Source organism: Vicugna pacos, chromosome 7, assembly GCF_048564905.1.
Source record: "Vicugna pacos chromosome 7, VicPac4, whole genome shotgun sequence".
Lineage (NCBI taxonomy): Eukaryota > Metazoa > Chordata > Mammalia > Artiodactyla > Camelidae > Vicugna > Vicugna pacos.
Genome location: NC_132993.1, coordinates 79,120,151 through 79,264,329, shown reverse-complemented (window position 1 = coordinate 79,264,329; position 144,179 = coordinate 79,120,151). Strand labels below are relative to the sequence as shown.

The 144,179-nt window shown below is 41.2% G+C and overlaps 1 protein-coding gene, 2 long non-coding RNA genes, 1 pseudogene and 3 gene segments (V, D, J or C); 5 read left to right on the top strand and 2 right to left on the bottom strand.

The window, feature by feature from the left end:
* Positions 1 to 1,084, top strand: part of LOC102538023 (T-cell receptor gamma chain C region C10.5-like) — a 34,555-nt gene extending 33,471 nt beyond the window's left edge. The window contains 1 exon segment of the C gene segment in view: positions 537 to 1,084. Coding sequence covers positions 537 to 679 — 143 coding nt within the window.
* A 36,223-nt stretch (positions 1,085 to 37,307) lies between these two features.
* LOC140697588 (T-cell receptor gamma alternate reading frame protein-like) lies at positions 37,308 to 37,484 on the top strand (annotated as a pseudogene).
* A 17-nt stretch (positions 37,485 to 37,501) lies between these two features.
* On the top strand, positions 37,502 to 43,024 carry LOC107035184 (T cell receptor gamma constant 2-like). The segment is given in 4 exon segments: positions 37,502 to 37,625; positions 41,161 to 41,220; positions 41,450 to 41,497; positions 42,882 to 43,024. Coding segments are annotated over 4 exon segments (375 nt in total).
* A 5,053-nt stretch (positions 43,025 to 48,077) lies between these two features.
* LOC140697457 (uncharacterized) lies at positions 48,078 to 55,790 on the bottom strand. 2 transcript variants are annotated; one of them, XR_012074594.1, is made up of 5 exons: positions 55,732 to 55,790; positions 54,833 to 54,949; positions 53,257 to 53,808; positions 49,627 to 49,702; positions 48,078 to 48,423 (listed from the first exon to the last, which is right to left on the bottom strand). It is a non-coding gene; the product is annotated as an uncharacterized lncRNA (long non-coding RNA). The 2 variants fall into 2 exon arrangements; XR_012074595.1 differs by having other exon boundaries at positions 53,658 to 53,808.
* On the top strand, positions 52,923 to 70,138 carry LOC102537765 (T cell receptor gamma constant 2-like). The segment is given in 8 exon segments: positions 52,923 to 53,071; positions 53,160 to 53,476; positions 57,275 to 57,326; positions 64,225 to 64,554; positions 67,906 to 67,965; positions 68,409 to 68,456; positions 68,716 to 68,763; positions 69,819 to 70,138. Coding segments are annotated over 8 exon segments (1,074 nt in total).
* A 6,589-nt stretch (positions 70,139 to 76,727) lies between these two features.
* On the bottom strand, positions 76,728 to 117,779 carry STARD3NL (STARD3 N-terminal like). 2 transcript variants are annotated; one of them, XM_031679795.2, is made up of 9 exons: positions 117,569 to 117,779; positions 95,762 to 96,044; positions 91,160 to 91,237; positions 88,430 to 88,507; positions 86,497 to 86,550; positions 86,281 to 86,398; positions 84,234 to 84,329; positions 78,589 to 78,664; positions 76,728 to 77,216 (listed from the first exon to the last, which is right to left on the bottom strand). In XM_031679795.2, the coding sequence occupies exons 2-8, from the start codon at positions 95,984 to 95,986 to the stop codon at positions 78,606 to 78,608; spliced, it is 708 nt and encodes a 235-aa protein (XP_031535655.1). In that variant the 5' UTR covers positions 95,987 to 96,044; positions 117,569 to 117,779; the 3' UTR covers positions 76,728 to 77,216; positions 78,589 to 78,605. The 2 variants fall into 2 exon arrangements, with proteins under 2 accessions (XP_031535655.1, XP_072821332.1); XM_072965231.1 differs by having other exon boundaries at positions 95,762 to 96,029.
* On the top strand, positions 83,734 to 84,435 carry LOC140697456 (uncharacterized). Its single transcript, XR_012074592.1, has 2 exons — positions 83,734 to 83,871; positions 84,243 to 84,435. It is a non-coding gene; the product is annotated as an uncharacterized lncRNA (long non-coding RNA).
* Positions 117,780 to 144,179: the final 26,400 nt, after the last annotated feature.

Genomic DNA, 144,179 nt, shown 5'->3' with positions numbered 1-144,179 from the left:
GTTCTGAGCACAGCACCTCCTGAGATCTCTCTGCACCCCAAGTGCTAAGGACTCTAGAGTTCTGACTCTATGAATATGAACCACGGAAAAGGGAAACTTCACAGGCAGAGACCTGGCCTTGTAGTCCATTGAGTAGCGAGTCTGGCTCGCAAATCATTGCTATAATTTTTTTTTCTTTATATCTTATATTTCCTCCAAAACTTCAGAGGAGAGTAAGTGCAGTTATCCCACACCACCATAGCCACCACCATGAGAGACATTAAAATAAAGGCAGGTGAGTGAGGCACGTGCTCCTGAAGCTTCAGAGAGCTCGGATTAACCACTTGCTTCCATTTTTGTACCACGCCCTCTTTACTAAAACCTTCCACCCACCCCACTGTGACCACCACCGGATTTCCACGGATTGCACCCTTCATAGGAATCTCTTTGATGCACAGTGTGAAATGGCTCAGGTGATTCTAACTGTGCCCCCCTCCCCTCACCGTGTCCCGGCCTCTCGAGACAGCGGGTGAAACTAACGGCCCGCCTCCCCTTAGACACAGTGCGGCTGCAGCGCGCGAGCACGTCCGCCTACTACGCGTACCTCCTCCTGCTGCTCAAGAGCGGGCTCTACCTCTGCGTCGTCGCCTTCCTGCTGCTGCGGAGAACAGCCGTGTGCGGGCACGGGAAGGGCTCGTGACGGAGGGAGCCGGCCGGCCGGCCCTTCCCCATCGTCTTTGGCTCTGAACTTCTCTGCTGAGGATGTTTCTCTGGGGGTTTGGGTGATTTCAGGTAATTTTTTTAAATTATTGTGTAACGTTTTTCAAACCGCTGGGCAAACATATTTTGCTCTGTAACAAGGAATTCTGCCATTACTCGGGGGGGGTGGGGGCAGAGGGCAGGCCCCCGGGAGCCTTTCCCGCCTCGTCCCCACGAGCTCGTCGGCTCCTCGGGCCGCACGAGTCCCCGCCCTGAGCGCCCTCCGCCCGCGCGGCCCCCCGACCTTCCCCGGCGCACACCCCGCGCCCGCCGGCTTTGCCGCTTCAGTTCTGTACTTTGTTCTTCATAAAGGGCACAAGAAATTAAAACAGAAATCAAAAGCCCACTTTCGTCTCTGTGCACTTGAATTTCACGAAATCTAGCCAAGGTAAGAAACAGGATGCCGACAGAGCTCTCAAATTCTGCGCTGGTTGTAGCAAAGGTCAACACCCCGTGTCTAAGTCTTCCTCTGCGATGGTGGTTATGGTGCTTTCTCTGGGGCTCTGACTCCAAGGGGAGTCGCAGCAAATGCAGGTGCCCGGGTTCCTTCTCTTCCAAAGGTCACCAGATCAGACTCACTGGTGTGGGACGTTCCCACGGTGACAGGGTGACCCCCCCACCCCCCCACCCAGCATGACCTGCAGTGTGCGTGCTCAGATCTGTACGAGTGTTTCACAAGCACTGACTCCTGGTCCTCACATGAACCCCCTGCGAACTGTGCTAACACCAGAGAGGCATCGCGGTGGACCGTGGAGCACCCGGACTCTGACCCCCGGGGGCCTGGGTCTGTATTGGTCTCTGTGGAAAATTAATAAGAAATGTTGTTGGAAAGTTAATCTGCATAGCAGAACTCCCAAAATTGATAGATAATTCCTTAACATGGCTTGTCAATCAAAACATTCTTAAAATTGCATCAAAAATCTCGTTTCAGCCATCTATCTCCTCATCTCTTACAGGTCACACTGTTGTTTCTTCTGCCCCCTTCTAGTTTTTCTTTATGCAAACACTAATGTACTTACAGATACACATATGTGCAGGTACATATATTCTAATCTCCTCCCTTCGTACACAAAGGTAGCAAACAATATATATTGTACATCCTAGAGCCGTTTCCATGCCATTGTATAGAGACACTTAGTTGCATGATATTTCACTGCAGAATGTACAATACTTTATAAAATCAATTGTCCTGTGTTATATGGTTGGGTTATTTCTTTTTTGCTGTTATAAAAAAATGCAGAACTAGAATAGTGCTTTATGTCATTTTGTATATTGGTCATTTTCACAGATATGGCCAACTTGCCCACGATGGCCATAGCACCAGCCTGCATTTGTACCACAATGTAGGTGAGTGCCAGGAGCCTGCTGTCCATCTATAGGATATTGCTAATCTGACAGGTGAAAACTAGTGTCTCATCCTGCTTTTAATTTGCCTTCCTCTTACTATGAGTGAAGATAAGCATCTCTTCCTATATTTAAAGTCTTATTTGTATTTCTTTTTCTGTGAAATATTTGTTCATGTCCTTTGGTCATTTTTTCCTGTGTGGTGATAATACTAACAAGAAAAACGTTCATTTGTATGTGTGTCTCTGTTTCCAGAGAAACAAGACAGGAGACAAAATGTGTGATGCATGACAGGTGGGGGAAAAAGTCACTGTGTATTCTTCCTCTAGTGACTTACTTTAGCGTAAAAACTTTTTTATACTAGAACTAAAACAATGTATCATTTAAAATTGGGAAGCTCTGTTTTCAGCTTTAGTTTCTGCAAGAAAGATTCTTTGGGAAAACAAGGAGAGGTTCCCTGCAAGAAAGATTCTTTGGGAAAACAAGGAGAGGTTCCCTTTTTGGAAACAACGTAAGCCAACCACGTACAAGAAAGATGAACAGGAATTTAGATTGATTTCTTGATTCTCATGAATTTGATCAGACCTCTTTAGCCCAAATATCTGGACCTTCTCTTAGAGATTTGGAATTATTTCTGCACTGGGGCGGCACAGAAGGCAAGAGGGGAAACTTGCAAATCACAGGGGGTTTTGTGCAGCTGGTTTCCCCTCCAGGGCACTGCTAGGCAGCGTCTCCCGTGGTTTCCACCTTCTTAGCAACTCCGTCCCCTACTCGCCCTGGCTCCCTTGACCTGGGAGGTGCGGGGTGGGGGGCGGGTGGAGAGAGGCAGTGGTGGTGGAGGTGACAGCACGAGTGGCAGGAGGCGCTGCTGTGGCTCATGTTGCTTCATTTCCTCAGGCTTCTTTTGTTCATGTGCTCTGTTAAATGCGGTTGATTTGTGGAAAATGATCGAAGTCAAACTGGCCCCCACTATTTAGGGCTGTGCACGGGGTGGCTGGGGTGTCTTAAGAAAATAACAACAGTTAAACCACAACCAACTCGGCTCACTTTCAAAGGGCCACAGCTAATGGGAAGGAAATTTCCCTGCACACACACGGAATTGCTATGAAACACACTCTCAGGCCGCGGGGCGGGGTTCCCACTATCTGTCCCTCCAGTTGGCTCCTATGTGAGGTGGGAGCCTCGTGCCCGGGACGTTCGGATGCAGCACCTTCCGTCCACGCTCAGGACCTGTTCTGAAGCAAAGAGCAGACAGGGCTTCCTGCAGCACCAGGACGGCCCCTGACGTTCCACCAGCGACCTGAGCTCTCCTGGGAGACGCGGTCCCTGGGGTTGCTACTTCTTGGTTTCAGCTTCTCAGTGGAGATGGGGTGACACAGGACCCGCTCCCCTGAACCCAGCAGCACAGCCAGACTGCAGGAGTGACAACAGTGCTGTGCTTTGTCCCTCACAAGATCAGAGATACGGAGGCCCTGGGCTCACCTGTGCAACTAAACGTCCTGTACTGAGTCACATGAGTCCCCCTAAAGGGACAAAATGGCCTCAGAGTCAGCCTGAGCAAGGCTTCAGAGAGGACAGTAAGTCGGATCACAGTGTGATGGTGAATCAGCAGAGGGCTGCTCTGCAACGTCACTGTGAAGAACAAATGTCCCTTCACCCCACCCAGCAGGGGACAGAGAGAGATCCAGGCCCACGGGCTCAGTCTGTCCTGTCCCAGAGGAACAAAGCTCTCTTGCTGAGACCAACAATTCAGGTTCTCACTGTCTGACTTGAGGGCACATTCAATCATACACTTCATTCCTCTGCTCTGAGAGTCAACATCTGGGGGGGCCTGGGCTTCCTATGAGGACTGGCCGGTCCCACGGGTTCAGCCCAGCATGGTGGCTGGGAGCTCGTCCTCAGGTTAAAGTCACACACTGACGTCGGGCTGAGGCGCCATCTCCGGGCTTGGTGCAGATGCGAGCCCACTCCTGAGACAGGACGGTCCCACTGCCATGACACTGCTGCATTCTTGGGCTTTTAGTCCCAAGGTCAGACCCTGGGGCTTTTCCTCCCCCCTTCCTCCCTGTCAGAAGCTCTTCCTGGTTAGAGCCCAGCCTCCAGGGAGCCTCCCAGCTGCACTTCTGTCATCTGGGCCAGTCTCAGAACAAGTGCGGCTGGAGGTGGTTTGATCAGCACAAATGGCCAGTTTCCACCCAGACCAGCACCAGTACCAATACACACAGTTGAATTTTTTTGGAATGACACATGGAAAGTGAAAGAAAATTAATAGGCACGCTGCCTTCCTGTGAAGCATTAAGGTGACTATTCATGCCTGAAAATAATAGGTCACAGTATAATTCAGTTCATTTTTATTCAAAGTAATGCAACACAAAGGGAAATGATGACAAACATTTCATAGGGTGATTTTAAAGAAGAGTATTCAGGCTTTTTTAGACCATATTTCTAAGAGAAGGATACTATTTCATGATAAGTAATACAAAATGTCCGGTGAATTTTATAGGTATTCACAATCTCTCTTGCATCCCCTTTTCAAATTCTAATACCTTAGACCTAATACATAAGGAAAGAAGAAAAATAAAATGAAGCATTCTAACCCTTTTGATTTTTTTTTACTTTTTTTATTTATTTATAATCATTTTACAATGTTGTGTCAAATTCCAGTGTAGAGCACAATTGTTCTGTTATACATGAACATATGTATATTCATTGTCACATTTTTCGATTTCGTTCCTTTTAAATGTTGTACCAAGAGCACTTGTGCATGTGTTACAAACACAGGGGAAATGGAGGATGTTAAAAAAGAAATACAAAAGACATGTGAGACATGAAACAAAAATTGCCATAATGCAAATCAAAATAAAAAGATATTTTGCATACTAAAGAAGTGTTATTCCAATATACAAGACGTCTTTGACTGAGACCACAGCACAAGACTTTCTGCAAGTATTCATTAAAGGATCAGACTCGGTCTCACTGAAGGCAGGATGGACCATGACATTACCTCAAGAGCCACAGGCAGATCAGCAAATGTACGTGGATATGGTACAATGTCTGTGAGGTGTTACAATAAGTTCTTTATTAGCTGTCCAATAACGTCAGCTGTGGATGTCACTATTTCAACTTTCAATAGGAAGAATCCATGTCCAGCCCTTTTCTAAAGTAGCATTTTTCCCTTTGTTTTTGTAACAGTCTATGCACTGAACATGGGCCGTGTTTTAGACACTTAAAGGACCATGTGTGAGGCCGCAGAAGAATTTATTTTAAAGTAATTTAGAAAAGGATCTACTGTTCACATGCCCAGATTTTTGTCTTAAGCTGAACACTGCTGTGGGAGGACGGGGCTGACGCGTGCTGGGTGCCATGGATGCAGCACAGGACCTCCAGCCCCCGGACCCTGGCTGCCTCCGCTGGCCAGTCTGCCCCATGCCAGCCGCCTCCCTGCTCTGATTCAGTGCACTGCTTTCCCTATTTTTACATTTTATTTCATTATTATTTTCCATTGAGGTGTAATTGACATGTGGCATTATGTTAATTTCAGTTATACAATATAATGATTTAATATTTGTATATATTATGAAATGGTCACAATAAGTCTAGTTAACATTCATCACTGTACATAGTTACAAATGATTTTTTCTTATAATATGAACTTTTAAAGTCTACTCTCCTTTCCCTTCTGGGGTTAGATACTTGTGCTCTCAAGTAACCCTACTATTACAATTTCCTGTTTATTTGCTTGTGCTTCTGAGGGTGAAATGCTTCCTCTGGAGATTCAAAGGGATTTAACAACGGGTCCCCCTGGAGGCACATCCAGCCGTCCGGCTGCGACTGGACCACGTCCTTCATCTCAGAAGCTCTGAGACACTCCAGAGCCCTCCTGGTACCAGGTGGGGCTGGGCTGCATCCCGGCTCTGCCCCTCGCCAGCCCCGTAGCCTTGGCCCAGCTACTCCCCATCCAGTGTCACAGCCCTCGAGGGCGAGCCAGACAATAACAGTGGCAGCCTCCCAGGACTGCCGCCCCCCAGCACTCACGAGTCAGGGTCGTCACTACACAGAGTCTGACCCCGAGACAGTCTGGCTCAGGCAACAGAAATGAACTGGGTCATCCTTATTTCAAAATTTGAGACTCTGAGTTATTTTCATCCTTCACAAATTGGACCTTTACAGAAAATGCTATGAAATTTTATACTGTAAAATGTGTGATAAATTCATGTAAACAGGACAAATCTGGCTATATACTCATTCATTTTTTTCAAATTTTACTTTGAATCTACTCAAATAAATGCTCCATATTTACCTATTTTGTTATTACAGTTTCATTTTCAAAGACTTACTTAAACAAAAGTAGTTCTCGTTGTCCTAAAAGTGGTTTTTCTCTGTCCTGCTTTTCTTCAACTTCCTCTTCAGGTCCTAGATGGTGGGGAAGGGGAAGGAGGAAAAATACAGTATTTTGTTAAAGCAACAAAGATTTTTTTTAATGACATTGTATATGCATAAAATGTTAAATAAGAAATAAATGTTCAATCTTCAAAATTGTAACTGTAAAATAAAGTTTTACTTTATTTCTTGTAGGAGGGAAACCTTTAAAATAGGTCCTGTCATTTGCACGCATCTGTCAGAGTGCATTTCATTGCCGTCCTTCAAGATGCTGGTGTAGACCAGGCACTGCTACCCATAGCTACTCCTCCCCTGCCTCTTTGAAGACAAACTGTATATATTTTGGATTGTAAATATCTTTGAGATTTGGTACAAATGACGAAATCCACATATTTTGAAAAATGGCTGTATTGTGAGTGAGAGAGCAATGAGGGCGAAGCTGATGGTCGCCTCCGTAGGTGTGGCCATCGACCTCTGCTGCAACCGTTCTGGGTTGACGTCTGGGTCAACGTGTGCCTTACCTTATCCTTGAATTTGACCCAGTCATTCCACTCTGTACTTATTTCCTTAGGGGATATCCCTGGGGAATAATATTTGTTTTCCATTATGAATATTGTCACTCTAAAAATCAGAAATAAATCTACCTGAGAATAGAAGAAAAATTAAATAATTATATTTTCATGAAATAGCTTACATCCAGGTAAAATTGATTAGTTTATAACAATACTGAAAATGCATATGCTATCAAGTAAAAGCAAATATATAATGAAATAAACTGTATATACTGGAAGATCATATTTGATAAAAATAAAAAACTAGATATATACATATATGTGTGTGTGTGTGTACCCAAATCAGAAGCACTAGAAGAAAATGACCAACTGACACATACATTTCTGAATATTCCAAAATTTCTACAATAACCTTAAACTGACTTTACAATGTTTTTAAAACAGAGTATCAATTATAAACTGCATTGTGGTCACAATTATGTCAATGACAAACACAACAGTGGAAGGAAACAAACTAAACGGCCAACACTGATGTTGCTGCGTAGTTTGAAGGACTGTGATTTTTTCTTTTTGTTCTTTGCACGTTTGTGTAACAAGTGTGCATTCTTCTCATCACCAGGGAAGGGAACTAAAGAAAGGAGTGGTGAGGACAGCGAGGGAGCAGGTCAGGATATAACCTACTCACCTACAGAAGCTGCCAGCCCCACTGGTGCTTATCTGCTGTCAGATAACACACTGCAAAAAGGACATTTTTTTTTTCTCAAGAAAATGTCTGTCTGGATTATAGCCAAGAACAAATCTGGTACAGGAGAATGCATAGTTAAGAATCTTAAAATTGCGTCCCACATCTCAACCTCATAAATGCCATATAGTTCAGGTTGAGTTTGTGGTAAAACAAACAAAGGTATAGTGGTTGGAAGGCTTCATTTTCCAGCCTATTAAACTGCTGTGTAAATCATAGAGACACTGAGGTGGTTTAACTGCCATCTCACGAGGGAAGGAGTCTGAGGAAGATGGTCATACCAAGTCTTCCTGTTTCCGGGCTCATTTTCCAACCGTCAGGCTAACAGCATTTATGACACAACTGGCTGACATAGCTTAGAATTCTCTGGGAGTCCTAAATAAAACCAAACTTGTAATTAAAACATAATAATGTGTGTGCTTTATGTAACTTAAAAGTGAACGCAAGCAAGGCCTTCAGGAGATGGTCAAGTGAGGCGGTCAACACATCTTCTCCTTAAAAAAACAAATCGTCTCCTATAAAACTGGGCAGGAAGAACAACCCTAGCCAGCTCAGCACTGAGGAAATGACCAGAGGCTTATATCAGTCTGAGAAGTGTTGGTGTTTGATCAACTGCAGAATTCAGGCAATAACATGGCGGGCGCTCTTGCCTGGAGCTGCTCCCATTCCTCCCCCAACTTCCAGCACCCAGCTCGATGGGCATGAAGGTTTTTCCAGGGTAGGGCAGGTCTTGAGGACTTGTAGAAAAACTATATGCAGTTGAAGGAGCTCCCTTAGTGAGGGGTGGGGAGGATGTGGGGAAATGGTGAACTGACAAACTCTGTGGTGTGTGAGCAGGAAGGGCCAGAGGCTCCCCTGCTTTGAGTTTGCGGTCATGGCTGCAACAAACAGGCTTACTCACCTGAGACCCCAAAGACCCTGAGCTAGCCTGACCAACTCTGAGCAAGTGCAGAGGAAATATGAAAGACTCAGCAAAAAAGCACAGGCTGAAGAAAACTCCAAATACCCTGAAATTTGAATGTGCTGCCCATACATACACGTATGCCTTTTGCATAGTTTGAAAGCCTCAATCAAGCCTGTTGAGCACAATCTGTATACCTCCACTGGTTACCACTAAGCTATGGAGACACAGGGATGACCCTAGGAAGCTAGACTTACAAATAAAAGAATTAAAAGAAAAAAACTGAGAAGAGACATCAGCAGTCACACACCATACAGGACATAATTTCACAGATTTTCCCCTGCAACTTCCCAAGCAAACAAGCAGCAATAATAGCAAACTTTTGGAGAAAATTCAGAACCCAGAATTCCTACAATACATTTTGAACAAAATATTTTTTAATATTTTAATATTATAAGACAATCAAAGATTCATAGAAGTGTGACTATTCTTAGGAAAAAAATTAAACAAAAATCACAATTCAGTATAAGCTGTTTCTGACTGTGTCCAGATATTTAACAAAGACCTCAAAGTTAACTATCATAAATATGGTCAAAAGATTAGAGAAAAATTTATTCAAAAATTTGTTGAACAATAAAGAAAAGTATGACAATAATAAATCAACAAATGGAGATTTTCAAGGAGACAGAAATATAAAATAAACAGAATTTTAAAAAATAAAATCTGAAATCTAAAGTACAGTAAATTTTTACTAGAGGATGTTAAGAGAATATTCAAGTAGGCAGAAGACATGACCTTTAAACTTGAAGGTAAAACAATGGAAGTTATCCAGTTTGAATAAAAGGGAGAAAAAGACACACAAAAAATTAAACATAGCCTCATTCCTGATCTCCACCCTGAATTCTTTTCAGGGTGTAACTGGTCAGGGAACTCGATTGCTAATGACTCAATCCTTGCACAGCAAGAAGGCAAATGACGTCCTTTAGCTGGCAGCGCCCCCTCATGGTGCTAAATTGCACCAAGGTATGGGAGGCATGTCATGATCATTTTGTCCAGTGATGCTAGAAGTGCTCATTCCTAGGCCAGGCCAGGACTTCACTGATAGGCCAGTCAGTGTCCCATGACTGGAATAGACACTATTAACAGTAGCCAAAAGTCTCCAGCTCACCTATCTTACCAGTCACTTATGGTCCAGGATAAGACTCCCTCTTGTTGCTTCTTCCCGTACCTAGAATTACACTATTACAATCATTGGATCGCATAGAGAACTATACATTCGCTCAATTCTTTCAATTAGCTCAATTCTTTCCTAGTCATCATTATTTTTATCAGAGTTTCAGTCACACATTTGATAAGGCAACAATCATGAAATAGGCAAAACACAAGCAGTGTACCTAGTAGCAATAATAGGGTTAACCAAATATTTAAGCCAAGAGCTTCTAGCACCAAGCCAGTTTTTTAAGGGGTCACCAAGTCTGGGGAGTGGATCACTTAAGGAAGAAATCTGATTTTTCATGTGAGTCGTTAAATGCATTATCTTAGAGGATTTACCTGGTGTGGGAAAAAAAGCAGCATTCAGTCTGAATTATGGAGCAGGTGCCTCCTGAGATGCTGTAAGGATGCGGAGGCCCATTTGATGTTGTAACGTCACTTTTCTCAGAACAGAGGCCTCAGAATTCAATAGGCTAATAACCTGATTACTATCACGTATAGCCTGTCGAGTGAATTTTCTTAAGGTTTCAATCTGGCCGATTATATCCTCCAATTCTTCTGAAGGCACAAAAATGGCTGCCAAATGGTCATACCAATGAAATTTAGATCTCCTGACCCATCGGGTTCCTACCAATGGTGAATTTGCTGGGGCCACATCTTTGTTGGCACCCAAGTGACCCTGAGTCCAAGGGAATCCTAAGATACATCTTTCTATCCATCCTGGTGGAAGCCAAGGCCATAAACTGGTACTGCAAATCCATTCAGTTCCATTAGGAACGACTCAGTATCTTCAGTCCTCTGATCCAGTCTGCCTCGTATTGCTGTCTCTAAGGGAAATGAGGTATTAGCCTTGTATTAGCATCCAGCCCAATTTCCTAGTGTTAGTCTGCTGGTTATCCTCAGTATGGTTTAATTGTTCCCAGCATAAAAGGGCTTTTAAACTTAAAGTCCGTGATAAGGGCCTTTCCATTTAGGCTGGAGTGAGTCTTTAAATGTGTCCTCCTTGCACACAGCTCACTGCAGGAGAACTAAGAGTCCAGAAACAAACCCTTCTATTTATGGTCAACTGTTTTTCACAAACGTGCCGAGTCAATTCAATGAGAAAAGTGTAGTCTTTTCAACAAACATTTCTGTGACAACTGGATATTCAAAGGCAAAAGAGAATTTGTTTCCTCACCTCCGAACTCAAAAGTTAGTTCAAAATGGTCAGGAGGGGGTGCAAGAAGTTAGTGAAAGTAACTAAGTGGCACTAAAATACTGTACTTTTTAAGCAGGAAGCACCAAATTAAACGCTAGCAGGACGTAAAACAGCATCACGTTATGCGTCAAATGCAACATCCCAATGAGGTAGAAATTAACGCTGAATCACAAACAGCCAAGCATGTAATTACGGCACAGGATCTGGAGACTGGCTTACATGGTTCAAATTTTTAGTGTGCTCTTTCTTAGCCAGGCAATCTCAGGTAAGTTACTTAATCTCTCTAGCCTCTGTTTCGCATGTAAAATGGTCACAAAATGAAACAGAGAGACAGACATCTATTTGGAGGTCATGAGCAAATTCTAATACTCATAAGCCCATGAGTCAGCTAGGATGTTCGGCTGATCTGGGCCAGATTTAGCTGTTGACCAGCCAGGCCCCAGCCAAGCCATCTGCTGACCAACACGTGATGCGGTCAGGGTAGCCCAGGCTGGAAGGAATCAGCTGTGTTCCAGGCGGTATTTCATCCTCCATCTGACCAGCTGGGACTTGTTCTCATGACGATGGTGGGCCAGCGGAAGCACATGAGGCTGCTTGAGGTTACGTATGGAGAACAGGGAAAATCTCAACACCCCAACGTGGAAAAGCAATTAAACAGATGCCAATCCTGAAATATCACTGATGTTGGAATAATAGAGAATTTAAAGTAGTTTTTATGCCCATAGGAAAAAAAAGAAGAAAATATCTAGAAAAGAGAAATATAATGGAAGAATTAGAAAAGAAAACCAGTCTGTAGAGATAGGTGGGTAGAGAGATATAAAGAGACAGAAATAGAGATAAGGAGAGAGATAGTAAGACAGAGGAGAGGCAAAGAGAACTAGAGAAAGGGAAGGAGACGGAGCTGGAAAGAAAGACAGAGAGATATAGAGAGGTGGGTGGTCATAGGAAAGAGAGAAGATGTGTGGACATAGAGATGGACAGACAGAGGGATATAAAGAGTGATGGAGAAAACCATGGGGAGATGGAGAGTCAGAAGGCAGAGAAAGAGCCAGTGCAAGAGAGGGAGCTGCAGAGCAGTCGGGAGGGTTGTCTAAATCCACTACATCATTGGGGCTGCACAATGGTAATTTGCTAATTGCAATATTTCTCCTGCATTTATTGGTTGTAATATTTCCATAAAGAAGAGCTTTCATTCACAAGCTCTGTGTTATCCTGAGATACAGTTCATACAGAAATGGCAAGGTCAGTGTTTGATTCTTTTTTTTTTTAAATTGAGGTACAGTCAATTACAATGTGTCAGTCTCTGATGTGCAGCACAATGTCCCAGTCATGCATATACATACATATATTCATTTTCATATTTTTTCCATTAAAGTTCATTGCAAGATATTGAACATAGTTCCCTGTGCTATACAAAAGAAAATTTCTCTTTTTTAAAATCTATATTCATATATAGTGGCTGAGATTTGTAAATTTCAAACTCCCAAATTTATCCCCTCCCGCCCCCTTTCCCTGGTAACTGTAAGATTATTCACTATGTCTGGGAGTCTGTTTCTGCTTTGTAGATGAGTTCATAGTGTCCTTTTTTTGTTTGTTTGTTTTCACAATACTGAGATAGGGCCTTAGCAACCTCCACACATATATACATGTATTTTTATTATTATCAATGAACTTGTGCATTTTTATATGTTTCCAATTTTTTTATGTAGGGGCTGTTCTTTTGTTTGCACTGTCCTCTCTCTGGCCAGTGAGAGCCTCTGCCAGCTGGTCTCTGTGTCATTTGAGTGACTTCAGTTGTCTCTGACAGCTTCTTTGCTTTCAGCCAAGACAAGATGTCATCAGTTTATCTTTGAACCTCTCCTACCGAATCTTGGATTCAGACATTTCTCAGTTGAGAACTGGAACTTTTAATAAGAAATTCTTATTCTGGAAATGCTCATTACTTCTGCATTGGTATTGCTTTCTAGTTTTTTCAGTGGAGAGCTAAAAAAAGGAGTATTTTTTTAGAGAAAAATGATTCAAATTATAGATTATCAGGGTCTTACTAAATTTTTAAAATATTATATTTGCATTTCGCTTACGCTGGACTCAATATCTAACAGTATCAATAGAAATTTATAATATATAAAAACAAACATTATAATTACTATTAATAACACTAAGTCCAAAGGATGCAAATTGAGATTTTTTTCTTATTTCTCTCTTTTTCTTTCTTTCTCTTGTTCTTCCAATTTTTAAACCACGAGATTTCTGTCCCAGCAAGGATTTTCTGAGACCCCAAGGCACCTGCACTGGCTTCCTGGACAACTACCTGGAACAGTGTGCATTAAGAGCTGCTGCTGCGACAGCCTCGTGGTCCCTGAGGCACAGGGACGATCAGCTGGAGTCCTGACCATTCCTCACTCCCCAGCCATCTGTCATAACCCGAGAAAATGAGTCACCTGAGAGGGACAGGCTGAAACAATGACCCAGAGGGGCATTTTCTACGTCTTTCTATGAACATGCAAACATTAATCCAAGGACATTTGTGAAAGCAGTGGGGGAAAATCTGTATACACATCACTTAAATTCCACCATGATTTTACTATGCTCGTCTGACCACCTGGCTCTCCACCTACGAATCCAAGTAAATCAAAGACACAGTCTACTTCCTGACAATCAGGCTGCCGAATAAAACACAGGATGCCAAGTAAGTTTCATTTACTTTTTTTTCCATCATACAAACAGAACCACAGTGGGAACAGTCTCTTTTAACTTATTTTTCAACATTTGGTTTGTAAGATTTCTCATATTATTATAATTTATCAATTCACAATTCTATAAAGTACACACACAAAACATGTTTTTTTTTCCCTTTTGACTAGTAAACGACATGGATCTTTGCATTTGGGGGGAATTTTGAATAATGTAGCCATGAACACGCTTCTCCTTGTGTCCTGGTAACATGTGCATACATTTCTGTTTTTTCAGATTTATGCCTCCTAGTAGAAGCACTCAGTCACAGCATGTTTGAGCTCCTTTCAAAATGTTTATTGCTTCTATGTTTGGGGGCAGAAACTGATCATGCCCTTCATTCCTTTTTCCATTTTGTCTATCTTTCTTTCCTTGATTTCATTCCCTTTAAAATTCAGTTTATTTAAACAAACAAGCAGTTCGAGTGTTTCTCCCATCTCCCACCCCTGGCCCTTGGCAACGAGCAATCTATTCTGTATATCTAGGAGCTTTTTTGGTTGTATTTAAAAATTTAATACAATTTTTAGATTTCACATATAATGGGCATCATACTCGATTTGTCTTTCTCTGTCTTACTTACTTCACTCAACATAATGCTCTCCAGGCCCATCCATGATGCTGCAAATGTAAGATTTCATTCCTTTTTATGTCTGAGTAGTATTCCATTACATATATAGACCACAGCTACTTTCTCCAGTCACCTGTGTATGGACACTTAGGTCGTTTCCATGTTTTGACTGTTGTAAATAATACAGCAGTGAACACAGGGGTGCAGATCCCTTTTCAAATTAGTGTTTTGTTTTCTTCAGATAAATACTCAGAACTGGAATTGCTGGATCATACAGTAGTTCCATTTTTAATTGATTGAGGAACCTCTATAGAGTTTTCCATAGTAGCTGCACCAATTTACATTCCCTCCAAAAGTGCTTAAATGGTCTCTTTTCTCCACATCTGCGCCATCACTTGCTATATTGAGTCTTGTTAGTGATGGCCATTCTGACAGGGGTGAGAGAATATCTCATTGTTGTTTTGATTTCCACTTCCCTGAACCTCAAATAAACATATGTATATATATATATATATATATTTTTTTTTTTAACTGTAAGCATGTCTCAAATATCACACAGTACCATGCAGGTTTTTTTCTCTCCTTTTTTTTTTCTGCCCACTAAATTTGGCCACCCTGCGTGAGGACTGTTTACTTGATGATGAACAAAAATGCTGTATCAAATTGATTTATAAGCAAACACACACATTTGCCTTTGAGGAGAGTCGAATAAAGATCGACACACCTCATCCTTTTTCTCTTAGTTGACATGGCTTCTAAGTCTTTTTTTTTTTTAAGTATTCTTGATATACAATGTTGTGTAAGATTCTCGTACACAGCATAGGGATTCAGTTATAGCTATGTATATATTATGTTTCATTATAGATTATTATAAGTTATTGAATATAATTCCCTGTGCTCTACAGTAGGACCTTGTTGTTTCTCTATTTTAAATACATATAATCATTTGTACCTGCTAATCCCAAACTGCTAATTTATCCCTCCCCCAACTTTCCAATTTGGTGACCATTAGTTTGTTTTCTATGTCTCTGGGTCTGCTTGTGTTTTGTAAATAAGTTCATTTGAACACAACTGATCTTAAGTTCATGAAATAAAGCAGGTTGGCGGCTTTTAGATTTGCTGTTGGTTACCTCAAAGTTTCCCTACAGGGCATAAAAGGAAGGTAGTTCAGGGAAAGAGTGTAAAGAAGTTTCATCACCGGGCAAGACCAGGGCAGGAGTATTAACACTGAAGCACTGACCTGCAGGGACATTAGACCGATTCAGGGCAGCGCTCTCCCCGAGGCCACAGGCAAGCTCATCCAAGGTCTCCCTCCCACCCCAGCTGACCCACCTGCTTGCAGCTCTGAGCCCCCAGGGCTCCCTGCTGCCCTTGGGAGAGGGCCTGCTCCAGGCCGGCCTCAGGAGGGCCCTCAAGCACTGGGTGGGAGCAGAGGGTCGGGGCTCATCCAGGAGGCCCTCCTGCAGAACCCGCCCCGTCTGCCCTCAGCCTGGAGTCTTTAAGAGAGAGCCCCACTTCCCTCCTGTCACATCTGTTCCAAAGCCCAGTCTCACTCACGGCCACAGGCATGCTGCGGGGGCCAGCCCTGCTTCTCGTTTTCCTGGCTCCTGGTAAGTGTGTTGCCTGGATGCTCATGGGAGTTTTCTTTATTTTTTTGGCAAAGAGGGTCATACTAAGAAATTAGTATTTCCTCTTCAGCATCATTTTGTGTTGTTTTTGATTTTTCCCTTGCAGTCACTCAGGTGTCTTCCAACACGGACGGGGACAAGACGTCAGTCACTAGGAAGATGGGATCGTCTTTTGAAATGACTTGTGATCTTAATACACAAAGTGCCTACTATATCCACTGGTATAAATTCCGGGAGGGGACGGCCCCACGACGCCTCTTCTACTATGATGTCTACTACAAAATGACTTCGTACGACTCAGGAATCAATCGAAAGAAATACCGTGCTTATGAAGGAGCAGGGAAGAATAATATACTTGTCATCTCAGATCTGGAAGACAGTGATTCTGGCATGTACTACTGTGCCATTTGGGAGGAGCAGCACGGTAGTTGAGACGTGCTTTGTGCTGCGCTGGAAATTGTGCTGTGGCTGCCAAGAGCAGCCCTGGTGCACAGGACACAGCAGCCCCTGCCCACTTCCCGTCCCAACCTCCCAGTCCTCTGAGCAAACAGAGGCCCTGAGCTCAGGGCCCATCCCCCAGCCCCTAGATGCCACAGCCACCTGTCTCCTCCCCACAACAGCCATACTTTTTCCTAAAAACTGGCCTCCATCTCCTGGTCTTGAGCAAGCAGCTGGCAGTGGGGAGCATCTTCCCAGCTCTCCCAGGAGCTGGTGGAGTCCACATCATTTTCTCGTTAGAACAGACAAGTCACCTAGGGTTCATCCATAAGGAGACACATTTAGGAGAGCAAAATGGAAAAGTTATTACTGAATCATTTGTCCGATCATTATCCAGAGAAGATGACTGAGAATATAGCACCTTCAGTACTCAGGTGCTTGAAGAATGAGACAAGTTGGAATGAAAACTTCAGAAATCCTGAACCTCCAGCCAGTGTCCGATTTACCTTTTGGACAAACTGGTATTTTTCTCATGTAACCAAGCAGGGCATGGTTGCCAGAGTGAAAGCGAAGGCAAGGAAAGTGGTTGTTTTAGGTCTGCCAACCACTGTATTCTACTTACACCTTCTTTTGAAGTTCAGTCCACACCCAGGACTCTTCTGTCTTATACAAGTAAAGCCACACTTCTCTCTACCCTTTGCCTCTACATTGACATGGCCATGTCCCAAACTAGAATGAGTCTTATCAGATTTTTTGTTTCTCAATAAGTCAAATTAAAGAGCACTTTGGGTGAAAAACCAGACAATGAATAGTATACAGTTCAATTGAAAAGGCATACAGGAAAGGGCTGTGACTGCCTGACCAGGCTAGGTTTAAGGATGGAAAATTAATACTGAAGTATAGACGTTCCACATTTGTATGTCTGAGGTCGCTTGTGTATTGCATCCTTCCAATTTCTATCAGACCAGTGTTACTCAAACTGTGGTCCATGGACCACCTGCATCAGAAGCACCTGGCTTTGTCAAAAGCATGTTCTTGGTGGCACCCAACACAGCGTATCCAAATCTTAGAATGAAGGCTGAAAAATGTGTGTTCTTCCGTAAGCTCTGCAGCTGATTCTTCTTCAACTGGATTTCTAAGAACTGCTGGGTAAGAGACAAAGCGACACATCTGCCCCTGAAATGGGCCGGCTCCCAGCTTGACACAGGAGCCCATTCTAAACCGGGTCTCCTGAGCCTCCTCCCAACCCAGAGACCCCTCCTGCCCTGTTGCACCCTGGGTGCTGCTGCTCGCCCAGTGCATCACATCTCTCGGTGAGAGTCCCGCGTCCGCAAGGCAAAGCCTCAGGTCCTTCTCCCTTCTGTGACTGCAGGCCAGAAGGAATTGTGGAGTCAATGCACCAACTGTAATTTGCTCTACTGTATCAGCAAGCACGTGTTTTCACTCTTTGCTGTAAGAAAGACTGAAGCACAGGGGAGGGATAAAGAAGGGGTTGGGGAATAGCAGACACACATTATTACGTATAAAATAGATAAACAACAGGGACCTACTGTTGAGCACAGGGAACCATATTCAATTTCTTGGAACAACATATAACGGACAAGAATCTGAAAAGAAAAGTTATCTTCGTGCATATATGCATCACTGAATCATTTTGCTGTATACATGAAACTAACACTGTAAATCAATTATATTGGAATTAAAAAAATTTTAAAAGAAACTTTCCCTGTGTTTAACATATTTAAATAAACCCTTCACATCCAAAAATTTTCAAAAAATGTAGAGCATAAATATATTTTTCACTTTATTTTTCCAATGTTGTTCATGCTTTGTTCCGCACATTTGTTTTTTTGTTTGTTTGTTTGTTTTTGATCTGCTTTGAATTGAGATTTTGCGTATGGGGTAATGTAGTGATGAAATTTTTTGACAGTCTGTTTCCTGGGTTATAATCTTCAATTTGGCTGAAACAAAATTCTCTTTTTTTCTGCTTCATTTGACAGTGAATTGAATTTTAGTCGACCGTAGGAGTTTTAATGTGGAGATCCAATTTCTTCCCCGATTCCCGACTAACCCATCACTACACACACTGGTACTCACTGCCCCTTTGTGATGACTCGGTTTCCATGTGCTCACACAGCGTTTGCCTTCTCTCCCTCCTTCCCCACTCTCTGTGTCTGCTCGTACAGACCAGGTTCTCCAAGGACTCAGCTGGGGTGGAGCCCCTGTGCCTACAGCAGCTCACCTTTCCAGGTGGGGCTGGATCCCTATTCTGAGTCTGCCTGTGCCAAGAGCACAATATTTTAATTGGTATCACTTTATAATAACGCTTGCTCTTTAGTAAACACATTTTCTGGCCCCCCTCCCCTAATTTTCTTGCCTTTACTTTATTCAAGTGTGACTCAATCCCCAACAGGGGTACCTTTATCTAGTTAGAAAGTCATGTTTCATGAACAATGGTAGACATGTGTCTATTACAAAAATTACACAAAAATAGACAATGTAAAATATGTGATAAAAACAAATACAACAGTAGTTCTAACACAGCTCACACCTCAAAGTATTGTCCTGTGCACCCCGCTTCGGAAAGGACAGTAGCGTGACAACGCCAAGAACACATTTCATGCCAAAGCGTCCAATTTCCGGACTCACCGTGCATCTCTGAGCCAACATGGTCCCTGCCTTCATTCGCTTCCTCAAACCGAATTCTCAAATACCTTTATAGGATAACCCCTTTGTTTCATTCTCTGAGTTCTTTATGACCTTGTGAATGAGCACGCATTAGGGCCACCAGTGCCGCAATTTACATTCCCACCAACAGTGCTCAAGGGGTCTCTTTTCTCCACAGGCAACACTTGCTATTTTGAGTCCTGTGGGTAATGGGCGTTCTCCCAGGGGTGCGAGGGTATCTCATTGCTGTTTGAATTTCCATTTGCCTGAATCTCAAATAAACATCATGTACATATATATTATAATTATTTTACTTAAGTGTATCCCAAAATCTCACAGTACCATGCAGTGGATGTTTTCTTTTCTTTTTTCCCACTAAATTGGCAACTCTATGTGGAAGCTGTTTACTGGATGGCGAATAAAACTGCTCTATGAAACTGATTTGTAAGTGCACACACATGGACACACACACACATTTGCCTTGAGGAGAGCCAAATGAGGATCAACACACCTCGCCTTTTTTTTGTTAAGTTGAAATGGCTTCTAAGAGTATTTTTAATTAAAGTGTAGTTGATTTACAATGTTGTGTTAGTTTCTAGTGCACAGCATAGCGATTCAGTTATACATGCACATATTCTGTTTCATTATAGGTTATTACAAGTTATTGAATGTAATTCCCTGTGCTCTAGAGTAGATCTTGTTGTTTATCCATTTTATATGTATATAACCATTTGTATCTGCCGATTCCAAAATCCTAGTTTATCCCTCCCCGACCTTTCCAATTTGGTGACCATGGGTCTGCTTGTGTTTTGTAAATAAGTTCATTTGAACACAACTGATCTTAAGTTCATGAAATAAAGCAGGTTGGCGGCTTTTAGATTTGCTGTTGGTTACCTCAAAGTTTCCCTACAGGGCATAAAAGGAAGGTAGCTCAGGGAAAGAGTATAAAGAAGTTTCATCACCGGGCAAGACCAGGGCAGGAGCATTAACACTGAAGCACTGACCTGCAGGGACATTAGCCCGATTCAGGGCAGCGCTCTCCCCGAGGCCACAGGCAAGCTCATCCAAGTTCTCCCTCCCACCCCAGCTGACCCACCTGCTTGCAGCTCTGAGCCCCCAGGGCTCCCTGCTGCCCTTGGGAGAGGGCCTGCTCCAGGCCGGCCTCAGGAGGGCCCTCAAGCACTGGGTGGGAGCAGAGGGTCAGGGCTCCTCCAGGAGGCCCCCTGCAGAACCCGCCCCGTCTGCCCTCAGCCTGGAGTCTTTAAGAGAGAGCCCCACTTCCCTCCTGTCACATCTGTTCCGAAGCCCAGTCTCACTCACGGCCACAGGCATGCTGCGGGGGCCAGCCCTGCTTCTCGTTTTCCTGGCTCCTGGTAAGTGTGTTGCCTGGATGCTCATGGGAGTTTTCTTTTTTTTTGGCAAAGAGGGTCATACTAAGAAATTAGTATTTCCTCTTCAGCATCATTTTGTGTTGTTTTTGATTTTTCCCTTGCAGTCACTCAGGTGTCTTCCAACATGGACGGGGACAAGACGTCAGTCACTAGGAAGATGGGATGGTCTTTTGAAATGACTTGTGATCTTAATACACAAAGTGCCTCCTATATCCACTGGTATAAATTCCGGGAGGGGACGGCCCCACGACGCCTCTTCTACTATGATGTCTACTACAAAACGACTTCGTACGACTCAGGAATCAATGAAAAGAAATACCGTGCTTTTGAAGGAGCAGGGAAGAGAAATACATTTCTCATCTCAAATCTGGAAGACAGTGATTCTGGCACGTACTACTGTGCCATCTGGGAGAAGCACGGTAGATCAGATGCGCTTTGTGCTGCGCTGGAAATTGTGCTGTGGCTGCCAAGAGCAGCCCTGGTGCACAGGACACAGCAGCCCCTGCCCACTTCCCATCCCAACCTCCCAGTCCTCTGAGCAAACAGAGGCCCTGAGCTCAGGGCCCATCCCCCAGCCCCTAGATGCCACAGCCACCTGTCTCCTCCCCACAACAGCCACACTTTTTCCTAAAAACTGGCCTCCATCTCCTGGTCTTGAGCAAGCAGCTGGCAGTGGGGAGCATCTTCCCAGCTCTCCTAGGAGCTGGTGGAGTCCACATCGTTTTCTCGTAGAACAGACAAGTCACCTAGGGTTCATCCATAAGGAGACACATTTAGGAGAGCAAAATGGAAAAGTTATTACTGAATCATTTGTCCGATCATTATCCAGAGAAGATGGCTGAGAATATAGCACCTTCAGTACTCAGGTGCTTGAAGAATGAGACAAGTTGGAATGAAAACTTCAGAAATCCTGAACCTCCAGCCAGTGTCCGATTTACCTTTTGGACAAACTGGTATTTTTCTCATGTAACCAAGCAGGGCATGGTTGCCAGAGTGAAAGCGAAGGCAAGGAAAGTGGTTGTTTTAGGTCTGCCAACCACTGTATTCTACTTACACCTTCTTTTGAAGTTCAGTCCACACCCAGGACTCTTCTGTCTTATACAAGTAAAGCCACACTTCTCTCTACCCTTTCCCTCTACATTGACATGGCCATGTTCCAAACTAGAATGAGTCTTATCAGATTTTTTGTTTCTCAATAAGTCAAATTAAAGAGCACTTTGGGTGAAAAACCAGACAATGAATAGTATACAGTTCAATTGAAAAGTCATACAGGAAAGGGCTGTGACTGCCTGACCAGGCTAGGTTTAAGGATGGAAAGTTAATACTGAAGTATAGATGTTCCACATTTGTATGTCTGAGGTCGCTTGTGTATTGCATCCTTCCAATTTCTACCAGACCAGTGTTTCTCAAACTGTGGTCCATGGACCACCTGCATCAGAAGCACCTGGCTTTGTCAAAAGCATGTTCTTGGTGGCACCCAACACAGCGTATCCAAATCTTAGAATGAAGGCTGAAAAATGTGTGTTCTTCCGTAAGCTCTGCAGCTGATTCTTCTTCAACTGGATTTCTAAGAACTGCTGGGTAAGAGACAAAGCGACACATCTGCCCCTGAAATGGGCCGGCTCCCAGCTTGACACAGGAGCCCATTCTAAACCGGGTCTCCTGAGCCTCCTCCCAACCCAGAGACCCCTCCTGCCCTGTTGCACCCTGGGTGCTGCTGCTCGCCCAGTGCATCACATCTCTCGGTGAGAGTCCCGCGTCCGCAAGGCAAAGCCTCAGGTCCTTCTCCCTTCTGTGACTGCAGGCCAGAAGGAATTGTGGAGTCAATGCACCAACTGTAATTTGCTCTACTGTATCAGCAAGCACGTGTTTTCACTCTTTGCTGTAAGAAAGACTGAAGCACAGGGGAGGGATAAAGGAGGGGTTGGGGAATAGCAGACACACATTATTACGTATAAAATAGATAAACAACAGGGACGTACTGTAGAGCACAGGGAACCATATTCAATTTCTTGGAACAACATATAACGGACAAGAATCTGAAAAGAAAAGTTATCTTCGTGCATATATGCATCACTGAATCATTTTGCTGTATACATGAAACTAACACTGTAAATCAATTATATTGGAATTAAAAAAATTTTAAAAGAAACTTTCCCTGTGTTTAACATATTTAAATAAACCCTTCACATCCAAAAATTTTCAAAAAATGTAGAGCATAAATATATTTTTCACTTTATTTTTCCAATGTTGTTCATGCTTTGTTCCGCACATTTGTTTTTTTGTTTGTTTGTTTGTTTTTGATCTGCTTTGAATTGAGATTTTGCGTATGGGGTAATGTAGTGATGAAATTTTTTGACAGTCTGTTTCCTGGGTTATAATCTTCAATTTGGCTGAAACAAAATTCTCTTTTTTTCTGCTTCATTTGACAGTGAATTGAATTTTAGTCGACCGTAGGAGTTTTAATGTGGAGATCCAATTTCTTCCCCGATTCCCGACTAACCCATCACTACACACACTGGTACTCACTGCCCCTTTGTGATGACTCGGTTTCCATGTGCTCACACAGCGTTTGCCTTCTCTCCCTCCTTCCCCACTCTCTGTGTCTGCTCGTACAGACCAGGTTCTCCAAGGACTCAGCTGGGGTGGAGCCCCTGTGCCTACAGCAGCTCACCTTTCCAGGTGGGGCTGGATCCCTATTCTGAGTCTGCCTGTGCCAAGAGCACAATATTTTAATTGGTATCACTTTATAATAACGCTTGCTCTTTAGTAAACACATTTTCTGGCCCCCCTCCCCTAATTTTCTTGCCTTTACTTTATTCAAGTGTGACTCAATCCCCAACAGGGGTACCTTTATCTAGTTAGAAAGTCATGTTTCATGAACAATGGTAGACATGTGTCTATTACAAAAATTACACAAAAATAGACAATGTAAAATATGTGATAAAAACAAATACAACAGTTGTTCTAACACAGCTCACACCTCAAAGTATTGTCCTGTGCACCCCGCTTCGGAAAGGACAGTAGCGTGACAACGCCAAGAACACATTTCATGCCAAAGCGTCCAATTTCCGGACTCACCGTGCATCTCTGAGCCAACATGGTCCCTGCCTTCATTCGCTTCCTCAAACCAAATTCTCAAATACCTTTATAGGATAACCCCTTTGTTTCATTCTCTGAGTTCTTTATGACCTTGTGAATGAGCACGCATTAGGGCCACCAGTGCCGCAATTTACATTCCCACCAACAGTGCTCAAGGGGTCTCTTTTCTCCACAGGCAACACTTGTTATTTTGAGTCCTGTGGGTAATGGGCGTTCTCCCAGGGGTGCGAGGGTATCTCATTGCTGTTTGAATTTCCGTTTGCCTGAATCTCAAATAAACATCATGTACATATATATTATAATTATTTTACTTAAGTGTATCCCAAAATCTCACAGTACCATGCAGTGGATGTTTTCTTTTCTTTTTTCCCACTAAATTGGCAACTCTATGTGGAAGCCGTTTACTGGATGGCGAATAAAACTGCTCTATGAAACTGATTTGTAAGGGCACACACATGGACACACACACACATTTGCCTTGAGGAGAGTCAAATGAGGATCAACACACCTCGCCTTTTTTTTGTTAAGTTGAAATGGCTTCTAAGAGTATTTTTAATTAAAGTGTAGTTGATTTACAATGTTGTGTTAGTTTCTAGTGCACAGCATAGCGATTCAGTTATACATGCACACATTCTGTTTCATTATAGGTTATTACAAGTTATTGAATGTAATTCCCTGTGCTCTAGAGTAGATCTTGTTGTTTATCCATTTTATATGTATATAACCATTTGTATCTGCCGATTCCAAAATCCTAGTTTATCCCTCCCCGACCTTTCCAATTTGGTGACCATGGGTCTGCTTGTGTTTTGTAAATAAGTTCATTTGAACACAACTGATCTTAAGTTCATGAAATAAAGCAGGTTGGCGGCTTTTAGATTTGCTGTTGGTTACCTCAAAGTTTCCCTACAGGGCATAAAAGGAAGGTAGCTCAGGGAAAGAGTATAAAGAAGTTTCATCACCGGGCAAGACCAGGGCAGGAGCATTAACACTGAAGCACTGACCTGCAGGGACATTAGCCCGATTCAGGGCGGCGCTCTCCCCGAGGCCACAGGCAAGCTCATCCAAGGTCTCCCTCCCACCCCAGCTGACCCACCTGCTTGCAGCTCTGAGCCCCCAGGGCTCCCTGCTGCCCTTGGGAGAGGGCCTGCTCCAGGCCGGCCTCAGGAGGGCCCTCAAGCACTGGGTGGGAGCAGAGGGTCGGGGCTCCTCCAGGAGGCCCCCTGCAGAACCCGCCCCGTCTGCCCTCAGCCTGGAGTCTTTAAGAGAGAGCCCCACTTCCCTCCTGTCACATCTGTTCCGAAGCCCAGTCTCACTCACGGCCACAGGCATGCTGCGGGGGCCAGCCCTGCTTCTCGTTTTCCTGGCTCCTGGTAAGTGTGTTGCCTGGATGCTCATGGGAGTTTTCTTTTTTTTTTTGGCAAAGAGGGTCATACTAAGAAATTAGTAATTCATCTTCTGCATCATTTTGTGTTGTTTTTGATTTTCCCTTGCAGTCACTCAGGTGTCTTCCAACACGGACGGGGACAAGACGTCAGTCAGTAGGAAGATGGGATCGTCTTTTGTAATGACTTGTGATCTTATTACACAAAGTGCCTCCTATATCCACTGGTATAAATTCCGGGAGGGGACGGCCCCACGACGCCTACTCTGCTATGATGTCTCCGACTCAAAGGTTTTGTTGGAATCAGGAATCAGTCAAGGGAAGTACCATGTTTATGAAGGATCAGGGAAGAGAAATACATTTCTCATCTCAGATCTGGAAGACAGTGATTCTGGCACGTACTACTGTGCCATCTGGGAGCAGCACGGTAGTTGAGACGTGCTTTGTGCTGCGCTGGAAATTGTGCTGTGGCTGCCAAGAGCAGCCCTGGTGCACAGGACACAGCAGCCCCTGCCCACTTCCCGTCCCAACCTCCCAGTCCTCTGAGCAAACAGAGGCCCTGAGCTCAGGGCCCATCCCCCAGCCCCTAGATGCCACAGCCACCTGTCTCCTCCCCACAACAGCCATACTTTTTCTAAAAGCTGGCCTCCATCTCCTGGTCTTGAGCAAGCAGCTGGCAGTGGGGAGCATCTTCCCAGCTCTCCCAGGAGCTGGTGGAGTCCACATCATTTTCTCGTTAGAACAGACAGGTCACCTAGGGTTCATCCATAAGGAGACACATTTAGGAGAGCAAAATGGAAAAGTTATTACTGAATCATTTGTCCGATCATTATCCAGAGAAGACGGCTGAGAATACAGCACCTTCAGTACTCAGGCGCTTGAAGAATGAGACTAGTTGGAATGAAAACTTCAGAAATCCTGAACCTCCAGCCAGTGTCCGATTTATCTTTTGGACAAACTGGTATTTTTCTCATGTAACCAAGCAGGGCATGGTTGCCAGAGTGAAAGCGAAGGCAAGGAAAGTGGTTGTTTTAGGTCTGCCAACCACTGTATTCTACTTACACCTTCTTTTGAAGTTCAGTCCACACCCAGGACTCTTCTGTCTTATACAAGTAAAGCCACACTTCTCTCTACCCTTTGCCTCTACATTGACATGGCCATGTCCCAAACTAGAATGAGTCTTATCAGATTTTTTGTTTCTCAATAAGTCAAATTAAAGAGCACTTTGGGTGAAAAACCAGACAATGAATAGTGTACAGTTCAATTGAAAAGCCATACAGGAAAGGGCTGTGACTGCCTGACCAGGCTAGGTTTAAGGATGGAAAGTTAATACTGAAGTATAGACGTTCCACATTTGTATGTCTGAGGTCACCTGTGTATTGCATCCTTCCAATTTCTACCAGACCAGTGTTTCTCAAACTGTGGTCCATGGACCACCTGCATCAGAAGCACCTGGCTTTGTCAAAGGCATGTTCTTTGTGGCACCCAACACAGTGTATCCAAATCTTAGAATGAAGGCTGAAAAATGTGTGGTTCTTTATAAGCTCCGCAGCTGATTTTTCTTCAAATGGATTTCTAGGAACTGTTGGGCTATTGCTGGAAAGTAAAGAGAGGTGGAGAGTTTGTTTTGAGTGGCAAAGGGAAGGAATCAATCAGGTGTCCAAATTAGTGGGTATGTTTGTCTGCAAACAAGTAGAACAAATTGAGGAGGAGGAAGAAGGTTTTTATCAAGAGTGTTTCATGTCCCTCTCCACAAGCCACCAAGATCCCGCCCCTAACAGAACAAGATCTGCCCTTGCTCCTCCAGGTATAAAACAGGAAATTAACAACTGTTGAGAAATTACGATCAGATTCTGAACTTCCATAGTTGATGAATTTAATAGAGACGATCGTGTAGAATATTATGATGCTTTTGTTCTTGAGATTAAAGATCAATCACACAGATTTGTTTACTTAATAGTAATCAACACATTAGAATATAAGAAATAACATAAAAGAGATTTGATGTGTAGATAAATGATTATAGTGCTTTATGAATGGATATTATGTTAAATTCATTCTGTGTCCCTGATGTTTTTTAGAAGAGCAAATAGTAATATAATAGTGAAAGAATTCCAAATGTCATGAAATGACTGAGACTATAGAACTGCCTGCCACTTTCAAATGTCAGCTGAAACCCACTCGACCCCCACCCCCACGTCCCCACCGCTTTCGTGATTGATCTTTCCTATAGTTCCCTGATTTATTTTCTGGTAACTTTTGAATCAGTCTTTAACCGTTTTGATCACATGCTGATCATTATTACTCTACTGTAGTGCTGTTGCCTTTACTTTCTTAACTGATAAATTAAAGTTACAGAATAATTACCAAAAATCTGCAGTTACATTCTGAAAGTATTTGGGGCAGTAGATTTCTTTACCTCTACTTCTTTTCTTTGCTAGGCCAAAGGAAAACAAAGAATTAATTAATTTTTGTGTACAGAGTTGAATACATAGTCATTCAAGGAGCTCAGTTCCATATGAAAATAAATAAAATGTAATGTTCTGATGAGAATATAATAATAATATTTTTATTGAATATACCTCATGTGATAGGGCACTATATTAAGTATACCACATACTTTATGTTACTTAACAATATGGAGGAATAGGTATTACTATTATCTCAATTTTATGGATTTCTTTGCATACTAATTTGATAAATGAAGTGAGTTGATAATAAGAAGTAAGTCTGGGATCTGAATACAAATCTGTGTGGTTACAAAATCCGGATTCCCAGAATGATGAGCAAAACCAAAAAATAAATCTCCACACTTTTCAAAGGAGACATTTTAGGGGGAAACAGAGAATTTAACCAGTCATTTTATGATCAGGTGTTTTTTTACCTGCAACATGAGTTTCCATTCTCCAGAGCCACATGGAATTATTTAAACTGAAGCCTGAATTGTTTATTTAGTGACAAGCTACAGAGAATCCTCTGCAGAGAATTTTATTATACAATGAATTTCTCCTGACTTCTGAGTTCTAGGAATTATTTTTTTATGAGAAAAAATAGACATCACAAGTCTATGAGCTAAAGAAAAGCAGCAAGATGGAACACGCAAGATTGCTACCCTCCCCCACTCTCAGCCTGCTGGAAAGGACAACAGTATTTTCCATAGGTGGTAGGAGAAGAAAGTAAAGGACTTCCAGATCAATCACAGTGACCGAGTTGAGAAGTTGTTTTCCCTACTTTCTTTGCTGAATTTGAAATTCTCCCGGACATACTCCCAACCTCACTGGAAACAGCCTGAGAGCTCCTCAGAAGTGGAAAACCCTTGGTGATGAGACCCTGAGCATTAGCACCTGGTGGATAGGAGGTCATTGTGCCCAAACGTGGAAGGAACAGGTTGATGGAGGAGGCAGCCACCATGTTGAAAACATTAAAAGTGAATCAAGGATTGCTGGAGGCTGTTTGAAGGCATATGTATAGAGTGTTAATTGACTTACTGTGTCCAGTTCACAAATTTGTGATGGAGATTGTCTTCCAAGTGAACCAATGAGTCTCCTACTTGTTCCCTCGAACACACATCTCTAGGTGCCTTTTTAATAAAAACTTAATTTATATGGTATGAAGTGGAGAGCTACTTTTGTTTTCCCAACAGAAAATCAATAGTCCAAATTTAGTGTTAAAATAATCTGTCATTTCCCTATAATTTAAAAATGCCTTATACTTTTATGCCAACATATACTTGGAGCATTTCTGCAGGGTTTATGTTTCATTGGTATTTCAGTATTCTTCGATCATTATCATACAATGGCAGTAACTTTGCAATAAGGGTTAAGGTCTGCTATGCCAAATGTCTATTCATTATTATTTTTAAGAAACAATTTTTAATTATCTCATATTAAAGCTGCATATTTCAAATTAAAATCAACTTAACTAGCTCACCCCAACCCTTATACTATGAAACAAAAATAAATAAATAAATAAAGTTAGCTTAATTCTGATTAGAATTATAGTTAATTTATATACATGATTTTGGGGAAAATTAGCAACTGTATGATATTGAGTTTTTCCTTCGTGAATATGACATGTCTCTCCATTTATTCAGGTTTAATATTTCGCCCTTTAGTAAAATCTTAACACTCTTTTCTTCTTCTCGTTCATGTATTTTCTTATAAACTTAATTAAAAGATTCTATAACTCTTTACTTACTCTTTTGCATTCTATTGCTTAAATCCTTCATGGATCTTGAAATTGAGACATCTCCTAAAGTTCCTCATAATCTGCTCAGGGCCCTGGAATAAAGAAAAACAGAGCACTGAGTCACACAAATGGACTTAGTGGATAGAATTCAATCTCAATAGGTACAAAGAGTATTTGATAACATGAAATACAAATAACTCAATTCTCAATTTTTAAAAAAGACTTCTAAACCTAATTTTCATCCAGGTCTCTTGTCCTCTCCCATGGTGTTCGGGGCTGTGAGCTACTGTGAATGGACAGTTGCCCACTGTGACCTCCGCTTACTTTCACTCTCAGGACGGAGGCAATGATTGCTCATGGGACTCAGGACGGGACAGGAGGGATCAGGGTTTGTCCTTTATGGGTCGCAGCGCATGGATAGTTCATCTGGACTCAGCGGAGCATTCAGCTGCTTCTTCACAATTTCTTTTTCTCCTGATTCAAGGTGGGTGGCTTAAGATTACAGAACAGCCTCCCAGAGACTTCTTCTTGCAACGTATCAGAGAACCTGGACTTTGTTTTCAAGTTTTACTTTAAATAAGGAATCTATTATTTCAAAGGCGATGGAATCTGACACATTTCTTTTTTAGCTTAGAAAAAAATGACAATTCATCACAGAACTTATTTTCTCCTTTCGCGTTACTGTGGTAAAGAACCGTGTTGCCCAACGAATGGAGAACTTGTTCCCATCTCTCAGCATACGTGTGTTGGCATACTTTGCACTTTCAGTTACTGAAGAGCTTCCTCCTTTCAGAAATACATTCCCAAACCGCTAACGGAGCAGCCCTGGTGTTGGTGAGAACAGAGGGACCTTCCTTTGATGCAAACTCGGAGCAGTTTCAACGCAGCTGAACACATGGAAATTTCAAAAGAAGTCATAATTCTTTGAATGCTTTTCCTGGTAATTTAGAAAAGCAGTTGGTTAACCAGTAGCTGACATCACATCTTCTTTTCCTGCTTTTATCCCTTTCATCTTTTATCAGCGTTTTCAATAATTACTCCTCTACAGAAAACAGGTATTTGAGTCCATTTTGAGGAAAATTTATCAACTATCAGATACCATAAAACCTATGTTCAACGACTTCCAAAAAAATCCAGAAGATCAAATTGCCAGTACAAAATTTTTTAACTGCTAGTCACATCGGGAAACTAGGGGAAGGCTGAGGTTTTTGTAGAAACTTTAACCAGTGTGATAGCTCGGGCTGGAGGAAGACATTTGGAAAAGGGACTGAGCTCATAGTAGTTCCCCTTGGTAAGTAACTTTTTTCTTCTATTTTTACCTTAGTAGTGAAAAACTGACGGATAGTTTTCCGAAAAAACAATTTAGGATGCCCCTTATCTGACTGCCACATTCTTGGCCTCAGCATGTGAACAGCAATTTTGCAGCTTCTGCTCCCTGTATATGGAAACAAAACTACTTTGAAAATGGTCTATTCTCTTCCCCGCTCAAAAGCAGGTTGAAATTCTTCTTTTAGAATGCACACACACACACAGACACACACACATACATGCAATAGAGTCACGCTAGATATTAGAATGTTTCGGAGACCCTGTCTGTTTCATTATTTCGTTTATGTTTCTTACACCATTAACATATTATTTATTGTGCCGGTATGTTATCGGTTCAAGTGCCTTTTCCTGTAAATGGTCTACTAAGTGAAAAGCACCTTTCTCAATTTTCTCTTCTCTATAGTTGGAGCTAAAACACAGTGTTCCTTTCTCCCAGTGACCTGCAAAACCAATATTAACAGTTTTCATTTCATCCCTAAAAGCAGTGCAAAAAATTCTCATAGTAAATGACTATAGAACATCAATAAACCCTACTTCTTATTGCTCTAGCTTCTTACAGGTAGGCTGAGCTCAGCTGAGTTTATGCTATTGCATTACTTGTTACATTGCCTGGATCTGTTCCAGGTTAATGGAATTTGTAAGCTCAAGGAGCCATTTCCACTCCAAAGTCCATGAAAAGAGTCTGCATGGCTTTACATCCTCATTTGCACTTTCATTCTCTCAGCAAACATTTATTGAGGACAGTTTCTGGAGATAAAAGGGTGAACAAGATGCAGATAGGACAAGTCCCAACACTCAAACAGCTTCTAGTCTGGTGGAAAAGCACTCTAGATTCTGGCTTGATTGAGCCGCATGTTCTAGGGTCTGTGGCTGCTGAAAAGTGAGATGTCTTGGATTGATGAGCTTGTTTCCTTTCTTAATTGATGTAACAGTTATTGCTTATAAAGCCCGTATCTTTTGTTTGGTGGGAGAATTTGGTGAAATGGCCCCAAACCATTCCACTAAAGAGAATTTTAATATTAGCAAATATGGACTGAGGGCCAGATACCATGATATGCTGTTTCAGCACTGTATCTCATTCCTCAACAGGAACTCTCTTCTTCCCATTTCATAGATAAGGAAACTGAGGTTTAGCGGTGTTCTGTTAGTTGCCTAAAGTCATGTAACAAGTTTAGGATTCAACAGAGACTTGTTATTCCAAAGTGCATGGTGTGGGCCATTATGTGATGTTAGAAATCTTTACGTCACATTTTTATATCCTGAGTACTTACAATTCTGTAGCCTCATCATTTAAATAGATTCTTTAATTGACTACTTAATAAGTAATAGTTCATATTTTTTTTTACTACTCATGAGTGAAAACAATGCTTCTGTTTTTAATCATGGCACTGAAATGACCTCTCTTCTCCCTAAAAAGTGTGTATAAGTCATATTGAATATAGACTTATTAAATGCTCAAAATATGATTCTCAGGGTATCTCCACAGAATGACACCATTGGGCTCAATTTTATTTCTGTTTTAGCATTGTATTTGCCAGAAATACTGAATCTGGTAGAAGAATTACAGCATTTCTACTAAAATGCTTGACAATTGCATAAGCCACAGCTGCTTTCCAATCATGATGGAGGCAGAAAATGGAAAACTAAATAAAATCCTCCATTGAGCAGGACAGGGTATGAATTTAATGCCCTAGGAACCATAAGGCTATTTTCAAGTCAAAAGGAGCATCCTCTTAGCAATGAATAGCTTAAGAACTCATCATTGTCTGTAACAGCTCATATGGTCTCCTAAATCAGGACTGGGTTATGGAAAGAAGCTACCGTAGAATCATTTGATACACACACCTCAACACATACAAATCACAAAACACCTGCAAAATGTATTGAGTAAGCATTTATTTAATGCTCAAATATATTATTCTTATTATTGTTCCTCTTTGATAGCTAAAGACATTAACTCTAAGTTACACTCTAGGCAAAGAAATGACTTTGTACATGAAAAACCCTTTCCAGAGGAGATTTAAAAGATTCAGGAAAAATGGTGAGAAAAGATGAAATTATCTTCCCAATGGATGTGTGATGAGACAGGAACAGACGTAACCCGAGCTGCCGAGGCAGAGAGGAGTCACTCATCCATTCTTGACCACATTCACATCTCATGTAGTTTTGCTGAGCGTCACCTCTGTGTAATGGTAACAGGGCCAATTTCTGTCTGTGTTTATATAAATATTGAAAAAATAGGGGCAAAAGGATAAAACAGGCACAATTCTGTGTGATTTCCGAATGTTTTTCATCTGTATCACAGAACTAGGATGGGCAAACATTATCTCCCATTCCTCATGTCATATTGGAGTTAGACCTTATTAAATGATCAATCCCTGTGATGAGCAAGCTATTTGTCATTTATTTAAATGGCTTGTTTCCAAAATTGATTGAGACCTCAAATGGAGAACACATGTACAGACAGAGCATGAAATAAGAATAGAAGATCAAGGCATTGATGGAAGCAGAAGAAATAAGGCCTGTGATGATCTAGCAGGAAGCACAGGGTAAGATTTCATGCTCAAAGGAAAGAGAGTTCAGTGTCAGTCTATCTCTATTTTTAAAAAAGTGAATAAAAAATTTAAAAGTTGAAAAAAATGTAGTGGAATACATACTTTCAATAAACTGGTAAAGAAGCACACCAAATTTTCAAATGAGATATATTTTCTCATCATAAAATTAGAAAAGGACTTCATTGCAGGAATCGTCAGGAGGAAAGTGGAGTAAAAAGGGGGTGTTGCCTTCAACATCTATTTTATAAAATGGAAGAAGTGGTCTTTAATCAAACCCATTTACATTCCCAGTGCATCAATATTATGGACATTGTAATATTTAATGTCATTCACAGATGGTGATCCTGCAGAGAGGGTCAGGCAGGTAAGATTCTCGTGATCCACCGTGACTATTGGAGGAAACTGAGGACCAGGCATCCTGCCATTTCTCTAGTCCTTGTGCCTTCAAGGCCCGCTGCCGGGAGTTGCAAGCTTAGCTCTGCATGTGGGTTGGACAGAAGTCAGTTTGAAGCTGAAATTTCTAGTAAAAGTTTGGAATAGAAATAGACTATGCTGTTGATTGGTTAAAAAGCCATCTGTGTGCACAACACAAGTGAAGCAGTTCCATATATTGCCCTTATATGTTAGGCTTTAGCCAATATTCCTTTTGATTTTCTTAACCCTGAAGATGCAGGGGCTAAGACAGATCATTGCCTTTTAACTAGATGTGTGTAAAAGGCACGTTTCCTGTGATGACGGCTTTGAGAATTCCAGGCAAATGAGAGCGCAATGGAATGCAAACCAGGGAATCAGTCTTCATGTTTAATTGCCACAGATCCAATTGCAACCCCAAAATACTGAATTCCCATCAGTGAGATCAAGTTTGGTCCCATGAGATTCAATGTCATGTTGGACTACACGGTTATGACAAATTGCAAATAATGATAATAATCATTATTATCTCCTTTCTATAGCATTTTTAATCAACTTGCTTTTCAGATCTTGTTTTATTTTGGTCTCCCTTCAGCTCTGGTAGGTATGTTGCATTGATTTATACTAACACCTTTGTTTTCAAATAAATAAAGTATTAAAGGATATAATTTACCTGATTTGCTCACCACAGAACTTGTTAGGAGCGAAACAAACCAGGACCGGAAGCCTGGTCTCTTGGATTGTAGGCAGTCTTAGTTTTACTAGGATTTGAAGAATTCAGAGAAGCTAAATTAGTCTAAAGATTTCAATATGTATTGAATCACTTTGAAATCATCATAGAAAGTCTTTGGTAATGGAGTATAATTTTCATTATAGGGAGGTATCAGAAGGACGCAATTTTTTCAAGGTAATAGAGGGAAGGCAAGAAACAAATTGGAAAAATAGTTAAGAATTTAGGAAAAAATGAGAATGTGAATGGGGATTAGATGTAGAACTCTTAGGAAAGATTTTAAAACAAATCCACATTGTAAAGGACAGTACAGACAACATTGTGCAAATATTGTAATAGGATTTGTCTTTGTCTGCATGTGGACTTTTATAAAGGGCTCCTGTATAAGGTATTCAGTCATCATGAAGTGTTTGGCTCAAGACTGAAGTTTGTTATTACAGGTGTGTTTTGTGAGTCAATATTTCATTTTCTGGTGGTGAAAGGGTGTTTTCAATGTGCCTGGGCTTTGGAGTCAGGCTGACTTGGTGCTGTGAATCCACCACTTACTGCTTATGTGAATTTTAGTGATTATTCTCTGGCCTCAGTCTCCTAATACATAAAATGGGATAACAGTGTGTATCCAGCAGGTGGTGTATGGGAATTGAATGAGATAGTGTGAATAGTGTGCTTGGCACATTGTCTTGGCACATGAGGGGTGCTGAGTATATGTATCTACACCCAATTCAAATGTCAAGGGAGAATTGTATTCAATATAGAGAGTTGTTTTCAGCCAAGAATGTGGACAGAACAGAAATTCTCCAGAGGATGAAGCTATACTTCTTATTTCTCAAATGGAAAGTTGTCTTACTGTCCACTCACATGCAAAACATTGAATTTGAAGATAGTTGTCTCTCTTAAGCTGACTCTTCCCCACTTGGCAAAAAACCCATGAGATTAAAATGTGTTTGTTTGTTTGTTGTATTTCTTGTTATTTTACGTGCTTTAAATCTGAATCCTTGATCTTAAGTGATAGCTTCTCTAACACCAATGTTTGTTGGCTCTAAAATGTATAGCCAATAAGTTTTGCTCATATTCTTCAGAAAAAGTTTTAGTTCATAAAGAAAATGATCAAAATGTAAAATCAATTATAGTTAGAAATGTCATAAATTTGATATTCTTATTTAGATATGCAATAGGTCTATTTAATTTATAAAAGAAAAATGATAAGGAAAAACAAGTCAATATCAGCAAAGTATACAGTTGGAGGAATATACAGTACCTTACCATTATTATCAATAAAAATCTATTTGTACTAAAATAACTGTATAAAATAAAAATGAGTACATTATAGCCTCCTTATATTTTCAGCATGATTTTAAACATTCATGTTTGCTTGCTGATTTAATAGAAAATCAAGGACTTTGCTAAAGAGGCAGAAATTCTCAAGAATTTTTTCCTTTTCTTCTCAAATGAGAAGTATAGTTATTCTTAAGAAATTGTCCATTGAATGATGAAATTAACTCCAAACTCCAATTTGAACTGAGTATTAGTAAAGTATTTGTCTTTCAATTGGAAATCAAATTGGAAAAGGTTCTTACATTTATAATTTCAATTGTTAGATTAGCAATAAATGCATAGTCAGTAACATTCCAGCATTCAAGTGATTTGCCTTTATACACATAAGACGTTTCGGCATCTATTTTGAAGTTGTAATAAACAGGGAACTATACTTTTAATATAATCTCTAATTATATATACACTTTACTCAGCAGGTGAAAAAAAGAGAAAATAGTGGAGCTCTGAAGATGCTCAGCAGCCTTATAAGGCAGATTCAAATTATGGGGGAGACACTGAGGGTTAAAATATGGTGTATTTTTAGTCATGCTTCAACTTCAAATGGACTTCCAAGATACAGTGTGCTCTTTTGGTGAACATTTTCTGAAGTGAGACCAAGTGCATCTGATAAGTGCGTTACTTGATAATGTTCACGTGAGAGCATTTATGAAGATGCATTTATAATAGAAGTTTTAGAACTATTTCTATTTTGCCTCTAAATTCAAGGCACAATAAATAATTTGGAGGTGCAGCTTTAATATGGCCCTAGTCAAAAATCTGGAGTGGTGCATATGTGACACTGAGAGTTTGTATAAAATAGGAACCAATGAGGTGAACCCCGTCACTGCAGAACTGGGCGTGGGACCCACATTTGAAACTAAAAATTCAACTTCATAGGCTGTCAAGTACAGGTGGACATAGATTCCCATTAATGCAAGTGACTGTATATTGTTTTTAAAAACTGATAAATTTTCTCCTGACATTTATTAGTAAGGAAAATATAGAAATATGTTGCATCCCAGAATCAGTTAAATAAAGAATGAGGTTCCACAGAGTTGCAGATCATAAGAAGTTTTTATTGGGCCAAAGAGAGTGTAAGTTACAAAACTCATGGGATGGGAATGGGAAGTAGTTTAGAAATAGCTAAAGATCCTCACCTGTGGAAAGGTCATCATTGTTACCTGGTCTCCTCCTTTATACCCATCCCCACCACCCACCCATTCAGCCTAAAACAGCCTCCACTATGATAGAACAAAAGATATTTTTTAAACATTTTTTATTGATTTATAGTCATTTTACAATGTTGTGTCAAATTCCAGTGTAGAGCACAATTTTTCAGTTATACATGAACATATATATATTCCTTGTCACATAACAAAACAGAAACAGACTCATAGACATAGAATACAAACTTGTGGTTGCCAAAGGGGCAGAAGGTGGGAATAGATAAACAAGATTATATACTGTATAGCACAGGGAAATACACACAAGATTTTTTTTTTAAAGTGTGTCCATGAATGTCGGAAGCCATGATATGTGACAGTTAAAAGTCATAGCCTAACTTAGCATGCATGCAAAGAATGGAGGCCAAGGTGCAAATCAGCCAGTGCTACTTAATAGCTGTGACTTTGGGCAAGTTACATAAAGTCTTGAACCTTCTTCCCATTGAAAATAAGAACAATAATTAGCACCTGACAGCTGACTGTGGCCATAAGGTCAACTTGAGCGCTGATTCAATGGCTCCTTCCTCTTACTACACGGTTCCAAACCACACAACATTTGTGTTTCTGTCATAATTCTCTTTAATTACTATTTTAATTCCGCTCCCCGCAGCTAGAGACCTTGATGCAGACATGGGCCCCAAGCCCACTATTTTTCTGCCTTCAATTGCTGAAATAAACCTCCATCGGGCTGGAACATATCTTTGTCTTCTGGAGGACTTTTTCCCTGGTGTTATTAAGGTTTCCTGGAAAGAAAAGAATGGCAACAGGATTCTGCAGTCCCAGCAGGGAGACACCGTGAAGACCAGCAACACGTACATGAAGCTGAGCTGGCTGACCGTGCCTGAAAAGTCAACAGATAAAGAACACGTGTGTGTCGTCAAACACGAGAAAAATAAAAAAGGAATTGATCAACAGATTCTTTTTCCTTCAATTAATCAAGGTATGTATATAGAAATAGAAGCATTACCTCCCAGAACATTATTTTTTAAAGGGAATAGCCCCACCTTTTTTGTCAAGCGTCGATGAAAAACAAACAAATATAAATCTTTCTTAAGTATTGAGCTGTTTCCCCACAGAATTAAAATAGTGTAGGGTTTGAAACATAAGAAAGAAAAAGGAAAAAAATTACTCAACCTTTCTCACCTCGGTTTCATCTTCCAAAATATTAAGCTCACAGTGATGTATTTTAGGGTTGTTCTATGGTTTAAATGAAACAACATTCAATGAAACTTAGCACACAATATACAACTTAGCACACAATAAATACACAAAAAGAGACTCCCCTTTTAATGATCTTAGTTGATCAGGAGATAAGAATAATTATACACCTCTTATGATTGTTCCTCTCCATCAAGCAAAGGCATCTCACTTCAGTCTTACTTTACTCCAAGTATAACCCAGAAACAATGAGCATTGAATGACAAAATGGTGATCATCTGAGAGAAGCAGGCTGCAGTGCCACACAAGGTGGAATAATCCGACTACTGCACTTTTTTTATGGTCTTAGGTTTTTGAGATTTGTGTTTTGTATTTCACTGCAAGGTAAAATTTTGGAATTAAAGGTTGGGTGAGGTTACAGGGTACAGACATACTTCCATTCTACGTGACGAATATTTCTTGCCATTGGTAAGTGCCTCTCAGCAAAGTGTAATCACAGCCCTAGCGTGTGCCAAGCCTGGAGGGGATGTGTGGATGATACCCTCGGTGAAGAACCGTCCCAGGGAGGACGCACTACAATAATGAGACTATACCCTTTATATAAGCGCTCAGAAGTCCTGAATCACTTAAAGTCCTGCGTATGGACACAGCTGTCCAAACGGCCCGGAGTGCCCATAAGAAGGAATCAGTTTGTACTTTTCCCTGTGGTTAAAAAGCCCCTTCTAAGCAGCAGGAAGCAAGCGCCTAACAAAAGATGCGAGAATTCACTGTGCATCACTCCAAATTTCTGATCTAAGTCTTTACTTCTCGTCCAATAACCAAATTGGGTTCCAACACTTGCCTGCACTTTGTCCTAGGGCTCCGCGAAGAGCAGATGAAACAAAGTCAGTGAAAATGCTTGCTTTCAAAACATAACACAGATGTATTTATTCATATTTTCATTGTATTTTTTATGTCCTTTCAAAAAACTCTTTAAAAGCAAGACTACAAAATAACCTTAAATTTTCTGTTTCTACAGCTAAGAAAAAGAGGGAAGCAAATATGTAAAGTGTTGGTTTAATATAATCGTGGGCTTAACTGTCTTAGATTTTTTTTTTTAAAGTAGGTACCAGGGATTGAACCCAGGACCTCGTGCTTGCTAAGCATTGCACTCTACCACTGAGCTATACCATTCCCACCAGATTTTAATTTTTCTAGTGATGAGTGAAGAATAAGAATTATAGTGAGTTTCATAGGGATGATTATCACAAAGGAGACGAGTTTGAGTTTATAATGTGTTCTACTTAGCACTAATTTTCTAAAATAAATGTTTCCCATGGACTATTCACAGCAACAAAGCTATCGTGGGCATTTCTGTTAATGTCATCCTACAGCAAATTTTTTTTAAATTTTTAATTAAAAAAATTTTTTTTAAATTGAAGTACAGTTAGTTACAATGCATCAATTTCTGGTGTACAGCATAATATCCCAGTCGTGCATATACATACATATATTCATTTTCATATTCTTTTTCATTAAAGATTAATATAAGATATTGAATATAGTTCCCTGTGCTGTACAGAAGACATTTGTTTTTTTTAATCTGTTTTTTATATAGTGGCTAACATCTGCAAATCTCAAACTCCCAATTTTATCCACTGTCTCTTGGAAGTTTTGTTTCTGTTTACACTTTTATAGAAGCTAGGAAGGTAACATGGAAGGCCAAATCAGTGTTATGATTTTGAAGACAGAGAAAACTAATCTGGGTCCAAGCTTTCCACCAGCCCTCATTGAGAAAGAGAACTAGGGATACCTCTGCGGAATTTATTATGAAAATGTATTGCTTTGTTGTTTCTACTTCAAGCCATGCATTTTAAAAAGAGATTTGTTTTTCTTTTAATGAATAAAGTCACTGTAAAGAAAACAAAGAGAATTTTAAGATACCTTAAAGTCAGTTCTTGAGGATATTTTAACATCCAAGCATGACTGCACTAACATTTTCATTCTTAAGGTTTACTCCAAAGCCTTTATATATCAAATCCACTTTTTTTTTTTAAAGAATATACTGAAAAAGAATCTACATACAACGGCCTACCAGAACCATGTTCATATGGGCAAGAACACATCCAGGAGAAAAAGGATAAACCAAAACAAACACTATAACTCCATTTTTCTCCATCCAACAGCCTATTTTCTTAAAAAAAATTTTTTTTTACTTATATGTATGCCTTTTTTGTTTTTTCTTTATTTGTAGACAAATACAATTCTCACCTCAGGTTTTACGTAATCTGAGAACCATACATATGATTTGGTGTATTTTTCTACCCTTGAAAAATTGCACTGAAATGCTGAGCTCCTGTAATATAACGGTCATTGCAAAGAATATTTACGATATCTAGAAGAGAAGATGTTTTTAGTGTCCACAGTGGTGGAATTATGTTGTCTCTCTACATAACTTCTCTGCATTTCTATGACAGTTTTTACAAAGTGCTTTCCACGTGCTCTGTCTCATTTAATCCCCCAGGACGATCCTTTGAATGCTGGCTCTGCCATCACTGGTCTGACTCCCAGCAAATTACTTACCTTCTAATTCTTATTTCCTCCTTTGTAACACAAAGTCCTTCAAAATACAGCTCACTCTACTGTCACCAGGGGGTGAAACGAGATATTGTATGTGAAATATTGAAGCCAGAAACAATCACTCAATGCCTAATGTTGTTTTCATTAGTCCCACAAACACAACTGCAGAAAATAATGTACATGAGTTGGGGATACCGGGGACATGAATGATTTGGAAGTGCATGGCTGTTTATTTTTCCTGGTTGGGAAATCGCCTGAGCCAGACTCCTCCAGAAAGGAAATGTTGTTGTGGATTCTGGGATTGGACGAATTCGTTTGGGTAGCCACTCTTCAGCTCAGCGGTGCGCACTGAAGACTGGAGAGCAGCTAATTTTCTGATTATTTGTCTTTTTGACAGTATTTCTCCAACACCTACTTTGTAGCCAGCCCTATCATAGGAGCTATAAATACAGAAGGAAAATAAGATGGTCTTGGATATTACCCGCCAGCTGTGATTAAAAAAAAAAGAACAAAAATGTACCCTTCAGAACTTCGATATCTTCATGTGCAGAAAACAATATATGTATTAGATCTGATAACTTTTATAGAATCAGACCAACTGTTCCTGAAATGGTAGGGCTCGTGTTTTGAATGACTGTCTCCCTGTCCATAGTCTATATACATATACATGTTACAATACGTACGTGTATAAATACATACACACGCTGTCAAATAACGGGCAGGAATAACTGACTAATGCTTCTTCTCATTTCTTGTAGTTGTCACTTTAGTTACCGCTACTCCAGAGCCAACAAATGATTGTTTGAAAGCTAAAAGCAGTAAGTTACTGTACATGTTTGCCTTCATACTTCGGTCTTTTTTATTCTCCTGATCAATTTACCTTTTGAAGTTTACCTGGCTTAAAGTACAAAGAACCAGTTATCTGGAATTCTAGGGCTCATCATTTGCATTCTTTTAATAATTCTTCTCCTGTCTCTCTGTCAGTAGACACACACCAGAAAATTACAGGCATGAGCCGCTGACAATATTTGCTCTCATTTCTTCTAGAGGGCACTGCTGTTGATTCTACAAAAGCTTGCCCAGAAGATGACAGTGGTAAGTTGTACTTTTACATATTTGCCTTCATTTCATCCTGCAGCCTTTTCGCCTCCTAATCAAGCTAGCTTTTGAGCTTCCTTGGTCCATAGTAGGAGAGACCAATTATTTCTGGAATCACAGGGCTCCTACATTTAATCAGTATCTCTCCTGTCTCTCTTGGCAGATTTTACAAATATATGTATGTCTATATGTATATATCACATTGTCAAATAATAGTTGTGAACAATTGACTAATACTTGCTCTCCTTTCTCCTAGAAGCTGCTGTTGTTAATTCTACAAAAGCCTGTCTGAAAGATGAAAACAGTAAGTTTTGTTCAGGTTTGCCTTTCTGTGAGGCTCCAGCGCTGTTTTCCTCTGGATAAACTTAACTTTTGACTCATGGTAGGAAAAACAGACTAGATTTGCAGAACAGACTGAGATTTTTCAGTCAATGTAGCATTTCCTGGGAGTCATCTGAACATGGTAAATGCTGGTTTGGGTATGAGATGACTGTAAATTAGAGGGTGCAGTGATAGGTTCCGAATTATTTCAAGAATGGACTCCATTCTTTAGTGTGGCCTTTGTTTCTAGTGACCGAGGAAACGTGATATCGCTTTGCTTCTAGACTTTTTTACTCCTTGGCCATTGCTAGTGGCTAACACGTGAACTGACAGAGAAAGCTTTTTGTTCAGAAGTTATTGTGCTCTATCTTGCATGCTCTATTTAATCCTCATCATACTCCGATGAAGTGGCACAGTATTTTCCCCCTACTTTACAAATGAGGGCAATGACATTAAAATTAATGATGTCCCTTGTACCATGTCACATAGCTAGATCTGGGGATCCAACCCAACCCATCTAAATCGATGGTTCATATCCTTACTCAGGTCTCTATTCCTCTTCTAAGATATAGACACAGAGCAAGAAATCCCAAAGCCAAGGCCCTGAGACAGGATGGACATGTGGGTGGGGGTGCAAGTGCACAGGCCTCTGATATCACAGACTGAACTTTAAATCCCGGTTCTTTTATTACCTAGTGATATGAAAATGAGTAAATCCCTTATGTATTCTGAGCAATACTGTCCTCACCTGCCAATAGGGAACAGTTACACCTCACTCAGTTACTGAGGAGGTAAGGGCACAGGTGTGGAATGTCTCCCATGGGGTCTCCACGCAGCTGGCACAGAACCAGCATTACCCGGGGCCCTTTCCCCCTGCGTGGAAGGTTCTGAGTGATTTAGAAGCACTGGCTCTGGCCCTGCTCATCCTCCCTCCTTCTCAGGAGGTGCGGGGGTGTCAGTCCCAGCAGGTCTCCAGAAGTGAGTAACTGTGCCCCCCTCCCCTCACCGTGTCCCGGCCTCTCGAGACAGCGGGTGAAACTAACGGCCCGCCTCCCCTTAGACACAGTGCGGCTGCAGCGCGCGAGCACGTCCGCCTACTACGCGTACCTCCTCCTGCTGCTCAAGAGCGGGCTCTACCTCTGCGTCGTCGCCTTCCTGCTGCTGCGGAGAACAGCCGTGTGCGGGCACGGGAAGGGCTCGTGACGGAGGGAGCCGGACGGCCGGCCCTTCCCCATCGTCTTTGGCTCTGAACTTCTCTGCTGAGGATGTTTCTCTGGGGGTCTGGGTGATTTCAGGTAATTTTTTTTAATAATTGTGTAACGTTTTTCAAACCGCTGGGCAAACATATTTTGCTCTGTAACAAGGAATTCTGCCATTACTCGGGGTGGGGGGGGGGCAGAGGGCAGGCCCCCGGGAGCCTTTCCCGCCTCGTCCCCACGAGCTCGTCGGCTCCTCGGGCCGCACGAGTCCCCGCCCTGAGCGCCCTCCGCCCGCGCGGCCCCCCGACCTTCCCCCGCGCACACCCCGCGCCCGCCGGCTTTGCCGCTTCAGTTCTGTACTTTGTTCTTCATAAAGGGCACAAGAAATTAAAACAGAAATCAAAAGCCCACTTTCGTCTCTGTGCACTTGAATTTCACGAAATCTAGCCAAGGTAAGAAACAGGATGCCGACAGAGCTCTCAAATTCTGCGCTGGTTGTAGCAAAGGTCAACACCACGTGTCTAAGTCTTTCTCTGCGATGGTGGTTATGGTGCTTTCTCTGGGGCTCTGACTCCAAGGGGAGTCGCAGCAAATGCAGGTGCCCGGGTTCCTTCTCTTCCAAAGGTCACCAGATCAGACTCACTGGTGTGGGACGTTCCCACGGTGACAGGGTGACCCCCCCACCCCCCCACCCAGCATGACCTGCAGTGTGCGTGCTCAGATCTGTACGAGTGTTTCATTCACAAGCACTGACTCCTGGTCCTCACATGAACTCCCCAAGAACTGTGCAAACACCAATATCCTGTGGTTTTCCCTTAACTCACTTTCTACTGGGAAAAACAAAAACAAGCCACAACAAAACAGAACATGCACAGCTTCTTAACTTAAAGTCTCCTCCAACGAGTCGGAGAATTTTCTCAAGACCTTGCGGGTGAATCTGTCTTGTCCTTGTGTCTGGTGTCAGTATAACTGCTCCTTTGCTTGTCAACGCTATGGAAATCCCGCCTTATTCTGTGAATGTGCCTAGATTAATAACTGTTCCTTGGGAGGTGCTAAGAAATTGAGAGCTTTGGGCAGAGCAGGACTGTGGACGGTGCTCTGACCGTCCTGACACTCAAGCCCCTTCCCCAGACTCAGTGACCCCAGATCTCTCTGTGGAAGCTTCCGGTGAGTCCAGGTGCACTTCTGACCTAGAAGAAAGTCAAACATCCTTGTGGTCCAGTATTTTCCACCCGCACATGGTACATGGCTGCCATGTGGTGAGAGGGGAGGACCACTGGGCCAGAATTTCCATCTCTCACCCCATAGTTGAAGTGTCGCCTGCTGGGTCTGCTCTAACCCATTGTGTCATTTCTCCTCAACCACCTCACATTGCCTAAGTTTACCCATCTTTAGAAGAAAGTGCTCATATAAATAATTTCAGATTTCCAGAGCAATTTACAAATTCATTGATTTATGTCCTTATTAAGTAATAATAAGAAAAACTGAAATAGTATCTTCTGTACTTCTTAGCATGTATTAACTTTATTTAACTCTCACAAGAAGTATATAAAAGTATTGAATCACTAAGCTTTACACCTGAAACTAACATAAAATTGTAAATCAACTATATTCAATTAAAAATATTTTAAACAAATAGAGGAAGCATTCAAAAGAGAGGTTTTTTTCTCTTGGCTGTTTAGAAAAAATAATAATTCTGAGTAGCAAGATACAACCAGGGATACTACACCCACATGGTGTAACAGTCAAGTGGCTAGAAACTCAGCATTTCCATTAGCCATGAAAACTTGTCTGGGTAAGCACAGGGTCTCTGTCATGTTCTGTTAGGTTAATTTTCTTTGCTTGCTTTCTTTTGTTCTGTTTGAATAAGGGCAAATACCCACCACCTAGTGAGCACCAGGGATTCTGCTGGGCAGCTGCCTGCTTCACGTCTGATGCTCTCCCTGTACCACGGTTCAGTACGATGCTCATTTCACTGATGAGAAGATGGGGTCGCAGAGAGACTAAGAAGTATGCCTGAGGCTAAACACAGTATAGTGGCAGATTCCACATGATTCAAGTCAGGTCTGCCTGACTTTAAACCAGCTGCTTTGTCATTATACCAGTGGCTCACCTCTGAGAAACCTACTGTATGTTAATTATAATTTTAAAATTTTTATAAAAAAGAATGGATAAACAAAGTAACAAACATATGAGAAAAAAATCGCCCAGGCAGTATTTCATTTTTATGGCTGAGTAATATTCCATTATATATATAGATATACATCTTCTTTATTCACTCATTCTTTGATGGACAGTTAGGTTGCTTCCATGTCTTGGCTATTATAAATAGTGCGGCTATGAACATTGGGGTACACGTATCTTTTTAAATTAGAGTTTTCATCTTTTCCAGATATATGCCTAGGAGTGGGGTGGCTGGATCACATGGCAACTCTATTTTTATTTTTTAAGGAGCCTGCATACTACACTCCAAAGTGGCTGCACCAGTTTACATTCCCAGCAACCATATAGGACGGTACCCATTTCTCCACACCATCTCTAGTATTTATTATAGGTAGATTTTTTGATGATGGCCTTTCTGTCTGGTGTGAGATGATACCTCACTGCAGTCTTGATATGCATTTCTCTAATAATTACTGATGTTGAGCATCGCTAATTCATGTGCCATTAGACCATCTTTATGTCTTCTTTGGAGAAATGCCTATTAAGTTCTGTCCATTTTTTTGGCTGGGTTGTTTGTTTTAAAGAAAAAGGTTTATGTATTAGGATTAAAACAATGTCTCATTTAAAAAGGGAAGCTTTTCTGTTTGTTTGTTTACAATCTATTTCAGCTTCTGTAAAACAGCTTCTTTGGGAAACTAGTAGAACTTCTCTTTTGAAAACAAAATAAGACCATTCAGACACAAGAAAGATGAAATCTAATTTAGAGCTACTCGATTCTCCTGAATTTGATCAGATCACTATACCTGAATACATAGCCCTCCTATTAGACATTTGGAACTATTTCTCCATTGGGAAATCAGAGAGGCAAGAGGGGAAACTTGCAAATCACTGGGAGTTTTGTGCAGCTGGTCCCCCCCCCCCCCCCAGCCCAAGGGCACTGCTAGGCAGTGTCTCCCATGGTTTCCACCTTCTTAGCAACTCCGTCCCCTACTCGCCCTGGCTGCCCTGACCTGGGAGGTGAGGGGAGGGGAGAGGCAGAGGTGGTGGAGGTGACAGCACGAGTGGCAGGAGGCGCTGCTGTGGCTCATGTTGCTTCATTTCCTCAGGCTTCTTTTGTTCATGTGCTCTGTTAAATGTGGTTGATTCGTGGAAAATGATCAAAGTCAAACCGGCCGCCCATATTGTTTGACGCTGTGCACGGGGTGTCTAGGGTATTATAAGAAAATAACAACAGTTAAACCACAACCAACTCGGCTCACTTTCAAAGGGCCACAGCTAATGGGAAGGAAATTTCCCTGCACACACACGGAATTGCTATGAAACACACTCTCAGGCCGCGGGGCGGGGTTCCCACTATCTGTCCCTCCAGTTGGCTTCTATGTGAGGTGGGAGCCTCGTGCCCGGGATGTTCGGATGCCGCACCTTCCGTCCACGCTCAGGCCCCTGTTATGCAGGACTTCCTGCAGCACCAGGACGGCCCCTGACGTTCCACCAGCAACCTGCCCTCTCCTGGGAGGCGCAGTCACTGGGGCTGCTACTTCTTGGTTTCAGCTTCTCGGTGGGGATGGGGTGACACAGGATCCGCTCCCCTGAACCCAGCAGCACAGCCAGACTGCAGGAGTGACAACAGTGCTGTGCTTTGTTCCTCACAAGATCAGAGATACGGAGGCCCTGGGCTCACCTGTGCAACTAAACGTCCTGTACTGAGTCACATGAGTCCCCCTAAAGGGACAAAATGGCCTCAGAGTCAGCCTGAGCAAGGCTTCAGAGAGGACAGTAAGTCGGATCACAGTGTGATGGTGAATCAGCAGGGGGCTGCTCTGCAACGTCAGTGTGAAGAACAAATCTCCCATCACACCCAGCAGGGGACAGAGAGGGGTCCAGGCCCACGGGCTCAGTCTGTCCTGTCCCAGAGGAACAAAGCTCTCTTGCTGAGACCAACAATTCAGGTTCTCACTGTCTGACTTGAGGGCACATTCAATCATACACTTCATTCCTCTGCTCTGAGAGAACATCTGGGGGGGCCTGGGCTTCCTATAGGACTGGCCGGTCCCACAGGTTCAGCCCAGCATGACGGCTGGGAGCTTGTCCTCAGGTTAAAGTCACACACCGACGTCGGGCTGAGGCGCCGTCTCTGGGCTTGGTGCAGATGCGAGCCCGCTCCTGAGACAGGACGGTCCCACTGCCATGACACTGCTGCATTCTTGGGCTTTTAGTCCCAAGGTCAGGCCCTTTTCCTCCCCCCTTCCTCCCTGTCAGAAGCTCTTCCTGGTTAGAGCCCAGCCTCCAGGGAGCCTCCCAGCTGCACTTCTGTCATCTGGACCGTTCTCAGAACAAGTACAGCTGGAAGTGATTTGATCGGCACAAGTGGCCAGTTTCCACCCAGCCCAGCACCAGTACACATAATTAAATTTTTCTCAAATGACACATGAATGATGAAAGAAAAGTAATAGACATACTGCCTTCCCATGAAGCATTCAGATGACTATTCATGTTTGGAAATAATAGCTCACATTATAATTTAGTTCATTTTAATTCAAATTAGCTGAACACAGGAGAAAATGATGCCAATGATTTCATAATAGAGGTTCAGAAAGACAATTCAGTCTGTTTTAGAGCAAACTTCTAAGAGGAAGATATAATTTCTGGTGAACTTTCATATGTATTCACAATCCCTCTGCCCCCCTTTTGTAATTCTAAATCTTTAGGCCAAACACATAATGCAAAACAGGAAAAATAAAACTCATCATTCTGACATGTTGGATTTTGTTACTTGTAAAAATTGTACAAAGAGCACATGTGCATGAGTTAAAACACACAAGGGAAATGTAGGGTGTTGAAAAGGAAATACAAAAGAAGTCTGAGACATGACACAGAAAATTCCATTCTGCAAGTCCAAATAAAAAGATATTTTACTTACTTAAAAATGTGTTATTCCAATACACTAAGAAGTCTTTTGATTAGGAACACAGCACGAGAGCTTCCTGCAACTGTTCATGAACAGGTCAGACTCAGTCTCACCGAACACAGGGTGGAGCATGACATTACCTTTCCAGCCTCAGGCAGGCCGCTACATGTATGTGGTTATGGTACAATGTCTGTGAGGTATTACAATAAATAAATTCTCTATTAGCCGTCTGACAACGCCAGCAGTGGATGTCACCATTTCAACGTTCAAAAGGGAGAATCCATCTCCAGTCCTTTTTCCCCTCTGGTGACTTTCAAAGATGGTTTTTCACACTTAGAAAAAGAGAGAGAAAACAGAGAAATATTTGAGATGCAGTGTAAAAGGCAAAATGCTGCACTTTGCCTTACGTGTTAACAAAGTCTAGGTACTAAAGGTGGACTGTGTTACATCTGAAAGACCGTGGTTAAGGCCACACAAGAATTTATTTCAAGGTAATTTAGATAAGGATCTACTGTTCACATGCCCAGATTTTTGTCTTATGTTGAACACTGCTGTGGGAGGACGGGGCTGACGCGTGCTGGGTACCATGGATGCAGCGCAGGACCTCCAGCCTCTGGGCCCCGGCTGCCTCTGCCGACCAGTCTGCCCCTGCGCCGGCCGCCCACCTGCTCTGAATCAGTGCACTGCTTTCCCTGCTTTTACATTTTATCTATTTTTTCTATTGAGATGTAATTGACATATGGCATTATATTAGTTTCAGTTATACCATGTAATGATTCAATATTTGTATGTATTATGAAATGGTCACAGTAAGTCCAGTTAATATCACTGTACACAGTTACAAATGATTTTTTCTTATAATATGAACTTTTAAGGTCTACTCTCCTTTCCCTTCTGGGGTTAGATAGTTCGGCAGAGTTCCTACTATTACAATTTCCTGTTTATTTGCTTGTGCTTCTGAGGGTGAAATGCTTCCTCTGGAGATTCAAAGGGATTTAACAACGGGTCCCCCTGGAGGCACATCCAGCCGTCCTGCTGCGACTGGACCATGTCCTTCATCTCAGAAGCTCCGAGACACTCCAGAGCCCTCCTGGTAGTGGGGCTGGGCTGCATCCCGGCTCTGCCCCCCGCCAGCTCCACGGCCTTGGCCCAGCTACTCCCCCTCCAGTGTCACAGCCCTCACGGGCGAGCCAGACAGTAACAGTGGCAGCCTCCCAGGACTGCCGCTCCCCAGAACTCACGAGTCAGGGTCGTCACTACACTAAGTCTGACCCCGAGACGGTCTGGCTCAGGCAACAGAAATGAACTGCGTCATCCTTATTAGGAATTTGGGACTGTGCGCTAATTTTCATCCTTTGCAAATTTATACCTTTAAAGAAAATGTTAAGAAATGTTGCATTACAAAATGTGTCTGAGAAATTCATCTAAATAGGACATATGTGGCTATATGCTCACATCCTATTCTTTGAATTTAATCTGAGAAAGGCTCCCTGTTTAACTACTTTGTTGTCATGGTTTCCTTTTCAAAGGCTTACTTAAACAAAAGTAGTTCTCATCATCCTAAAAGTGGTTTTTCTGTGTCCTGTTTTTCTTCAGCTGCTTCTTCAAATCCTAGATGGTGGGGAAGGGGAAGGGAGAAAAGTACTGCGTTCTATTAAAGATGGATTTCTTTCATTAATTTCTATAAAATTGTGATATACATGCATAAAATTTTAAGTGAGAGATACATATGTTGAATCTCCTCAAAGAGATTTAGGTGAACAAAACTATAACTACAAAACAAAGTTTTAATTTATTTTTCATACACAGAAAACCTTGAAAATAGGTTCGATCACTTGCATTCATCTGCCAAAATGGATTTCACTTATGTTCTTCAAAAAATATTCATTAAAACCAAGAACTATTATTGACTGATGTTCCTCCTTCCACCTCTTTGCTGACAAGCTTTCATATGTTTTTTAAGTGAAAATATCTTGAGGCTTTAGTACAAATAATTTAAATTACATATTTTGAAAAATGGCTGTATTCAGTGAGTGAGAGAGCAGTAAGGGCTTCCTAGTGCTGGGACGATGCCAGCCTGTCTCCCTCCTGCACTGTTCCCGGGGACCACTGTTACACCACTGTCGTCAGTGTCTCCTGAACCTTATATGATTCTTGAATTTGATCCAGTCATTCCACTCTGGAATTACTTCCTAGGATAGATCCCTGAGGAAATCGTACTTCTTTTCCACTATGATGTTTGTCCCTTTAAAAATCAGAAGAAAAATCTAACATCTGAGAGTAAAAGAAAAATAATTACTATATTTTCATGGAACATCTTGCATTCACTTAAAAACTGTGTATCAAGCAACATCTTATTTCTCTTTTCGCGGAGACTCGTGGAGCCTTGACCAGAAGCTTCTGAACTCCCACTTAGGGCTCAGAGGGAAAGCCCTGGCTACTGTGTGACTCTGTCCTGCCCAAGAGTTTCCCTCTATGATTTATGCAAACACGTGTCTATTAGATGAATATAACTTTTCAGTGCCACTTAAGAGCACAGACACATCATGCTAGGAAGAGAAATGTAACAAAGGAAACCAAATGTCACCTGTTGAAATAAATTTCTGGGCACAAGATGGAGGTGCTGCCACCCCGGATACCAGGTCAACAAATTGAAACTTGCATAAATGTGCACTTGGCCAGAAACACAGTATTTCCCGCCAACCAGTCCCTTAATACCAAGAGTCTGTCGTGATTCTCTGTTCCAATTAAGATCAGATAGGCAAACTTAGCCAATTAACTAAGCCAAATATTTTTTCCTTATTCCCTAATGGACCTGGCAGCCTTCTAAGGAAATGCCCCACCTAACTAACCCTTCCTCGTTTCCACTGCTGCTTCCAAAATTCTTCCAAATGTGCTCCTGGCCCACATCCCTGGGGAGCAGTGCTCCCTTGCTTGTGAGACTCTGTACTCCCCCAGTCCATGCACTGTTCTCCTTGAAGAAAGGACATCAAACTCTTAACCAGATTGGTTTTTTTAAACCATTTGTCACACCAAAGAGAGTATTTGCCTAGAGGCCTGGGGCAAACCTCATTAAAATCTAAGACTGGTTATTGCCATCAGCCTTTGACCTTTAATTTGAGCAGCAATTGAATGAAAATTGTTATTCAAACAATTGAGGAACACAGTTTTGAATGCTGACAACATGAAATAAAATTTACTTGCATAAAACAAGAGACGGTTGTAGATTTTGTTCCCCAAAGAAATATTTCCTTATGGGTGAATACCTAGAGAATAGAGGGAAAAACTCAGCTCTCACCACTCAAACTGCTTGCCTTCTATTTGGAGACTTTCCACTGTTGTTCTTCTATGTTGATGTCACTTCAATTGTCACTTTCTTTTCCACTTAATATTTTACCACAGCTGGGCTAGACATCAGCAGAGGGTATAAATGGTAACCCCAGGCATATTCTTTTAGCTAAAATATTCTATTAGCCCTGTTGGGCCCACACTTCACTAGCGCAGCACATCCCAAAAACCTCCATCTGGGGACCCTTGTGCCTTGAATCTCGGTTACAGCTGAGCGTGTCTGACTCTCGGTTTGTCCTACAGAAGAGGAGCTCCGGAACTGGGTCAGTTGGTGCAGGCTCAAGTTCCCATGTCTTCCCTGCCCAAGCCAAGGCCTATCTCTTCACCAGGCCCACCGCCCCCTCCTCTTGGCCTTCAGTGTATAATTGGCATAACTAATTAGCATAATTATATAGACCCAGGAGGCCCTGGGTATAATTGGCATAACTGAAAAGGAACCTGCATTTCAGTTGGGAGTCGCAGCCACCTTATTCCCAAAGCCTCATTTCAGATGAATTCCCCAGCTGATCCTTCCCAGTGTCTTTACCATCGCTGAGGATATGACGTTGGAACTGGAGGACCTGGTCCCACTCCATGGCCCTCATTTCCCCCTGGTTCAATTTCAGAGTCTTTCTTTGAATACACACACACACATACACACACACCCACACACACCAGATTCTCCAGAACTGTAACATTCCCTATAATTTCTACACTAAGTGGACTGCAGGAATCATCTACTACCAGCTGCCCAGTTTCAAGGTGAGGAAATAATGCCCATCATTTCTTGAGCATCTTCTCTGTATATGGGACCCGGGTGCATGCTGTAGTCACGTAATCCTGTTTACTCTCCACACAACCCCATGACATCCCTTTTTAAAGCTGAGGAAAAGGAGATGAGACAACGTGCCCGAGACTCCTGCTATCATGTTATTGAAGGCATTTAAAATCTCCTTTTGCTGGGACCTCTCGGGGAAGTGCTCCAGTGCTGCTTGGATGGCGGACATGCCCTCTGAGGAGGGATGGCTTTTCTGGGCTTGACCCTTCCTCCCCAGCAAGCAGCACATGCCCTGCTCCATTGGTATCAAGTGACTAAACCAAGCATGAGATGTGCCCATAGCCAGACCTGGCTCCAAATTCCAGCATCATTCTCCTTGGGCATGCAGCCTTGGAAAAACAATTTTAAAACCAGCTCCGGCTTCCCCATTTCTAAACTGAGGATAAAATTTGTCCCACAGGGTAATTTGCAGGATTTAATAAAACAACGGACGTAGATCAGTTAGCAAGCACCCTAACAGAGTGCAGCTGATGTCTGATCAAGGATTGCTGTGTTGCTCCTGTTACTGTTCCATCAACTTCTTTTAGCGTTTCTCAGACCTCTCACATTTATCATCCCCGCCTTCCTCCTGTGGTCACACTTCCGTCTCCTCCCTCTTGGCCCCTCCCGCCTTCCCTCCCTCATTTCTCCCACAGTTGCCTCCCTGCACCTGAGAGTTGCAGAGGCTCCCGCCCAGACCTGGCCTCACCACCGGCCCGGCTGCCAGAGAGCCTCCTGGCGATTTGAGCCCCAGATCACCATGGGCCCCTCCACCCCGGTGGGATGCAGAGCCCTGCTGGGCTACCTGGCCCTCCTGTGGGCCCTCCCAGTTCCCAGTAAGTCCCGGCCCTTTCCCTGGGTGGGTGGGGAGAACCAGGAGGCTGTGGGCTCAGCCCGCCCTCATCACTGCCCTCTCCCTCGCAGGCGACCAGGAGGAGGTAAGGCTGGTGCAGCCGGCTCTGGTGATGGCGCGCACCAGGGGCTCGACTACCCTGCCCTGCCAGGCCTACGGCTCGGTCACCTATGTCCACTGGTACCGCCAACTGGAGGGCCGGGCCCCCGAGAGGCTCCTCTATCTGGCCTTGTCGAAGAGGGACGTGCAATGGGATTCGGTACTGAGAGGTGATAAAGTCAATGCCCAGGTGAACAAGGATGGCAGAAGCTGCTTCTTGTCGCTGATGAAGCTGGAGAAGGCTGATGAGGGCATGTACTACTGCGCTGCCTGGGACGCCCACAGCCCCGCGCGCCGCCCGGGCCCCTGCACAAAAAGCGCTGGGACCCACTGGTCGGTCCAGGCCTGACAACGGCCACACCTCTGGGTCCCTCGGGTTGCCCCGAGGTCAGACCTCAGAATCCCGGCCCTCCGGGACTCCCCCTCCGCAGGTCCTGCGCACATAAAATCGGATGGGAGCAGGAGCTGACCCAGGCAGGGACCTTTCTTAAGACCATCCAGCTCAGCGTCTCTGGAGCATCTGGAGGACAGTCTGGGCCGCTCATTTCCACCAGCCACTAGCCACATGTGGCTACTGAGCCCTTGAAATGGAGTTGGTCCAATAGTCCAAGCTGAGGTGCCCTGTGAGGATGAAACACAAACTATATTTTGAAGACAGTGGCAAAAAAAAAAAAGGTAGAATATCTCATTAATGATTTTCATACTGACTGCATGTTGAAATGATATTATGGAGATCTTGGACAAAGTAAAAATAGTCCTAACAGTAATTTTCACTGTCTTTTTACTTTTTCTAATGCAGAAGTCAAAACATTTTAAATTTGTGACTTGAACGGGTGATTTCTATTGGACAGAGCTGTCATAGACAGACAATATAAGAATTTGGCCACCTCCCTTGAAGGATGCACAAATAAAATTTTGTGCAAATGATTGCAAGGGTGAAGGACCTTCTGGAGACTTGCCACAAAGTGACTGAAAGCTGAGCCTGGAAGTGAAGTCCTGCCAGAGTTCAGCAGGTATTCTGTGAGGATTGTTCCCACATGTTGATGCCTTTGAGGTATTTGTCGGGGGAGGGTGAGCTCTGTGTCCTTCTGTTCTGCCATCTTGAAGCCCCTCCCCTGGAAGGGAACTCCTGACTCCAGTCTATAAGTTATCATTTGGCAGGTAGGGTAGGGTTTGCATTAAGGCAAAAATCATACAAATCAGCGAGCGCCATATTCACCGCCTTCTTGTAAAACCAGTCAACTTCTTGCAAAGAAAACCTGTGTCACTGATTCTCAGCCCCAAATAGGAAACCCCTCTGCTGCTATATGTGGGGGAGAAATAAAAGTTCTTTGAGGTTGAAGCTGAATATGGATCCTTTCCAACTGAAAATTCAAAGTTTATATACAGCTTAAAAGCAACAGTCAAATGAGTAGTACAAGGGAAGTCTAAATGATTCTGAAGAAAATTGGTCCCGCAGATTCCTTAACTCATTGTGTACCTCCCTGAGCTCTGATGTTGCAGTTAGAGATATGTAATTAAGACATGCTTGGCTTCTGAGAAAGCCTAACAGCCCACCCTCTACTGCACACCTAGTTCAAGGCTTAGACCCCCCACCCCCCAGTATGTATGAGAAGAGGTGGGGGTAAAGGGGGCAGAAACTTACTTTAGCTCCGTTTCTGTGGGGTTCCCTTACTTTATCTTTTCCATTCTCCTAATAAAATTCTTTCCTCTTCTTGCATCCTCCCAGTGCCTGACTCCAAGGAGAAGGGAATTCTGTGACCTGGTGACAATGAGGGGCGTGGCCAACAAGAGGAACCAGCTCTTCACTCATATCCTTACAGAACAACATTGTCCCCAGTCCCCAAGGGCTTGTAAACCTCCACTCTGCTCTTAACCCTGTTTTCACTGCTCACTGACCCCTGCTTTGGCCTGATGAAAATTTCATTACGCAATTAATTGTTTCTGACTTTTGGGTTCTAGGATTTTTTTTAACATGGGAAAAAGGCAAGACAAAACTATTTATTGATGCAAATAAAAACATTAAGTTGGACCACAAAGACATGCCTCTGGATTATTGTCTTTGGTGCTGCCCTGCTCCACTCTCAGCCTGCTGTTAAGTACAGAGATATTATCCACAGGCAGAGGGAAAGGACATAAAGGACTTCCAGTTTAACCATGGTGACTTAGCTAAACACCATACGAGAAGCTGATCTGACTATTTTGTTTGCTGAGTTTGAATGGTGCCTGGGCACACTTTTGACCTCACTGCTAACAACCTGAGAGTTGCTAAGAAATGGAATACCCTTTATGATGGGAACCTGAGCATCAGGACCTACAGTGGGTAGGAGGTCACTGTGCCCGAGCTTGGAGAAAACAGGTTCCCTGGGGAGGTGGCCGCCACAAAAATTCAAAAGTGAATCAAGGATTTTTGGAGGCAACTGTACAAAATTAATTGACTTACTGTGTCCAGTTCAGAAATCTGTGATGGAGCAGGTCCCTTTTCAACTCTGATACCCACTTGCTCTAATACATACAGGTGCTCACATGGGATAGACAGCTTACCCTATCTGATATTCTCAGATTCAGTCTCCCCATCCGTAAAGGGATATAGTAAGTGTTCCTTTCTTGGAGGGCTGCTGGACTGCTCACTGGGTCAGTACATGTAAAGAACTCAGACACATAATAAGGAAGCTTGTCATGCAGTAAGAGTTCTATAACAGTTGGCACTGGCCATTATTGTCTGTGGCCTGGGCCCTGGGTAAAGAAGATGCAGATGAGACGGTCAGGGGTCCTCCGTAATGACTTTTCCTCTCAGGAGCCTTCAAACCCAGACAATATGAAAGACAAGACCACCGCCTTGGCTGAGATGGCCACATTATTCTGCCTCCTCAGTGGCCAGGGCTGAGCACCAGGTAGGCAACAGATCCTGAACTTTACATCTTTTTTTTTAATGACCTAGATATTATCATCCCCCTTTATGCATGAGGTATTTGGGATTCAGAGGGACTCTGGAGCATCTAAGATCACAGAGGCATTGCTAACAGCAGAGAAGGGGAATTCAAACCAAGTATGAACAGGAATATCAAATCACTGTGTTGTACACTTGAAACTAGTATAATATTGGAAGTCAACTATACTTCAATACATTTTAAAAAAGAAAAGAAATGAAAACAGCAAGAAGAAAGTATGCTTTTCTCACCACATCAAACAACCCCAAAAGAACTGAATTAAAGGACAAAGAAGAAAAGAGGGGGTCAGATCTGTGTATATATTCAGGAAGATGGAGAATGTGTTCCCACAAATGTAGCCATGCAGGAAATTTGGTCCTGTAATGAAAAAGTGTTGAAACAAAGAATTTCCAGTTGATTGGATAAAACATGACAGAGTAATCTATTTCACCGTATCAGAGAACTGGGCTTTGTTTTCAAGTTTTAGTTTAAATAAGAAATCTATCCTTTCAGAGAAGATAGAATTCCACAGATTTCTTCCTTTAGCCTACGAAAAATAATGTCATCACAGAACTAATTTTTCTCACTTCGCATTACTGTGGTAAAGAATCACATTGTCCAGTGAATGGAGAACTTCTTCCCACTTCTCAGTACACTTGTGTTGGCATATTTGCATTTTCAGTTACTGAAGAGCTTCCTCCTTTCAGAAGTGCATTCCCAAGCCGCTAACGGAGCAGCCCTGGTGTTCGTGAGAACAGAGGGGTCTTCCTTTGATGCAAACTCGGAGCAGTTTCAACGCAGCTGAACACCTGGGGGGAAAAGAAAAGTGTTGTTTCTCTGAATACTTTTCCTGGTAGTTTAGAAAAACAGTTGGCTGATTGGTTGGTGCTGTGTCTTCTTTTCCTGCTTTTATCCTTGTCATCTTTTATTGGTGCTTTTAATAGTTACTCCTCCGTGGAAAACAGATATTTGGGTCCATTTATTTCAGGAAAACTTATAAAATATCAGATACCATAAAATCTACGTTCAAGGACTTCCAAACGAACCCAGAAGGTCAAATTGCCATTACAAAATTTTTTAACTGCTAGTCACATCATGAAGCGAGGGGAAGGCTGAGATTTTTATAGGAACTCAAATCACACCCGGGCTGCAAAAAGGGCTGGAGGAAGATATTTGGAGAAGGGACTGAGCTCATAGTAACCGTCCCTGGTAAGTAGCTTTCTTCTGTTTTTGCCTTAGTAATGAAAAACTGACAGATGCTTTTTAGGGAAAAAAACCCCCAACAATTTAGGATCCCCCTTATCTGACTGCCACATTCTTGGCTTCGGTACGTGAACCATAATTTTGCAGCTGCTGGTCACCGTATATGGAAAGAAAACTATTTTGTAAATGGTTTGTTCTCTACCCTGCTCAGAAGCAGATTGAAATTCTTCTCTTAGAATATGCACACACACACAAATGTAGACAGTAGATTCAGGTTAGGTATTAAAATAGTCTGAAGATCATGTCTGTTTCATTGTTTTGTTTATGTTTCAATATTCTTATACCATTATCACATTATGTCCTTAAGTTGGTGTAAGTTATCGGTTCAAGTTCCTTTTCTTGTAGACAGTCTATTAAGTGAGAAGCTCTTTTCTTACTTTTCTCTTCTCTATAATTTGAGATAAAACACCATTCTCCTTTTCCCCCCAAACCTGCAAAACCTATATTATTGGTTTCCATTTCAGACCTAACAGCAATACAAAAAAATTCTCATGGTAAATGTCTACAGAACATCAATAAAGCCCAGTTCTTATTACTCTAGTTTCTTGGAGGTAGGCTGAGGCCAGCTGAAACTTATGCTATCGCATCTTTTGTTATGGTACCTGGTTACGGACCAGTTTAACGGAATTTGTGAGCTCAAGGAGCCATTTCTGCTCCAAAGTCCGTGAAAAGAGTCTGCACGGTTTTACTCCCTCATTTGCTCTTTCTTTCTCCTGGCAAACATTTACTGAGGACAGTTTCTGGGCTGGATGCTGGAGATAAAAGGGTGAACAAAACAAAGGACAAGTCCCAGCTATCAAACAGTTTCCAAGGCAGGATGTCTCGGACCGATGAGCTTGTTTCCTTTCTCAGTTGATGTAATAGTTATTGCTTATAAAATCCATATTTTTTGTCTGATGGTAGAATTTGGTGAAATGGCCCCAAACCATCCCCGTAAAGAGAATAATAATATCAGGTACATTTACTGAGGGCCGGACTCCGTGATAGATGGTTTGAGTGCCCTATCTCATTCCTCAACAGGAAGCCTCTTCTTCCCATTTCATAGACAAGGAAACTGAGGTTTAGAGACGTTCAGTTACTTGCCTAAAGTCACGTGACTAGTTACTGTGGCAAAATTTGAGATCCAATAGAGATTTCTCTATTCCCAAATGCATGGTCTGGACCATTATGTGATGTGAGAAATATTAAGTGTAAATTTTATATTCTGAATATTTACTCTTCTGTAGCCTGATCTTTTAAATGGATCCTTTAATTGACTTCTTAATTAGTAATACCTATAATTTTGTATTACTCATGTATGAAAATAATGCTTCTGCTTCTATTCATGGCACTGAAATGACATCCTCCCCCCAAGACATCAAGTAGATCATATTGTACATACATTTCTTGAGTACTCAAACTATAATTCTTGGGGTGTCTCTCAATAATGACTCCATTGCCCTCAGTTATCTTTCTGTATTGGTATCAAATCAGCTCGAAATACAGAAGCTGTTAAAAGAACTACAGCAGTTGTACTGCACTGCATTCCTGATTTGCACAACTCACAGCTGCATTTACACTCACGACAGGGGTGGAAAATGCCAAGCCAAATACTGGAGAAAATACCAAACTGAATCGGGTTCTCCGATGAGCAGCGCAGGATTTTCATTCAATGCCTTGGAAACCATCGGGTATTTTCATTCAGCAATGAATAGCTCAAGAGTTCATCCTTAAGAAGTCAGACTCTGCAACGACTCATCTGGTCTTTAAAGTAAGAATTGGATTCTAGACAGAAGTTACTTTAGAATCATCCCAGACCTCAAAAAATAAAAAACATAAAATCCCTGTAAAACATGTTGACTATGCATTTATTAAACACTCAAATATGTAATTCTTCTTATTGTTTGTCTTTGATAATTTAAGGAACATTAACTCTACATTACACTCTTGACAAAGAACTGACTCTATACATGAAAATCTTTAAATCAGAGAGGAGATTTAGAGGGTTCAGGCAGCAGGGTAAGATGTAACCACACTTTCCAATGTATGTGAAGTGAGAAAAGCACAAACTTAGCTGCCCAGGCAGAGCTGAGTTTGTTATTTGATTCTTTTTTTTTTCTCAATTGAAGTACAGTCAGTTACAATGTGTCAGTTTCTGGTGTACAGCGCAGTGTCCCAGTCACCCATCTACATACATATATTCATTTTCATATTCTTTTTCACTAAAGGTTATTACAGGTTCTTTGATTCTTGACCACATTTATAATTAATGTGGTTTTCTGAGCTCCATCTTGAATGTTAACAGGGCCAATTTTTACATATTTATATAAATACTGAAAAAATAGGGGCGCAAGGATAAAACAGGCACAACTCTGTGTGATTTCTGAATGTTTTACATCTATATCACAGAACTAGAATTTGCAAACATGATTTCCCATTCCTCATGTCATAATTGTTAGGCCTTATTAAATGATCAATCTCTGGGACAAAAAAAAAAGCAAGCTGTGATGCATGAACTTGCTGTCATTTATTTAAGCAGCTGGTTTCCAAAATCTATTTGAGAAGTTCTCACATAGAAAACACACGTACAGGCAGAGCATGAAATGAGAATAGAAGATCGAAGACACTAAGAAACAAGGCCTGTGATGATCTGGCAAGAGGCATGGGGTAAGATTTTATTCTCAAAGGTAGTAGAATCAGGTGTCTGCCCTATCTCAGTGTTACAGATAAAAAAGAAAAAAGTTGAAAATGGGGTGGAATACATACTTTTTATTATCGGACAAAATGAGCACACCAAATTTTCAAATATGATATGTTCTTACACCATAAAATTAGAAAAGGACTTCAATAGACAAGATTTAGGAGGGAAGTGAGAGAAGATAGGATAGTGCCTGCAGCGTGCATTTTATAAACTGAAAGAAATGGTCTTTAATCAAATCCATTTGTACTCCTAGGGCACTGATGCTCTGGGCACCATAACACTGAATGTCATTCACAGATGGTGGCCCTCGGCAGATAGGGTCAGGCAGGTAGGGTGTTCATGATCCAACGTGATACTGGGAGGATTTGAGGGCCAGGCATCCTGCCATTTCTCTGGTCATTCTGTCTTGAAGGTCCACTGCCAGGACTTGCAGGCTGAACCCTGTGCATGAGCTGGACAGAAGTCAGTTTGAGGCTGAAGTTTCTGGTAAAAGCTTGGAATGAAAATAGATTGTGCTGTTGATAGGCGGAAGGAAGCCTTTTGTTTTGAACACAGGTGAAGCAGTTCCATATACTGACTGTATATATCAGGCTTTAGCCAAGTTTCCCCTTGATTTTCTTAACCCTGGAGATGCAAGGGGTAAGACTAGACAAAGAATTGCCTTTTCATTGTGTGTGCGAAAAGCACTTGCCCTGTGTTGATGGCTTTGAGAATTCCAGACATATCAGAGCACACTGAATTGCAGACAAAGGGACAAGTCTTCGCAGTTAATGACCACAGACCCAGTTGCAACCCCCAAACACTGAATTCCATCAGTAAGGGCAAGCTTTGGTCTCGTGATATTAAAATACCACGTTGGAGCTTACAATCAGCACAAATTGCTAATAATAATGATAAGCTAATAGCAATTATGATAATCTCTCTTTGCTCCGGCATTCTTAATCAATTTGCTTTTTCAGATCTTGTTTCATTTTGGTCTCACTTAGGACTAGTAGGGATGTTGAATGGATTTACTCTCACGTTATGTCTTCAAGTAAATAAGCACTGAAAGCTTTAACTTATTGATTTGCTTAGCTACAGAACTTGTTACGAGCAAAAGGAACCAGGTGCAGAACCCTGATCTCTTGAATCCCAGGCCAGCACAGTTCCACTAAGATTTGAAGAACTCAGAGAAGCTAAATTAGTCTTAAGTTTTTGATACGGGTTGAATCACTGTGGAATTATATAGTAAAATCTTCGGTGGTGGAACAAAACTCGTAGTCACAGGTAGGTATCAGAGGAATGTCATTTTTTTTTTCAAGGTAATAGAGGGAAGGCAAGAGACAATTAAATTGGAATAACAGTTTAAAATATTTGGAAAAGTGGGAATATGAATGGGGACTAGCTGTAAAAATTTAGGAGAGATAGTAAAACAAATCCTCAGAGTAAAGGACAGCAATAGACAAGATTGTACAAATATCGTAGTAGGATTTGTCTTTGTGTACATGCACACTTATATGAAAGGGCTCATGTATAACATCATGAAAGTGTTTAGCCCGAGGCCGAAATTTGTTACTAAACTAAGTTTTGTGAATTGACACATTTCCTTTTCTGATGGTGAAGGGATGTTTTCAAAGAACCTGATTTTGGGGTCAGGCTGAGTAGGACCTCTGGGTCCACTATTCACTGCTTCGAAGAACTTGGTCCATTATTCTTTGGCCTCAGTTTCCTAATCCATAAAATGGGATAATAGTGCATGTCCATTAGCTGTTGTATGAAAATTAAGTGAGATAGTGTGAATAGCGTATCTGGTACATTGTCTAACACATCATAGGCGCTGGGTCAGTGTATCTACAGTCTATTCAAGTGTAAAGGGAAAATTGTATCCAGCAGGGAGAGTTGTTTGCAGGCAAAAATACTGACGGAACTGAAATTCTCCAGAGGCTACAGCTGAGCTTCTAACTCCACAAATGGAAAGTTATCTTACCATCCACTGGTAGACACACAAAATTGAATTGGGAGATATTTATCTCTCTCTAGCAGACTTTTTTCCACTTGGAAAGAAAACTGAGATTAAAATGTGTTTGTGTTTTGTATTTGTTGTTGCTCTATGTGCTTTAAATCTCAGTCCTTTAACTTAATTGATATCTTCTCTAACACCAACATTTATTAGCTCTAAAATGGATAGCCAGTAAGTTTGGGCTTCATGATCCTGTTTATCAGAAAAAATGTTTTAATTCGTAAATTAAATGATCAAGATGCAAAGTCCATTTAATATAGTGACAAAAATCGTAATGTAATTTTCTTCTTTGAATGTGAAATAGCTCTCATATTTAATTTATGAAAGGAAATGACAAGAAAAAATAGAGAACTCTATGTAAACAAAGTATATGGTTGGAGAAATATACAGCGTCTTACTGTTATAAGTAATAAAATACTACTTACACCACACGTGAGATGTATAAAATCACACATTATAGTCTGATTGTATTTACAGCATAAATTAAAAATTACTACTGTTTGCTTCCATTTAGTAAAAAACTCAGGAACTTTACTATAGAGGCAAAAATTTTCAAGAAGTGATTTCTTTTCCTTTTCAATTGAGAAGTCCAATTTTTCTCTTCTTAGGAAACTGTCCACCAAACGATTAACTCCAAACTAGCCCAAAGAGAATAGTAGTAAAGTATTTGTGTTTCATTTGGAAATCAAATTGAAAAGGCTCCCAACATTTATCATTTTAACCATTAGATTAGCCATAAATGTATAGTCAAGTAACATTCCAGCATTGAAGTGACATTCTTTATAAACTATGTTTTGTTATGTATGTTGACGCTATGTCTGCAAGAAACTCAGGAAGCATACATTGAACCTTACTCTAATTATACGTACACAGTATTCAGCACATGAAAATAAACAGTGGTGCTGTAAAGCAGTTCAGCAGCCTTACGGAGTAGACTGAAATTTGGGAGAGACATTGAGATTTAAAATATGGTAGATTCTTAGTCATGCTTAAAATTCAAATGAAATTCCAAAATACAATATACTTTTGTTGAACGTTTTCTAAAATGAAGCAAAATTCTAACTGCATTACTTGATGAAGTATATATAAGGCATGTTAGAAAACTATACACTTTAATAGAAGTTTTGGAAACATTACAATTTTGTTACTAAATTTGAGGCACTGTAAATAATTTACTGCTCCACTCAAAAATCTGGAGTGGTTCAGATGTGAAATTGCATTGTATACAATCAGAAATCAACCCGGAGAACCCCCAACACTCCAGAACTGGGCATGGGACCCCTGCATTGGAAGCTAAAAGTTCAACAACATAGATTGTCAAATACACAGGCACACTAAATCCTGTTACAAAAAGTGACTATATATTGCTTAAAATATGATAAATTTCCTACTAGCATCTATTCATACAAGAAATAAAATAAATATAGTGCATCCCAGAATCAGTTAAATGAAGAATGAGGTTCCACAGAGTTACAGGACATGAGAATATATTATTTAGTCTAAGGGAACAAAAGTTACAAAACACGGATGGGGAAGGGAAGTAGTTTAGAAGCCATCAAAGATCCTCACCTGTAGTGGGGAGGGTACAGCTCAAGTGGTAGAGCGCATGCTTAGCATATACAAGGTCCTCGGTTCAATCCCCAGTACCCCCTGTAAAAAAATAAATAAGTAAACCTAATTACCTCCTCCTCCAAAAAAGTAAATTAAAAAAAAAAAAGATTCTCAGCTGTAGAGAAGCCATCCAAGTTATCTGGTCTCCTCCTCCATCCCCATTTCCACCACCCACCCATCTACTACTTTCAAACTGGCTCCTCTAGGGTAGAACAAAAGAGATTTAAAAAAATTTGCTCCTGAATGTTGGAAGCTTTGAAATGGGGCAAAAGTCATGCCCCATCTCTGCATATGGAGAAAGAATGAAGGCCAAAGTGTCATCCAACTACTTAATAGTTGTGGCCTCGGGCAAATTATGTAACCTCTTGAACTTCTCATTCCATGGAAAATAGGACAGTAAGACCTCACCATCTACTGCGGCTGAAAAGCCAGGGCGTGAACTAATTCAATGGTAACTTCTCCTCCTTTTACTACACGCTGGGTAGTTCCAAACTGCACAATGTTCCTGTTTCTCTAATAATTCTTTCAAGTTACTTCTCCGTCTCCCTTCACAGATAGAAGGCTTGATGCAGACATGGGCCCCAAGCCCACTATTTTTCTGCCTTCAATTACTGAAATAAACCACCATCAGGCTGGAACGTATCTTTGTCTTCTGGAGGACTTTTTCCCTGATATTATTAAGGTTTCCTGGAAAGAAAAGAATGACAACAGGATTCTGCAGTCCCAGCAGGGAGACACCGTGAAGACCAGCAACACGTACATGAAGCTGAGCTGGCTGACCGTGCCTGAAAAGTCTATGGATAAAGAACACGTATGTGTCGTCAAACACAGGAACAATAGAGGAGAAACTGGTCAAGAGATATATTTTCCTTCAATAAATAAAGGTATGTATCTATAAATATGAATATAACCTCCCAGAACGCTGTTTTTCAAAGAAAACACCCCACTGTTTCTGCCAAGCATTCATGAAAAACATATAAATCTTTCTAAAGTGTTGTTAACATTCAGTGGTAGCATCAATGTCTTGCTACTTCCCCTAGAATTAAAATGGTACAGTTAGAAACATTAAAAAAAAGAGAGAGAGAGAAATATTCTTAACTTTTCTCAGCCTCTATTTCATCTTGCAAATTATTGAGGTCACAGTGCCGATGTTTTGGTTGTTTTATGGGATTAAATGAAACAACACACTGGAAAGCATCTAACAACTTAGCACACAAGAAACGCACAGAAAGAGATTCCACTGTAGATCATCTTAGATAGTCAGAACATACGAACAATAACGCGTCTTTCAGGAATGGTCTACTCAGCAGGCAAAGTCAGGCTCACTTCAATCCTGTTTTACACAAAAAATAGCCCAGGAACAATGAGTCATTAAATGACAAAATGGTATTTGTATGAGGGAGCCAGACAGCAGCTCAACGAAAAGAGTAATCTGACTGCTCAGATGTACTATGGTCTTAGGTTTTTGATGTTTGTATTTTATGTACCACCTTAAGGTAATTATTTGTAATTAAATATTGGGTGAGGCTAACGTGTGCAGACAGACTTCCGTTGTACATATGAGTGTGTTTCTTGCCATCGCTACATGCCTCTCACAAACTTTCCTTGCTGCCCTAGCACGTGCCAAGCCTGGAAGGGACGTGTGGGTGATACATCCGAGGAATTACTGTCCCCAGGACAGTACAGAGATTATACTCGGTTCCTAATCGCTCAGGGTCACTGGTCATTCAGGCCTGATGTCCCAGAGGAGTCCCTTTGAGGCAGATGCTGTGAGTACTGCTTCGCGCGGGCAGAGGGCTGCACGTGCCTTGGCACTGGCAGTAGTGACTTGTAACTCACTAGACCCGGGACTTACAGTCCTAACAGACCAAAGGTCCCAGGGTGCCCATAGGAAGGAATCATTCTGTGCCTTTCCCTGTGGTTAAGCAGCCCTTTTTAAGCAGTGGGAACTAAGCACCTAACATAATGTACATACATAGACTTTTGCGATGTTTTGGTCCAAATTTCTGAAGTAAGTCATTTTCTTCTCTGTTCCTATAGTTTGTCCAATGATCAAATCAGGTTTGAACACTTGCCTTAGCTTTGTCCTGGGGCTGTGTTGAAGAGCGAATGAAATAACACCAGTGAAAACGCTTGCTTTTGAAAACATAACTTGGATGTATTTATTCATATATTCAGGGTATTTATTTATATCCTTTCCTGAAACTATTTAAAAGTAAGATTACAAAAACAGCCCTAAATTTCTATTTCTACAGCTAAGAAACGGAGGGGAAGCAAATTTGCTAAGTGTAGTTTAATATAACCACGGCCTTATGTTTACCATTGGGCTTTAAGTTTTTAAGTGATCAGAAAGAAATCAATGTAATAAGTTCCATCGTGGTAATTATCATAAAGGAGACAAGTTCTTTTTATAGTGTGTTTTTTTTGGCACTTAATTTTAGAAACAGACGTTTTCCGTGGATTGCATAGCAATAAATCTAATGTTAATATCATTCCACAGCAAATTTCTAATGCTGTTTTTCAGAATTTTTTTGTTTCTTATGAAAGCTAAGAATATAACACAGAAGCACAAACCATGAAGTGATTTTCGAGGAGAGATATAAAGCTAATCTGGTCCAACTTTTCGACCAACCTTGATTGAGAAAGAGATCTTAAGATCCATGGTAATTTATGATGAAATTTTTTTACTTTATTGTTTTTACCGCAATCAATTTGTAGTAATAAGAGATGTATTTATCTTTTCATTAATATAGTCACTGAAAGCATAAGAAAGAGACTTTCAAGACACATTAAAGTCAGTTCTTGAGGATATCTTAACATCAAAATATAATTGTACTAACAGTTTTGTTCTTGGCATTTACTGCAAAGCCTTTGTACCTCAAATCTATTTGTTAGATTATAGTGAAAATGATCTCATTGAAGGCATAAAACGGCACACAGAACCATGCTCATGAACACACCCAGGAGGAAAAGGATAAACCAAAAGGCACCATTGTTGAGTCTGTTTTCTTGCCCCAGCAGTCCATTATCTTAAAAAAAAAAAAAATTCGTCTTCATATGCTTGCCTTTGAATTTTTTTACATTGTAGATGGCTACAACTCACACCTCAAGTTTTATGGAGTCAGAGAACTCTAAGTGTGATTTGGCCTGTTTTTCTACATCTGGAATTTTCCATCCCTGGAATTACACTGAAATGCTGAGCTCCTGTAATAAAAAGGTCATTGCTAAGAATAACTAAGATATCTGGAAAAGAAGATGTTTTCAGTGTCCACAGTGATGGAATTACATTGTTTCTCTATAGATTAATTTCTCTCTATTTCTATGGAGTATTTCTGCAAAGTGCTTTCCATGTGCTCTGTCTCATTTAATCCCCCACAATGATCCTTTGAACACTGGCTCTGCCTTCACTGGTGTGACTCTCCGGGAGCTACTTTCCCTCTAATTCTTATTTCCTCCTTTGTAACATGGAGTCCACCAAAATACACTCATGCCAGTGTCACTGGCGGGTTAAAGGAAATAATGCATGTGGCGTTTTTAAGGCAGCGTGTGGCCCAGTTACATTCACTCAATAGCTATGAGCCTTATTAATACTGTTTTCATTATGCCCACAAACATCACAACTGCAGAAAGTCACGTGCATGAGTTGGGGGTGCTGGGGATCTGTGTGATTGGGAAAGGTCGGCTACCTTCCTGTGCTTAGATGGGAAATATGTCTAAGCCAGCCTCCCTCCCACGTGGGATTCTGTTGTGGATTTTAGGACTGGACAAATTCATCTTGGGAGTGTCCCTTCATATCAGCAGTGTGCGCTGAAGATATAGGGCAGCCAGCCGCACTTTTGTTTGTCTCTTCGACAAATATTTCTCGAACACCTACTTTGAGGCAGGCACTTTGTTTGCAGCTATGCATACAGAAGGAAAACAAGATGGTCTTGGATCTTACCCTCCAGTTATGATAAAGAACAAAACTCTACCTTTCATGAACTTCAACACTTTCATGTGAAGAAAAAGAATATATGAATTAGATCTACTGAATTACATCAAATCAGATGAACTATCCCTGGGATTGTAGGCCTCATATTTTTAATGTCAGATTATATTAGATGTACACACATATATGTTGCATACATGCATACACACATATGTGTATTACTCATACATACACTTATAAACACACACACACACTGCCAAGCAATGGACATGAATAATCAACTAAAACTTGGTCTCATTTCTTATAGTTGTCACCTCGATTGTCACTACTACCGATTCTCCAAACAATTGTTTGAAGGATGAAAGAGGTATGTTTTTTTGTACATGTTTGCCTTTATGTCATGCTTCAGTATTTTTCCCCTCCTCTGGATTAATCAACTTTTGAACATCTCTGGGTTAAAGTAGGAAAGACCAATTAACTGGAATTGTGAAGTTAATCATTTTCTTAGTTTTAATGACTCTCTCTCTGTCAGCAGATTATATCCATATACATAAACACATTTATATACATACACATATATACACACACACACATATAGACTCACATACACACACATATACACACAAATATACACATACACGCATATACACACTCATATATACACACACATATACATACACACATATATACACACTCATATATACACACATACACACACATAGATATACACACATGTATATACATACATATATGCACACTGTTAATAATAGGCAGGGACAGTTGATTAATACTTGCCATCATTTCTTCTAGAAGGCACTGTTAGTGATTCTACAAAAGCCTGCCCAGGAGTTGAAAGTGGTAAGTTTTTATATATATTTGCCTTCATGTCATCCTGTAGCATTTTTACCCTCCTGATCCAATTACCCTTTGAACCTTCCTGGTTTATGGTAGGAAACACCAATTATTTCTGGAATTATGGGGCTCCTACATTTAATCAGTATCTCTCCTGTCTCTGTTGGCAGATTTTGTATGTATGTATGTATGTATATATGTATATATCACACTGTTATATACTAGGTCTGAACAATTGACTAATACTTGCTCTCCTTTCTTTCAGAAGCCACTGGAATTAATTCTACAAAAGCTTGCCTGAAAGATGAAAGCAGTAAGTTTTGTACATGTTTGCCTTTATGTCATGCCCAGCGCTGTTTTCCTCTGGATAAACTTAACTTTTAAATTTCCCTGGTTTAAGATAGAACACCAGAATATCTGTTTATCGCAGAACAGACTGAGCGATATTTTATGTCAATCTATCATTATTTCTTAGGAGTCATCCGAACATAGCAAAAGCTGGTTTTCGTATGGGATGACTGTAAATTAGAGGGTGCAGTGATAAGTTCTGGATTATTTCAAGAATGGACTTCATTGGTGGGGCTTGTGTTTCTTATTACTAGAGAATCATGATACCAAATTTCTTCTAGATTTTTTTACGGTCTTTGGTCATTGCTAGTAGATAATAACATAAACTAATACCTACAGAGAGATTCATACATAGAAGGTGGATGGAATGTGTGTCATGCATTTTCTGTATAATTCTCGTAACACTCTCATGAGGACGTACATTTATTTCCCCCCATTTTACAGATGAGCTAGAATTAAGTCCCTTATACCAAGCCACGCAGCTCGAGCTGATATTTCAACCCAGGCCATTTGAATTCCTCCTCTCAGACATTGCTATAGAGCAAGAAATCCCCAAACCAAGGCCCTGAGGCATAAAGGACATCTGGGGAGGGGTGTTAAGTGCATGGCTTCTGCCCATCGCACGCTGTGGTTTGACTCCTCTTCTTTTACTATTAGTTGCATGAATATGGGTAAATTATTTACATTTCTGAGCAATACTGTCCTCATCTGCCAATGGGGAGCAGTTACACCTCACTCAGTTACTGAGGAGGTAAGGGCACAGGTGTGGAATGTCTCCCATGGGGTCTCCACGCAGCTGGCACAGAACCAGCATTACCGGGGGCCCTTTCCCCCTGCGTGGAAGGTTCTGAGTGATTTAGAAGCACTGGCTCTGGCCCTGCTCATCCTCCCTCCTTCTCAGGAGGTGCGGGGGTGTCAGTCCCAGCAGGTCTCCAGAAGTGAGTAACTGTGCCCCCCTCCCCTCACCGTGTCCCGGCCTCTCGAGACAGCGGGTGAAACTAACGGCCCGCCTCCCCTTAGACACAGTGCGGCTGCAGCGCGCGAGCACGTCCGCCTACTACGCGTACCTCCTCCTGCTGCTCAAGAGCGGGCTCTACCTCTGCGTCGTCGCCTTCCTGCTGCTGCGGAGAACAGCCGTGTGCGGGCACGGGAAGGGCTCGTGACGGAGGGAGCCGGAGGGCCGGCCCTTCCCCATCGTCTGTTGGCTCTGAACTTCTCTGCTGAGGATGTTTCTCTGGGGGTCTGGGTGATTTCAGGTAATTTTTTTTAATTATTGTGTAACGTTTTTCAAACCGCTGGGCAAACATATTTTGCTCTGTAACAAGGAATTCTGCCATTACTCGGGGGGGGGGGGGGCGGGCAGAGGGCAGGCCCCCGGGAGCCTTTCCCGCCTCGTCCCCACGAGCTCGTCGGCTCCTCCGGCTGCACGAGTCCCCGCCCTGAGCGCCCTCCGCCCGCGCGGCCCCCCGACCTTCCCCGGCGCACACCCCGCGCCCGCCGGCTTTGCCGCTTCAGTTCTGTACTTTGTTTTTCATAATAGGAACAAGAAATTAAAACAGAAATCAAAAGCCCACTTTCGTCTCTGTGTACTTGAATTTCACGAAATCTAGCCAAGGTAAGAAACAGGATGCCGACAGAGCTCTCAAATTCTGCGCTGGTTGTAGCAAAGGTCAACACCACGTGTCTAAGTCTTTCTCTGAGATGGTGGTTATGGTGCTTTCTCTGGGGCTCTGACTCCAAGGGGAGTCGCAGCAAATGCAGGTGCCCGGGTTCCTTCTCTTCCAAAGGTCACCAGATCAGACTCACTGGTGTGGGACGTTCCCACGGTGACAGGGTGACCCCCCCCCCCAGCATGACCTGCAGTGTGCGTGCTCAGATCTGTACGAGTGTTTCACAAGCACTGACTCCTGGTCCTCAGATGAACCCCCTGAGAACTGTGCTAACACCGGAGGGGCATCGCGGTGGACGGTGGAGCACCCGGACTCTGACCCCGGGGGGCCTGGGTTTGCACCATGAGTCTGTATTAGTCTCTGTGTGACCTCAGGCAGCTGCTTGAACTCTCTGTGCCATCATTTCCTCATCCATGAACTGTAGCCCCAGAGCCCTTTCCCCTGGAGCTGTGTGCACTGGCTGAGATAATAGTTCGGTCCACGCGAGTCCTCAAGGACATTAGCATCCACTGTCCGCGGCTCCACTTTAGAAATAGTAGATCCCACACATACAGAGAATCATCTCCAATCTCATTCCCTGCACACAGGTTAGATGTGAATGTCACAGGGAATCAGTTTCTGCTGTTCACCAGGTAACCCACCAGTCCTCTAGGAGCCCTTGGAGGAAGAGACAGGGACAGTCCACAGTTTACAGACTGGAGTGGTTAATTTGTCTGCTCTCTCTCACTATTTTGTACCTAAGAGTCATTAAAGCCAGGTCTTTGTGAACTCAGAGCCCATGTTTTGTTTCCTAGTATCCTGTGGCTTTCCCTTAACTCACCTTCTACTGGGAAAAACAAAACAAAAACAAGCCACAACAAAACAAAACACGCACAGCCTCTTTACTAAAGATCTCCTCCAAGGAGGCAGGGAGAATTTTCTCACAGACTCATGGGGGCATCTCTCCTCTCCTCAAGTATATACTCTGATATCACCGCAGTTGTTCCCTGGTCTCTCAATACTATGGAAATCCTGCCTTGTTCTGTGAGTGTGTCCTAGATTCGCAACTGCTCTTTTGGGGGGTGTAACGAATTGGACTGAGATTCCGGGCAGACAGGACAGTGGATGGTTCTCTGACCATCCTAACACTCCAGCTCCTCCCTAGACTCAATGGGCCCTGAGATCCTTAGAATCTCGGTGCATTTCTGAGGTGGAAGGAGGGCACACATCATTTTGGTCCAGTTCTTTTCCACTACAGCTCGGTTTCCACGTGGTGTAGGGGGAGGAACCCCGGACCAGAGGTTTCACCTCACAGCTGGTAGTTACAGTGTCAGTTACTTGGTCTGCTCTAGCCAGCTGGGCCCGTTCTCCTTGACCAGTCATATTGCCTGCATTTGCTCATCTTCATTAGAAAGTGTTCAAATTAAGTAATTTCAGACTTCTGGGGAAACTTACAAATTCAATGATTAATATCCTAATGAAGTAATAATAGCAACGGCTTTCTAGTTCTGGTCTAAGTGTCTGCACATGTGCAATTATCTCTGTTCTGTGGATGGGGAAACTGAGGCAGAGAGGGGCTACGGAACATCCCTGGAGTTAGAGACCTAAGAAGAAACAGAGTTGGTGTGTGAACCCCAGCAGCCTGCTACCAGAGCTGGCTCTTACCTCCTACAGTAGTTGCCGCTACAGTAGAAAGAGGTTATTTTCACTTTCAGTGGAAACAGGAAAATTTCCTTCCTTATCAGGCTAAGAGCAATGGAAGGGAACTCCCTCTTTCCCAGTCCTAATTTCCCTCCTGTTCGTACAATTAGAGGATCACAGGCCAGCCTGTCCCACAATTTTTCATGCCAGGAAGACATGCACTGACTTTCCACCTACTAATAGGACTTCTGTGAGCAAGCCCACGACACTTGGTTGGATAAAATAAATAGCACAACAGCAGGCTGCACCCACAGGTGTGCAATGGAAAAGTCAGGCAGATTTGTATAATTCTCCCCTAAAAACGCTCGCGCCTCATCAGTCTTTACAGAACTAGAGTACTCCACACACTTCTCAACTATAAACAGGGAAACCGCAAGGCAACAATTCTCAGAATTTTCTCCATTATGAATTCTCCCTACTGTTTTGGAATCTCCCCCTCACAGACTTCATTTTTTTTGAAGACTTCCTGTCAATCAAGGAGGCCATGAAAAGTAATACATGACATCCCACTCGATTTATTCAAAGTCCTATCTAAGTGTCAACTAGAAATTCTGAGTAATAAGAGATACCCAGAGGTATGACACCAAGATGGTATTCAGCCCAAAGGCTAGGAACTCAGCATTTCCATTAGCTGTGGAAACTTGTCTGGGTAAGTGCAGGCTCTCTGTCACGTACTCTTAGGCTATTTTTTCTTTGCTTGTTTGAATAACGGCAAGCACCCACCACCTAGTGAGCACCAGGGATTCTGCTGGGCAGATGCCTGCTCCATATCTGATGTGCTCACTGTACCACGGTTCAGTACGATGCTCATTTCACTGATGAGTAGACGCAGTCCCAGAGAGGCTAAGAAGTATGCCTGAGGTTCAACACGGGGTAGTGTCAGGGTCCACATGGGCCAGGTCTGCCTGACTTTAAACCTGCTGCTCGATCAGTGATTCTCTTCTTGGGAAAATATGGTACGTTAATTAGAACTTTAAATGAATGAATGATAGAAAGGAAGGAAATGAAAGGAAGGAAGGGAAGAAGGGAGGGAAGGAAGAATCAGAGGTCCACATTTCATCACAGTCCAGGCATCAGACTTTACAAAACCTCCTTCAGGAATTCTAACGTGCAGCTGGATTGAGGCAGCAAGTGGCTGAAAAAGTTCTAGGGCTGCCTTCACAGACCTCAGCAGTGAGGAGTCACTGAGTGCATTTCAGTGTAGAACTTGCTTCATCCAGAAAGTGTTCTTACTACAGATCCATTACTTTCCAAAAAGAAACAAAATGTACGTACGAAGATTGATGTGCACAGATGTTCCTTCCCTGTAGCACCATTTATACCAGCCCTCAGTTAACCCTAATAATGCCCAATAAGAGAACTAAAAACATGAACTAAAGGGTGTCATATGACAGAGTACTATGCATTTTCAAAAAAATGTAAATTATTTAAAGAAATGGAAAACTAATCATGAAGTGTTGTGGAAAAAGTGGTACCCATAGCAGAATCCCAATTAAATGGTTCCATAATACCATCAAGTGATGCAAATCCATCAAAACACTGACAATTGCATTAAGAAACCTTGCTTTAACCACTGTCTTCACCTTCCTACCTCTCACAGGTCACACTTTCGTTTCCTCTGCATCCTTCCTGTTTTTATTTAGGAAACACAAATGAACACACAAATAATGAGTAAATAAATAAATAAAAACACACACACATATATGCCTCTACATATATTCTAATTTCCTGCCTTGTACACAAACATATTACACAATAGACATTATTCTGCACTTCTCACTTCTACAACCTAGAGCTCTTTTTATGCCAGTCTATGGGGACACATAGACAGCTCTGTGTTATTTCACAGGTGCAGATATAGTTTATAAAAATCAATTCCCCATGACATATACCCTGGCTTATTTCCAATCATTTACTATTAAAAAAAAATCTGAGAATTTAAGTGTCTTACATCATTTTGAACCCATGTATTGGTCATTTTGATAGATATGGACAGCTTGCCTGTGATGGACATAGTACCACCCTGCATTTGTACCACAACATGGGTGAGTGCCAGGAGCGTGCTGTCAAAATGTCGGGATGTCACTGATCTAGAGGTGGAAAATACTATCTCACTGTGGTTTTAATTTGCTCTTTTCTGTGGGTGATGATAAGCATCTTTTTATATACAGTCTATTTATATTCCTTTTCTGTTGAATACTTGTTCATGTCCCTTGACCCTTTTTTCTACTGAGTAGTAACACTAACAAGTATGACCCTCACTTATATGTGTGTCTGGGCACTTCCGCAGGCACGGGCATAAAACAAAATATTCATTGCATGAGCTATTTGTTTGTGAAAAAATAACTGACTGTATATTTTTCTGTTTTCTCTAATGAATCCTATTTAAAAAAAATCCTTTTCAAGTATTAGAATTAAAACAATGTTCCGATTAAAATTGGGAAGGCTGTTTTATTGGGTTACAATCCACTTAAGTTTCTGTAAAACCAGTTCTTTTGGAAACCAAACAGAGGTTCCCATTTGGATGCAAAATAAAACCAACCAGACACAAGACAGATGAAATCAAATTTAGAGCGACACTTTGATTCTTTTAAATTTGATCAGAATGCTTTGGCCCAAATAGCTGGGACTCATCTGAGACATATCGAACGATTTCTGCACTGGGGAAGCATAGAAGCCAAGAGAGGAAACTTGCAAATCACTGGGGGTTTTGCGCAGCTGGTTTCCCCTCCAGGGCACTGCTAGGCAGTGTCTCCCATGGTTTCCACCTTCTTAGCAACTCCGTCCCCTACTCGCCCTGGCTGCCCTGACCTGGGAGGTGAGGGGAGGGGAGAGGCAGTGGTGGTGGAGGTGACAGCATGAGTGGCAGGAGGCACTGGTATGGCTCATGTTGCTTCATTTCCTCAGGCTTCTTTTGTTCATGTGCTCTGTTAAATGTGGTTGATTCGTGGAAAATGATCAAAGTCAAACCGGCCGCCCATATTGTTTGACACTGTGCACGGGGTGGCTGGGGTGTCTTAAGAAAATAACAACAGTTAAACCACAACCAACTCGGCTCACTTTCAAAGGGCCACAGCTAATGGGAAGGAAATTTCCCTGCACACACACGGAATTGCTATGAAACACACTCTCAGGCCGCGGGGCGGGGTTCCCACTACCTGTCCCTCCAGTTGGCTCCTACGTGAGGTGGGAGCCTCATGCCCGGGACTTTTGGATGCAGCACCTTCCGTGCACGCTCAGGACCCTGTTCTGAAGCAAAGAGCAGACAGGACTTCCTGCAGCACCAGGACGGCCCCTGACGTTCCACCAGCAACCTGCCCTCTCCTGGGAGGCGCAGTCACTGGGGCTGCTACTTCTTGGTTTCAGCTTCTCGGTGGGGATGGGGTGACACAGGATCCGCTCCCCTGAACCCAGCAGCACAGCCAGACTGCAGGAGTGACAACAGTGCTGTGCTTTGTTCCTCACAAGATCAGAGATACGGAGGCCCTGGGCTCACCTGTGCAACTAAACGTCCTGTACTGAGTCACATGAGTCCCCCTAAAGGGACAAAATGGCCTCAGAGTCAGCCTGAGCAAGGCTTCAGAGAGGACAGTAAGTCGGATCACAGTGTGATGGTGAATCAGCAGGGGGCTGCTCTGCAACGTCAGTGTGAAGAACAAATCTCCCATCACACCCAGCAGGGGACAGAGAGGGGTCCAGGCCCACGGGCTCAGTCTGTCCTGTCCCAGAGGAACAAAGCTCTCTTGCTGAGACCAACAATTCAGGTTCTCACTGTCTGACTTGAGGGCACATTCAATCATACACTTCATTCCTCTGCTCTGAGAGCCAACATCTGGGGGGGCCTGGGCTTCCTATAGGACTGGCCGGTCCCACAGGTTCAGCCCAGCATGACGGCTGGGAGCTTGTCCTCAGGTTAAAGTCACACACCGACGTCGGGCTGAGGCGCCGTCTCTGGGCTTGGTGCAGATGCGAGCCCGCTCCTGAGACAGGACGGTCCCACTGCCATGACACCGCTGCATTCTTGGGCTTTTAGTCCCAAGGTCAGGCCCTGGGGCTTTTCCTCCCCCCTTCCTCCCTGTCAGAAGCTCTTCCTGGTTAGAGCCCAGCCTCCAGGCAGCCTCCGGGCTGCACTTCTGTCACCAGGGCCAGTCTCAGAACAAGCATGCTGGAGGTGATTTGATCAGCACAAGTGGCCAGGTCCCACCCAGCCCAGCACCAGTACCAATACACACAGTTGAATTTTTTTGGAATGACACATGGAAAGTGAAAGAAAATTAATAGGCACGCTGCCTTCCCATGGCGCATTAAGGGGACTAACCACGTTTTTGAAAAAACAACTCACAATATAATTTAGTTCATTTTAATTCAAATTAGCTGAACACAAGGGAAAATGATGGCAATGATTTCGTAGAGTAGGTTCAACATACGAGTATTCAAGCTATTTTAGAGCAAACTTCTAAGAGGAAGATACAATTTTTGGTGACTTTTCATATGTATTTACAATCCCTCTGCCCCCCTTTTGTAATTCCAACTCTTTAGGCCAAATATATAAAGTAAAACAGGAAAAATAAAACTCATCATTCTGATATGTTGGATTTTATTACCTTTTAAAATTGTACAAAGAGCACATGTGCATGAGTTAAAACACACAAGGGAAATGTAGGATGTTAAAAAAGAAATACAAAAAGAAATCTGAGACATGACATAAAATTCCATTTGGCAAATCAAAATAAAAAGACATTTGCTTACTAAAAAAGTGTTATTCCAATATATTAAGAAGTCTTTTGATTAGGAACACAGCATGAGAGTTTCCTGCAACTGTTCATGAACAGATCAGACTCAGTCTCACTGAACACAGGGTGGAGCATGACATTACCTTTCCAGCCTCAGGCAGGCCGCTACATGTATGTGGTTATGGTACAATGTCTGTGAGGTATTACAATAAATAAATTCTCTATTAGCCGTCCAACAACGCCAGCAGTGGATGTCACCATTTCAACGTTCAAAAGGGAGAATCCATCCCCAGTCCTTTTTCCCCTCTGGTGACTTTCAAAGACGGTTTTTCACACTTAGAAAAAGAGAGAACACAGAAACATTTGAGATGTAGTGTAAAAGGCAAAATGCTGCACTTTGCCTTGTGTGTTAACAACAAAGTCTAGGTACTAAAGGTGGGCTGTGTTACAGACATTTGGAAGACCGTGGTTAAGGCCACACAAGAATTTATTTCAAGGTAATTTAGATAAGGATCTACTGTTCACATGCCCAGATTTTGTCTTATGTCGAACACTGCTGTGGGAGGACGGGGCTGACGCGTGCTGGGTACCATGGATGCAGCACAGGACCTCCAGCCCCTGGGCCCCGGCTGCCTCTGCCGACCAGTCTGCCCCTGTGCCGGCCGCCCACCTGCTCTGAATCAGTGCACTGCTTTCCCTGCTTTTACATTTCATTTCATTGTTATTTTCTATGGAGATGTAATTGGGGGGGAGGTGTAGCTCAAGTGGTAAAGCACATGCTTAGCATGCACGAGGTCCTGGGTTCAATTCCCGGCACCTCCTCTAAAAATAAATAAATAAAACCTAATTACCTACCCCTGCTACAGAAAAAAAAAAAAAGAGATGACATTATTTTAGTTACAGTTATACAATATAATGATTTAATATTTGTATGTATTATGAAATGGCCAATAAGTCTAGTTAATATTCATCACTGTACATAGTTACAAGTGATTTTTTTCTTATAATATGAACTTTTAAAGTCTACTCTCCTTTCCCTTCTGGGGTTAGTTAGGCAGAGTTCCTGCTATGACAATTTCCTTGCTGTTTATTTGCTTGTGCTTCTGAGGGTGAAATGTTTTCTCTGGAGATTTACAGGGATTTAACAACGGGTCCCCCTGGAGGCACATCCAGCCGTCCTGCTGTGACTGGACCACATCCTTCATCTCAGAAGCTCCGAGACACTCCAGAGCCCTCCCAGTGCTGGGCCAGCACAGATCCTGGTACCAGGTGGGGCTGGGCTGCATCCCGGCTCTGCCCCCCGCCAGCCCCGCGGCCTTGGCCCAGCTACTCCCCCTCCAGCGTCACAGCCCTCGAGGGCGTGCCAGACAGTAACAGTGGCAGCCTCCCAGGACTGCCGCCCCCCAGCACTCACGAGTCAGGGTCGTCATTACACAAAGTCTGACCCCGAGACAGTCTGGCAACAGAAATGAACTGCGTCATCCTTATTAGGAATTTGGGACTGTGCATTATTTTCATCCTTTGCAAACTTATAGCTAGAAAATGTTCAGAAATTTTACATTATAAAATGTGTCTGACAAATTTATGTAAATAGGAGAAATATAACTATATAATCCCACTCACATTTTTTGAATTTTACTTTCAATCTCAGAGAAAGGTTCCATATCTAGCTCCTGCATTGTTACTGTTTCATTTTCAAAGACTTACTTTAACATAAGTGTCACTCATAGTTCTAAGAGTGGCTTTTCACTGTCCTGCTTTTCTTCAGCTTCATTTTCAGATCCTAGATGGTGGGGAAGGGGAAGGGAGAAAAGTACTGCGTTCAATTACAGCAACACTTTCTTTAAAATTATACCTGCGTAACATTTTAAATGAGAGATACATATGCTTAATCCAAGAGAGATTTAGGTTAAAACTGTAAAATAGTTTGTTGTGCATCTTACAGGAGGAAAATCTTTAAAACAGGACCTATCAATTGCACTAATCTGTCAAGATGGATTTCTCTTATGTACTTCTAAAAATATTCATGTGGACCGAGAACTAATATCCACTGTTCTTCCTCCTCTACTCTTTGCCTGAAAAGCTTACCTATTTTTCAAATGCAAATATCTTTGAGTATAAATAATTTAATCTACGTATTTTGAAAAATAGCTGTATTCAGTGAGAGAGAGCAATGAGGGATTCCTAGTGCTGGCTGGGGGACAAAACAGATGGCCAACTTCCTGTGCTGTTGCCAGTGGTCACTGTTACAGCCAATCTGCGTGAGTGTCACCTGAATGTCACCCAGTCATTCCACTCTGGGTTAATATCCTTAGGATATATCCCTGAGGAAATAATACTGTTTTCCATTATGAAGATTTTCCTTCTAAAAATGAGAAGAAAAATCTAACGTCTGAGAGTGGAAGAAAAATTAAGTCGTCATTATAATTTCTATGAAATATCTTGCACCCATGTAAAAACTATGTGTATATAGTATATAACATGGGAAATGCATATGCTGGAAAGTAAAAGCAAATATGTAATGAAAAATATACTGTAAGATCATATTTGATAACAATAAAAAAACTTAATATACACGTGCAAATCAGTAAGACTAGAAAAAAATAACCAGGTGACTTACATACATTTCTGGATACTCCAAACTTTCTACAATAAACTTAAAGTGACTTTTTAATTTTAAAACAAGATCTATATAATACAGGTAGTATGTTCACAATTATGCAAATGACAAACACAAAAGTAAAAGGAAAGAAACTAAACAGCCAACACTGATGCTGCTGCATAGTTTGAAGGATAGTGATCTTTTCTTTTTGTTCTTTGCACGTTTGTGTAACAAGTGTGCATTCCTCTCATCACCAGGGAAGGGAACTAAAGAAAGGAGTGGTGAGGACGGCGAGGGAGCAGGTCAGGATATAACCTACTCACCTACAGAAGCTGCCAGCCCCACTGGTGCTTATCTGCTGTCAGATAACACACTGCAAAAAGGACATTTTTTTTTCTTAAGAAAACGTCTGCCTGGATTATAGCCAAGAACAAATCTGTACAGGAGAATGAGCAGCTGAGAACCTTAAGGAAAGATTGTGTCTCACATCGCAACCCCGTAAATGTCACAGAGCTCAGGATAAGAGTGTGGTAAAAAAACAGATAAAGGTATAAGTGGTTGGAAGGCTTCACTTTCCAGCCTATTAAGCTGCTGAAAATCATGGGACGCCGGGCGGTTTAACTGCCTTCTCACCAGGAGTCTAAGTCTAAGGAAGACGGTCACACCGAGCCTTCTTGTCCCCCCCCCGCCCCCCCCCCCCCCCCCCCGGTCAGGCTGCCGGCAACAAGCAACTGTCACGGCCTGGGGCTATTTGGGAGTCCCAAATAAAGTCAAACTTTAAATTAAAACATAATATGCATCTGCTCTCCATAGATTAAAAGTGTATGCCAGCAAGGGCTTCTGGCTACAGTCAAGAGAGGAGTTCACCAAATCCTCTCCCTGAAAAGCAACTATAAAACTGGACACGATGAACACCACAACCAAGCCAGTGCTGGGGAACTGACTGAAAGCTTACAGCTATGCGAGCGGTGTTTGCGCTTGAAAAACTGCAGAGTCTGGGGAAGAACAGTGTGGCTCCTTCCTGCAGCTGCTCCCATCCCTCCCCCAGCTTCCAACACCTGGCTCCACGGCACGAAGGTTCTTCCTGGGTAAAGCGGGCCATGAAGATGGGCAGCAAATTCACACAGCTGAAGGAGCTGATTTAATTTGAGGTGAGGTGTGAGAAAATCATGAACTGATGGACAAACTCAGTGTGTGACAGCGAGCAGGGCCAGAGGCTCTGCTGGTTTGAGGTTATGGTCACGGCCGTAGCAAGCACGTGCTTGGCTGAAGCTGTGTGCACGCTCGACGGAAACCCAAAAGAGCCCACGCTAGCCTGGGCGGCCATGGGGCTGTGAGCATTTGCAGAAGAGATGCAAAAACATTCAGCCAAAAGTCCAAGCGGAGGAAGACTCAAAACCACCTGCAATTTGAATGTGTTATCCACTGTACACAAATATTCATCTGACCGAGGATGGAAGTCTCAATCAAGGTGCTTGACCACAAAGGCTGTCCCATCACTGGCTACCACCAAGCTATGTAGACACAGAGGGGAGCCCTAGGAAGCTAGGCTTAAAAATAAAAGAGTTAAAAGGAAAACAACTGAGAAGAGACATCAACAGCCACACACCACAGGGGACATAATTTCACAGATTCAGCCCACACAATTTTCTAAGCAAACAGCAGTATCAGCAACCTTTTGGAGCAAATTCAGAATCTACACTTGCTGCGATATATTTGCAAAAAATTTTTTTCAATAAAAACATGATACGAGGGGCAAAGAAGAAGCAAAGTATGATTACCCTGAGAAGAAAAATAAAACAAATACCACAACTCAAAACAAACTTTCTGCGTGTGTCCAGACAATTCTGTTCAACAAAGATTTCAAAGCAATGACTACAAATATGTTCAAAGAACTGGAAAAAAGTCACGCTTAAAGAATTAAAGGAAAGAATGACAACAATATGTCAATAAATTGAGATTCTCAAAGAGATAGAAATTTAAAATAAACAGATTTTAAAAAAAATCTGGAGCAAAAAGTAACTGAAGTTAAATAGAAAATACATGTGTTAAGAGAATATTCAAGTTGGCAGAAGCTAGAATCAGTAAACTTGAAGACAGGGGAACAGAAGTTATCCAATCTGAATAACAGAGAGAAAAAGTCTAAAGAAAAATTGAAAAAAGCTCAGAGACTTATGAGGTAACATCAAACACACCAACATATGTAATGGGACTCCCAGAAAAAGAGAAGAGGAAATAAAAAGAATCAGTAAAAATGTCTGAAGACATAATGGTCAAAACACCTAAAATTTGTTAAAAAAAAATCCCCACTAACCTGTATATCTAATCCTGACCAGGATATAAACCAAGAGACCAACATGTAGACACATCACAGGCAACCAAGCTGAAAACCAAGGAGCACACGAAAACACAACACCAACATTTACAAGATGTCACCAAAGCACTGCCAGGGGACATTTAATGGCTTTAAAGGCCTGTATCAGAAAAGAAGAAAGATCTTAAATCAATGATGAAACAGAAGAGCAAGCTAAACCCAACCCAAGCAGAATAAAGGAAATAATAAAAATTGGGATGAAAACAGGTCTACCACGTGCCAGTCAGTATACTAGGTGCTAGAGAAAGACAGACAAAAGCCAACAGGCAAGGCAGGCCCCAGATGTCCTCTTATTTACTAGGGGCCAATCAGCGCTGTGTCAGGGCGAAAAGCTTCCAACTTCTGCTGCTGAAAGACTAACATTCGTCCGCTGACCTAATGAGAAAGCTTTAAAGGAAGATCTTTTCTAGGCACACGAATTCCAAGAATAGTCTTTAATTGTAATTCTTTCCTACGCTGAACATTCAGACAATGAACCTATAATACTATAATAAAACAAATCACTTTGAACACTCTGCTCACTACTAATCCGCACCTTGTCTTACACAAGGCAGCCACCCAGCGGGACACTGCAAGTGTTTTTGTTTGGCTTCCTAATTCAATGAAGCGGTAATGCTTCCAAATGCCACTAGGTGGTGGTAAAAGTCAAAGGATGAGGCCAACTGATTACTTTTGAAAAATGCCTCCAGTGGTACTCATGTCATCCTGTGCTCGGAACTTCTAATTAAAAAGTACATTAGTGCTAAGAAATTTTATTAGTCTTAGGAAAATCTAAGCTATACAAAAGCTTTTTGAAAACTTTTTTTAAAAAAAAAAGAACTAGCCCTGTGATGTACAAAAATCTCGATGAAACCGTCCTTACAGTGAGGCAATGAAAAGTTTAATACTTATTCTAGCTTCTGCTGGCTGAGAAACAGCTTTTCTGCTAATCCATATCTTTGTTTCATCTGACTCTACATGCTTGTGTTTTTTACTGCTTTTAGATTCAACCCCTATTGTCCGGCACATCAGTTACTTCGAGACTCCCTGATACGCTATGCCACACTGCTGTGCCTGTGACATCCATGTGGCTCTTTCTGCCTGGAGTCTGTTCTGTTATATTGTGTGTGTATGTGCGTGTGTGCATTTAAAGTATTTACTAAGCGTGATCCTGGGAATAAAAAACCATGTAGTCTCTAACTCAAGTTTCTATCCCACTGGCAGAAACAGGCCAAGTCACTGGCAAAGACTATCAGTTCAGGCCAGTCAATACAGGACAGCAGAGTTGTGGGAGAGATCTGATGAACATGAGGCAAAAGACACACCTCCTATGCCTGCCGGGAGCCGGGGTGGGGCTGGGGGTGGGGAGAAGCCTTCTGAATGTGAGTGGAGACTAGGATTGCAGAGGGTCACGTCAAGAGTGCAACAAACAAGGGGCACAATGGCTTGAGGGTTTTGGTGTATTTTCAGAGAGCTGAGAACGGCACACAAGGTGAGGGATGAGAAGCAAGCTTGGACAACCGGGTAAGAGGAGGTGCTTTCTGCCAGGCTAAGGATCCAATGATTTCCTTAATCCTTTGTGCTGCTGAAGGCTTTTAGGAGAGAGAGTAACATGATCAACTTTGCATTTTCATGAGTACTGGAAGGCTGTGTATTTATCAGCTATGCCTGTGGACTCTAGTACAGGAGCTGGGGTTCAAATCCTAGCTCCACCTTCTTACTCTTTGTGTGATGCTGGACAAACCACCTCACCTCTCCGGGCCTCAGCCTGCTCACCTCTAAAACAGGGCTAATGAGGCTTTTACATCACAGGGTGGTCACGAGGAACTCCCAGAACAATGGGATTGTTCTATTTAATATGGCATTCCTGTGTCTGGGTGGGAGAAGGCGACTGAGGTGGACAGACAGGAGGCTGTTGCAGAAATGGAAATAAGAAATGCTGAACTGAGGCTAGAGATGATCATAAGAGGTACAATTTAAATGAAATAATGGAGACAGAAATAAGGAGGATCAAAACGGCTGGTGAATGAAGAAGGTGATGTCCCCAGTAAGGCGCTGGATTCTGACTCGGGCACCTGGGGAGGCGGTGCTGGCGTTCTCAGACAAAGGGAGTCCTGGAGGACAGCCAGTTAGGGGAGGACGGAACACAGAGAGCATCAAGACCCTCCCCGTCCACACTCCGGTGTCTAAGACCCTCTATTACGTTTATTTCTACATCTCTGTGTCTCACCTCGGGCTGCACATCGAGATCATGTCTTGGTTACATTCACATCCTAAATGCCTGGTGTGTTATGTATTTGCTCAATGTACTGGGAAGTAGAAGGTGGGGAGGGGGGAAGGGCCAAGCTTCTGAATGATGGACAGAAACACAAATGATAAATCACATTTTTTTTTTACCTGCTTCAGACTCAGGAGGAGAATAAAACTGACCGTCAGAAAGCCCGCCAGGTATAAGCGCCGCTCTCTCCGAGGCATCCTGAACGATCAGGAGTCCTAGAAGAGAAGAGACTCAGCTGCTGGGAATGACGTCACGGTTCTGGGAGCCTCTTGGTAAAGTTAAATACAATAAAAGGGTGTTATTATCACATTTTAAAAAACACTTAGCAAGAAGGGGTACTTCGAAAATCTTTCAATCAGAAAGTAAATTGTATTAATAAGCTACGAACTAGTGCTGTAAGGACAGATTCCAACTAGCTTAAAAAAATTGCTTCCTGTTACTTATGGGATTCTTTGGTTCAGGATTTATAGCCTCTTCCCCTTGGAAATACCTACTTCCCTACAGAAATCCACAAGATCAAAACCAAAGCACAAAGCAAAACCAAAAAGCCTGGTCAGCTGGCACAAATGGCCTACCGTCTGCATTTGGTTAGAGCAACACCAGACATAAAGCATAAAAACACTAGCACGTGACCATCGGTGATGAGTTCTTCCGGCTGGAGCGGGGTTAACACTGAGATCAAGCTGCAGGGAGCCCTGGGCCGGACAGCAGGTGCCAGGTACGCGTGTCATATACGCTACAGGGGAAATCAATGCTGCTTTAAATATTTTCCTTAAGTTTGTTCTGCTTTATTAGTTACTCTGAATGTGGTTTAATCACAGAAGCATTCAAGCTGCAGTCCCACGAATAGCTGCTATGCCTTTAGTAAAGTACAGTTTGATGTTTATATACAATTTTTTCAAAAGTGACTTCCATCAGTTTTGTTTGTCCCTTTTCCACATTACATTTTCACAAAGGAGCGGAGGGCACACGACAGAAGATGAATCTTGGTCTGATTAATGTGTTTTAAAAGCTACTGTTGGGGGAACGCATAGCTCAAGTGGTAGAGCACATGCTTAGCACACACAAGGTGCTGGGTTCCATCCCCAGTACCTCCTCTAAAAATAAATAAATAAGTAAACCTAATTTCCTCCCCCGCAAAATTAAAATAAATGAGTAACTTTTTAAAAGAAAGAATCTATGTTAAACTGTAATTCTTTTCTTATGGGTTTCTTCTTTGTAAATGAGATTTTAAAAAAGAACACCACTTGCAAGGTTAATTTTCCTTCTGCTGTTTCTCACGGTTATAATTATGCTTAACTTTCTATAAGACATACAAAAATTTGTCTTCCCTATTATGCAGGGCAAATTCAGTCAGGTGATTGACAGAGCATAAAAGCAGCATGTCTTGAAACTGCCTGGGTCTCTGGATTGAGCTTTGACCTTATCACCCCCAAGAGGGCAGGTGGGATGGGTGGGCTTCCACCAAGGCCGTCATGCAGAGAATTCCAGCCCAGGAATTCATCCTAAAGCTCAATCAAATCCTTTGGACTCCCAGTTAATACCAGCCACAACCGGAGGTGATAAGAGCTTTGACAGGACTCATGATCACACAATGCCGGCTACCACTCTGCTCCTCGGCGGAGGACGGGGAGAGCCTGAGATGGGTGGACACTTCTCTGGCTTGCTAACTTCCTCCTCTGAACTCCAACTCCACCATCAACCCATCAACAGTCCCCCCTCAGCTCTCAGCTGCTCAAATGACGGCCCATTCAAAGGCACCCCCTGCTGTATGGACAGCAACATGAGACCTTAGAGAAATGCTGACTTCTATTTAGAATCGCTACCTCGGCACAAAACGCTTCGTGCCCTCCGGCCATTATTAAACAGGGCGAAAAGGTGCACCTGTCGGAGGAGAAGGAGGTGTTGGCTATTGCTGTTGCCCTGGGAATGACTTTTTCACCAGTGTCCCCACTTCCTTCCAGGGACGTCTAGCCTGACAGCTGAAGTGAGGAGTCACATCCCGCCCCTGCCCTCCCAACCACCCCTCCCGATGTCTCCTGCCCCTGCAGAATGGAGACATGCCGTCTGCCCAGCCCCACCCGGAGCTCCAGTCGGAGCCGGACACCGGCAGCCCCTCCTCCGCGCCCAGCCGCTCTCAGGAGGCCCCCTCGGAGCCAAACTTACTGTTCTCTTCCTCTGCCTCTTGAGGTAACACCTTGAAATCCAGGAACCACGTCTCAATCCACGCAAGGATAAAGGAAATGATGGGCAGCACGTAGCCGAAAGCCCCTTGAGAGAAGAGCTGGAAGGACAGACGGGACGGCAGAGGGAAAGGCCGTTACCGGGAGCTCACCTGGCGGGAGGTGGCAGCCACCGCGCAGAAAAAGTGGAGGGCCGTACCTTTGAGAGGATCACTTTTGCTAGTAAAAAGGCACTGGTCACCGCTGTCGTCAACTGAAAGACACATAATCCAGTACCATTCAAATTAGATGCTTTACATTGTGAACACCTACCTCATGCAAGAGACCTCCTGGCTGAGCCAGGAACAGGCGATGCCTGGAAAGGCTCTGTCCGCCTGGGCTCCCTCCCACGTCTCCCAACCTCTATCCCCGAAAGCAGACTGAGGCAAAGTGGGCTTCCACGGGACACACAAGCCCTGCCTGGCAGCTTGAGGTTTCCCTTCACCCATGTCTTAGCACACTGGTGTGGTGGGAAACTAAATTTTGTCCACTAGACGGTACCACATGCAAAGATGCTATCAGCACAGAAGGGACCATTGAAATACAGCGGTAGAGCTCCCCCAGGGATAGCCCCACAGGACCTGCGCCCTGTCACTCTATCCTCCAACTAAGATCCATGGCCATGTGAAACCTGACCGAAGTAAGTGCCAGCAAGGAGGTCAGGGAAACATCAGACATCACGTTCAGACAGTATTAACAAAGTTGCAGTCAGTTTTTTTAGCAAAACACACGCGTGTGTGTACACACACACACACACACAGGAGAGGAGGCATCTTACATTCGGATGCTAATTAACTTTACAGGCTGACACTAAGTGTTCTTTAGGGACCAGCTGACTTCTCCTTCCAGCTGCCTGGCTCCTCTCTGCACATGCTTTGAAAAACAAGAATCAGAAACAATAAAATGCTACATCTGACCTGTGATAATTTGCAAGTAGATATTGAAGAAACTTTCTTAAAACTCTCAATGCGTGTCAACCACTTTGCTGAAACAAACATTGCGACAGACAGTTTGGCAAATACTAGTGCACATTCTGGAGACTCCGGAATAGAATGTCCAAAACAGGGACTGCTTTAGAAAATGGGCGAGGGACACTCACTACAGCTATGTGGGGTCAGCAAAAGCGTCTTCAGGAAAGGAAGTCAAGCCTGGCTGAAATTTGTCAGCCTCCATCTGTGAAATGTGAGCCTGGGGCTCAACGGATGGTCTGATGGCAGCCCTGGGGTTCTGGGGATGCTCAGAAGAGACGGCCCAGGCAGAGGTGGCCTCTGGCGGACTCTCTGTTGGGACAGCAGCACAATGCCATGCCCAACTGGACAAGCCCATGCCGGGCCCCACTCAGACCGAGGCCTCACGCTCCAGAAGCAGGACTCCAGGTTATTCCTGACCGTGTCTCTCCCGTCTGAGATGTCAACATGCCCCCCAGATACCTGCCTCGTCAGAGCTCTCACAAGGGTGAGTGTTCAGACGTTTGCGGAAACGGCAAAAATAATTCAGGCAGAGTTGCTTATAGTTCTTGTTTAAGTCCATAAATATTTATTGAGGGTGAAAAGCATGTGCTAAAGCTCTGGGCTAGACGCAAGGACACAGAGCTGAGTAAAAACGCCACTGCCTTCAAGAAGCCCGGAGGCAACAATAAAAAGGGACACAGGAGTTTTTGCCTGGAAGCCTGGAGGGAGGTGGATAAAACAGTGAGAAAGGCAGTGATCAAGAGAAGCAGAAAAATCACCAAGCAGTTTCAACCAAAGAGGAAACTGTTCAAATGCCTCTGTGACAGAGGGACTGAATTCATCTCCTGTTTGCAAAATTAGGTAGAGGTGGGTTGGTGCTTGGCCAACAGTCATTGCTGGGTCTCTGGATTCCTTGTCTGTCTCAAGTCTCCACAGAGACAAAGCTAATTACTCATGACCACTGGAAAGAAGCCCCGGAGAGTTAAACCTACTGAGGTGTGGAGGAAGGGGACCGGGGAGAAGCTAGTGGAATTCAACCCAGATGAAAACCTTGTCTTCTCTCAGCTCAGCCCTGCCGTGAGCCTCAGCCCTGCCATGAGCCTCAGCCCTGGAGGGGATGAACCACTCACCGATCATACTCACCGCTATCGCCCACCAATGGCGCAGTCTGCACACAGCATATGCAAGTATTAACACTTTGAATCGAAAAACCGCCAAAAGCTATATATAAAAAAAAAAAGGTAAGTTTTAAGATACACACACAAAAGTGAAGTAATTCGGTTTTATGAAGAACCCACCAAAGTGTCTTCATCATTCTGGTTTAGGACTGCCACAGACTGATCCTGATTGATAGATCAGCATTTGGGATCTCCGTTCTAGAATTTATGGAATACCGTTCGAACAGGGATTCAAATTAACTGCCCATTATCAACAAAAGAACATATAGTTTGATGTTGACTTTTCTTTTCTATTGGAGTCTACATATGTTCTGATACCCTTTGAACATGGGAGAAAATGCTTTCAAAGTTGACTTTTCCATGCCAGGTACAAACACTCACTTTTGGAAGATACCAGATTCTCAGTGAAGTCCACTGTAAAGCTCTGGGTTCTGGGGTGTGGTGAGGGTTCTGCCGTCCCAGGGGTTACCCTCTGATTTTTCAGGGTGGTTCAGGGACTCCTCTGAAACCCTTTACGTGCATCATTACCCCATGTAATCTCCACCCCAGCAACCCCATGAACAACTATCATTAATGCCAGTACACACATAAGATGGATAGAAAAACTGTCCAAGGCCACACAACTCCCAGTGAGGAAGCCAGGATCTGAACCCAGGCAGCTTGACTCCAAAGACCAGGCTCTTAACCACTATGCCACAGCTGTTTCTGAAATTTTCATCTACTAAGGAACTGACACAGAATACAATTTTACCAATTTTACTTGGAAAATACGCTTATTCTGAGCAGACGAAAGTCAAGTGGCTCTTGAGCAATGCCTCAGGTTAGGGGGTCTGCCAAAAGTTCCTCACTAATCAAAACTGCTGAAAGGCTGGAGACCGACAACTTCTTTGCTACCACTGGCTAGATGACCTCACTTAAGGTCCTTTTACGTACATGAAGTTCGCAGTTACATTTGTTTTTAATCTGCTGCCTTCATTAAAAATGTGTTTTCCGATAATCTGCTAACCATTTATTCTCTATTTCTTGTAGATCTATCTCTGCATCCTGGACTTGGCAAAAGTAGTTAAGTCTCTACCCCTCTATCTCAAAGTCTCCAAGATCCCAAGGTTTCCTGGAGGCGGTGTCCCTTTCCAAGGCCAGGCATGACAGTCTTCCCAATCTGAGCTGAAGGGCCCCACCTATTTGTCCAGTGCCATCAACTCCTTAAGCATGGAATACAGACAGCCCTTGGAGATCTGGCCAAGGGACTAAGCTGGCTTCCTGGCAATTCCTGGCTCAGGGTGTTTTAAGATAAATTCAGCAAGGGAAATGAAAGGAAAAAGAGAAATCAAAGTTTGTTATTTTACGCCAATAGTCTTACAAGAAAGAATTATCAAGAGATTTGGGATCTAGCATGCTCTGTGGCCTGGGCAGGTCAAGGCACTGAACCAGCAGACTCGATTTCTTCATTTGCAAAAGAGGATTAAGTTCTGTCAGTGGTTTTCCAAATAGTCTGTAGCAGTCGAACGCTTTTTCAAGTCAGTCTTATTGGAACCCTAACATACTGTACAGATGAAAATGGAATTACTCAGTTTAGAAGAGGGTGATGACAAGGAACCCTGATCTCTATTTCCTGGGAATTCCATCTCTCCTTATACTCGCTTCTGCAGTATGTGTGGGAAAGACCAAACAAAACAAGACTTTTTTAGAGTAGTCTGAAACACACTAGAAGCTATAATCACTAATACTCTCTAGCAAAAGCAATGATGATGGTAACAGTGCTTGCAGGTGAGTCTCTGAGCTTCCAGGATGTACCTATCACTGGGCCAAGTGTCTTCCACGTGCTACTTCATTTACTTTTCAGAACGATGATGATCTCATTTCACATATGAGGAAACTAACGTTTAGACCTAGAGACAGTCAAAGACAGACAATCGGTGATAGTGTTGTGGGTCAAATCCAGGTTTTTCTGACTTTAAGGTCCTACTCTTAACCACTGTTCATACAGCTTCTAAAGATAGTAAATCAAGTAGTTGAATTTGGGGCGAATTCTTTATGAACTTTGCCTATGCTGTGACTAACACAATGTTAGAGTCTGACTTACTGACACTATCAACCGTAAAGAGATACCATGGAGATGTACCAAACCCAATTCGAGTCACAGTGTACCCTAGAAAGATGCTGCAGGCATTCGTTTGAAGTGAACGCCTCACCTACAGATGACTACACCCGTGTAATTCATCTTGGGAAACAGCTGACTGTTTCCCAAGATGATCAATAAATCACTTCTCAAAAATTTCTATTATTGAAAAGTGAAACAGAATTATTACTAAAGATATACTTAGAAATTTATCTCGAGACAGAAAAGGAATAGCATTTTCATTGTGTTATTATATGTAGAGGTGACTTCCTTCCAGTGATTTGGGTGTGTCCATGACGTCTATCTCAGCCATTTTCAAGAACAAAGGGAAATCAGAACAGCTTCTGCTGAGCCCCCGTATCTCTCTGTAATCTTTCCTTTCCTTGAGATGGCCAGACAATTTCTTAGACAGAGACAGAGAGAACACTGAATGGGCCAGTAATAAGGGAAAAGAAAAGATAATATTTAAAAGGGGACAGAAAGAATGGCATAGAATCTGAGGTCCGTTGATAGCAAATCTGCCTTTTGGTTAGTTTCATCACATCTGAACTGAAACAGAAAACAGAAAATACTTACAAATATGTCAAAATAAGAAGAGTAGTAGTCATACTGCACCACCTCCTTCTCTAATGTGTTCTCAATACCTCCGTTCACCTAGGGAGGAGAGTAAGGGGTAAAAATGAGGACAGATTTTACGTGTGAAAATAATACGAGAGCACATGCAAGTAAGGTTTTGTATACACTTTTCTGTCTGTCGTCTCAGAATCCAGAAGTGTTAAAATATGAAAGAAAAGAACCCTCATCATTCCAATAGAAAGATGCTGAAGAGCACTTCTCACTTCGATTCTGAATTCACTTACTCAACAAATGTAAATGTAGAAGGAAGAACTGTGCCTTTTTTGCAGTTCACAGTTGGGCAAACCAAAATGTTCACTATGAAAACATTTCTTCTCTTGTCAGAGAAAGTCTTCAATCATACAAACATGCATTTTTAAAGAAGACCATTCGCATTTATCTAGGGCTCCCCCTACTTTCTGATCACTCTCCACTATTTTAGGTCTTGGAAGACCAAGAGGCCAACAGGTCCCCTGATCTCTTAGCAACTATCAGTGACAGCAGTTACCATGTTGCTCCGAGCATTTCAAAATTCTGCACTCTTATCAATTTATACATCTATATTTAAACTAAATAAGGGACAGACCAGACCTACAATCATATGTGACAAAGTCATAGTAAATGATGGATGAGTGACAATGTTGGCTCGGTTGAGGGTGGCGACAGTAGGATTGGAGAGAAGACTGTATTGCGTTGTGAGTGGATTAGACAGGACTTCCTTTCAGACTAGATGTGGGGCATGAGAAATACTAAACAAACAAGCCAATCCATTCAGGTTGAGTCATTTTTGGCCTGAGCATTTGAACATTGTTTACTGATCAAGAAAGAGGCAAGGAAGTAGCGTGGGTGTGTGTATGCGTTGTCGGGGAGCAGGCTGAGTTAGGCATCCGAGTCGGCACAGCAGGCAGGTCATGGTGTAATATCAAAAGCGAGTCACTACCTTCTGGAAGATCTCACAACCATGTTTTCCGATCTGCTCTAGAACCTGTTTCAGCTCACGACTGCAGGAGATCCAGCGCTTCCATGTAGCTCTTTAAGAATGTTAATCATTTAGAGCCGGCTTACCTATGCACTTCATTTCCTATAGATAAACCTGACCTTCTAACCAGCCTAGTATTTTCTCTGCATCAGCCCTGTTCCCTCCAAAACACACACACACTCTTGTCTCAGTGCTTCTGCTGACCTTCATCTCCAAACCCTTTTCCTATTGTTCCCACATCCCAATCACAGATCATCCTTCTATTTCCAAATTCCACCCATCCTTCCACACCCAACTCAGTCCATCTCCTCCACTCACTCCTCAGATAATTCCAACCCACCGACCTCCCGCAACCTGAATGAACTTGTTACCATTGGTTATCACAGTTTGACAATAGAACACAGTGACAATGGGTAATAAAATCGGAATCAGAAACAGTGGGATAATAAATACCTGAAATATGTGTAACAACAGCAAGAGAATAATAACCAACTTTTTTTCTGTCCTTCTGGGTAAAATTTACTTTGGTTAATAGTAAATGACATAATCTACAGTTGTATAGAGCTTCCTAACGGCCAAGGGCTGTTGTATATGTCTCTTTATTTGATCCTCACAAGAATTCACAAAGAAGGCAAGACAGGTATCAGCTCAGTTAACTGACTGAGAAACCAAAGCCCAGAGAACTTAAATGGACAGCTCCAGGGTAAATCAGAAACATTCTGACACTTTCTAGTACAGCAGTTAGAAAATAACATGAACAATAAACATTGATAAAGCCCTTTCTTGAACCAGAATCTCAACTGAAGGGTCAAAAGCTGAAAAAGCAACGTCTACGGCCATTTGGGTCCATCAGTCTAAAGAGCCTGGGGGAAGAGTCTGGAGGGGAAGTGAGTCCTCAGGCAAATCAAGCCATTGAGGAATTTCAGGTCCAATGTGGGAAATCAGTCTACTCAAGGGTGCACTTGGAGGCCCGAGACAGAACCCCAGAACCACCCTTGCAACTGGCACTGAAGAACCCAGCTGCCCCAAAGTCGGCCAGGAGGGAAAGGAAACCAAGGTGCCCTCAGGCTTCTCCAGCTGGCCGGGTCCCTGCACTCCAGGCAGGGTGGGTGCCGGTCAGCTCCCTGCCGCCAGGAGGAAAAGCGGCTGAGTTGGAAGCCATACACAAAGGCGAAAGAGTTTGGTGATAGCTATGACTGCACAGAACAGCTGGGTCCCCATGCTCTTTGGAAGGTCTACGCTCCCTTTAATGCGACTTCTTTCCTCTCTTAAAGACCAACACCACGAGGCAAACTTTAAATCTTTTTGTAGAGCCTGCAACCCCAGAATCAGAAGCCTGTGTCCTGACATCAGTAAATGCAGAGACATATAAAAATCACGATGGATCTGAATGATTAGAGATTTACAGAGAAAGACAAGAGAAAAGGGATGGTACAGAGTGTCATAAAAAACCCAGATCAGGATTGACAATTCAAAACAAACAGAACTAGAAAATTAAATGTTCAAAAACAAAAATAGCCTTGCTAAGAAAGACATGACAGATGATCTTATAGATACACATTCTTGTATGATTTTTTTTTTCTTTTTACAATTGTGGAAACTGGCAGTTGGTGGAAAAGTGAGGATCAAGACACATTTCTTAACTGCGAGGTCTGGTGATTTTTCATTTATAAGAAGTTTCAAGCAGATGTAGACAGATCCCTTTCGATGAACAAAACAGGGTACTGCCCACTTACTTCACTTCCACTTCAAGTTCCTCAAAGCAGTAAAAAAGGAGGGAAGTGAGAAGAGTAGCTCTGTGACCCCCCACAGCTCCACCCCCGGGCTTCCCTCACTTAAACACACTCAGTGGTCGCATCAGCAGCAAACCAACAATCTCCTTGGTTTTCTGCTGTCACACAATAATTTTAAGTGTGCTTCATTCAAACGGTGGCTATGCTTCCCCTGTTAAAAGATGCATTTCCTTTTCACCTCTCATTCTACAGCTGCTAGTTTTCAAAGCACATTAGTCCTTTAACATAGGCATCAATTTAAATATTTTCTTTAACGTGTACATATGTAACAAACAGTAAAAAGAAACACTTTAAATTGCTATTGTCATATCACTGACTTATTTGTTTTTAAATAAAAAATAAGGCAAACCCACAGTGCTAGATTAACAGAAGGAAAATCTGTAAAAAGAAACTTAACAGTAGATTCATGTTGCGTATTACCCTGATTGGAGGACAAATCTTATTTTCTACTATAAGTATATATCTGCTTTCATAAATAGATTTATTCTTCTATTAGAATTCATGATGAAATTAAATTGAGTCCAATGACCCTAATTATTAAGAGTCTAGAATCTAGAACTAAAATTGCCGTTTTGGATCAGAATATTGATCAGTTTAGATTAAGACGCTGACTCTTTCTATTATAAAGCGAAATTAAAAATCATTTTCCATAGGCATTTCAGTATCTTTTCGTATTTTCTCTATTTTAATAAATTTCTTATAAAGCACCGGCATTGTGTTTAACAAAGAGTAACCGCAACAATAAACAATAGCTAACAACTATTGCTACCCAAGCCTTTGCAGATATTTCTTGGAAAGAAAAGAACTGCTGAGAGTGAAGGAAATAGACAATTTTTGCCTGGGAGGAAGTATTCTGGAAGAGTTCACCTATCTGTTGGTAAGGAGTGTACCCAGTCAAAGCTGAGGCTTTGGAGAAAATAGATACACTGGGTAAAAATAAAACATATTATTAAAATGAATTTCACCTGCTTATTTTTACTTTTATTGAGTGTAGCAACTAGAGAACTTAAAATTACATACAAGGCATTATATTTCTATTAGGCAGTACTGGTCTAGACAATTATTTGGCAACAGAACTGCATAAACCTAACAAAATAGAGACAAACTTCCAAATGTCTCCAGGATTTTTCTGGATAAAATATGAATAAATAATACCTTTGCAAAAAAATAAAGAATAATGACATGCAAAATCTTAAATTTGGGATCCAGATGTCCCCTCAGCAAAACCAAAATAGAACAAAAAACTTAACTGTGGGAACTAGAAAGGAGATGCAACATTTAAAACATATTCCAAAAGCATGCTACATTTTCGGAAGCAAAGATCAGCAATTTTTTTCTGAAAAGGGCCAGGGAATAAAAAAAGTTTGCCTTTGTGGGCCAGATGGACTCTGTCAAAACTACTCAACTACTGGCACAAAAGCCAGTCACAGACAGTATGCGAACAGATGGGCAGGACTGTGTTCTGATAAAACTTTATTTATACAAACAGGCCAGTTGAATTTGGCCCTCAGACTACAGTTTGCCAACTCCTGTTATAGAGCAAAGTATGGTGGATTCAACTTTCATATGTGTAAAGTGAATTTTAAATTAACCAGGTGTGTTCTAAACAAATATAGTAAAAAACAAGAAAGGCCCAAGTCAGCTAGAGAAGACCAATGTTGCCTCATTTGCAGAATGATGGAATTCACTACAATGAGACAGAAGTGAGAAGAAAAATAAGAAAACGTTTTTTTTTGTTTCTGGAAACAATTCATATAACATCATGGAAAAAGAAAAAAAAACCCCACTTACATTTAACTCTATTATCCACAGTAATGTTACAAACAAGAGGTCAAAGGTGACAAACAAACAGAAAGTCCTCCTGACATCAGATATGCCTTTCTTCTCCCTTCCTTCGTAGGACTCGATCCTGGCCATGAGCTGCGTGGGGTTGATGGAATGGACTTCGCGCAAGGAGGCGTGAGAGCTCTGACTCCCCGTGAGAGCGTTCTCCACGTCTTCTGGCAGGGGGTTCATCCTGCAGGAGGGTTAAAGGAGCCTCTTTCCAACTTCACCATCCCTAGAGGGAAGAGATCTTTGGGGAATAAAAGAGAGACACCACATTAAATCAGAGCCCACCTGCTACCACAGTGCTACCCCCACCACTGTACACTGTTCCCTGATATGAGCATCCAGGCGTCTTAACCGAGGACGTTATGTCTTGAGGAAGACATAAAGAGAAAGCGAAATGAGGAGCAATTATTGATGTTATCAATCAATACTACAAAAAAAAAACTGTTACAGAAAAGACGGTTAATAAAGACAGCATGCAAATTTACAGTAGGTAGTTAACAGTAAAGACTGGCTGTGAACCACAACACAAAGGTGCCGGGTAACTTTGGGGCAAGCCTCTGGGTGAACGAGCCAAGCCAGCTCCCTTCCTGTGCCAGACAGAAAACCTCTACAGTTCTGTAAGTGTCCTTACCCATGGACTGGGAAAACATTTACTGAATAGCTGCTCAGAGGGCATGCAACCAGAACCTGCAAACTGGCTATAAAAAAACCTGTTTCCTCAAGAGGAACTGCTTTCCACCACAGGTACTAATAAACCGAATTTAGCATTTCCATTTCCTCTAAATGAATTAGCATGTTTCTGGGCCTCTTCTTGGAAAAGAAGTATGCATGCACCAGAAGTTTACCATCATGCAAACAAACATACCCCACTGGTAGTGGCAACAGTCACAGTCCCATGTGGAGATGCAGGACCCCCTCCCCACAAGGTCGCAGGTGCTTCTATAATAAAGGTAAAAGACTGGCCATCTCACCGATCTGATCTCCTCACGGATGAGGCAAAGTCATCAAATAGAGGGTACGGTGGATGGTACTTTGTTTGCCAAATATTCCAGTTTCCCTTCCTATGCTACCTCTCCCTGGGGGAGGAGTATATCTCCTGGCTCTACTGAACTCACATGCCTTTCTGTGGCCAATGTGATGTGTGCCACTGGGCGTCCGGATCTCAAGAACCAGTGCATGGCTCACCACGGACTCTGTACAAGAACTGGATGTTTAATACTTTCAAATTCTATCTGGGAAAATATCCAAGCTCTTCCTTAGAAATGAACAGTGTGGTCTCCTCAATTCACCAGAGATTTTGGAAAGCCTGCTCTGTGCTAGTCTCTGTGCCACAATGACTGGCAATGTCCACAAAAAGAACATTTTCAAGGTGGATAAAATATAATTTCAAAACATTGCTGGAATTTCCCAAAAGTAACAGGGTCCCACCGGGTCCTAATCACAGTCCAGAACTCCATGTCTTTACACCTGACCTTTGTTTTTCTCCCTCTCCAAAATTGGGAACAGAAGTCCTTTCCCCATTTTCATACAATGTGGTGATTTCATAACATAACATTTTGGAAAGCAATCTGGTGATATGAAGTAGCATACTGTAAAATATTCATATCTTTGATCCAGTAACCCTACTTCTGGAAATCTAACGGAAATTAACTGTAGACCTTCAAGGCAAAAATTGATCTACATCATTAGAAACTGAGTCAATGATTGCCTTTGAGAAGGAGGAAGAAGTGCCTAGAAGGCACAAGCTTGGTCAAGTCCTATTTCTTGGCCTGAGTAGCACTAACATGGCTGTACTCACTTTTTGATAATTTATTGACATATAAACAAGTTAAATCCACTAAATTGTACAGAAAATTCAACAAATTCACAATTCAAGCTGAGGACTGCTTTTAGGAAGAACATCAGTCTCACTCATTCCCCCCTTTCCTGAGCCCACCCCTCATGAATGGAGAAGGACAACAAAGCCAAACACCGAGCCTAGACATCCGAGGCTGTTTCAAACTAAAAACTGGCATCATCCAATGCTACATCCCTGACTTGGGAAATGAGAATCATTACATTATTTTTCAGACATGTGCACTAATTCACAATCAGCTAGAATGTACAGATACTTGCAATAGTTTCAATAATAAAGTTACTCAATACCCAGAGCCGCTTGAGGCTAACCAGACTGACCTCTGTCTGGGACAGAGGAAAATCTTAAAAGGAAGAGAGAGCTTCCTTTTAATGTGTAAAGACAAAGATACTTCTACAGCCTCTTTCTATTCTAGAATTACAGGACTTCGCCCTAACCATACCCTTCAGAAAGATTCAGTTCAACTGCCAATTCCTTCCAGAAGACTTCCCTGAAATGCTCCCCACATGCCAATCCCCAGGCAGGGCCCCATGCATCTCCTCCAAGTTCTTCTCAGACTAAAGATACGCCATCGATAGTAATGCTTATCACACTGTGCCTTAATTATCCACTTAGTTGCATGCCTCTCCTGCTAGCTGGAGGGCTCCTTGAAGGCCCTGAATGTGATTTGCACATCCTTGTGTCCCCAGGAACTAACTACCTCGAACACCGCAGGGTACCCAGCACACAGCGGGAACAGAACAGACATGGACTGAATAAATTCTGTCTAGCTTCAAGCACAGAGGCTAGCACAGAGCAGACTCTCCAAAAATCTCTGGTGAATTGAGGAGATCACACTGTTCATTTCTGAGGAAGAGCTTGGACATTTTCCCAGATAGAACTTGAAAGTATTAAACATCCAGTTCTTGTACAGAGTCCTCTCCGGGGCTGGCTTGAGGAAAGCTACGTGTCTCTGAAGAGGTTGTTAAGCCCTGATTAACTGTATAATCTATAATACAGGGTTTATACCTATGGAAGAAGCATGGGGGGGTGTGGGAGAGGTGGTGAGGAGGGGGGGTGGGGGAGAATTAATAAAGGAAAACATCCCCTTATTTTTTTTTTCTGGAACTTGTGTAAGGAGATGAGAACCCCTTTTGGTTGTTTTGGTTTTTGAAAAAGAGAGTCGTATCGTAATTGCTTTATCTAGATGGGTACCTGTCCTCTGTATTAGAAAGCTATGTCTACAACTTTGCTGTGATGACAAAACCCCCAAAACTCAACGGCTTTAAACAATCTACATTTATTCTCAAGCTCACAGGTCTGCAGGTGGCCTGAAGTAGTCTAGGCCCAACTGGCAACCCTGCTTCAGGCCTCTCCGGGGAGCAGAGCTCAGCCTCAAACCATGTGTTGGGTCCGGGTCTGTCTTTGTCCTGGGACCAGGGCTACCTGGGCCATGTTCTCTTCGTGGCAAATTGAAAGGACACACGGGACAAGCTAGACCCCATGAACATATCTGAAATCTCTGCACACATCACGTCTGCTCGTGCTCTGTGGCCAAAGTTTATCTCAAGGCCAAGCCCGAAGGGCATGGAGCTGGGATGCACCTTCCACCCAAAGAGGAGGAGGAGGTCAGTGAATACTTGCCGACAAATATTTCCATCTATCCCAGCCAGTACCGTTCTGTGTTCTAAACCGGAGGGCAACAAACTGTGGCCAGTAGGTGGAATATGGCCTCTGCCCGTTTCCGAATACGGATGGAGTTTTATTGGACTTCTGTTGGTATCCACTGCTACGGACACTTTCCCACCAAGAGAAGACAGGTGAACAGTCACAACAGAAACCATATGGTTCCCAAAGCCTAAAATATTTCCTATCTGCATTTTTCTAGGAAGCGGGACTGCTGCTTCCATTAGCTTCTCAAAGAGAAGTTGGGTGAGATTGAGTTACTGTGTTGTAATTAGTGAAAAAGATTAGGCTAACTGATGAATAGTAATTTTGCCAATACATGCTCTGATTCTACAATTAGAGCAACTTCTAATTCATTCTTATCTTCCCACAGGTCGCTCTCCAGACACAGCACAGCTCAAGCACAGGTGGTCTTGTCCTGAGGCCACCGCAGCGGTCCTTCAGCCCAAACGCTGCTCTTCGCTATTCTCTTGCCTTAATCCCGCACCACTAGAACTGGAGAAAAATTCTACCTTGTCTCTCCTGGTAGCTTCCTAAATGATGATAATATCCTGTCCAGGTGGAAAAAAACAAAAACCACAGCCTGAGATCCTTTTGATTCCAGAGTGAATAGCTTACATCTCTGGGATGCTGTTACTGCACTGGTCCCCGTGCTGGTTGCAAAGCTGAGCCAAAACTTCAGTTCCATCTGCTTCAGCACGGAATTGCTACCACCCAGATGGGAAACAGGACGCTTGGTATAGGAGCTCTGATGCTAGCATTTTGCCCAAGTCCCAAGGTCTCTCTTAGGACAAGTCTAGAGGGCTTCTGAGCACCTGCTGGTGGAGGCCAAACCAAGTCTCTCGATCCAAGCAACCAGCCTCCTTCTCCGTATTACTTCTGGAGAAGCCACAGCCAGGACACTGCATGTTCCCCTCCGAGACAGAGAGAGAGAATGAATAACAGACGTTAAAAATATTTAATTCAGCAAGACCTTAGTCATCATCTTATCCAAAGGCCTGGGGAGCAAGATTTGGCTTACAGACATGTTTTGCTCGGTCTTGTATGGTGTTTCTAAAGATTCTGAACTAGTTGCTAACATTTTAAATAATGAACTTTCATATAAAATTCCAGATGTCTAGCTTCTCTGGAAAAGTTAAGACGTAGGATGGCCAGGCCTGCATTCCCTTACCAGGAGAATAAAGCCAGCAAGCTGCTGACCTCCTTAGATGGAGCACAGACTCTGCACTTGGCCTCAAGCTTGACCCAGCCTGGAAGCATCTCAGTCTGCCACTTGGATCTAGTCCAATGCCCTTGTTTTACAGGCAAAGAGAGTACAAACCTGAAGCTTGTGTCTCATCACGTTGTTTTGAAGCCTTCTTCATCTTTGTTATCAAAATTATTCTTGCCTATAAATGTTTGCTTACAGATGAAAAAGCAAAAACAGCAGCAGCTGAGGCTATGGGGATGATAAGGATGCCCCCATATTAAAGAGATTTCAAGATATAGCTTAAGGTTGAAAGTCGGTTTTTCCACTTCTTCCCTCTCCATCACCCTGCCTCACTCACCCCTGATTCCCGGAAGGAAACAGGAGGGACACCAGAAGGTGTTCAAATGGCCCCTAGGATGTGGTCACTGAATTTGAGAGTCCCTGAGGACCTGGGCTGCCTCAGCTGTGCTCGCTCCATCCTGGGACAGGGTTTCTCTTGGGGCAGGAAGCACCTCGAGCTGGTTACTCTCTTGCAGGGCCACCACGTGTTATGAGACCTGGTCTATAATGGTTTTTAAAAGTCCTGTTCAGGGCCCACAGGTTCCAAAACAAAACAGCTAAAAGTGGAGAATACTTTGTCAGGATGAGAGACATAACAACTAAAAAACACAGGTGCTTTAAAAAGTAAACGTGCGTAGAGAAGAGAGAGCCTTAGGAAGGAAGCAAACCCAGAGTATCAGAAACACATAATAAGATAGTCTTCATAGTCTAAAGGTACCAGCATGAGGTGAGGAAAGTTCTGTGTGCCTAAGAAGACCTGGAAATTCTACATGTCAGATTCAACTGATTATTCAGGTGTTCATAAAATAAAAACTTCTGCTTAGTGTTTGCTTAAACGAGCTGCTTATTAAAACCTCCTAAAGTTGGTTTATAGTAAAGATGCTCTAAACAACAAAACAAAGTATGAATCACTGTCTTGTACTTCTTGTTACTGATGCTACAGGTATGTTGATTTTACTCTGGAAGGAAAGACCTGGCAGAACTCCAATGAAAGTGGCTTTAGAAAGACTGGCAGCGGGCAGGGTTAGGGAGTTGATGCATTTGTGTAACATGCTAGCTTCCTGGGCTGGAGAACTAGCACGATGAAGCACTACAGGAAGTTTAATAAAATCAAGATCAAACAAACCGGTCTTTGGCAAATGTCCATCACCATTATGTTCACATTTCAAAAAAGGTCTTTATTTTGTGTTGTGCGTATCCTGTACAGCAAGGTTGGTTCTTCGTAACAGCGGATGAAATGATTCCCCTTTTTTAAAGTGCCCTCTCTCCCTCCCCACCCCGCGCCCCTGTCCTTGGAATGTTTTGTATCAGCAATCATTCTGAACTGTACATAATTTATCTTGCAAGAGGCAAAGGGCAAGTTTTGGATTTTGCTTCTTCAAAGTTTGTTTTTAAACGACAAATAAAAAAAGAACATTGAAAAAAACTGTCTTGGCTGTCTTTATGCCTTATATACTCCAAGTTAAATACCATGTCTAGAAAAGCATTTCTAAAATCTGGACTATTGGATTAAATTTCAAAACTCCCACACATCACATCCAAATTAGTAGTTGCAGCAGTAGGAAATTACTGAACAGAGAGGTGTAGAAAATAAAGTTATTTCAAAGTAATAAACGAAAAATTCTAAAAGCATCTAAATGAAATCACCCAACCAATTGTTTGGTATTACTTTAAAGAAAAAGAATCTTTCCTGAATCAAAAAGTCAAATTTTGCCAGCAGACTGTTATTAATTTTCCAACTGAAAATGAGTAAAAACGTTTAGAAAAAGAAAAACAAAAAAAAGATCTATGTGCATGTCTGAAATTCTGCTAGGCTTTTTATAGATTTGCCTGTATCGTCGGGGCTTCATCAGGGGGAGAGAAGGAAAGAATTTTGAAATGATTAAAATAATGCTGCCCTCTGAAAGTTAAACTACAAAATCAACACATGATGAATCAGAGTTGATGTGCCCTGTCCTTAAAGAAGCAAAAACAGTTTGTAGGTCAAGAAATAAGAACAAGTAGACAGGACATATATTCAGGTCTAAAGAGGTGAAGATGGAATGTGCCCATCAGAAAGGGGGTGAGCTAGTCTGGAAAACACAGGAAAAGGAATGTCACAAGTAAATGGCAGCTGTGCCCAGCCTGGCCCTCTTCAAGTGGGGCTGCCTTGTCTGTTAGATTTTAAGCATCTCCAACCCACTGGCCAGATTATTCCTACGATTATTATTCCTATGATTAGTATGATGGCATTAGGGTGACTTTTGTCCCTGAACAATTTAGTAAGTCCCCACCTGCCTCCCACAAACTTTCAGAATTCTGTGCTTCTTGTTAAAATGTCATAGGGAAACAACAGACTGGCTAGGCTGAAATGAGCATTCAGTCCACGTGGCAGTTACGGTGTTCACAGCAGATTCTGAGATGTGAGTTCACCCATATGAGGAAGAGCCACTCTCCACTGGGCTCCGGACACTGAAACTGACCAACCAGGTTTGTTTCTCAGTCCGTAAGAAAGAGGGCTGGACTCAAACCTAATGAAGTCACCAGTGTGATGCCACTGAGAAGCTTTCTGGAAGGTTGATGTCTAGACATTGCCCGATGACACTTTAACAGTATTATCCTACAAAACTGCCCTTTAGGAACTTCTAAAGATATCACCCAGAGGCCATGTTAGTATGGTTAGCCATAATAAAATATTAGCATGTTCTCTATTAGAGTATACAAGTGCTAACATTTCAAAAGAGACATATAAAAGTGGTATTCTTCCAATATCTCTTTATAAACTGCCAAGTTATTATCAATAATTTTCCTTAAGTAGAATGACTAAGTGGATCACAGTTTCCAAGCTCAGAACAAAGCTATGATAATTGAACTTGACTATGCAATGGTGATACAACATCTGCTTAAGTCTTTGGGTATGATTTTGAATTCACACTCAGTAAAAAGCAGGGGAGGGTACGTAGTTCAGCAAAGCTTTTTAATACATACACAAAAACTTCAGAAACTCATTAAATAAAGCTAGCATACTTCTAACATTATCTGACCAAGAACACACAACACAAGAATAAAAGAACAAAAAGTATAAACATACCCCATGTACTAACATGCTATTATAATATGTGATGGTGTGTGCCTTATACTAACATAACAACAAAATCAACAGCTTCCTCACACTGAGACTGAGTCCGACACAATGCTGGGTACTTAACACACACTATGTCAGTTAAGCCTCACAACAGCTCCCACAAGTAGGACCCACATATTAGAATGTATTCCTGGAACATCACAAACATAAGTCAAAACCCACATTTAAAAAAAAACCAAACCTAATAGGCAGGCAAATATTTCTGTTTACCCATTAAAATACTTCACTGAATTTCAAATGCAAGCATGAACACAACTTAAAATTCATTTGGACCAAAGGGTTTTGAAATTATGTATGTTTTGACTGGTTTTGAATTTCAGGGCCTGGCATAACTTCAAACTTTATGGGACTCTCCATTTCCACCTAGACCTTCACTGTCTTCCACTTTTCTTCGAATGTAGCTCTCTCAAGTCTCTTATTGTCCAGGCTTGAAAGAAACATAGGGATATATATAAGTGATAATAAGAAAAAAACAGAATAAGCTGAAGGAAAATGGGCAACTGATGATCAGAGTTGGAGATGAGGAATGATTCGCAAACAAACAGGAGAGGAGTGTGTGCCCAATCTTTGGGGGACAAACGTGTAGACAGGGGCCACAATGTTGATTTATCAGTAGAAGCCAGAAATCTGAACTGTCATAGGAAATTTCCCAAATACTAAGCATTAGTTCAATATTTAAAAATAAGAAAGGCACTGATGGTCAAGGAAAACTCATTACCAATAAGCCACCACGTGGCCTGTACTTTCCTAAGCTTTCCTGTAAGAAAAAAACCCATACAAACCAAAAAATATCTACAGATGATAGAGATACCATCAAAATTCAGTTGCAAAAGAATAAAACTATTAACCAGTCATTCAAGTATACGGAGAAAGAAATTTATGCATCAAAATATACTGAAGATTTTATTAAAAAACTAATAAAGCAAAATCATTTGCACGGTTGATAAAGTAGAAGAAATTGTAGGTGCATAACACATGATTGGAGGATGAGGAAGTTCTTTCTAAGAAAATTTAGAATGGGAAACAAAACTAAATATATAAAAATCAAGTTTCTCAAACTTAAGAACATTAGAAGCAAAACTTTAAAAAGTGTTGAAGGACAGGTAATGAAAACCTTAAAACTCAATTAGATAATGGGCAAAGAAAGTGAAGGCACATAAGGAAAAGAAATGCATTAATAAACTAATTTAATTCTCATCCAACACCTGCAAACTTTTTAGAGGAGCAAATGAGATTTATGAGACCATTTATTAAATAGTTTCTGGCACCTTCAGGTAGAGCTCAGACCCCTTAATCTTACCTAACCTAACACATGGCCACTTCTGCCTACTTCTCCAGAACCACTTCAGCACCACAAAAATCACAAGGAGTTCCCTAAAGGAATCACATTCTCAGCTACCTCTCTGCCCGTATTTTCCTCCTGATGTCAAGCACTACTCTCCTTTAACCCTATTGCTCTTACTCATCCCAGCGAGCCTCAGCTCAAGGGTCGCTTTCTCAGGGCAGCTTTAGCCTCCTCCCCCTCTTCCACACCTCTCTGCCCCATCAGTGAACAGTGGACAAAGACGTCTCTACTGACATCTATCATGCTGCCTCAAGACCAGTTTCGCTCTACTTAGAAAAAAAAAAAAAGCTCATTTAGGAGTTGTGATTCACCCATTTACCAGCCCTTCATTTCGTGCAGTTGGGAGTAGAAAGTAATCAAGAGACAGTGGGAATGCATCTAAAGTCGCATCAGAAACATAAAACACTAAGCAAATAAAATATATGCAAGGTCCCACCACTGAAAACTATAAGACATTGCTGAGAGAAATCAAAGAAGATAAAAATAGAGAGATTACAATGTTTATTGACTGGAAAAATCCACATTGTTAAGAGTTCAATTCTCCCCAAACTGATCTATAGATTCAACTCAATCCCAATCATAACCTCATCAAGCTTGTATATGGAAATGCCAAAGGAATAAGAATATCTCAAGTAATCTTGAAAATGAACATAAACTGGAAGACCCACTACTTAAAGACAGTGTGGCACCAGCATAAGGATCAACAAATAGAGATCAATGGAACATAAGGAGAGTCTAGAAACAGATCTGCCCTTACATGATCATTTGACTTTGGACAAAGATGTCCAAACAATCCAAAGGGAAAATAAAGAATGACGCTGGGACAACTAGATATCACAAGTGAAAAGAAAAACAAAAATCAACCTCAAACCCTAATTCACACCAAGCAAACAATTATTCAAAATGGATCACAGACCTAAACATAAGAACTGAAAGTATAAAGCTGTTATAAGAATGTGCAGCAGAATATTTTAAAAACCTTTTTGTAGGCAAAGAGTTCTTAAAAGAAGGCACAAAAAGCCATAATCATTAAAAAAAATTGTGTAGGCTGTCACGAGGGGCTCTCATCAGTCAGTTTGGAACAACTTGAACATAAAAATAAATAATGACTGTCATATTGGAACTTATGTAGGAAAAATCAGTAAGTTCCATGAGCCCATGGTAATACTGTAAAAAAAAAGGGAGATAAGGTAGGAGTTTTCCTTTATAGAAAAAAAAAGTTAGATAAAAAATGTAGAACAATGAAGTTAGAAAAATCAACAGTTTGTAACCCCCAGTTGGAGTAATTGATTCTGGCAAATTGATGGATGCTAAAAATTATTAAAGGGGATGTTCACAGTCTCAACGTGTTACTCTTCAGATTATTTAATAATTTCACTGGCAGTAACAGAGAGATCTGGCAGTCACCACCCACACCAAGTAATCAAATAGCATTACCAATAGGAGAACAAGTTGACATTATGATACAGTCAGGAGTACGTAACATCAGTTACGACATACCAGTGCCAAAAATGTTTAGCCTGAATTCAGTCTTAAGGAAACAGTCAAACGCAGTTGTGGAACATTCTACAAGACAGCTATCCTGGAATCTTGAGAGAAGTCAATGTGGTGAAAAACAAAACAAGAACAAAAGGTAGGAAAGTGATGTGAAGACTTAAAAAAGCATAAAGAGCCACAGGCATCACATGCAATGCACAAGCTTAGACTGAGTCCTGAATTCAAACAAAAACAAAAACAAAACCCCAAAGATACAGCCACAAAAGACAACTGGAAAATTGATTACAGTTTAGTATTCTGGTCATGTTGGAGAATGTCTTTATTTTTAGGAGATGCATGATGAAGTACTGAGCGGTCGGTCAGGAGGTACACAACTTAATCCCCGATTAGTTCAGAAAAAAAAAAAAGAACATAAGGATGTTTGGGGATAGAGTTGCTCTGTTTACCTATCAACCATCCGCCCATCTAGTACATGTAAACATATATACACAATACAGATAAATATATTTAAGCAAAATATGTATATAGTATACATATGCATACATAGTGTGTGTATGCATGTATATAGGTATATAATATATATGTATCAAAGAGAACAAAGGACAGTTTTCAAAGCAAAAAATCATTAAATTAACTTTACTGTAGGTATGAGCTGCCTTTAAGAGCAGAATAAGGAACTGGAATTATCCTAGAAAACCTCTCAGATCATAATATAAAATAGAATGTAGATGGATTTTGCACACATTCTTTTATATAATGATTCTCATTGAGACACAATGATAGAGCAAGTGAAAACCTTTATAAGATTTCTGGCCATCCAATTCATTCTGCTCCGAATAAAACTATCAAATTACCTAGATGCGAGTGGAGATTGAAGACTTCTAAAGTGCTCGTGACTGCAGATAGGAGTCATTCTGTCTGAATTTTGAGCCAGGATCAAATACCTAATAATTATTTTGATGTTGTTGACGTCACAAGGCTTGAATGAAGTGACAGAGGGCAGTCCAGCAAGAATTACAACCGACAATTTTGCCAAAGATATACCACATCTACCACATTTACTTCACACGTAGGTTCTCCTCTGAGCACTGGAGCTGTGGCAATGAATAAAACCAAACAAAATTTCCTCCCTTCATGGAGCTTACCTTCTACAGTCTGGGGACAGAGGACAAACAAAGCAGCATTGTAATTTTAAACTGCTTGGTCAGGATGACCTCACTGAGGCCAAGTAAGGGCGGAGTAAAGAAGAAAGGTGGAGATAAGGAAGAAATGCCACGTCAGCATCAGAAGGAAGAACCCTGCAGGCAGAGGTAAGAGTAAGGGCGAGGCTCTGAGGAGGGTGGGGCTGTCCAGGTAGGAAGTCAGCCCTGTCATCAGCTTTCAGTTTTGCAGCAGCCAAGGGACAGAGGGCAGAGTGGCAGGAGATGCTAACGGAGAAGTCAACAACTTGTCGGGGTCTGGTGGGACCTTCCGGGCCACTGGAAAGACTGAATGAGATGGGAAGACATCGGAAGCTTTTTGTTATTGTTGTTGTTGTTGTTTTAATATTTTGTTTTGTTTTGTTTTTTGGTGGGGGGAGGTAATTAGGTTTTTAAAAAATTTTTTATCTATTTATTTTTTAATTTAGAGGAGGTACCAGGGATTACACCCAGGGACCTTGTGCTTGCTAAGCAGGCACTCTACTGCTTGAGCTATACCCTCCTTGCCGGAAGCTTTTCAGTTGGTGACAAGCATGATGCAGCTTAAGCTTTATTGGGTCCTCTGGCTGAGAGAAGCTGAAGTGAGAAGACCACGTGGGGGACTACGGCAATCAGTCAAGACAGAGAGGATATACTGACCTAGCAGACTAGGGTGGTAGCGGAGACGGTGAGAACTGGTTGATTCTAAATACAGAGCCAAAAGCATCAGGAGATGGGTTGGGCAAGGACACAGGACACAGGGAGCGCTAGCTGCCTGAGGAAACGGAAGGATGGAGCTGCTGCTTACTGACATGGAGAAACAAGAGGAGGGACGATGTTGAGGGGGAACACCGGTTCAGTATGACACATCAAGCAGGAGAGGCTTTTCAACATCCAAGTAGAGATAAAGTAAGTGGTTGGATAGGAGTCAGGAGTTCAGAGGAGAGGTCTGAGCTAGAAAAAGAAATGTGGGAGTTAACAGCATATAGATGGAAGTTACAGCCATGCGACGGAAGAGAAGTTAGAATGCTCTCCCTTCTCTCCATAAAAGATGAAAAAAAAGTGCATTTATTCATAGAACAGAAAATAATTATGAGGTGGGCCTTATTAACATTCACTAAGAGTTCCATTTTATTAATTAATAAGCATTGAACACCTACAAAATGTAAAACTCCAAGCATTTAAAAGGATTCAAAAGGTAATGCAGGAATTCCCCTGCTCTCAGCAGAACTTCCAACCAGTCAAGGAGGCAGATGTACTAATAAGACAAGGGGGTGACTGAAGAGAAGGGAAGGAAATCAAGTGTGTACTCCTGACAATAACCATGCCACTGGGATGACGCTTGGTCCAGGGGAGGCTGGGCTAGCTGCATGGAGGAAGGACATCTGACAATGTATATTTGTTCTCCCACATATCACAGGTTGGGAAAATGACAGCATGCCTCGAGTGGCCAAAGTCATGCTGGGCAGTACACGTTGCTAGGTCACCACCCTGCAAGGGTCAACAACTTGGTAGCCAGTTATGTCATCAGCACTGGCTGAGTCAGATGGCTAGTATGCTATAGCTACATCACATCACTTCTTCAAAGTCCGTCTCAACATGGCCTCTGACAAACAAGAATATTCTTTTATTTGTCTTTCATCTTTTTTGGAAGCTGCTATCAGGTGGCCCAGAATAACTGGAACAACAGAGTCGTTACAGCTACCTTCCTCCAGCTTCTACTGTCCCTCTCCAACCTGACTCTCCTCCTAGTAGCTTTCTCCCGGTGCTCAAATGGACTTTGCAGCTTCTTCCCCTTTCTGAGCTTCAGTTCTAACTCCTACACCCAAAGACTTCCTCCACACTCTACCTAGAAACTCCTTTGTTTTAATCTTCCTAATCGTAGACGCTACACATAACTCCATTTTCCTTCATGAGTCAAAGTCATTTCCACAAGTTTAAAAGATTGCTGATTTTTTTGGTTGCTGACTGCCCATTATTTTCCAGAACTTTTTCTTGTTCCCATAGAACTAAATCTACTTTGAACTTTCCTAAAAAAAAATCACAAGAGATCAGTTACAGAATACCTAATGGTTATTATGGAGTTACCAGTATTTTTCCCAATTTTGACCTCATTATTACTGTCAACTAGTCAACCATCCGCAGACAGTAATTTAGAGGAACCATGGTGCTCTTTGGTGCATACATTCTCATGAATATTTAAAACTTCCTCTTAGAGATGTGTTGCCAGCTTTAGCAATGATGGAATCAACAGTCATATTACTATCTAAACAGATGAAATTCCCTCAATTAAGAAACTCGAAATACATTCCACTGCATATGAGGACATCTCTGCACTACGTAATGCTGCTTCTTCAGTACTTACTGCAAGCAATTTTCAAACAAATGTTTTCAGTTCTCAGGATGGAACTGATGATCTTATTGATCTAGGTCTGGAAATCAATAACATCTCAAGGCAGTGAGCTCACTGCTCTCCTAGGAATCATAGGAAGGTGGCTACAAGTGTACACTTGTTTCAGTAACTACCTTTCTTCATCGCAAAGACTAGAATTAAGAATGTGTTCATCACACATCCTTCACAGGCCTCCCCAGACCTATCTTTCTCCATGCAGAGAAAACAGAAGCTAAATTTCCAAGTCGCTAGCTGACGAGGAGACAGCAAAGCCCAGGTGGATATTTGGAGGCAAAATAAGTTTCTTTTTATTCAACACAAGAGTCCTTCTCTGAAAGGATAAGGGTTCCTGCAAGTGTCACCCTAGGTGACAGAGCCATCCTTTACTCACTGCCCCTGGAGTGGCTCTACAGCTGGAAGAGGTGGCACACTAATAGCAACACTGGGGAAGACATAACATGAATGGTCCCTGGAGTCACCCAAGGCCAGCTTCCTATTTCACAAACTAGAGCAAGTGAATAAAAGGGAATGTCATTCACAAGTTTGCCCAGGAGTACCTACCAACAGGCACAAGTTACAAGTTATCTCCCATACACTGACACACAAGGATGGACAGATCCCAAGGGCCATGCATAGTCAGCATGAGAGCAGGAGGTCGCTTTCCACACCCAGAGCAGCGGCACAATGGCTCACAAGCTCAATTAAAGAAGCAAGGGTCCTGAGCATAAGGAAAACACCGCAAAGGCCGGCAGAAGTCCATCTGCTGCTAAAACACAGGCAGAGAGTCTGGTCTTTACCTACAGAGTTAAACTGGACTCAGCTGCTGGCTGTCAAAAGTGAGGTATGAATGTCAAATGCTAGGCAGGGTGTGGAGAAAAGGGAACCCTCCTACACTGTTGCTGGGAATGTAGTTTGGTGTAGCCATTATGAAAACAGTACAGAGATTCCCTAAACACTGAAAACAGAGCTATCATATGACCCAGCAATCCCACTCTTGGGCATATATCTAGAGGGAACCTTAATTCAAAAAGATACGTGCACTCTAATGTTCATAGCAGCACTATATGCAATAGCCAAGGTATGGAAGCAACCTAAACGCCCATTGACAGATGACTGGATAAAGAAGATGTGGTATATATACATAATAGAATATTACTCAGCCATAAAAAATAATAAAATGCCATTTGCAGCAACATGGATGGATCTAGAGATGATCATAGTAAGTGAAGTCAGTCAGACAGAGAAAGACAAATGTTATATCATTTACAGGAGGAATCTTAAAAATACACAAATGAACTTATTTACAAAACAGACACAGATTCACAGACACAGAAAACAAACTTATGGTTTCCAAAGGGGAAAGGAGGTAGGATAAATTGGGAGTTCAGGATTAGCGGATACAAATTTCTATATACAAAACAGACAAACAACGAGGTCCTAAGTATACAGCACAGGGAACTATATTTAATAGCTTGTAATAACCTATAATGAAAAAGAATCTGAAAAAGAATCTATATATATGACTGAATAACTATGCTGTACACCAGAAACTAACACATTGTAAATCAACTATACTTCAATTAAAATAAAAAAGGGGAGGTATGGCTGTGGTTTGCTTCTCCAAGATACAGTCATTGAATTCTACAATTTATGTTTTCTCAATGTCATATAAGATATGATTTTAACACCTCGTCAAGCAGAGGTCATGAAAGAAACAGTTATGAACAATGCTGCTGAAGGTAATTTCCAACTGAGTCTGACCCGAGCAGCAGAGCATTGCCATTTCAAAATGTGATGGGTGGCCAGCTTTAATTCTTGCACTTTTTGGCTTAAAACAAAGCAAGACCACAACTTCTTGTTTAGAAGCCCACCCATCCTCATTTCCAGAGCCTTCCAAGAAGGGAAACATTTGCCCTCCTCATTTCCCCTCATCGAATGAATATACAGTTCTCTATAATGTCACGATGCTGCCAAGTTTACACAAAAAAGACTGAAAACTGAGAGCCTGGGGCCAAACCCTGTCCACCTGTAGGTGACGCTGTTTGGCTGAAGGATGTTCTATAAACACTGAATTAAATGCCAATACTGAAAGATAAGAATTTTTCACACAAGTAAAATCCAGATTTCTAGCTTCTCTTGAAAAACAGGCAATTCTGGCAATATTCACTCAGCCACCTCTCTTATGGCCCTGCCTGGTCCCGCTGGCACCTGTTCTGTCTCTGGTTAACAGGGGACTTTGGCTCCCTAACAGTTGGTGCCGGGTCTGAGCTGGCTGCACCGGGCCAGTGTTCACAAAGAGCACTGCCTGGTTTCACATCCAGTATGACTGTTTGCTGGTCATGTAACCTCAGACAAGTTACTTAACCTCTCCATGCCGCAGCTTCTCATTCTGTAAAATGAAGGCAATAATATGACCCACGTGTCGTGAGCAATAAATCCGTTTATATAAAGCAGTGGCTCTCAAGGTGTCCAGCCTGTGGAGGGGAAGGATCCCACCCACGACTCCCCTCAGGACATCTGTCAATGTCTGGAGACATTTTTGGTTCTCACAACGAGGGGAGGCGTCCCTGGCATCTTTTAAACACCCAACAACGCACAGGACAGCCTCCACCAACCCAAAGCGTCAACAGTGCTGAGGATGAGAGATCCTGATGTAAACATTTAAAACAGCAGCTGACACGGAAGAAGCCCCTCTAAGTGTCACTTATTATCAACAATAACAAAAGCAAGTCCTGGCTGGTGCTCCCACCTAAGCTGGAAAAACTGTGAATTTCTCCAGAGCTCCACGTGTTACCTTAGAAGAACTGAACATACCTTACAAATACGAAAGTGGACTTGAAACCTCCCTGGCTCTATATTATTAATTCAGCAAATGATTAATTAATTAAAGAAAGAATTATGAGAATCTATTTTCCTGAAAGAAAAAGCAAACAAGAACATGCTCTAGTGAGCAACAACACACAGTATCTGAAAAGTATCCCATCCCAGAAAAGGTGGGTCATGGAAAACTGTGCTGACTGCAACTTAGAAGGCATTCAAGCAAATTCCTCCAAACTCCAAGCTTAATACAGAGGATGCCCACCAGGCCCATGGTATTTTTTGGAAAACTGTGATGAGAGGGAAAGTAGACGAGAGAGGTTTTAAACTAAAGAGTGTACCAAACCCAATACCAGCCAGTGCTTATCCAGGAAGAACCCATAGGTTTAAACAGCTCAGCCAGGGATCCTTGGGAAGAGGTCCTGCTTTGACCTTGAGTCATAACAAGAGGTATCTTCCAGATCCAGGTCAACTCACTAGCAAAGCAAGTGAAACAATCCAGAAAGGCCTCAGCTGTGCTGATACACTTAAGAGGCCACCAGGAGATCTGATGTAGGACAGTGGGGCACAAGCCCCCACTGCCGTGAACCAGGAGTGCTGACTGGGCTCCTCAGCCCAGCACTGCAGGGTCCCTGGCTAGTCCTCTGGGCCTCAGTTTTCTCACCTTCACTATTAAAAAGTGGAACTGCTATATTTTTTCCCTGAAACCATAAATGCAGAGAACTCTGATTTTTATTTGCGGCAGTGCACCTTCAATATTTACTACCCAAAGACTTGAGCACCTCTCAAGAGACCCCTTGGTAATTGTAGAAGGCAGACCCTTAACTGAAACAGGAAAGAGGTTCTGTTGAATCCAAGCAAGAAAAGCATAACAATGCTTCTTGCAAAGATGAGGTAATAAACACTCCATAAATCCAAAGAGCTAAACTAAAGGGTTCGACAATCTACAAAAGACTTTGTATGTATAACACAAATTGTTAAGTCTCTTTTAAGCCCAAGTCAACATATATTTGAACAGTCAGGTACAAAACAGTGCTTTACCAATGATATCAAGATTGATAAACTGCATCACAGAGAAAGACTACCAAGAGAGAAGGCTTCCATTAAAGAGACACAAAAAATATCTCATTAAGAAAGCAGCACAGATGGATACAGAGGGACAGGTAGAACTTTGGCTGGATTTGTCCACCTAGAAGGCATTCCAGGTTGCAGGCAGAGCACAAGCAGTTACAGTTAAGCTGGAAAGGCCAGAAGTCCAGTTTCAGGCACTGGGTTCACAGTGGAAGGACAGTGCAACTATTTGAGACCAAATCATAACAGCCTAGATCTTCAGAAAGTGGGTATCAGTTGCATAAATAATCTTAAAGGATAGAGATATCCAGTCAAAATACCCAGTAGATGGTGTGAAAAGCAAAAGCAATCTTTTGCTTAAATTTAAATATCTTCCAACATTTAAGAAAGACAGTGCTACTAATTCCATGAACACTATTCTAATTTGACTAAAAGACCACCTCCATTAAGTCATAGGAGAGTCAAAAAGCCACCAGAAAGTAAATTTAACTATTTGTTAATTTGCTATTATTCATCAACCATATCCCAATCATAATAACATAAGTGAACCTTAGAAATTAAGAATGGGTATTCTTAAATTGTATGAACGCAGTAAACCATTTTCAACCATATAATTTACCAACTGATTTTTACTCATTAAAATCATAATACATTCCTAAGAGAAGTTGTATTCCTGAGATGACCCAATGGCTTCCTCAATTATAGGAAGAAACTCCACGTGCCAACAGAAACTATGTGCCAGCATCGTGTAAAGCTGGGTTTAGCTGGAAAAACAATAAATTTTAAACTCCCTTACAAATATTTATGAAACTAAAACTTAAATTTTAAACTCATTTTGAAACCACTTTTTACTAAGAAAATCAAGATACATTCAGAAAGTTTATACCTGCTCACCGCTGAAAAAGAGAAGTAAAATAAAGCAAGGGTTATTTTCGCCCAAGAAGTAGCACTGTTTTACCTTTTTAAAATTACCTTCTATGAGTTTCAAAACATCATGAATTTAGGGACTATAAATTACCTTGTATGAGTTTATGGTCAGTAACTTCATGATGTTGAGATACTGTATTTTTATACACACAGAAGCCCCTTATGATGGAATTGTCATGTGGCAAGTATAGCAGTAAAAACATTAGGATGATATTTAGTGGGGTGAGAATTTGGTGCCATTTGTCTTGAAAAGCAATGAATATCTACAGGCCTCCAGTCTCACCGTTAAACTAAGAGAATCGAATCTAAAATGCTATTTCATAAAATATTAATTTCACACAATAGAGATTTGTAGTTGTTGTCGTGTACCCAGGCAGTGAGGTGTTTAGGCTTTGGGGGCAGGCTAACTGGAGTGTTCAAAGCTGGGCTCCCTCAGGACCAGCTGGGTGGCCTTAAGTGGAAGTTTCCTCTTCCATCAAGAAGGATTAACATCTACCTTTGCAACGGGTTAGAAGGAACAGAATGTATACAACACACATGGTACAGGCAGGCACTAAATAAAGGCAGACATGAAGTCGCTGGTCAGTAATAAAACTTCTAATGGAAAACAGGAATCCACTTGACATGCAGCTTCCACGGACTCTGCTTGGAGAAGAGAAGGGGCTTATGGCCTGCACATAAATACTGGACAGGACTCAAGGTTGAGAGTAGGAAGGATAAAAGCAGGGAGAGGAAGATGAGCTTAGATAAGCTTAGAGTCCTGCACATAGTGAACAGGAAACAAACTGCATGGAACACAGTGCTGGAGGGAAGAAGATATGTTTCCATTGAGAAGGAGGATCACTGGTTAAAAAAAAAGATTTACTACAATGATTTCATAACCAATATAAAGCAGAGAGCTGATTAGCACCTATGAATGTCAAGAAAAAAAAAGAAGAGAGTTTTGACAATATATAAATCCTATTTCCTTTGCCTGTCTGTAATTCCTACATGGGTTCAGACAGTCCCACCTCCTGCCTGCTTCTCCAGGGTCATCTCCTCCCACTGTCCCCCCAACCTCACTCTCCCCTGTGTTCACTCGGCTCCTGTTCTATCCATGGAACATGCCAAGCTCATTTCTCCTTTAGTTCCTTTGCGTCGTTACTTCTGCTTGGAAACTTCCAGCAGATCTTCCCATGGCTGACTCATTCTAAATATTCAGGTCTCCTCCAAACTTCCTCAAGGAAATCTTCCTTGATCACCTATATCTATTCCCCCCAAATCCTAGTCACACTCCAGCCCTTTGCCCTCTAATATTTTTTCTAGCATTTATCATTATCTAAAACTGTCATTTTTATTTTACATATTTATAGTAAATATCTCCACCAAAATGGAAGGTCTTTGAGGGAGGGAACCTTATCTGAATTTTCCAGTATTTGATCCCCAACACCCAAAACAAAGCATGGCACAGATGAGGCATTCATCAGATAAATCTGTCCAAAGAATAAATTCAAATGATAATAACCATCCTCTGTGAACATAAGCAAGGAAAAGTCCCCTGAACTGGCTTTAATTTCATTTCTTTAGTGCAATTTTATGCAATAATGAGGTCTTAAAAGGTCAATGCTTGAGACAGCAAGATTCAAAGAGAATGAATTCTTCATGACAATATAAAATATTATATAAGGATTCATATCTTGTACAGCTCATATTTTCACTTTATGAGCATGAAATTATGCCCCAACATATTAAGCCCATAAATAAAGCAATGGTACCATAAGATGTTTTGTTTAGTGAGGATGTATAGGAAGACAGTATATAGATGGAAATTCTCTTTCACAACCCTTCTCAACAAAGAATTCTGAGAAACAAACTAAAGTAATTCCGGTGTATTTGAGAGATTCGACCTGTTACTTTATTACCTTGCTAAACTTATCCAAACTATTATTACTGAGTCAAGTGATGAATTCAGTGATTCCATCTGTGAAACAGAAGACAAATGACATGGTGAATAATTGGCATATTAAGAGAATGATAAGAAAAGTTCCACAATGTTAACTCATGTTTGACCTAAGGGAGGAGGGGGATCTCTTTCTAATCCTAAATCAAAACTAACCAGGCTATTGAGATTTCAAATTATGGCCACATACCCATGAGCAGGCAAAAGCAGTGAACTGAAACCACAGCCAGAACGTTCGTGACTTGTGCTTTAATTTTTAAATTTTGTTTTGAACAGTTTTTCTCGATGAATAAAGAGGCCAGTAACCCACCTCGTCTGTATAATTCACGCATCACCCCGTCAGCATTCTTGGTCACTCTGGAGGGCCCACGGGGCCAGCACCGGGCTGGACCCCACCGAGGACACTTCGGGGTCCGCAGGGAGAAGGGATGGAGACCTTGCTACCTACATCCATCCCCTAACCCCCAGCTCAAGCCCTGGATGAAAGGGGCTCCGCAATCTGCAACTTCACTTTTGTATCCTTTATAAACACAGCCTACCTAGCCCCTCCTCCTCCCCGGAGGACTGCGAGGGCTTAACAAACAGAACCGGACGCTAGGCTCAGGCCTCCGTTCGCGGGTCCACAGTGAGCCCCGGGCAAGTCATCTGATCCCGGATGACTCAGTTTTTCAATCTGTCAAATAGGGTGACGAGAAACCCAGCCTACCTCATCGGAGGGTTCCGGGCCGGCCGCCGCAGGCTGCCCCGGCGACAGCGGATCTGTGGCTGCGCCCACGGGAGTCGTAGCGGGCGGAGGGGCGGGGCTTGGCGGGGCGGGACCGGAGATCCAGCCCTGCAGGCGACGCGCAGCCCACCACCCGGACTGACGCCCCCGGACCTCCTCGAGTACCCTGCCCGTGACGTCAGCACGCTGACGTCGACGCACAGGGGCCGCATCTCGCCGGAGGGACCGAAGACCGGGCCAGGGCACGCCCCCTTGGCCTAGCCAGCGATTGGTAGATGAGTCTGTCAATCATCTACTGCCCAGTAAGCATCGCGGGTAGGAGGGAGAGGGCGGGCCAGCCTGCGCTGAGGGGAGAGTGGAAATCTAGAGCTCCGGCTTCGAGCGCGTAGAGCTGGTTGGATTTGCGTGAATCCGGTACCACATAGTTTTATTAGGCGTCGCTCCCCCTCCTCGTTGATTCTGCTTCCGCCTTCAGTCTCTTGGGGATTTAGGCTCCAGCTCTGGAAAATAATCATGGGACTGGATTTCAGGGTCCCTGGGCGCCTCGCACTGAGCTCTCCGGGAATGAAGAAGTAGGACAATTTCTCTGTTCAAGCGTCACCTCAGCTTCGAATTCTCTTCAAGCCCCTCAGACTTAGGATACCTTTTCTCTGTGCTCCTATCACGTAACTAACACCTCTGTCTTAATAGTAGCCACGTTGAATTATATTTGTATATATTTTACCTCAAAATTGGGCATCTTTTAATTATCGTTTTAATTCAAATTATCTTTATATTTTCAATTAAACTTTTTTCCTAAAAGGTGCTACAGTTACATCGTTCACGTATTTGAAGGAATAGAGGGTTACACAGTAATAATTCTTTCGCTTCCAGACCCTCGGTCACTCAGTTTCCCCATTGGAGTCAGTGCCTGAGGCAAGCGTTACTGACTTTTTGGATATTCTTTCAAAGACATTATACGGGCTGTTTGTTATTCATTTTAAATTATACCTAACCATACATTGAAACATCACAAATGAGGCTAGTCCATTGAAGTCAGTAATTACAAACTAGTCCCTGCAGGATGACTCCTGGTTCCTATGCATTTACATATACGTAGGAGTCATTTTTTTTTTGTCCAATCAACATCGTATCCTTGAGCTCTTCCCATATCTACATATAAATTTACCACACTCTTTTGAAGTACTGCATGGTAGTCCTCAGAACCAATAGATTTGATTTATGATTCCCTTACCCTCAGACGTGTAATTTCTGTTTTGTTATTTTATTAGCAGTGTTGCTATCTTCAATATGTGTTTGTGCCTTTTCACACTTATATCCAAGTGTCCTCTAGTGCAGAGATACTAACGTGACTGTACAGGATAGGGAGTGCACATTTTAAACCTCAGTAATAGAGTCTCCCCATTTGCTCCGCTTAAGTAGCTGGTACAGTCACATTCCTACCCTAATATGTGAGCACCCCTTTCCTTGCACCCTCATCAAAATTGACAAAATACAATTTTTAAAGTTTTCTAAATGGATGTATGTGAAAAAATTTTAAGAGATAACGTGTACAAAAGAAGTGCAATAATCATGATTGTTTATCTTGGTAACCAACTTGTGTTACCACCTCCTAGATCAAGATTTTAAATATTTACCAGCAGTATAGAAGCTCTCCTCTTGCTCGGTCTTAGTCATTGCAACACACAAAAAAAATTGCCAGTATTCTGAACTTTGTCACCAAATTTAGTTTTACCTGCTTTTAGAAGCTTATATATGGCCACACATTGTATGTACTCTTGTGTGACTCTTAATTGATCCATAGTAAAGAATATAGTAGTAGTTTATTCCTTCTCATGTCTGTATATAATCCCAAAATTTCTTTATGTATTCTTTTGTATATTTTTTTATTGAAGTATTTATATATATATAAATTTTTTTTATTGAAGTCAGTTTACAATGTTGTGTCAGTTTCTGGTGTACAGCACAATGCTTCAGTCACACATGCACATACATATATTCGTTTTCGTATTTTTTTCACCATAAGTTACTACAAGATATTGAATATAGTTCCCTGTGCTATACAGTGTGGACTTGTTGTTTATCTATTTTATATATATTAATATCTGCAAATCTTGAACTCCCAATTTATCCCTTCCCACCCCTGTCTCCCCCTGGTAACCATAAGTTTTTTTTTATGTGTGTAACTCTGTTTCTGTTTTGTAAATAAATTCATTTGTCTTTTTTTTTGGATTCCACATAAAAGTCATATCATATGGTATTTTTACATCTCTCTCTGGCTTACTTCATTTAGAATGACAACCTATTCTAATATTGCTTAACACTGAGTTGTTAAAAGTTTGGGGTGACTACAAATGATGCTACTATGAATATTCTTATACCTGTCTGTTGATGTACATAGTTACACATTTGATTTTGATATGTACCTACAAGCAGTACTTCTGTGCTACAGGATATACTTATATTCAGTATTAGTAGACACTGCCGAACAGATTTTTTTGGTTTTATCAATTTACAACCCGCTAGCAGTGAATGGAAATTCCAGTTGCTCCAAATCTTTGCCTGCACTTGATATTCCCAGATATTCTCAGTTCTGTGTTCCTCTTCTTTTTTGTTTATTGTTTTTAACCTTATTTAGATAAGCTGAATATATAGAAATTTGCAAATATTTAATGTATTCATTCTAATGAGTTTGAACATATGCATAGATCTGTGGTACCATCATCACAAACAAGTTAATAAACATATCCATCACCACCAAAAGATTTCTTGTATCCCCTTGCTTTTGTGTGTGTGTGTGTGTGTGTGTGGTAAGAACACATAGCAAGAATCAACCTTCTTAAGTTTTTAAGTGAGTAACAACCTATATTAGCTATGGGCCCTATGTTGTACAGCAAATCTCTAGAGCTTATTAATCTTGTATATAACTGTAACCTTATAACCATTGAAAAATTCCCTGTTTTCTCCTCCCCCATCCTCTGGTAACCACCATTCTATTCTCTGCATCTATAAGTTTGACTATACTAAATACTGCATTTAAGTGGAATCGTGCAATCTTTGTTATTCTGTGACTGACTTATTTCCAGGCAAGATGCTTTCCATAGAAATGCTGCATCTCCAGCTCCTCCCTCTGAACCTTGGGTGCACCACAAGCTAGGCTGGACTTCGGTGTCTCCCCTTCAGATGGTTGATGCCATAAGAGGGCCACAAGCAGGTAAGAGATGCTGCTACAACTGCAGGTCACCCTCTCCCCATCCCCAGGTATGGCCCGACTCAGTCCTCACCTCATGCTTCCCCAGGTCAGGTGCCCAAACTCAAAAACTTCTCTGTCCCTACCGTGATTTGGGCTCTGGGGCCCCCACAACTGCTGAAGCAGCCCATGAGAGGTGTTAGCCCTGAAACTGTATTCCAGAAACCTAGGAATTATCTATAAAAGACAGGTACTGTGAAGAAAAAATAATGATTGAACCAGGTGAAGCAAAGGACATGTCTCTGGTTGAGCAATTGATCTATACTACATGCCTTTTAAGCAATTAAAACTAGATATTGCAATCATTTCTCACCCAATTGAATTTGAAAGGCAAGAAATACAAGAAGTAGCACTTGAGCTTTTGCTTTAGTTGAAGCACTTGTTACGTATATAAAAGGACATTTAAAATGAAAAATCAATTTTGATAAAAATTTAGAAGCATAGATAATGATTACTTCTAGGTCCATCCATGGTGTCCCAAATGAAAGGATTTCCTTCATTTTTTTAAGGCCAAATGCCATTCTATTGTGTGCATATACCACATTTTCTCTATCCTTTCATCTGTTGATGGAAATTTAGGTTGTTTCCAAATCTTGACTGTTGTGAGTCATATGGCAGTAAACATGGCAGTGTGGATATCTCTTTGAGATCCTGATTTCAGTTCTTTTGGATATATACCCAGGGGTGGAATTTCTGGATCAGATGGTAGAAGAAATAGATAATATGAACAAACTAGTAACAAGTAAAGAAATTGAATTAGCAGTCAAAAAACCTCCCAACAAAGAAAAGCCCAGGACCAGATGGTTTCACTGGTGAATTCCACCAAACATTTAAAGAAGAATTACCACCAGTCCTTCTCAAACTTTTTCAAAATATTGAAGAGGAGGCAACATTTCCAAATTCATTTTACAAACAGAATTCAACAGTACATTAAGAGGATTATACACCATGATCACCTCAGTTCTAAAAATAGCAATCCAATGACCCATCCACCCTCGAAAGAAAAATACTCAAATGAGGTTTCTTCTCCTCCCCAAAACTCTATGGATTTGAGGTAATGGGAAGACCTATAGCTACTGTAAATATGAGAGAATTATTTTAATTCCATGAATCATATTTGCAATGTTCTGCATAGATATGTAAATGTAAAAATAGAAATTATACCACTAAATGCCTAACTCATATGCCTCTCCTCCTTCTCCTTTCCATTTGGACTAGTTGCACCTTTTTCTGCCCCAGATCAGGTGCTTGGAAATACTTGTGGAATGAAATTGCACTATGTATATTTATTAAATATATATATATATATATGTACGTTATACATATATGTTGTATTTGCGTAAACATTTTATATATATACACATTTATATATATATATATATATATATATACACATATATATAAAATGTTTATGCAAATACAATGATCCCATCTAATCCATCCTCTGTACTGCCACTAGTTGGTCTGTATGAGTTATGATGAAAGCCTGAAGTCTTGCAATAGATTTTTGTGGAAATCATTAATATACATTAGCCTGGGTTGGAAAGGAAGTGATGAATATTTAGGCTATTAAAGAGGTACAACTGACAAGACTTGACAATTAGCTTTATTTGGGAAAATAAAGGAGTAGGGAAAGGGTGATTAGTTGGAGAATTTTGTCATTAACTTAAACCAGGGACTCAGGAGGAAAACTGAATTGGACGAGGCTTCATTATAAACTCACTTTTAAACATTTTCTGTTTAAAATAAGTATGGTTCATTTGGAAATGTGTGTCCAGTAGGCATCTGAATTTTAAACCTGGGGAGTTTGGGAGGGAGTCATGCCCAGTGACTGAGAGGGAATGAACAGATGCAGAAGGGAAGAGAACCTAGGGAAGAATCCTGGAGAATATCATCATTTAAACAGTAGGTGGAAGCAGAAGAGACCAAAGGGAAACCTAGACACAGTGAACTCAGAGATCAAAGAAAACACAAGGAGAAGATTCATGAGTGGCTAGAGAAAATAGTGTTTTGGAAATGACGAAGTGATAAAGATTTAAGTCAGAGTGAGCAAGAATTAAGAGAACACAGAATAAAAATCCTAGTGGATTTATGAGGCAAATATGAGAATATTTACTTAAAGAGATAAGTTGTAATTTGGATCTTTAAGGATAAAGCAATAAGAAAATAAGTGGAGGATGGAAGATGAGCATTATAGGAAAAAAAAAATGGTGGCAGTAATGTGTGAGTAACCTTGAGGGTAGCCATAATTGTATGGTACATAAAACTCTAGGTCCCTGAATTATCTAAATTGATAAATCACTTTAGATTCTGAGAGGGGCTATAGTTGGTCATATGATAAAAGGAGGGATTAACACATTTTATTCTAATGTTTTTCTTATATTCCCTTTATTACTACTTTATATTTTGCTACTAAAATAGTCTTAGGAGTTTATCTAAAAGGGGCAATCCTTTTAGTAATTTAATAATTAGGCATATTATTACCAGACCGTACTTGGGTCTGTTTGTCCAATGCACAGCAAAGCCAATCTACTGACACTGGGTTGTGGTGAAGGAAAGTACAGCATTTATTGCAGGTGCCAAGTGAGGAGAATGGGAAGCTTGTGCTAAAATAACCTGAACTCCCCAGTGGCTTTCAGGGAAGGGTTTTTAAAGACAGTGTGAGTTACAGGGTCACAGGGTGTGTGATCAGCTCATGCACAATTCTCTGATTGATTGATGATGAGGTAACAGGGTCAAGTTTTGGGAATCTAGATCATCAACCTCTGGTTCCAACTGGTCTAGAGTCTACATGTTGGTGGTCAGCATGCAGTTAACTTCTCCCACCTGATGGGGGATTTTGTATACGTAAAACAATTCAAAGATACAACTCAGGATATTATCGTTAGCCCTTGAAGAGGAACTAAAGGTCCTTGACTTTGTTTAATGGGTAGACTATTATTATTTTGTCTTGCTTGACTGGTTTTGTTTGTTTTGCATTTTCTCACTTCTCTGATTAAATTTGCTCTTTGAAACTTGGGTACTAAAGCTTTTCTACAGAGACTGGGGACATGCAGGAGTCTGTCCCTGGGAAGTCCCAGCAGGGTCCTGCTTGGTTTCAGAATCACTAATGCACATTGAAATTTAGTTCCCGTTAGATTATACTAATGTATAAATAAAAAAGTGAAAACCTTTGGATATGTGATTTCAAATTAAAAAAAAACAAACACACTAAACCTGGAGAAGAATGAAATAGTGGATACCTGTTGAGAAGGGGAGTATCCATACTGTCCAAAGAGACATGGGTTCCAAAGCAAGTTGGGACATTTGGGTCTGATCCAAGATAGACTTTAAATACTAATTTATTCTCAAACAGAGTGTAAATTCCTATAGAATTTATTGAAAAGACAACTTCAACTGCAGCAATTTAACTATTAGAAGTTGAAAAGACAAAGTAAAACTTGACTTATGAAACCAGAGCTAATGTTAGAATTTCTAACTCAAACTTTGCCAACCCAAAACATCAGTGAATTTGGTCATTCTCATCCTGTTCTCTCCTAATTTGAGGGATTTGGTTGCATTTTGGTGAAACTGTTTAGCTCACCGTGGTCGCTCACGTAACACAGGACCACAACCCCAGTGAGCATCCTCTTCGGCTCCCGAGTGAGTCAAGACAGCCAGGAAGGAGGCTTTCTTCTGCCACTGTGACTCATGGCGCGTGAGACTGAGTTGGTGCCCCGGAGTAGGGAACCACTGCACCCTCCCTTACATGTGGACCTGATGTTAGCCAAGGCTGGTCAAACCACCAAGTCCACATGTCAAATTAGGCCTCCGTCTTGCAAAGCTGCTAAGAAGTTATATAGAGTTCATTGTCTGTTCTTCCCAGCTGTTTGTAAAGTTTTCACACAATGCTTATGTTGGCAAGAAGCAGCTGCTGTAAGATTCTAGTGGTAACGTATGAGAAAGGGCCAAAATAATGGCAGAATATCCAGGAAAACAATGTTTGCCATTATCATTAATTATTTTCAAAGAAAGTTTTCCTCCTTGCTGTTTTGACTTTTTGGGGTTTTCTTAGTCTTTTTGGAAGCCTCTGTAACCTAATGTTCTTTCTATGTTAAAAAAAAAAAAGGAATTCAAGTCAAATTATTGTTAGTAATTCTTAACTTTTGGAAGCACCATGTTGATGTAAAATTTCTCTGTAAAATTATGCTATCCATAAAAGTTCTTAAAAGAAAATACTACAAGCAGAAAGTCCTATAATGATCAGTATTTGTTTTTGGTGAATTCGTTCACTATTACTAGGAACTGATAGAGTGAGTAAGTTTTTTTTTTTCTGTTTAAAAAATTAGTCTGTTTAAAAATTTACAGTAGTGATTTTGACCCTGCTGGAATTGGAACTAAAGGGATGGGGAAGAAAGAGAGTTGGGATGGGAGGCAAGTAGAAAAGCTGTTTAATGTAATTTTGTAAGATGGCTCCGTGATCTGAGGGCCTGGGTATTTTGAATTATTTTAATTGTGCTTAAAAAACCATGTAAGATAAAATTTACCATCTTAACCATTCTTAAGCGTATCATTCAGTGATGTTAATTATATTTACTATATCGAAATTGTTGTGTAACTTACCTCTATATTATTTTATATCACAAAACTGAAGCTCTGTACCTATTGAACAACAGCTCCCCATCACCCCATCCCCTCAAACCCTGGCCATCATTACTCTACTTTGTTTGCATGTGTTTGATTACTTTAGGTACCTCATCTAAGTGGAATCATATACTATTTGTCTTCTTGTAACTGACATTTCTTATTTCACTTAGCATAATATTCTATTCCATTATGTGTATATACCACATTGTCTTTCTCCATTCATTTTTCGGTGAACATTTAGTTTGCTTCCGCCTCTTGGCTGTTGTGCCTAATGCTACAATAAATATTGCTATGCAAGATGTCTTCCATCCTGCTTTTAATTCCTTTGGATAAATACCCAGAAGTGGGATTGCTGGGTCATATGGTAATTCTATTTTTAATTTTTTGAGAAACTTTTATTCTGTTTTCCATAGTGCTACACCATTTTACATTCCTACCAACAGTGCACCGTTCCAGTTTCTCCATATCCTCACCAGCACTTGCTATTTTCTGAGTGTGTATTTGTGTGTGTGTATGTGTGTGTGTAAGTGTATGTGATGTCTCATTGCATTTCCCTAATGATTAGGGATGGTGAACCATCTTTTCATATGCTTGTTGGCCTTTGTATATCTTCGTTGGAGAAATGTCTATTCAGGTCCTTTGCACATTATAAAATTGGGTTTTTTATTATTGTTGTTGAGTTGTAGGAGTTCTTTGGACATTAATTCTTTATCATATATATGATTTGCAAATATTTTCTCCCAGTCTGTAGGCTGTCCTTTCACTTTGTTGACTATTTCCTTTAATGCACAGAAATTTGTAAGTTTAGTGTAGTCTCATTTGTCTATTTTTCCTTTTGTTGCCTGTGTGTTTGGTGTAATATTCCAGAAATTAATGCCAAATCTATTGTCATGAAGATATTCCTCTATGTTTTCTTTTAACAGTTTTACAGATTTAGCTCTTAGGTGTAGGCCTTAACTCACTTTGAGTTAATTTTTGTGTATGGTATAAGCTAACGATCCAACTTCATTCTTTTGCATGTGGATACCCAGTTTTGCCAGCACCATTTGTTGAAGATACTGTGCTTTCCCCATTGTGTAGTTTTGGTGCTCTTGTCCAAGATAATATAATCATACGAGTGAGCATTTATTTCTGACCTCTCTATTCTCTTCCATTGGTCTGTGTATCTGTCTTTATGCAGTGTTACGCTTTTATGATTACTGTATCTTTGTAATGTTTTGAAATCAAGTCGTATGAGGCCTCCAACTTTGTTCTTTTTCAGGATTTATTTGGAGTCCCTTGAGATTCTAGATTAATTTTAGGATGGTTTTTCAATTTCTGCAAAAATGTCATGGGGATTTTCATAGAGTGTATGAATCTTTAGATTGCTTTGGGTAGTATGGACATTTCAACAATCTGAAGTCTTCCAATTCATGAACACGGGATGTCTTTCCATTTGTTTGTATCTTCTTTAATTTCTTTTAGCAATGTTTTGTTGTTTTCAGTGTACAAGTCGTTTTCTTCCTTGAGTGAATTTATTCCTAAGTATTTTGCTCTTTTTAATATTACTATAAATGGAATTGTCTCCTTAATTTCCTTTTCAGGTTGTTTATTGTTAGTGTATAGAAACGCAACTGATTTCTACCTGTTGTTTTTGTGTCCTGCAACTTGCTAAATTTGTTTATTAATTCTAGCAGTTTGTGTGTGTGTGTGTGTGTGTGTGCTATGTGTAATCTTTAGTTGTCTACATGTAAGAATATGTCATCTGTGAATGGAAATAATCTTACTTCTTTTCCAAATTGTATATCTTTTTTTTTCCTTAACTAATTGCTCTGGCTAGGGCTTCCAGTACTGTGTAGAATAGAAGTGATGAGAGTGAGCATCCTTGCCTTGTTCCTGATCTATGAGGAAAATATATCAGTTTTTCCATATTGAGTATGTTAGCTGCAGGCTTTTTATATATGGCCTTAATTATGTTGAACTGGTTTTCTTCGATTCCTTGTTTTGGGGTGTTTTTATCATGAAAAGGTATTGAATTTTGTTAATGCTTTTTCTACATCAGTTGAGATGATCATGTGGTTTTTATTCTTCATTCTGCTAATGTGGTGTATCAAATTGGTTACTTTTCATGTGTTGTCTCTATCTCTGTCTCTAACTCCCTCTGTCTCTCCCTCATTCTCTCAGTCTCAGGTTCAAGCTTGGCTCCACTGGAACCATATAGTCTCCCAATCTAGAATCAGGTCTTATATAAGAAAGGGTTACTGCTCAAGTTCTCCTGTAATATAGACATAATGTAGATCAAGGTCTGAGCCAGGAGGCAGTTGGTTTCCATTCTTGTTTATGGGGCTGTTTCTGGGTCCTCCCATTTCCTTATGCCCATAGCTTCCTAAAAGCTGAGGCCGCATGCTGTTTTGGTCAGCCACAATTGGTTGGTTTTCCCCTCAGTGCCCTTTCATGACCAGGGCAGCTCCACCCCAATCCCTGGCATTAAGTCATGAGTCTGGTTCACTGATTCCTTGTCCTCTTTCTGGTGTCTTTACTTCACATAGTTGAATCTCCCAGACTCTAATTCCACACCCATAGCTCAACAGTTCTGTGGGTTCAGCCCTGCTGACCACTTACATTTTTTTTTTCAGTTTCAGAGAGGTATTTATCTTGTTTACAAATCTCAGTTATGTCTTTTAATATTTTAACGTCCTTTGCCTTGGATTTATAAGATTGCTGTAATGCTTTATCCCCTTTATTAATTTGGAAGCTACAGATTGTATTTCTTTTCTTTTAGTGGCTATCATTAAGTTTTTTAAATACAGGTAAATATAGCATTTTATAATGCAGTTTATATGAGTAAATATTCATTCTGTTTATAGAACAACTATAAAATGCCTATATCTTTACCAACAAAAACTCTATGAAAGAGTATATCACCATGCCCCAGAATCCATTTATGGGGCTCTCATGGGTTATTCTTCCCTCATCTTTAATCGGTGTCTAAGTTTTATATTGAGCCTTTATTTCCCTACCTTTACTGGTTGTTTTTTCTATCTATGTTTGTATCTGTTAGTAAAATTTTGTTTTGTCTTTTTTCGAATGCAAAATAAATGAACTGCTTTTTTTTTACTCAATATGTTGTCTAAGATTCATTCTTACTGATACATGTAGCTGTGTTTCACCAGTTTTTCATGGTGTGTAGTATTCTGTTGTATGAATATACTACAACTTATTTATCTATTCTGATGTTGGACATTTAAGGTTTGCTGTTATGAACATGGCTATAGTAGACATTTATGCACACATCTCCTGGTGCACATATGCAGAAGTTCCTGAAAGGTATATAATGCTGGATTATATGCAGTATTTCAGGCAATGCCAAATTGATTTTCAAAATGGTTGTTGCAGTGTAACCAGTTGTGGACAAGAGTTCAAGTTGCTTCTCATTCTGATGTACATTTGACATTGAACAACTTTTAAATTTTTGCCAGTCTGGTGGATGAGAAAGAGTATCTTGTTGTCTTAATTAGGACTCACTGCTGACTAATAAGCACCAATATTACTTCCTTTTTTGTGAAATTTCTCTTCACTTTTCTTGACCATTTTTCTATTGGGCAAGTTTTTCTCCCAATAGTTTTTTGTTGTTGTTGTTGTTGTTGCTTATTTGTAGGAATTTTGTATCTATCTTGGACACTAATCCTTTATTGATCATGTTTTACAATTTTCTTACAAGTTGTTTCTTCTCTTGTGTTCTCTTTATGATGGCTTTTTTTTTAACTGTCACTCATTTTAATGTGGTCAAGCTTATTCTTTTCTCATGATTTACACTTTTTGTTCCTTGTTTAGGAAAAGCCCTACTTTAAGTTCCCCTGACTTTGCTTTTCTTCATGAGCAACATGATTCTTGCCCCTTTGCACTTACATATACATTCTAGAATCAGCAGCATTATTATGCCATTTAACTGCCCACTCTAATATAGTAATAGTATTTATTCTGTATTATCTGATATTTTATGGTATGTAACATCTGTTATTAAACTTACTATTTTTTATCTTGTATTAAGTTGAATTTAGTTTTTATTAAAATATTTATTATTTACTTATTTTTCCAAAACTGTGTAAGATTTAATTTAATATCAATCTTTAACTAATTTAAATTGGCTGGGGTTGTTTTTCTATGTTATAAACAGCAAAAACCGGTTTCCACATTTGTAGGAAGATAATTAGTGATATTGCCAGTAGTTGTGGGAAAGCTAGAAAGCATATACTATAAGAAAAAAATGAATTAAATGTCCTGTGCTCTCAAAGAGAATATACAGTCAAGAGAGAGAATTGCAATAAAAACTATTTTTCCTTTCAGCATTTCAGTTGAAAGAAATTATTTGTTTATATTCTCATTTGAACCATTTTCCCCTCACTCTTTATTTTGAAAGAAATCAAACTTACAGAAAAGTTAAAAGAAAGGTTCTACACGTATATTTACCTTTCATCCAGATTTCCCCAATTAACATTTTGCCATATTCTTTCTCTCCTGTACTCTCACTCTCTTTGTGTGTATGTATGTGTATTTCCCCTCATGAATTATTTGAGAGTAAATTACAGACAGCATGACATTCATACCTAAATATTTCAGCATCCAACTATAAGAGAATTTGCCACATAGCCACAATACATTTGTACACCTAAAAGAATTATGAATAATTCCATAATATCATCTAATATACAATCCTTGTTTAAATCACCACTTCTGTTATTTTCTCATGGTGATAACTAAATTGATAATTCACCTACTGTATTTTCTGTAAATTGATGGTTATATCTAGAGGCTTGATAAGCTTCAGAAGAAACATTTTTGGCAAGGACACTCAATAGGTGATGTTGATTTCATCATACTGCTGTCAAATCTGAGGGCCAGTTATGTCAAATGTTCCATTATTAATGATGCTAAATTTGACTACCTTTTTAAGGTATTGACTTGCAGATCGTTCCATTTTAAATACGTTTTTCTTGTTTTAATTAGATAGTAAGCTATGGAATAATATTTGGCCTAATAATTTGTCTCCTAATGGTTTTTTAATTTGTTGATGGTGCTTTATGAGCCATTGATTGCACTTGGGGTTGCAAAATGGCAATTTTCAAATTTTATCATTTCTTTTACATTTCTTAGGTGATATTTTTGTAAAGAAGAGATTTTCTCAGCTTTTTCCTTCTCACTCACTTTCTTTTCTTTTTGTTAATTCTTTCAGATTATTACTATGGACTCGGATTTTTTTTAAGTTTATTTAATATGTAATAATCATTTACCATCATTCTTTTTGATGTTTAAATTGTCCCAAATGTGACCGTTGGGAACCGTATCAATCTAATCACTGTCGTTTTGGACCTGACTCCATTAACTGTTGAGTCCTTTCTTGCTTTTTATCAGTTTGTCCCAGGCTTACTTTGTTCTTTCCTATCCACAGCTCTAGAAATAGCCATTTCTTCAAGAAATACCAGGTCCTTAAAAGTGGGCCCTTGTCTTTGGAAACTAAGATCTGAACATTAGATATGCTAATTGCTATTGGAGTATTATTCTTTTTAGACCCTTTTATGGATTAAACCTAATAACTATGCATTTTTTTAAATCGGAATCTCATATTGATAGTCCCATTTCGAACTTAATAGTGAAGTTTTTTCTCAACTTCTCTTACATTTGCCTATCTTTTCTATGATACTGGAAATGTTGATCCTAATAATATTAAAACATTTATTTACTTTATTCTACAATATGCTTAAAATTGTTTCAAAATTATTGTCAATAGTATTGCTAACAATAAGCGTACTGACTAAAGTTTAAGATCTCTTTGCAGAGTTTTTGGTCCTTAGAATAAATTGCATTATTTATGGTGAGAGTAATATTACAAAATTATATGAAATAATCATATTTTTTGTGTGATTGTGTTTTTAAATTGATGAACAGTTTGGTTCATTTGTTTTGTGTTGGGGAGAATCGGGTTTATTGAGGTAAAATATACACAGAAGAAATTCACAACTTTTAAGTGAAAATTTGATGACTGACAAATATATTCATCATCATAATACAGAACATTTCTATCACTCCAGAAAGTTCCTTTATGCCCTTTGCAAGCGATCCCTCCCCCCATATCCTGGCCCCTGGCAACTTACTTGTTTTCTATTACTATAATTTTTTCTCTGCTACAATTTCATATAAATGGAATGATACTGTATGTAGCACAGTGCTTTTTAACATGAATCCATGTTGTTTCATGTATCCATAATTTGTTCCTTTTTATTGTTAAGTGGCATTCCATTGTGTAGATATAAAAAGGTTTGTGAACCAGCTTCTCTACATCCTTACCTACATTTATTGTCACTATTTTTTATTGTACTCTGCCAGGTGTTTAGTGGTATCTCATTGTTGTTTCAACTTGCGTTTCCTTAATGGCTAGTGATATTGAGCATCCTTCCATGTGCTTGTTTGTCATTTGTCATTCCTCTTTAGTGAAATTTCTCTTCAATGCCTTTTACCTTTTTTCTTCTAATGGATTAAAGTTTTTTTTACTGTTGAGTTGTGAGAATTCTTTAAATGTTCTAAATAATAGTAAATTGTCACATATGTGGTTTCAAATATTTTCTCCCAGTCTATAGCTTTTTGTCATCTTCTTAACAGAGATTTTCTGAGCAAAAGATTTTAATCTTGATGAAGTCCAATTTGTCAGTTTTCCTTTTTATGGAACATGCTTATTTGGTTGTGAACTCTTTGTTAGCCCTAGATCCTGATGATATTTCTCTATGATTTTTTTCTAAGAACTTTGTGGTTTTCTATTTTACATTTAAGTCCATGATCTATTTTGAGTTAACTTTTACATAAGGCATGAAACTTAGGTTAAGGTTCTCTCTCTCTCTCTCTCTCTCAATCTTTGTGTGTATGTGGCTATGGATGTCAAATTAAACCAGCACCATTTGTGAAAAGACTGTCTTTCCTCCACTGAGTTGCTTTAGCACCTTTGTCAAAATCAGTTAAACTTATTTGCATTGGTCAATTTCTGTTCCCACACCAGAGCAACTTACCCTATTGTGTGGAGCACTTCAATTGCCAAGCGCTAGAGCAGCCAGTGTCACTTTGGTGAATTTTGAAGGGAAGATCCGCAGGACAAGTGGTCCTGGCAGCTGCTAGGGCCTTACCTGAAAATTCCCTAGACAGGATGGCTGACCACAAGCAGCAAGGCTCCAGGCTGGCTTTGCCAAAATTTGTTACCGAGTCCAAACTCGTTCTGGTTGCTGCACGACAGGCCGATATATCAGGAGATGGGGTGTTGGGGCAAGGAATAGCGACTTTATTCAGAAAGCTGGCAGATTGAGAAGATGGCAGAACCATCTTGGAGAACCATCTTACCCAAGTCAGAATTCAGGCTCCTTTTGTACTAAAAAGGAGAGGGAATGTGGTTGGTTGTTGCAAACTTCTTGGTGTAGGAATTCTTTGTTCTCGTAGTTGTCCAGGTGGGTCAGGCCATGGTGCCCCCATAAAACCTCTAACAAAACAAATGTTATTTTCTATTCTACAACTTACCTTTATATAAGTGCAAAAGTGTTATTATCCTTAAAGATCAGAGCCTTGAGAATAGGCCCTCCTGTATATTTCAGGCTAAAGGCAACGTTCCTTTACAAAAGGTACAGAACTAGCAAGACTAAGCCTAGAAAACAAGGCACAGGGTTAAAGCCAAAGAAACAGATCTAATACGGAGTCAGATTTGTTCTTTTCTGTTACATGTATATGAGGTAGGCATCGTGATTGCTGATACTCAGAAATTATCTATAATATCTGGAAAGAAATTGGCAACAAGACTGCATAAATTTCTTAGGGCTCCTCTACCCAGATACCACAAACTAAGTGGTTTAAAACAACAGAAATGTATTGTCTCACAATTCTGGAGGTTAGGAGTCTGAAATCATAGTTCAGTGGGATCATGCTCCCTCTGAAAGCTTTAGAGAGTATCCTTCTTTGCCTTTACATAGCTTTTGGTGGGGTCACAATCCGTGGCATTCCTTGGCTGGAAGCTGCATCACTCCATTCTTGGCCACTGACATCACATGGTGTTTTCCTTGTGTGTCTGTGTTCAGTTGTCCTCCTTTCTTTACACAGGCGCTGGTCAAACTAGAGTAAGGGCCCATCCTACTCCAATATGAATTCATCTTAACTAATAACATCTGCAACCACCTTTTTTTCAAATCAGGTCACATTTTGAGGTGACACATTTGAAATTTTGGGGGTTATGACTTCAGCATATCTCTATGGGGAACACAATTCAACCCATAACAGTGACTAAACCCAGTTCTACAGGTACTGTAGTAGTAGTGGTCAGATTGCATAGAAATGTTGTAGGAAACAAAGAATGAGATGGAAGTCAAGGTATGAGAATTAGAATAAAAGGTCAGAATGAAACTCATATCAAGGATAAATTACTGCTAAAGCAGACTATTAGCAAAAGAGATAAGGGATTGTGACTAAAGCTAGGATTTCTTCTAGAACTGCAGTATTGGGGTTAGACAGAGAGAGGGGATTACAGAAATTGGAAGCCAGATAGGCACAGATAATTGTTAACTTCTGTATCACAGTTAGTGCTGTGAATCACTTTGTATAGCCCTTTACAGCTTGCAAAAACATTTTACCATCTTTTATGCACCAGGTCCTCTGCCAAGGAGCTGGACAGATACAGTGATGGTAGATGCAGTGTCCTTTAGGGATACCTAGCATTTTACCAACACATACATGGTATTTACAGTTGATCCTTGAACAACTTGGCAGTTAGTGGCGCCAACCCCATGCAGTTGAAAATCTATGTATAATCTTACAGTCAGCTCTCCATATCCAAGTTTCTGTACCTGTAGATTCAAGTACTATGGTATGTATTTATTGAAAAACTCCATGTATAAGTGGACCCACACAGTTCAAACTCATGTTGCTGAAGGATCAACTGTATACACAGATGTTACTGATACAGGGCAATCACACTGATAACTGATGCATAAAATGTGCTGTTGAATGGAGGGGAGGGACAAGTTGATCTTGATGGGAAGGATGTGTGTTCTGTATTCCTCAGCCCACTGCTCCTTTCCCCTGTCCCCTTTTGGTTTCTGTCTTCCTCTCTTCCTTCTATATTGATCTGATCTTTGAAAGCATGTCTTCCAACCTTACTGTCTAACACTGAAGTTAAAGGCTTCTGTTATAGACTGAATATTTGTGTTCTCCCCCGAATTCATGCTGAAACCTAAGTGCCCAATGTGATGGAATTAGGAGGTGGGGCTTTTGGGGCGTGCTTTCATCATGAAGGTGGCACCCTCATGAATGGGATTTGTACCGTTATAAAAGAGACCCCACAGCTCCCTAGTCCCTTCTACCATGTGAGTTTATAATGGGAAGATGGCTGTTTCTGAGGAAGTGGGCTCTTACCAGACATCAAATCTTGATCTTGGACTTCCGTTCTCCATAATTGGGAGAGACAAATTTCTGTTGTTTATAAGCCACACAGTCTGGTATTTTGTTATAGCAGCCCAAACAGACTAAGACAACTTCTTTCAGTCTTTATTTATGCTTTGGTGTTTGCTAGATGGAGGAAAGGAGGGTGGGAAGGAGAGAAGGAGGAAAAGAAGTCCTCAGTGTAGTAGTGAGAAAGCAGGGAGTGGGGGGCAATTATTTGGAAAACACACAGATTAACGCTGAAATATAACCCCCCTGCCACAAAAAGGCTGTGTGGCAAAATCACCTTCTCAACCTTCACTGTAATTAACTTTTCAGCCCTGTAGGCTGCTAACCAGCTGCTAACTCTGAGGGAAAAATTACTGAATTTGAGCATGTTATGACAGGAAAAATGTAATTTTAGTGGTTGACTTGCATGTATACACTTTCCCTCAATCAGCAGAACGGGTAGATCAGCTGATGCACGTTTTTCTATACTCACCTTATCATAAGAACTACTTGGGGTTAAATGTACAGATTTCTGCCCCAGCCCAATGCATCAGCCTCTCCAAGGGAGGGACTCTGAACATATGTTTTTAAGTTAGGAAGACCCTCATGATCAGGCAGTTTGGGAAACATTAAGCAGGTATGCGAAAATATTTCTGAGAAGGAAAATAGTAAAGCACTCAGCTTATAAATATAATAATGTGTATCTGGAAATAACTCTCCCATTGACTAAACACATTTTTTTTAAGTAAGGAGTATCCAGGTGACAGCTTAAATCTTTTCTGAGTTTGAGGATGGTGATTTTTCAGATTCACAACCCTGAAATTTCCCTTCTGCCTCATCTAGTGTAATGATATCATCGTCATAATGAATTGCCCAATCATCATCTTTTAACTAAATGAGAATTCTAAGTAATTGTTTATGAAACACTATGTTATTATTTGTTTTTTTTAAAAAAGGTTCTATACAAATAAAAGGAAAATTAACCTGTCTCTTATATGAAGAAAGGAAATGGTATTTTTTTGAGCATTTACCAAGAATTTTACACCACTATGCCATATAGCTAACTGTTTTCAGATCAGAGCTGGTTTCCATTTTACTTATGGAGAAGCAGACTTGGAAAAGCAAAGAGGCTTTCCCATGGCCATAGAGTCTATGGTGGGACAGGATGCCATCCCAGATAATTTATCAGGACAGCTAAACCAGTAACTCAGCACAGATGAAAAGTTGCAGAATTCATGTTGTATTTTTAAAATAAATCTGCCATAACCTATATAAGAAAATAGAAGGTTACAAATGCTTATTTTAACTCCTAGAGAATCCACACTGCTTTTGTATTGGCAGTTGTGTTGTTCATAGCAACATCAGTGAAGTCACAGACAGTGGGTTGAATTCTACAAGGGTGATGAGTAAGTTTAACTATAGCAAACAAATAATGAATCAACACAGTTTCCCACAAGACAATACAAAAGCAAACTGTAGGAAAATTTCTTGAAAAGAAAACTCAATTTTTTTTTATGGCAAAACATAGTAAAATGGGACTTAAATATTCTCTGGTGGTTCATCTGCTCCAGGCTTACTCAGTACTTGCCAGCACGATTCTGTTCCTCACTGGCTGTTGTACTGAAGGCCTCAGTTCCCCCTCGTGCTTTGCCAGAGGTCGCCCCCAGTTCCTTGCCATGTGGATCTCTAAAAGATGTCTTTAGGTCCACAAAAGAGTCTATAAACAAGACAGAATTCACAATTTTGTAACCTAATCAGTGGAGGTATTCTATTCATTAGGTCCAGCCCACACACAAGGGGGGAGTATTACACAGTGTGTGGATACCAGGAAGTAGGGGTTCTTGGAGGTCATCTGGAAGTTGGTTTATCATACGAGGTCTTTAAATGCTTCAACCCACAAGTACATTTTCCCTTTGCTTTAAGATTTCTTTGTTTTCTGTTACATCCCCGAAAAATCTTTGGGCTGACATGTGTGAAGAGAGAGGAAATTACCTCAATATAAGCAAAATTTGGGTTCTTAGGTATCTATGAAGATGATAAAATAAAGTTACAGAAGCAGCAGAAATTCTAGAACATGATATTCATCCTTATGGCAATGATTTTAGTACAAATCACACAAATTTGTACAAACAGCACATTTGTTTGTGTTTTGAATGTGAATGCCTTTAGTTCAGGCACGCTCTCTCTGGTTCCTCACTTGCCCCTTCCACTGCTCCTGGGCATCTTGCAACCTCATTCGTCGGTTTCTCACATTAATGTAAGCAACCAGCCTGGCACCAAATCCTTTGCGTTGGGACTCACTGTGGTGTAAGGTAGCACTTGTCAAAAAACTGTTCTGTTAATTTGAGATCCCTCCATTTCCCAGTTTCTTAATGATGGAGACTTTTAGAAACTTTTAGTGCTCTGGAAGAGGATTACCATAATATAGGGACGGCATACAACGTTCGTTGATTGCTTAGTATAGTCAGTCAGCAAACTCAGATAGCAAATATTTTAGGCTTTAAAGGCCACTTATGGTTTCTGTCACTTCTTCTTTGTTTTGTTTCAGTTTCTATAACTCTTTAAAAAAGTGTAAAAATCCTTCCTAGTTCTAGGCTGTGTGAAAACAGGCTACAAGGTAAATTTGGCCTGTGGTTGTAGTTTTTTAACTCTGTTAAAGATTTGTTTAATGAAATGTTTTGATGTTCAAAAACTGAAATGGCATAATCCTCAACTTTGAAACACAGGCACATTTATTACAAAGAGAGATTCAGATTTACTTATTGAATGTAGTTAATATCTTTCTCTAGATCAGCTAACGTATTTTTTGAATATAAAGTATAAAGTAAATAATAATCCACCTGTCATGCTAGACACTTTGAAAGCCATTTGGTTTGGACAGTCTTTCCAGGAAGTTTGACTGCATTATCTCTGTTATAATTTCATCCTTTTCATTTTTCTCTACTCTCTTTATGAATCTGTTATTAAGATTTTGGACCTCTTGAATCTTTTCTATCACATTTTCCTACTCACCTTTGGTTTTTGGTCATGCTTTTGGGGAGATTTCCTTAATTTTTATCTTTAAATCTTCATATTAACCCTTAAAAAGTTTTATTTCTTGGTGGGTGGGTATAGCTCAGTGGCAGAGCATGTGCTTAGCATGCACAAGGTCCTGGGTTCAGTCTCCAGTACTGCCATTAAAAAAGAAAAGTAAAACAAAGACAAGAAAATTTTATTTTTAAGAGCCTGTTTTTATTCTCCAATTATTAATTTTACATAGTGCTCTGTTCTTATTTTATCGATGCAACGTCTTCTCTGATTGTCCTAAGGATAATAATTAAAGAAAACCTCAAAAAAACTCTTGGGTTTTTTTTTTTAATCTGACTGTTTTGGTATCTTTCTTTCATATGGGAGACTTTTCTTAAATATCTCATAAAATTTAATTTCCATTAATATTTCATAGTGAGATTCTGAAAAGCAGATTGGAGGCTGTGTGGTTTAGCTTGAGGACTGCTCATTCACTGGCTGTTTTACTTGCTTCAGCAATTCTACTGCTAGAGGCATATCCCAAGGACCACTAAGTTCTTCAGAGAAGCAACTGCCAATCTCTTGCCCAAGGTGAGAGATGGGAAGAGCTTAGCTATCAGCCTTCCATGCATAAGGTGGGTCAGAGGGTGGAGGAGCTAATTATATACAATTTTTATACTGTCTCCAATTTTGTCTCAATTTTGCCCTGTGCCTCCTCTTCACTTTCCTCCTCCAACTTCACATGTCCTAGTCCTGAGCCCCTCCCAGTACTGGCAAGTGAACTGTCACTCTTCATTCACTGTCTGGCTTTGTAACCATGGCTTCCTCAGCATCATTAAATCCATGTGTGTTCGATTTTCTAGACGTTGATTGAAATTCCTCCTCTATTGCTATTCCTCTTTTCATGTTCTCTTTGTATTTGTGAGTTTATATCTATTTACTCTGTACTACTAGTTTTAGCGGATTTTTAGTAGGGAGATTAGATGAATAGTTGTCTGACTCCATATATTTAATGCTTAATTTGACTTCATCTCAGATTTAGTAATTTTAATTTTACTAAAATGTATCCTTTAGTTTACAATTTGAAGTTAGTAAATTTTATGACTTTTAATTACTTACTTTGCCTTTATATTTGAATAATAGTTTGTTGAGCTGGGAGAGTCAAAAGGTATTTCTCTCAAGGCTTAGAAGATAACACTCTATTATCTTCTTGTATCTAGTGTTACTTGTGAGATATCTAATTTAATTCTGACACCTGTTAGTTGATAGGTGAATTTTAGTTGTTAGTTACCAGTCAACAAGATCCTGAGAAGTTGTCCCCAACTTTATAGTAGGAAAGTATTCAGACAAATAGGAAAGTTTAAAGCATGTTATTGGGAATAACCATGTATTTGCCACCAAAATAAACATTTAGCCATATTTACTTGATAGTCCTGTCTCTATATGTGTGTACATTTCTTTTGCTTAACTTTTCAAAAATATATCATGGCCAACATGAGATTTCATCCCTAAAATTAGCATACTCTTCAAAAAAATAAGGACAATCTTCATTTCACCACAATCCTTTCACTACACCTAAGATAATTAATACCTATTATTTTATAAGGAATATTTTATATTTTCTTTTTTTCTACATTTTAGAATTTTTTCTTGATACTTTGGTATTTTACTTTAAGGAGTACCAAAGCTGGAGCTTCCTATATGATTTCTTTTTAATCTACTATTTAGCATTAAGCAGGCTCTTTCAGTCTTACACCAAGCGCTTTTGAGTTCTAGGACATTTTCTTCTCTTATTTTCTTTCATTTATTTTATGTACCACCCCTCCCTTTGTTCTCTGTGCTGTCTTCCTCTGGAACTGCCCCTGGAAATTCTGGATGTACATACTGAGTCTCTTAGCCATTCTTCCATGTTTTCTATCATTTGGTTCATTTGGAATTCATTTAGGGAGAATTCCTTAGCTTGATCTTTTAACTCACTAATTTGTCTTTCAGCATTGTTTATTTTACTGTTAATCCAACTTCTAGAGTATATTTTGTAAATCTGATGATCACTGTTTTAATTCTGTGGGTCTCTGAGTTTTTGATGTGTACAAAATCTTCCTGAACCTCTCTGCAGGGGAGCTGTCTCCATCTATACACTTCCTACAGTTTCACTTAGTTTGCTCTATTAGCTCTATTACTTTATAGTTTTTCCTCAGTGTATGGGATTGCTGGTTGTGTGCTCATCTTTATTTGTGTTTCCCTTTCAGCCCTCCTTGGACTTAGCATGTTTTTACCACAGTCTTTCTTTTTTGATTATGAGGAAGGGATGTAATGTGCTGACAGATGGGATTGCATGTAGCTAATTTTCTTTATGTGGGGTTTTTCCCACTCTTCTTATGTTTTGCCCACATGGCACCAACCTGATTCTTTGCAGAAGTCCCCACACTCTTTTTTGCTGAGTACAGATACTGCTGCCTGCTTAAATGGTGTTAAGTCATCTCTATGAGTTACTGGGGCTGGATCCCTAAGGAAGCGTAAATGCCTCTGAGGAGCAGTAGGAGAGTGATTATCCATCAATTTCTGACCCCTGTTGGTTCAGGGTTCCCCCACTGGTTGCTAAAACTCCAGAGCTTCTGGGCTGCAAATGCATGTGTGTAGAGTGGTCCTCTGTGTCCCGTGCTCCAGCAATGAGAAACCCTGTAGAAAGATGGGCACTTAAAGTGTTAGTTATGTTAGTAGACTGAGACAGAGTCTTCAGAGAGCTGTTTGCCACAGCCATGGAATCAAGGGTGAGACTGAGAAGGTCTAAGACAGGTACTAGTGGCATCTGATACAGAAAAGGAGGTAGGAGATTTCAGGCAAAAAATGTTAGACAGACTCCTTCCAGAGTCATGGTCCCTGTGAGACACAAGAGAAGATTACTGAAAGCAAAGATAGGTCCTGCTTGCAGTTACATATTATCTGGCCTTACAAGGACAGTGACATACCCAAATGAGCCTCAGGTGACCCCAGCTCCTTACATCACTTCAAACCTGATTCAAAGGAATACAGTTTAGACCAAGATGTATAAACATCACCCAGCACCCTCTTCCCATTGACACTTTTTGGCATTAGCTCCTAATTTCAGAATCACCCAACTGTGATAATTCACACCATGACAGTGAGAAAGTGAAAACAGTGAGAAAGTGGGCCATCACAGGGTGATATGGGGGTAACTAGTAGCACATGCTGTCCTCACCTGTGGCAAGGATGTTTGTCTTTGGAAGTCTCCCTTAGTTTCTTTTAGCTCTTTACTCCTCGTGGTTTTTAGCATTTTCCTACAAGTGCTGAAGGATCTGGACTTTACCAGACATCTCAGAACAGGATTATAACTTTTCAATTATTATTAGATCAAATGTAAACCAGAATTATATATATATATATATATATATATATATATATATATATATATATATATAAATTATTCTCTGACAAAAATGAAGGGTCAATTTTTGCTGAATAACTTTATTTTATAGAAAAAGAATAACAGAGTAACAGAGGACTTGTATATAATTGAGTCCTGGAGGACAAAAAAAGAAAAGGTTATCAGAGAAGATTTACCTCTAACTCCCATTATTTATGAAAAGCTTCCACAATCACAATTTCTGCTAGATATCCCCCTTTTAAAGCTTCCATTTGAAAAAAATGGAAAAGGAAAAAGTTATTGCATACATAAAGGCAGCAAGGAAAGAAACAGTTTAAGAATCTGGGGGATACCTATGTTCACTCCATGTTGTTGTAGCAGTGTCCAGTTTGAGGTAACGGGTTATGACATTCATAGCTGAAGGGGCAGATGAGGGATGCATCATGAAGAAGTATCACAATAAGTTGCCCAGACATTATTCTATAGGCAATAATTGATGGGTATTAGACATGGGAATGATGTAATCAGTTTTCATCTAAGAAGAGTGATTGGAAGCTTTGTGGAGAATGAATATGAAGGTACAAAGCCAGCAGCAGAGAGAGTGTGTAGTCTTTTTTGTCTCTTAATGCCCAGTGCCTGGCAGTTTTAGTGCAGATGGAAAAGAAGATTCCAGAAACCAGAATATTTGAGATATAAGCAATGACTAAATTAAGGGCGTAATATAAAACAGTGAGGGAGTAGGGAGCTAAAAGTTGACACCAGATTTCAAGCTTTAGTTAAGGTGGCTGTTTGAATATCCAGTGGGTATTGGATATTCTCTTTCGTGTTCTGAGACCAATGTCTAATGTGTGGATAGGGGGTTTCCCCACACATCCAACAACTCTCCAGACACTAGCTGTATGTCCTACAATTCAACTGAATTCTGACACTGTTTACCCAGAGACAGCATCGGATTCCACAGGTTAAGGGTTCAGTCCTTCTAGACTGTCCCTTCCCCTGCCCCAACTTCAGACACCAATTGCAAGCCCAGGTTGTTACCTGTGCTTCTGACTGACTAGCTCTAAATTATGTTCCCCAAACCTCCTGCTTGGATTTGATTTAATTTGCTACAGCTCCTCACAGAACTCAGAGAAACATTTTACTTAATGGATCACTATTTTGTGAAAGGATTTAACACAAGAACAGCCAGATGGAAGAAATGCATAGGGCGAGGTATGAGGAAAGGGCGTGGAGCTTCCATGCCCTCTCCAGGGGTGCCACTCCTCAGTCTCCACGTGTTCACCAACTTGGAAGCTCCCCAGACCCTGTCCTTTTGGGGTTTTATGGAGGCTTCATTACATTAGATGTAACTGATTGAATCACTGATCATTGATGATTGATTCAACCACCAGAGATTGGAGGGGTGGGACTGAAAGTTCTAAACTTCTAATCACATGATTTGTTCTCCTGGCAACCAGCCCCCAACCTTAGGTGCTTCCAAAAATCACCTCATTCACATAACATTTTATCGCTCTCAGCACTTAGGAAATTCCAAGGGTTTGGGGAACTGTGAGCCAGGAACTGTGGACAAGGACCAAATGTATATGAGAAATGTATGTTGATCATCTGAATGACCAAATGTATATTTCTTATAAATCACAGTATCACAGGTATATGGATGGGCTTAGAGAAGGGATGCAGGGTGGTGGGAAGAGATTAGTTTAGAAATACCAGATTTAAGTTCCTCACAAAGATTAATAAATAGGTCCAGGCAACTATGTATTCAAATCTCAAGAAGGTGAGGGGATTGAGTTGAAAATATATATTTGGAAGTCAAAAGCATACTGTTGGTAGTTTCAAATGACACAATTTTACATATTCTTTGCAATTAAAGCAGAGACTGAAAAAAGAATGCAAAATTAAAGAATATATGAAAGAAAGAGATTCCACTTATAGAAACAGAAATGGAAGTAGGAAATTATTCTTACTCTATCCTATTGCTATTCCAGGAATTATTCTATTCCTTTTCACTTATAGAAATAGAAGTAAGAAAATAGTGTGCCTTGAATAACAAGGGCAGAACAAATTTTTAAAAGAATGGGATATACAATATGGAGACATCCAGTAAAAGAGAAACTAAAAATGGCTGTTAAATGTGGTGAAAATGTTATTATGGACCCAACAAGAGTAACTTCAGTGGAGTGCTAAGAGTGGGAGCCATAATTCAGCAGATGAAGTTCAAGTGTTTGACAAACTGATCTAGACTGATCTCTTCTCCCTTGTGAATCTGGACTTCAGAGATTAAAATGTTGCTCTTGAAGAATGCAATTCAAGGGAAGGCATTTGTTCGTATATTTTTTTTTTTTTGTGGCAGATGGGGTAAGATAACAAGAGGACCAGAAGAGCTTGCACTTAAAAGAAAGATAGTGGATGATGGAAAGGAGTGCTTGGCCTCAAGGACTGGGTGGTTGGCCATTACTTGATGTGGGGAGAACTCAGACCAGTGGAAAGAATATAGAATTGAATTGGTGGAAAATGTATTTCTAGATAAGGTGAAAGGTTCAGAAAGAAAACAAATAAACCAAGACAAGCTCTAAGCATAATCTAAGTAGAAGGTAACATTGGGAAGTGTGTGAGAACAAGAAGGTAGGAGACTGGAAGTTGGCTTGTGAATGTAATGACAGAGAAGTGATGGTTTAGAATTACGAGAGTCACTGCACGGAATGAAAGGGGAAACAGAAGTGCAGATGAGAGGTTTCTGTGGCTTGTCAAGCCAGAGCCTCAAAGTGTGGTTTCATCCATTTGCAGGCTGATGTGGCTTGTTCCAGCAGGCTCAGTCTCCTGGATAGAGTAGGAGGAAAGGTGGGCTGTTGCTTGTCTTTTATCCACAGGTCAGGTAATTTGCGGAGTGGGCA

Excerpts from the sequence above, each read along its gene's own strand:
- STARD3NL (XM_031679795.2), bottom strand. The coding sequence starts at position 95,986 with ATGAACCCCCTGCCAGAAGACGTGGAGAACGCTCTCACGGGGAGTCAG. Across the intron at positions 91,238-95,761 it reads TGTGGATAATAGAGTTAAAT|GTGAACGGAGGTATTGAGAA; the intron begins GTAAGTGGGGTT and ends TCTCCTCCCTAG. Across the intron at positions 86,399-86,496 it reads CAAAAGTGATCCTCTCAAAG|CTCTTCTCTCAAGGGGCTTT; the intron begins GTACGGCCCTCC and ends CTGTCCTTCCAG.